Source organism: Esox lucius, chromosome 24 (assembly GCF_011004845.1).
Source record: "Esox lucius isolate fEsoLuc1 chromosome 24, fEsoLuc1.pri, whole genome shotgun sequence".
Classification (NCBI taxonomy): domain Eukaryota; kingdom Metazoa; phylum Chordata; class Actinopteri; order Esociformes; family Esocidae; genus Esox; species Esox lucius.
In genome coordinates this window covers 22,688,264-22,828,446 of record NC_047592.1, presented here as the reverse complement: position 1 = coordinate 22,828,446, position 140,183 = coordinate 22,688,264, and the positions used below count along the sequence as shown (strand labels likewise).

Below are 140,183 nucleotides of genomic sequence, written 5' to 3'. Positions count from 1 at the left end.
TGATATTTATAATCAACTTATTTTTCCCTTAAAGTGATACATTTTCTCAGTTTAAACATTTGATATGTCATCTATGTTGTATTCTGAATAAAATATTGAAATTTGAAACTTCCACATCATTGCATTCTGTTTTTATTCACAATTGTACAGTGTCCCAACTTTTTTGGAATCGGGTTTGTATTTGTCATTATCTTTTTGTTAGCATTCATGCAGTACAGTAGAATTATTCATTATGAAATTCTCAGGTAACTATACTTTTTTGAAATAATTCTGTCATCTGGATTTATACCTTGTAATCAATGGCAGCAATGAAGCAGAAAAATCTGTCTAACACATTTCTGTAATAATGCAACAAAAATATACAGTACCTGTCAAGATTTTGGACACACCTATTCATTCAATAAAACTCAAGATTATTTGGTTTTAATATTTTCCACATTATAGAATAATAGCAAAGACATCAATACTACAAAAGAACACGTGAAATCATGTAGCAACATAAAAATGGTTAAACAGCAAAAAACCTATTTGTTTCCATGCTTCCTTTTCTTAACCAGTTTCATAAGGTAGTCACCTGGAATCCATTTCATTTAACAGGTGTGCCTTGTTAGAAGTTACCTGAATGAGTCAGAGTGTATCAAACATACCAGACCTGGTCATTTTGCTTGCTGCTTCAATTGTATTCTACCATTAATAAGCACCACCCACTCTTTGTTTGCCCAGGGAAACTCTCTCTCTTTCTCTCTCTCACACACACCCACACACACACACACACACACACAAATGTAATTGCTCCAGCATTCGCTTACACACGTTTTTCAGTTCTAAACTCTCTCCATTTCTTACTTCAAATACATAATAATATAAGTATCCTGTGTCTGTTTCTTTGTGACTCAAACAGTATATGGTACTGCTAAAGATGTTAGAAAATTGGTTGGCATGGGATCTCATGGTACGATCTTATATTTGTCTCTGCCTCTTGTACTGGATCTGTTAGGCTGTCCAGTTGACACAGCAGATGGTGAGGGTAAGGCTGACCCAAAAGGACGAGAACATGAACGAGAACGTGGACCAGAACATGGACCAGAACATGGACATGACTGATCCTGATGTGCAGGAGCATGTCTTGCAGCAGATGATTCTATGTGATTCTCTTCAGGATGTGATCAAGGGTTGTCACGTCCTACAGATTTGCCTGTGTGTGACGACTCCCCCTTCCTCCATGCCCTTCCCTGGGGTGTCGCGCTTCAGCAGGTCCACGTCACCGGCCCACTAGCTGCCACCGTCTCGTTTACTCCATGTCTGGTTTTGGTTTTGGATCATGCAGCAAACACCTGACACCCATTATTCATTATCGGTATATATATCCTCCTTCAGTTCTGGGCTCGGTGTCCTATGTTGATTAGCTGTACGTTCCATTACCTATGTGCTGCGTCACATCAGAAGAGACTCTCTGTACTATCTTGTCATTATGAGGCATTTTTTGCTGTTGAGGGTCTTTACTTATGATCCCAGAGCTGTGCTCATTAAAATACCTCTGGTTTACCTCCGCCTGTGTTTGGGTCTCACTTTGTGGAACATCACAGAACATAGGACCTCAGAAGAGACACCAGCAGTATGGAATACCATGAGGAAGCCGAGACAACCAGCGTCCAGGAGTGCATGAAGAAACATTAGGACTTGCTGGTCAGTCTCGGCTCAGCCGTGGACCGGGTGTTAAATGCAATTACGGTATATGAGGAACGCCAAGACCAGCCACCTGCCCCAGTCACTCCGACCGTTCCCTGCCTCAGCCCACAGCGCCCTCTCCTGCCCGGGAGTCGTGCACTTGGCCTGTCCCAGCTGCTCCGGGGGCTGAGCCTCCGCCTGTCTGGGAGCCGTCGCCCCACCCTCCCCCCCGGGTCGTTCCCGGTCTTGCGGTTGGGAGGCCGCGCTTTTGGGGGGGCACTGTCACGTCCTCGCTATGCCCCTAGCCATCTCTGCACTGGGCTGGGGCCATAGTCAGGACCGGACAGAAAGTGGTGCCTCTAGGCACCTCAATGCCGGTTTGGTTTCCCCAATTGGAGGCAGGTGTAGATCGGTGCCTCCAGTTGGGGAACCCATTTATGTTCAGTGTTTGTCCACACCCGGGGTGGATCATTGTGTTTGTGCTTACTGCTCAACGCCACCGGTTGCTGCTTTGTTTTGGTTTTATCCACAGTAAAAGATGGATTGCTACAACTACTATGTCTCTGCGCCTCTGTCCTGCCTCCACAACCGTGACACTGTCATGTATCATTATATCCGATTATACCAATGTTCAATAGAAACGTATTTACAAACACTCACATGAATATAGAAGTGGGAGCACATCTGCAAGTACTGTGTGCATTGTTTATAGTCTAGTTGGACTGCACAGACTGTTCTTTGGGCAGATTAAGACGGAGCTGAACGAAAAGGGGATGTCGGATGACGACAAACTGAAGTGGAAAGAACAGCCTGATGCAAAAATCTTTCACAAAGAAAAAAAGGGGAAGAAGATAGAAGTAACTGAACCGAGTTTCTAAAGGTTGACCTGTAAAAAATATTATAACTCTAAAGTTAATAAACCCATGTCTGTCCCCTTTGTACTTCCCTATTATCACATTCAGTGAATAACCTCCACTCTAACCCACACTAGCTATGTTGTATTACAGACAATTTCATGTGGACTATGTTTTGTGCTGACAGCTGTTATTAATTGTTCAAACGTTAATTCCAAGATGTTTCTAAATGTAATACAATATTCGTCATTCCAAGATGTTGTAAATATTATAAAAGTTTTCATCCTTTTATTGTTATTTCTCAGTTTAAATGTCTGGACAACCATTTTGAGTAGCAACATATGCTGTGTGTTAAAGTTGTTGTTTTATCTGAATTTGTTCTGTCAGGCAAATGCCAATTACCATGGTAAATACTGCTTATATATTTGAATAGTAGGTGAGGCTAGGGAAACGACCAGTCATTAGAAGTTTCTGATTGGCGACTTTCCATTTTGCTCTACCTGGGAAGTGGTTTGATTGGGTAATATGTCATGTGTTGATTTTCATCTCATCCAGACCAAATCCCTTCAACAGGTTAACATCTGTGATTTGATTCACACTTGTATTTGGGGCAAAAGAAACTGCTCTGGATTGCTCCCAAAAAATTATAAAAGGTGCCTCTGTCTTTTAAAGGACTGATTAATGGAAGTAGCAGGTCATCAAAAAAACATTAACCTGAGGACTGTAAATGTAAAATCAAATTTTTTTCAAAACTCATTTTTTAGGGTCACAATAGTGACGTTAATCAACAAAGTGAATTACACTGAACAAAATAGAAAGGCAACACGCAACTATTTCATGGTGTTAATAAATGATTTCAAGCTAATACTCAGTGCTCATATCAACCAATCCTTATGTCAGTTTGAATGTGTGTGTGAAAACTGACAAGGCCGACAGTGAGAACTCATCTTGGTAGGATCGGACCCCAGGGCCACGTCCTGGGGGGTTCACCGATGTTTCAGTGATATTACACATAGTTTCCATGACATGTGCCTGCCCGTCTCCGTGACATGCATCACGCACACCAACGGGGATGATAGATCAGCATAGCCACGGCCAGTGCTGTGCCAGTTGTTACTTTTCTATGATCAGGGTAAGTTCTAGGTTTTTTCTTTTCTATGTTCAGTTTTGCATCCCTAGTGTTCATTGCTTTCATCTGTGTCATTAGTTTTCTCAGTAATCACCTCCTTAACTAGTTTCCCCAGTTCCCTTTGTCTTTGTTGGTTCCTAAAGAAGAAGTGTCTTTTTTGGCCATTGTTCCCTGTCCATTGTTCCCTGAGTGTTTGGGTTTTCAGTTCCATTGTGAGTTCTTGCATCATGTAAGAGAAGTCTATGCTCCTGTCTCCCTTGCCTGTGAGTCCTGCATCCTTGGCAGCGTGACACTCTCCCATTCATGAGATTTCATCACCCCATCAACTCACCCATTTCCTCTCTCCTCCCCCAAAGGCCTTTCATTCCAAGGTTTCTTCTGAAGGATAAATCTTCTTAGCAACAGATGATTCAGGGAACCAGTTCGGAGGCGCCCTGGTTGCGTAAGTCCTGTATGATATATAAACTAGGGACACAGGATGAGAAAGCTATTCCATTTACAGAGATCTGTATTCATCCACATTCAAGAACATCTTGCCTTTCTACCTGACTCTGGTTCTTCTGTATCTTGTGTCCAATTTCTAACAACGTGGTGCTGTAACCAAGATGGTTTAAAGATCCATACAGAACCAGCAATCCAGTGGTAAAAGATCTCTGTATCAAGTAAAAACTCTTCAGTCATTACCATAACCATTAATTATTTCAGGTTTAATCATATAATACGGAAACCAGTATCATGACAAAAGAGTACAAAGACCAACAGAGTAGTCATGACAGTTGTTCTGATTTCACAAGGTTCAAACTTATATTCCTTCCCAACTGTACAGATGACATCACTAGTTCTTGCTGAATGCACCCAAGGAATAGTTACCACCATGGTGTAACCTAGGGAATGTGAGGTTGCATACAGACATAGATCCAGGATATATAGATAACCATAAAAGGCAAGGTTGCATACAGACATGGATCCAGGAGACAGACAATCATAGAATGTGAGGTTGCATACAGACATAGATCCAGGAGACAGATAATCATAGAATGTGAGGTTGCATACAGACATATATCCAGGAGACAGAAAATCATGAAATGTGAAGTTGCATACAGACATAGATCGAGGAGACATAATCATAGAATGTGAGGTTGCTTACAGACATAGATCCAGGAGACACAGATAATCATGGAATGTTGGTTTCCTACAGACATGGATCCAAGAGACATAGATAATCATAGAATGTGAGTTTGCATACAGACAAAGATCCAGTAGACACAGGTAATCATAGAATGTGGGTTTTATACAGACATAGATCCACGAGACATAGATAATCATAGAATGTGAGGTGTCATATAGACATAGATCCAGGAGACATAGATATTCATTGAATGTCAGTTGCCCAGACAACTTGATGAAAACTCACACACAACAGCCGGGGCATGTTACTATTGGTGGTTTTACTAATGAAGGAACTCGATTTTGACCCTTTTAAAATTATTTCCAAATAGTCAATTAATGAATGTAACAAATCATTTTAATTTATAAAGAGAGTATTACGATTACAGTACTAGTATCAAAGATAGAAAGTTTAAATGCAAGAGATCTTCCTCAAACCCTCGCTCTGGTAATACTAAAGTAGTTGGGGTTGGTTAACTGACCTAAGCACAACAAAACCAGTCCTGTAGAATAGACCCCTTATCAATCTACTAATGTCTGTCTAAGGTCTGTCTAAGGTCTGTGTGCTCTACACAATCTAGTGAAAGAGGACAGCAAAATGACATGGCTGTTCCATCTATTAAGATCTGCTTGCATCTACTATAAAGAACATTGTCGCCCCTCCACTCAACTCCAGTGGTTTTGTATCTTGGTTCCAATTTCCACATTTTTTAAAATGTATTTTGTAGACTGGGAAACCAGCAGGGTAATGTTTATTTTCATGATAATTCCAAATGAGATTAAAATGTTAATACAGGATTTATCTAACACATGAGGCTTGTAAAACTACCAAAAAGTTGATGTCTACTCACCTACACTGAACTTAAAAACTATTTGGACGGGAAATATTGTATTTTCTATCCAGAGGTGGGTGGGGCTGAGTGACCTGACTGGATTGGCTGTGAACATGTCCCCACCCTTCACCAGGAACAACTAAGCAGTATCTCTAACTGCCAAACACACCTGTATTGACCAAGACTGGACCTAAAAGGTTTTCTTCTGCTCAACTGAGTCTGACTAATCACAGGTGAGTCATAGTAATATTAACGTATTGTATGATGTATAATGACTGTATACTATGTACCATACCAGATACCTTTTACACAGTTATACAAACAGCACAATTACATCAACCCCTGTAGTGTCATAGAGAGAATGTTTTCATATTGCATTTGTTGAGGAGAGTGACCTTGTTTTTTAATCCTCTTTAAAAAAATAAACATTGCATAGAAATAAACATACACTCTTGAAAGAGAACGCTACTCAAATTATACAAAACCCAGCAGTAGAGAGTTTCCAGAACAATCTCTCATGTCATCAGTCCTGTACCAGATCAGCAGCATTCCATTGTGGGGATTTACAATAGAAACAAAACTCCCAAATGTCCACACAAAGAACCCAATGAGTTTCAGCAGGGATTGATAATACATCAATAAGATAAATCAACTATTTTAAAGTACTCTCCCTTGAATCCTGATTTATATAACATGAGCTCCGATTCTATTTCTTACGGACAACATAATCCAGTAAATTAACTGGATCAAAGGCCTTATGATTCCTCTGTTAAAGCGTAAGTCCATACTGTCTCAGTAGACAGAAAGCAGGATATAGAACTAGATGGTTTAAAATTACAACATTAACTTCTCCAAGGCACCATTTATCATTGTAGTCATTAACTTGCTCCTGTCTGAGGTGAACAAATCTACTGACTTTGCAAATATTCACAAAGAAACACGTTCAGATTAATTTAATAAAATTGCACATAATAGTAAATAAACAGGCTGTAACTGAGTGAAGATTTGTTCTTTTGATTCCTGAGTGCTATAATAAAATTGTCTCTTCCCTGTCTCACTCGCTGTCTGAAGGTATGGTTTCCTTGCTGTCTGAAGAGCAGTTCCGGTGCTGTATCTGCCTGGACATCTTCATTAATCCTGCCTCTATACCCTGTGGTCACAACTTCTGCCTGGCCTGCATCCGAGGCTACTGGGACACCAGCGACCGCATCGAGTGCCCGCTGTGCAAGGAGCGCTTCCACCGACGGCCTGATTTACGCATCAACTGGGCTTTCAATGACGTCACAGAGCGCTTTAAAACCTCGCTGAAGGTGATACACAGAGGTGTGAAAGTATAAAGACAGAATGTATGGCTGTGTTCAACAGGTGAGGGAAGTTTCTTTTTAAGACCTAAGTGGCCTGGTAAAGGGAGGTCATTTTGGTGTTGCTAAGGAACTTTCCTCCCTGGTGAACACAGTAAGTATTTTAACTTTGTACTTTTTACAACTCATATGATACATTTAATATTACTATTAGTATTACTATTTTGTTATAGTATTATGTTACCTAATGGTGTACCATTTTATGTTACTTCAATATTATATATATATATATATATATATATATGTATATATATATATATATATATATATATTATATATATGTGTATGTATGTTTATAAAGGTCAAAGCTAGGCAGGTAGAGGAAGGAGATGGTCAGGATCTAATAGCATCAACAGCACAAAGTTCCCCAGGGCTGGGTTCTGAGCCCGAAGCGGTTTCCTGCGATGTTTGCACTGGGACCAAGCAGAGGGCTGTGAAGTCCTGCCTGGTGTGTCAGGTGTCCTACTGCGATATCCACCTGGGTCCTCACCAGAGAGAGACGGCCCTTCTGAGGCACAGGCTGACGGACCCGGCCACCTTCACCACGCGCGGCCTGTGCCGGAAACACCAGCAGCCCCTCCATCTCTTCTGCAAAAACGACCAGATACCCGTGTGTGCAAGATGCACCGAGGCTGACCACAAGGGCCACGACACTATCCCTTTGGAGAGGGAGAGCAGAAAGATGAGGGCAAGTCTCCCACCTGGGTCCCCATACATAAAATCTTGGCAACTTTGGCGTATACTCAATAACAAATGAGATGCCCGAGATAAAGAGAAGTAATTCTGTATCATGCAGTAATCTTATATTCTGGCCCATATCCTTCACAGACTCAGGTGAAGAAGATGAAAGGAGATTTGCTGATGATGGTTGAGGAGAGAGTGAAGAAGTTGGATGGCATCAAACACTCAGTGAGGCTCAGCAGAGTGAGTCCTCTTAATAAACCACCCACGCCTCTGCGGTCGCGCTAAATCACCACGGTTTCACATTCCAGTTATTTTCCTTTTGTTTGGCCTGGTAGTTAAGTTCTGAACAAGAGATTGAGGGCAGTGTGCTTGTCTTCACTACACTGGTGCACTCCATCGAGAGAGGCCAGGCTGAGCTGATCGAGGCCATCGAGAAGAAGCAGAAAGCAGCAGAGAGGAGGGCAGAAGGGCTCATTAAAGACCTGGAGCAGGAAATCAACGAGCTGAGGAGGAGAAGCTCTGAGCTGGAGCAGCTCTCACACACAGAGGACCACCTCCACGTCCTACAGGTCCGTGTTAGTTAAGACTCTTTTAATGCCCAAAATGTGATAAATGAACTTGTAATGGGTTGAACTGTATGGCACTAAATGACATTGAATGTGATGTTATTATCCACATTGATTCGTATGTTTCATTTTGTCCTGTGGTAGAGTTTCCCGTCTCTTTCTACCCCTCCACCCACCAAAGACTGGTCTGAGATCTGTGTCAGTTCCAATCTGTGCATTGACACCATGAGGACTGTTATGTCTCAGTTAGTGGGCACCTGCAGAGACCTTGAAAAGAGACTGTGTGAAGTGGGTTAGTATCTCTGTTGGTGTGTTTCCATGCTATCCCACAACCATGTTACAAATAGAGCTGCAGATTGTTAACACTTTTCTTGTTGTCATTCTAGAACTGGCAAGAATCCAGCAATATGCAGGTATGTCTGTGGGCTTCTAGGTTTAAATAAATAGACGAATCCATCCCCCAAACAATGATACATTCATGAACGAACAAGTCAATTATAAATGATTGTGCCAATTAATGAGGCCGTGACTCACTAAACCCTCATTTCTGAATGTACCATCACTTAAATCCTCAGCGGATGTCACTCTGGATCCAGTCACAGCCTCTCCGTGGGTCGTCCTGTCCCCTGATGGGAAGCAGGTGAGTCTGGGATACCAGCGGAGCCACTGCACGCCTGCCGTGGCCGACGATCCACGGAGGTTTGACTCCTGCGTCTGTGTGCTGGGAAGACAAGGCTTCACCACCGGGAGACACTACTGGGTGGTGCAGGTGGGTGTCTGTGTGGACAGTAGCATAAACCACCGCACGGGAGCTGAGCTGCTGCCAACGGTGCATTCTATCAAGCTTTAATTGATTAAAGCGACACAGGTGTACATGTGTGAAAATCGTTAAAAATGGTTTGAGGAAAACATTCATCTCTGGGGGCCATACGCCATACTTTGACATGTAGCCCTCTAAATTGTTTAAAGTGCACCATCCTTTCAGAGCAGCCTTGATTGAACCTAGAATACATCATCAATTTCAGTATCAGCCACATATCACCTACAGTACATTATCAACTTGAGTAGCATATCAACCTCTGTAACTTATCACCTACAGTACATTATCAACTTCAGTAGCATATCAACCTCTGTAACTTATCACCTACAGTACATTATCAACTTCATTAGCATATCAACCTCTGTAACTTATCACCTACAGTACATTATCAACTTCAGTAGCATATCAACCTCTGTAACTTATCACCTACAGTACATTATCAACTTCAGTAGCATATCAACCTCTGTAACTTATCACCTACAGTACATTATCAACTTCAGTAGCATATCAACCTCTGTAACTTATCACCTACAGTACATTATCACCTACAGAAAATTCTCACCGACAGTAAATGACAACAAAACCTCAACATTACAGCACAGGAAGAGGGGAATAGTTTTGACACGGTCAACCATTCCCTTCAGGTGGGCGACAAGACGGACTGGGATGTTGGGGTGGCCAGAGAGTCTGTCAACCGGAAAGGGAGCGTCACGGTGAGGCCCGACCAGGGCTACTGGGCTGTGTGTCGGAGGAAAGGTGCCCATCTCAGCGCATGCGCCGGACCGTCCGTGCCCCTCAGACTAAATGACAAGCCCAGGAAGGTGGGAGTGTTTGTGGATTACGAGGACGGCCTAGTGTCCTTTTACAATGTGGACGATAAAGCTCACCTTTATAGTTACAGGGGTTGTGGCTTCACCGAAACCCTTTATCCATACTTTAACCCATGTCTCCATGACAACGGGAAGAACACCGCCCCATTGGTCATCTGTTCTGTCGAAGAGGAGGCGAGGCCCATGCAGGACGTTGTGCGTTTGGAGGTCCCACCAGCAGCCCTGTCTCCGGCTGGGAGGAGTCGTCAATCAAGCGTTCACACTGCCTCCCATCACGCCTCGTTGCCTCGTTGATCAGAACAGGAGAATGACTGAATATAGAAGTATAATTCATTTGTAATCACATTTGTGAGAATTATTCATGTGCCACTGAGCAAAAATCTCCTTGTTTCTCACTAGTTATTCTGTTTGAAGAGAAGGAAAGACACTTGGACACAAGAGAAGAGAGGCTGAAGTGTGGAACAAATATGGGGTTGCGGGAAAGACAAAACCAATGGGATGTAATGCTTGAGATACAAATAAATGTCTGTTTGAACACAGGGGCTCCCTGACAGAGAGATGTGCAGAGAGAGATGGGGAGGAAGCAAGAGAGAAAGATTGAGAAAAAAAGGGTTCTGGGAAGATTGAGACAGGAGGGGGAGACTGAGGCGGGAGGGGGAGAGAGAGAGTGAGAAAATTAGAGTGAAAGTGAGAGAGCGCTAGAGTAAAAGAGATAGAAAAGATTTTGAAGTGCAATCTGCCTCTTGGGATGGAGTAACTTCCTTGTTGCTACATGTTATGAACCAGGAAACAAACTTATTGCAACAGGTAAGATTTGATGTTGTATGTTTACATTTTCACTGGTGTAAAGTTTTGTGATTGTCCCAGTTACCATGATGTATCTGTGAAAATTAATTTATACATCATAATAAATTGTACTATGTTGTCGTATAAAATGTCTGTCACTTTATTACTCTTTGCTTACTTCATGTTAGGTTCTAATAATCTTAATTTGTTGATAAAGATACAATTTTGCACAAAAGGGAAAATTTAGTAATTGGATAAAACTGTGAATTTTGAACTAAGGGACTTGATGGTCTAATATGCCTAAATCATTTTAGACAATGGAAATTAATAAGGGATGTGTTTTTTGCCTTGCAAATTAAAGTATATGGAATATAATGACACACAGGTATTTGAGCGCGTATTTTCGTCTTTTCAGGTGGGTGTGTGTGTGTTTGCATGTGTGTATGTAAAGGAATGTGTGGACAGGGTGTACCCTACAGATGGTCACTCAGTATTGATGATTCAGGCCTCTCCTCTCTCCGGTCTCTTTCCTCCCCTCCTCCTGTGTCCAGCTGGCTGTGATCGAATCAGTCCCTTCTCTCCCTGCCTCCCCCCCTCTGCAGGCCAATCCATCACTTCTACTACCTTCACCTCCACTTCTTGCCATACCTCTCCTGTTTCTCCATCTACAACATTCTAATTCTTAATAACACCTGTTCACTACATTTGCCTTAAGTCTTTAGGTCTAAGGCAAATGTAGGTCTAAGGTTATTTTTGCCTAATAGGTTTGCTAGAAGACATTTTGTGTGTTTTTAGCATGAGTCTTCATTGTATGAATCAGTGTCAATTATGACTTTCTCTCTGGGTCAGGGTTGGCCTGTGAACGAGAGAGATGTCCTACCCCTGATTCTTTGGCATGCTCAGACTGTGTTTTTAATTTGTTAACACAGTCAGGGGCCCTGGACAAACTTGGCCGTACCTGGAGGAAGTTTTGGTAGCAGCCAAGAGGAGGATTCCCGGGGATTGGACATCCACCATCCACTTTGTCAATTCTGTGAGTTTGAGTTAATTGGCCATCTGGGACGTTACCTTCTTGGAGTAAAATACCTTCAAATAACCTTCTTTGGATTCCAAAAAGATTTACAGCAATTTAGCTGAATACCGCAGGGTTGAGACAAGAAGACTTAACAGACAGACAGCTATTTATTTCTGTTGGACATATTTTTTTAAATATTGTTTTCTCTTCCGTAACTGCGTGTGGAACTTTTCCAACGGTCCAAAAAAACAACATCCAAAAAAATCACCAAAGACCCAACAACCATTTGAGACATTATGCCCTGCACTCCTCTTACTTGTTCACCTGTTCCCCGCCCCATATTGCCTTTAAGCCCCACCTTATTCCTTGGACTAATTTTCTTCCTCCAATGGGGTCCCCTGGGGACCAGGGCTCAGAATGACACTGAACCAATCGTGTTGGAGGGGAAGTGTCTGGTTGTTTGTGACTCCACCCCTTCATCTGAACCTTCCGGTAACGCGTTGGGGATGTCGGTCCGGTCAGGAACCGGTCGAGTGGCATTCTCCGCTGTCAGGAACACTAACCATGAACCCTCAGAGATGAGTAACCGCACTATGACCATTTACTTTGACCAGGTCAGTGAGGCCATTCTACGACAGTGGAAAACTTGTACAGGATTAGACAGGCAATGTTTGTCAATGTTTCTATGTTGCTCTCTCGCTCACCGCCTCATCTCTCTCTCAGATCCTGGTGAATGTGGGCAGCCATTTTGACCCGGCACGCAGCATCTTCGTGGCTCCTAGGAAAGGCGTCTACAGTTTCTGCTTCCACGTGGTCAAAGTGTACAACCGTCAGACGATTCAGGTTTGGGATTCGAATATAAACATGAATGGATGGACAGGTATTATATCCAGCCCCAGGGCCGGTTCTAGGCATAAGCAACATGAGGGCCCCAACTGCCAGGGAGCCCCCGACTGCTAGGGGAGAGGGGGCCCCAAATAACATTTTGCTTAGGGTTCCTTCCTGTCCTCCCAGTTATCTGGGTCCCCTACCTTCCACCCCTTCTGACCTCTCACTGTCCCTCTCTGACGTTGTCAACCTCTCTTTGCCACGCCTTCTACATCCTTACCTTGACCCAATACCTGTCTGTCTCTCTCAGGTGAGTTTGGTACTGAACGGACACCCAGTGATCTCAGCATTTGCCGGGGACCAGGACGTAACCCGAGAAGCTGCCACCAATGCTGGGTTGGTGATCATGGAGAGAGGAGACAAGGCTTACCTCAAATTGGAGAGGGGGAACCTGATGGGGGGTTGGAAATACTCCACCTTTTCTGGGTTCCTGGTGTTTCCTTTGTAGAGGGAGGTGGGAGGGACACGGTTAGGGGTCAGGGGGTGGAGTCTGTACGTCTGAGGGTTAAAGTACGTATACAGTCCAGAATTTGACCATTTTGCATTGAACTTTTGTGCCCACTGCTTTGCAATTCAAAGGTTCCCTCAGCAAAACTGACAATGCCACCCAGCACCACCGAAGAAATTGTGAAGACCGATATGCAAACCTTTGCTCTCAAACAAAGCTGGCACACAGTAGTTGCGCGTTGCAGACATCGACCCGACTTTTCTGTTTACTACGTGCATCTATGTAATGTGTCTGAAGCTAATGATACTGTAGCTTGTACATTTTCTGCTTGTGTTTGTCTCATGTGATGACTCGTGTTGCTCGCATGCAAATAACTGAACTACATGCTAATAAAAAAAAATGTACGTACAAAATAAAGCCTACGGAATTGTCACTTGTGGAACAAGCTGCTGTAACCAGACTGTAGGTATAAAAGTTGACCATATCCCCATAGTCAATACTCCTGTCCCAAATAAAACTGTATGGATGAAAATCTAACCTATAATCAAAGACTAGGGGATACTTTCACCTTCTCCAAGCATTACACTTGTTAGTAAATAGAGCAGCCACCCTTGGCTTCCTGAGGGGAGGATTCTGTGGCTCGCCCTGGTGGATCCGGCGACAGATGGGAGTATTGGCGAGAGGCGTTGTGTGTGCCTACGCGCGGGAGTTTGTGTTGCCAGGAACCTGTGGGTTTCACATCCGTACACCGTCGCAACCCATTTGTCTCACTGCTCGAAGACACAGTGCAGGAGTTCTAAGCGCATGGATGTTTGTAATTCAAAGATGTGTTTACATGGTTTACCACCACAGTAAGAGGGCTTAACAGAAAGGCATCTGTCAGTATATGTATTTTTGGGTTGTGTGTTTTTCCTTTAAAGATTTGTTTTATGGAATGAACCCTTAATATTTAATGTCTGTAATTATCAGCACCTTTGGTGAGATCAGCAAAAAGACAAATTGAACAAATACTAATCCATATTGTACTTTTGTTGGAAAATAATTAATTAAGGAAACCAGTCAGAGTGATTGTTTTTAATTTGACTATGTAGCTAGCAGTAGTTAATGTCCATATACACCGATCAGCCATAACCTTATGACCACTGACAGGTGAAGTGAATAACACTGATAATCTTGTTATCATGGCACCTGTCAGTGGGTGGGATATATTAGGCAGCAAGTGAACATTCTGTCCTCAAAGTTAATGTGTTAGAAGCAGGAAAAATGAGAGTGAAAATTTGGCCTGTGTAGAAGCTGGCCCGTGTGATCCAACCCTACAGACGAGCTACTGTAGCTCAAATTGGTGAAAACGTTAATGCAGGTACTGATAGACAGGTGTCAGAACACACAGTGCATTGCAGGTTTTTTTTGCGTATGGGGCTGTGCAGCAACAGACCAGTCAGGGTGCCCATGCTGACCCCTGTCCACTGCCGAAAGCACCTACAATGTGAGCATCAGAAATGGACCACAGAGCAATGGAAGAAGGTGGCCTGGTCTGATGGATTACGTTTATTTTCTTTTACATCACGTGGATGGCCGGGTGCGTGTGCGTCGCAAACTTGCCCCAAAAAGAAGGCATTTCACAATGCAATAAACATTCAACTTCATCCCAATTAATGAAACCTCCATGGTTCAGGCTTATTCTACTTACATGGGCCAAGATACAAGGACAAACCTTTTTGCACAGGGGCATGGTCATGTTGGAACAGGAAAGGGTTCCAACGGTTGCCACAAATTTGGAAGCACCCAACGGTTTAAAATGTCATTGTATCCTGTAGAATTAAGATGACCCTTCACTGGAAATAAGGGGCCTAGCCCAAACCCTGAAACACAGTCTCACACTATTATCCCTCCTCCACCCAACTTTATAGTAGGCACTATGCATTCAGGTAGGTAACGTTCTCATGGCATCCACCACACCCAGATTCGTCCACCAGACTGCCAGATAAGGAAGTGTGATTCATAATTCCAGAGAACACGTTTCCACTACTCCAGAGTCCAGCCGACGCTTGGAATTGCGCATGTTGATGTGAGGCTTGCATGCAACTGCTCAGCCATGGAAAGCAATTATGTGAAGCTCCTGATGCACAGTTCTTGTGTTTGTTGCTTCCAGAGGCAGTTTGGAACTCAGTAGTGAGTGATGCAACAGATCAAAAACAATATTACATGCTACAGTGGGGAGAACAAGTATTTGATACACTGGTGATTTTGCAGGTTTTCCTACTTACAAAGCATGTAGAGGTCTGTAATTATCATAGGTACTCTTCAACTGTGAGAGACGGAATCTAAAACAAAAATCCCAAAAATCACATTGTATGATTTTTTATAATTAATTTGCATTTTATTGCACGACATAAGTATTTGATCACCTACAAACCAGTAAGAATTCCGGCTCTCACAGACCTGTTAGTTTTTCTTTAAGAAGCCCTCCTGTTCTCCACTCATTACCTGTATTAACTGCACCTGTTTGAACTCGTTACCTGTATAAAAGACACCTGTCCACACACTCAATCAGATTCCAACCTCTCCACAATGGCCAAGACCAGAGTGCCAGAGAGGCAAGCAGCTTGGTGAGAAGGCAACAACTGTTGGTGCAATTATTAGAAAATGGAAGAAGTTCAAGATGATGTTCAATATCCCTCGGTCTGGGGCTCCATGCAAGATCTCACCTCGTGGGGCATCAATGATCATGAGGAAGGTGAGGGATCAGCCCAGAACCTCACAGCAGGACCTGGTCAATGACCTGAAGAGAGCTGGGACAACAGTCTCAAAGAAAACCATTAGTAACACACTACGCCGTCATGGATTACAATCCTGCAGTGCATGCAAGTTCCCCCTGCTCAAGCCAGCGCATGTCTAGCCCCATCTGAAGTTAATTACTTAAAAAACATACAATGTGATCTTCTGGATTTTTGTTTTAGATTCCGTCACTCACAGTTGAAGAGTACCTATGATAAAAATGACAGACTTCTACATGCTTTGTAAGTGGGAAAACCTGCAAAATCGTCAGTGTATCAAATACTCCCCACTGTATGTGCTTTTGCGTGAACAATCACTTCGTGGCTGGGCTTTTGTTGCTCCTAGACGCTTCAACATCACAATTATAGCACTTACAGTTGATGGGGGCAGCTCTAGTAGGAGAGAAATTAGAACTGGCATCCTGTGACAGTGCCACGTTTCAACACTTCAGGTCGTACTTCAGTACAACCAATTGTACTACCAATGTTAGTCCATCTTTGTGCTGGATTTTATGCACCTGTGAGCAATGCAGGCTGAAACACCTGACCTCAATTAGTAGGCGTGTCCACATACTTTTGGTTATACAGGTGTTGGTCATAAAATTAGAATATCATCAAAAAGTTGATTTATTTCAGTAATTCCATTCAAAACGTGAAACTTGAATAAAATGTACATTCATTCCACACAGACTGATATATTTCAAGTGTTTATTTGTTTTAATTTTGATGATTATAACTGACAATGAAAACCCTAAATTCAGAATCTCAGAAAATTAGAATATTGTGAAAAGGTTCAATATTGAAGACACCTGGTGCCACACTCTAATCAGCTAATTAACCCAAAACACCTGCAAAGGCCTTTAAATGGTCTCTCAGTCTAGTTCTGTAGGCAACACAATCATGGGGAAGACTGCTGACTTGACAGCTGTCCAAAAGACGACCACTGACACCTTGCACAAGGAGGGCAAGACACAAAAGGTCATAGCTAAAGAGGCTGGCTGTTCACAGAGCTCTGTGTCCAAGCACATTAATAGAGAGGTGAAGGGAAGGAAAAGATGTGGTAGAAAAAAGTGTACAAGCAATAGGGATAACCACACCCTGGAGAGGATTGTGAAACAAAACCTATTCAAAAATGTGGGGGAGATTCACAAAGAGTGGACTGCAGCTGGAGTCAGTGCTTCAAAAACCACAATGCACAGACATATGCAAGACATGGGTTTCAGCTGTCGTATTCCTTGTGTCAAGCCACTCTTGAACAAGACAGAAGTGTCTCGCCTGGGCTAAAGACAAAAAGGACTGGACTGCTGCTGAGTTATGTTCTCTGATGAAAGTAAATTTAGCATTTCCTTTGGAAATTAAGGTCCCAGAGTCTGGAGGAAGAGAGGAGAGGCACAGAATCCACGTTGCTTGAAGTCCAGTGTAAAGTTTCCACAGTCAGTGATGGTTTGGGGTGCCATGTCATCTGCTGGTGTTGGTCCACTGTGTTTTCTGAGGTCCAAGGTCAACGCAGCCATATGCTAGGAAGTTTTAGAGCACTTCATGCTTCCTGCTGCTGACCAACTTTATGGAGATGCAGAATTCATTTTCCAACAGGACTTGGCACCTGCACACAGTGCCAAAGCTACCAGTAGCTGGTTTAAGGACCATGGTATCCCTGTTCTTAATTGGCCAGCAAACTCGCCTGACCTTAACCCTATAGAAAATCTATGGGGTATTGTGAAGAGGAAGATGCGATATGCCAGACCCAACAATGCAGAAGAGCTGAAGGCCACTATCAGAGCAACCTGGGCTCTCATAACACCTGAGCAGAGCCACAGACTGATCGACTCCATGCCACGCCACATTGCTGCAGTAATTCAGGCATAAGGAGCCCCAACTAAGTATTGAGTGCTGTACATGCTCATACTTTTCATGTTCATACTTTTCAGTTGGCCAACATTTCTAAAAATCATTTTTTTGTATTAGTCTTAAGTAATATTCAAATGTTCTGAGATACTGAATTTGGGATTTTCATTAGTTGTCAGTTATAATCATCACAATTAAAAGAAATAAACATTTGAAATATCAGTCTGTGTGTAATGAATTAATATAATCTACAAGTTTCACTTTTTCAATGGAATCACTGAAATAAATCAACTTTTTTATGATATTCTAATTTTATGACCAGCACCTGTATATGACCAGCACCTGTATAGTGTTCCTGTTCTAAAGCTAAGTATGTAACAGATTGCAAAGAAATTAAAAATTCCTCAGACAATACTGAACCGACATCATTTAAGAATTAGCAATACTTTGTTGTTCATACGAATAGAAATATATAGCTTTTATTTAAAAAGTAATACATACAATGTAACATTTGTCATTAGCTGACATTTGTACCAACATATAAAAAAAATAAAAAATGAGAGAACGGTCATCCACCTCAGACCAATCTAAGGAGCAAATCTAACAAAAATCTGAAAGGAAAAATGTTAAGAAAGAAATTAGTCAAAGGATCACAGCTTGTCGAGTCAAGCTCTGTATTTTATGTTTTCTTCCCAAACATGTTTTAACAGATGGAGTGACAGTTTAAGACAAGACAAAGGGTGAGAGGTGGTCCCTGTTTCCATTGGGAGCCCTTACACTGGCATAAAGGTACAGTAGGAGTGTTCCAAATTTCATGACGGCTCTGGACCTTTGGTGCTCCTTGGCTGTGCTCCTGGTAAGTTAACAGAAGATGGTGCTGTTGGGTTTCGGTGACGTTTTCTGTGTGGTACCGTTCCGATGTACATGTGGTTGTTGTTACCAATCTGAAGTCCCGTTACATTGCTCATAAAGATGCCGGTTCCACCTAGATGAAAATATGATTATCTTAATAGTTTTATCTTTAATACACATAACTTAACAAGTATTTAAGGACAAGGCTCTATCTCATTTGAAAAGGAGGAAGAGCTTCCTTCTAAAGTTTTTTAAATGACGGTTGGGAGAAAGGAAAACAACTGAGAAAAAGCCACAGAAAGAAGCGGAGGGTGTCTTGTAAACACACATTAGAAACACTTAACCGACACATCAGAAAATGGACTACGGGTCCTAATACCTGTGGAATGGGATGCAGGAACTGGAGTGGAATGCTGGCGCTAAAATTTGAAATTAGAGAGAAAATATAGTCGTTATTGTCGGGACTCTCTGGGGTCACTTTGTAGCCTACGACATGAACTTTCCTCATGACTGGTTTTACGGATTCAGTACAATAAAACATTTCATTATTTTCACTGTTCTGTTAACTGTATGATGGTTATTTTGGGATCACAGTTCCCTAAAGAATTGACACTGCACCTGTAATGGTCCAGCTGGACTTTGACTGGATGCAGAGAGGGAAGCTATTTGTTGGGGTAAGGGGGGTGATATCTTTGATTTCGGATTGGTTGAAGGTTTTTGATCTGCACTTGACACGGTCGTTGGATAAGGTAACGAATGCTCTGTGAGGGAAAGAAAAATTAATATACTGTGGTGAAATGGACTAAGAAATGTTTCCCCTTTCTATATCATTAATGATTAGGCAACCACCAACACAACACCTTGTTTTTTACTTGGCATCCCCAACACAACCCCTCGTTGGTTACTGGACAAGGCTACACATCAACTCACTTGTACCTTTGGGTTTCTGCTTCGCGGTCAAACCACCAGCTGTTTCCTGTGGCAACAACGTGAGGTCATTTAGCTTAGTCTTTTGTAGTGTACAAATAGAAATATAATTAATAGAATGGGCTTGGAACCTCTAAATCGGTCTAAACCTTTCAATTTGACTGAAAAACATAGGTACTCTCAATGGCTGCCTACAGTATTATTCATGCAATAATTTCCATGTGTGAACAACTTATTCAAATAATGCTAATTGATGCGGCTCATTTAATGGTATGCATTTACTGCAATGTCAATTGAGTTGATTTGTTCCACAAATTAAAGACTATTGGGAACACTTGCTCCGTTTCCTTTTCACTATTAGAGCGAATAGAGCTACCATTCAATCCCAGTCATACCAAACGCAGAAGCTGGTCCTTTGTTAAACAATAGCACAAAGTGTTATTGAAAATTTGAATCCCTCATGTCCTAACCTCGTGTTACCTAGCTTCAGATCTTCAAGTTCAAGAATACACAATTAAGACAACGTGAACTTGACTGGACAAGTACGTTGCTGATTCCACAGGAGGGACATCAAGAGGTCAAAAGACAAAGTAAACTGGCTGCAGATCATTTTAAAAACATCTAAATTAATCGAATGAGAGAAAAGCAATTATATTATGTTATGTTTTCCTGCAGTATTTAGTAGAAATGGATTGATAATGTGTTCATTTTTTACTTTAATGGCAATCCATTTGGGATGCTACCTAAATTCAACAGTACAAGGTTAAGGCAAGTGGTATTCTGATGTACCCTAATGCATTGCGCCACTAGTCAACAAGAAAACAGGTACAGCGCTGTTCATGAATTAGTTTAATTACATTATTGGCACAGAATCTTACATTACCTAGCCAGATTCTAAATGGCCTCCAATCCACCCATTATGCCATCAATGATTTGAATAGGAACTCTTCTATACTTCTATTCTATGCCGGTAACACAGCAAGAAAGCATTGAATCAAAGCGATTTTCTTACGACTGATATGCTGTTGGGTTAATGTAAGTCATGGGCCTGTAATACAAATGTTTTTTAGAAGCACATCTTAAATGTTCCCCTGGATGTTCCTTTAGGTACAGATCTATGATCCTCTGCTCCTAGGATATAAAATACAAAACTGACCAGGGTCAATGAGCCCCTTTACACCACATACCTGTGTTGGGGGTGGTCCCGTGTGCACATATTGAGGGACCACTGGACATACTATGAATAAAGGAATGGTGGAATTAAAAATATATATTTATGGATAATAAACTTCCATTCTGCTGTAATAAAAGGCTGTACCTGGTGGCTGTGATCCAGGGGAAAGCCGAAGGTTACTGACAGCTGATGTAATACTCCCTGAATCCTAGAAGGAGAGAGAGAACGGTCATTTAGGTTGACTGATAATAGAGCTGGCTAGTGTTGTTTGGATAGGACGGGTGGTTGGTAATAAAACTGACTAGGGCTGTTTGAACAGTGAGAGACAGAATAACAAAAAAATCCAGATGTTATAAATTGATTTCCATTTTAATGAGTGAAATACGTTTTTGATCCCCTCTCAATAAGAGAGATTTCTGGCTCCCATGTGTCTTTTATATAGGTAACGAACACACTCTTAAAGGGAGTGATACTAATCTCAGCTTGTTACCTGTATAAAAGACACCTGTCCACAGAAGCAATCAATCAGATTCCAAACTCTCCACCATGGCCAAGACCAAAGAGCTGTCCAAGGGTGTCAGGGACAAGATTGTAGACCTAATGATCATGAGAACGGTGAGGAATCGACCCAGAACTATACGGGAGGATCTTGTCAATGATCTCAAGGCAGCTGGGACAATAGTCACCAAGAAAACAATTGGTAACACATTACGCCGTGAAGTGCCCGCAAGGTAACCCTGCTCAAGAAGAAGCACATTAAGGTCCTGGAGTGGCCTAGCCAGTCTCCAAACCTTAATCCCATAGAAAATCAGTGGAGGGAGCTGAAGGTTTCAGTTGCCAACCTTAATGACTTGGAGAAGATCTGCAAAGAGGAGTGGGACAAAATCCCTCCTGAGATGTGTGCAAACCTGGTGGCCAACTACAAGAAACGTCTGACCTCTGTGATTGCCAACAAGGGTTTTGCCACCAAGTACTAAGTCATGTTTTGCAGAGGGGTCAAACACTTATTTGCACTTTAAAATGCAAATTAATTCATAACATTTTTGACATGTGTTTTTCTGTATTAATTTTTTTGTTATTCTGTCCCTCACTGTTCAAATAAACCAACCATTAAAATTATAGACTAATAATTTCTTTGACAGTGGGAATATGTACAAAATCAGCAGGGGATCAAATACTTTTTTCCCTCACTGTATGTTGGTTATTAATAGAGCTGGGTAGTGCTGTTTTGGTTAATGTAGGATGCTTGTTCATAAAGCTGGCAAGTGCTGTTATGGTAATGTAGGGTGATTATTAATAGAGTTGCCAAATGCTGTTATAATCATGAAGGACGGTTGTTTGTAAAGCTAGATAGAGCTGTTATGGTGAACAACGGTGTCTCATTCTGTACCAGTATTTTCTTCACTTGATAGACAGCGTCATTAATCCCTTGTTTGTGATTCTCATACACCCTCTCTGTCACAGCAAGGCAGTCTAAAAACAGAAAATAGAGTCATTGGACATCATTACATTTGTTTTAAAAAACCTACCAAGTCATAAATAATGAGAAACTAAAGAATAAACAAGAAAATGTTATTAAAAAGTCACACGTGTTGATTGATTGTTCTATACATCAAACAGTAAGCTACTACAATATAGCTACAAAACCTGAAATTGAAAAAAAGGTGAAACATTACAATATATTACATTATATCAAAATTCTATGTATGGAGAATTACCAGATCACCTGTGTCAAGCAATATGAGATCTGAATTATTAAGTATATCATAGTATTGCAAACAATTACACATCTGAAATGTATGAACTATAAAGCCTTTACGGTATGTGCTAACAATCTGTTAACTATCAGAGAAAATGTAATACTTTTCTAACTTCTCACATCCCTACACAGACTATTCAGCTTTCTTCAATGTAAGAAAAGCTTAATAGGAAGTAGAAACCATAAAAGAAGCATTTCTGCCTTCAAACACACTTCTTTATGAGTTTTGATAAAATGTTTGAAATCAATATACTGGAATACAGAGTGCCCCGTATGTTTTTGACTTTTAAGAACATCCATTTGCTATTGCTAGGTGGCATGCTAATTGCTATTCGTAGGTAACATGCTAATTGCTATTGCTAGGTACATGCTGTGATTAATGAACCCTTGCTTTTGTCATTTGAAGTACCTCACGATTAAGGTGGCTTGCTGGAAGCTTATACAGTCTTCCGGTTAGGCAAGTCACAAGAGAGGCGATATATATGGTAGGCTGGAAACAAGTCTCAGGTAGAACATTACTGATTTGAGATTTGATGGAAAGTAAAAAATGGCAAGCAGGAAGATGTTTTTCAGTTATATGGAACCATGAAACAAACTGACACCCTAGAGGTTCTTGCCTTACCCAAGAATGAGGGTCTCTCGGTGGGCTTCTGATGCCAGCATCTTTCCATGAGGCCCACTAGATCCACCAGCCCTTCTGCCTGATCTGTGTTCACTGACTCCAAAGGGGGTCTATCCCCCTGTGGGATCCGGAACCTCACAATACTCGGCAGGACATCTAAAGATGGGGAGGGGCGGGGGAACTTGTGAATTAGAGTGAAAGAACTTTCATTCTAATGTGAAAAACAATTAGTTATACAATCTATACAATGGTTAAAGTGTGTTTTGTGTGTTTGCTTCAGGACTAATCACTCACAGCGGTAGGGCTCTTCACCAGTGATAATGGACCAAAGCAGTATTCCGTAGCTATGAAAAAAGAGAGCCCCTCATCATTTTCATGGCCATCTAGTTCTTCCGTGTCCTTTTCCTACAACTCTGTGTTTAATTGACCGATGCATCAAGAAAACAGTAAAGTATGAGTAGTATGAGGTGTGTATACCTATAGACATCTGAAGATCGAGTGGGCTTGTACTTTATGTCAAAAGACTCGGGTGGCATATAACTTAGTGTTCCGACCTCCTCTCCCATGTCCTTCCTGTTTGCTTTGGAAAGGCTATGGTAAACTCTGGCTAGGCCAAAGTCTGTCAGCTGGAGGGAGACAGCAGACCGACAGAGATATGAAAACTCAGTAACCAGTTTATTAATTGCACCAGTTTACCAGACCGTTTACCATCTTTGGCCTCCAGAAAAGCCTGTATTCACGGCGGCGACGGACTCCACAAGGTAAACACTGACATGATTGAATCAAAATGTGGCTACAGATTGGAAAGAGGTATGTTCATGCTTCAAACAGGATCAGTTGTACTGGGTTAAGGCTTGGGGACATCTTTGTCCTGTTCCTGTAACCGCTCAGTGCACATTAACATGGTGCATTATTATTCTGAAAGGGTAGCCATTAAGAGATGTTCAGCAACAAGGTTCACAAACGCTGTGGTGTTCAAACATGGCATGATTGGAAAAAGATTCTCTGCAACACTGACACCAGGCAGCTGGTCTCGCCAAATCTGAATTTATTGTCTCCCCATTATTGGCTCTTGCCATGTCTTTGACCACTTTCATAACCGAGCTGACCTAAAAAATTGCCAGGCACTGAGTGTTTTTTTTAGTTTCACAGTTCAAGCTAAAACCTCGACACTTGTGCTTCAAATGCCCAGTGTGGGGGGCGGTTGTTTCTGAGATACTGAAAACATGGCGCCTGGCACTGAAGATCACATCACGCTCAACGTTGCTCAGGAGAATCCGTGGTAATATAAGTGTTATCGCTGCTAGCATGCCTAACAATAACATTTTATAAAAGGGACTTGCCTTGGCGTGAAGGCTGTCATCCAACAGCACATTGTTGGGCTTCAGGTCTAGGTGCAGCAGTGACGGGTTTAGGTGGTGGAGGAAGTTCATGCCCAGAGCCACTTCATGGGCCAGACGGAAGGACAGAGGCCAGGGTGGGGGGCTGGAGAGATGTTCCTGGAGGGTCGCCAGAGACCCCCTCTCCATAAACTGTGGACACAAGACAACTCAAGTAGGAGAAGAACTGGGATATCCACACTCTGTATATTTTTCTGACCAGCAAGAAGGATTATTCTCTGGATTATTCTCTCATTTAAATACAAGAATATTGGTCAGCATGTAAGATGTTAGCGTTAAGATATTATTTACAGTAAGTATTATTAACCTCCATGACCAGGCCCAGCTGGGAGGAGAGCCCAGCGACGGGGGGATGACCCTGGTAAATGCCCAGAATCCTGAGGACATAGGGGCTCCCTCCCTGGCGCATGAGATGTGCCTCTCTCAGTAGAGACGAGCTAGAGCTGGTAGAGACAAAATGATTGACAGATATAATTAACATATTGCCATGGAAACATAGAGTTGGGAAACTGGCATGTTGCCAAGGAAGTGTATTTGTAAAAGATGTCTCACTACAGAATCAAGAAACGGGGTGTGGTCACCCATGGGCTGTTCTGGATCAGACAATGCATATTTACATCAGTGAAACTTACCCATCATTACAATGTAACAACTTGATGGCTACATCCAAGCCCCATTCTACGTGTCTGGCTTTGTGGATCTGTCCAAAACCACCTGAGCCAATCACACACCAGGTCTGCAGGCTGTCGTCTCCAATCAACACAGGAACAGGAAAACAGGACAGTTCCATACCGAACTTGAAGACTAAAGAACATTGGAATTAGTGAAACCACAAACTGACATAACACACAAACTACAATATGGCACAATGACTAGTTGGTTGCCACTGCACCAAAATGCAATTAGGTTATAAATACAACCAAAAAGTGAAAGTGAGAAATACAATAAAAACATTCCTCAAACTCTCAATATCCCTGAACACTAAAATTGTTTTCCTTCAAACACATTTTACTTCCTCAATTGTAATGTTTGAAACGATAAAAATAAATAGATAAATCTAGTCTGTATAACTGATTATGACTTACCTGTAGCCTAGCTATGTGGTTATCATTCTCTATTGCAACAGCAACAATTGAACAATAGCGAATAAATAGCGATTTATCTTTGGTTTAGAAAACTGTCATCTCAAACGGCGTTCGAGCTTTAGTCACCCGTGTTTCACTTCAACAAATAAATATCTGCGTCTTGTGAGCAACATTAAAGAAACACTTCCGGGTCACGAAAATCTGGAATTTTTCAAAATAAAAGAGACCAACGAATTACTTAAAAACTGAGATAAATTGAGTTTATTAATTGTTTGAGAACATGTACCTCTCAAAACATTGACAACAATTCAAATATGATCATATTTAAAAGTAATTTCGATAAAAAGTGGGTGTTAGTGGGTGTTAAAACACGTTCCAAGGGCAAAATTCAGACAATGCCAATGACTGAACATGGAATGCATATTGCCTTATACCTCATAAACTATTGAATATTCCACAGAGAAAGCAGTGTATGAAATGTCCAGGAGAGTGTGTAGAGTAAGACAAACCTGTTTAATCATGGGGAATGGTGTGCTACATCTAGCAACACAATATTTCCACACCCTCTTTTTCCACAATGTAACTCAATGGATATAAAATACATATTGACTCATTCAGAAAAAACTATTCTATACGCCGCAGTGAATGTATTGTAGGAAATGTCAAGGAGACTCTATACAGTGATTATATGCAAAAAAAATCAAGGGGCACTGTGTATTTGCAAATGTTGCCGGCATTTTACTCCACCCATACCACTGGCCACAATGCAAATTACTGTATATGAAATATATATTGCCCTATGAAAAAATAACTATTCCATACACCGCAGTGAATTTTTTGTAGGAAATGTTCAGGAGACTCCCTACAAAACATTCACTGCAGCATATAGAATAGTTGTTTCTGTACATGGCAATATTTTTTGAATAGCTTTTGAGTTACATTGCGGCCAATAGGATGTAGGATGGGTAGAGTAAAATGCCAACAACAATTGCAAATACACAGTGCCCCTTGATTTTTTTTGCATATAATTACACTATCCACTCTCCTGAACATTTCCTACAATACATTTTTACAAAATACACTAAGCCAAGTGTCAATATCGATACATTTAATATTATTAAAATCGCGTTTTACCGCGGACTTGTATTTTGAAGACAAAATCCAAAAACCGGAAGTCTTATTGTTGCTACGGAATCTCTAATATTGCCAATATTACGCTAGTTAACATTTCATCCCTGGAAGTTTTCATGACGCGCGTGACGTTAACGGAATTCCCCTTTATGGCTCTGTTTACGCTTTGTTTTTATCGTAAAGGCCGATGTAACTGCGCATTTATGTTTATTGGTTCAACAAATCTTTTTAAATATGATATCCATGTGAAACCTGAGAAAAAAAAATCTACAGCAGAAACTATATTTAATACGTTGTGAAAATACATTATCAAAATAGATTGTGATGCGTGTGATTTAGCCACATGAACAGTTGAGGTGGCGTCGCAGATACTCTAGACTTTAGAGTTGTTGTGACTGTTTCGGTTTTAAAACCCACTCAATTCCTTGTAGAATGCAGTACAATACCTTTTATATACGTTTCTACGTTTTTATTTCCCCATGGCTTTCTGACGATGTTTTTAGTGTTTATAGTATTTTAAACCATAGAAACTATAATTATATGACTACAGAACTAAGGACCAGGATTTAATTCTTGAAATCGAAACTTTGAGCTACACTAAAGGAGTATTGGCTTCCGGGGAAGGAATGAGGTTTGAGAATAAGTCGACTTCGTAATACCATGAACTGTAACCAAAATAAAGTATTATGTAGTATACAAGATTATGGTAAACGAGAATGTTATTCAATTTACTTGGTCCGTGTTCAGCATGAGGTCAACATGAACAACAACGTTCCAACAGAAATTCAGAGTCGAGTGGGGTAAGTTGTGCCTCATGGTTGTTATTATTCAGCCATTGTAATTATTTAAGGGAAAATATATACATAATGTATCATTTGATCAAATGTTTAGGAACATTTATTTATTCATGTCGTTTTTGACGAAAGGAATATGAACTTGAAATTCGTAAGCAAATTCTATCATAAAAAGATTTTGACCTAACTTTGTTTATGCTTATGTAAATGTATAAATGCAACCTTAATAACAAAATGATGTTATTTATAGTTTTGCCGCAGAGACTTTAACTACAACAGAGTCTTTATCCTCAATTTTGTGGAAGCACTGAAGCTAAACAAAATGTCCAGCTACAGGTGTTGTTAAAAATGCCAGAGTAAACTTACAAATGTGTTTAAAACCATGTACGTACGAATTGTGAGATGGCAAATTGCATGTGTGTAGAACTTTGTTTTGGTTGCACTTTGTGACGTGCAGAGTAGTTTGTAGGATGCATCCCAGTGTATTTCCCATTATGGAGTCTGTGGTTGAATTCCGAAGGTCAGACTGAACATGAGAAGTCAAATGTACTCGGAATGCCTGAATGATGCAACGCCCCCAATGACAAAGTATGTTCTCATTATTATGGATGGCTATAACCTCGACTAATGTCTTCCACCTTTTTGCAGCATATCTGCATGCTACTTCACTGTCCGTAATAGCTACACTATGAGCGGCTGGTGTATACAGAGTGCAACGTCAGGATCTTATTGTTGCAAAGTAAAGTTCACTGGTGACTAATCCTACTTCTATTGTTTCTTCATAATCTCTTCCTTCTTAAACTCTTCAAATTTGCCTATTGATAGAAGACCCGTTAAACAATCCTTTATCCACCTGTCCACCAGCTCAACTGCCGCATTTAAGCTAATACAATACTCCTTCAGTTTACATGCAATTGATACAAGTGTTTAGTTATTTTTGTGTTCTAAATAATTTAACACAAATTATCTTGTAATGGCACAGAAGAATTTCCAAGACATCTCACATAAACCAAACGCACATGAGCAGCTAGAGGCTGTTCATCGAAGAACATTGTAATGAATGTGGGAAGCACATTTGCACCCCATTCCACATGCGAGTCAGTAAATGCCAATCTTATTCATTTACTTCTAGTGCTTTTCCAGAGATAGACCCTTTTTAGTTGGATGTCTTTGAAGATCCACCCATGGCACATTCCAATTGGATATCTTCCTGTGGCACGTATAGCACTTCTTCTGTTCTGTGCGTTCACAGAAACCCTAAGAAAGGCCACTTCCTGTTATTGCCACAGATGCAAATGTATCTATTTCAACCACGATTCTTATAGAAGTGATAAACAGATAACTGATCTCAAATGGATCTCAATCAACACATCCTTCCAGATAACCAGCTTTAACATGGTTCCATCAGCTCATCAAGAAGCAACATTTACAGGAAGTAAATTAGGTCCCACTAATTGACTACATTAAAAATAGAGGCATTTATGACACACACATGAATGTAAACAGACCTGTCCTGCTGCTGAAATTGCCATCAGGAACATGTAGTTCCTGTTAAGATGTTGGGAAATGCTCGATATGCTGCAGCTCAGATGGAATGTGGGGAGACAATAACAACAGCATAGATTTCAACATTAGTGAGTTTTTCCCACCGCTTTTGCAGCTGGAAATACTTGATTCTACAAATTGAGAATAAAGACTTAATTGACAACAACCAAGTCTGTTGCAGCATTTTCCTTTATGTGATGTTTGATGGGATGTTGGAAATGTACATTTCACTCTGGAGGTGTCGCTATGTTCCATCAAGACAAATGAATGTGTCCTGGGACCCAAACTCAAGCTAATATGTAACTATCTGTACACGTTGGAACATTTTACGGCCTTATGTCTAAAAACATAATGGACAACCTAGAGAACGGTTTACTGAAAAACCCATATAAATAGCACATTCTGTAAATTTCATATCAATGTTAAGGTTAAAATTCAAGCAAAATAACAATTCTGAACTGATACTTACTGACAATGGAATTCAGTTCTGAACAGGGATACAGTTATAATCACAACACCGCGAACATTGTAATACAGTCATTCATATTTACTAGTACTACATTAGGTCATTTAATCACCTTCACAAACTTTTCCAATGTTGAAGCTCTATTTCTTGAAGTATTCTGAAATGGGTTCGTAGGTTTACCGTTACACTGGATGTTTGGTCATAAATTGTCATTTTTATTGTGTTTGAATGACTCATAAATCAGCAGTCCCCGCCCAACATCGCATTGTCCACTCCCGGTTATAAAGTTTAATATGAGAGAGGAACTAATTGCGGCATTTGTGTTTCATGACGATTGAGCAGAAGATGTGGTATTGCAAACTTCAGTCAGAACGTGTGGCATGGCTAACTTCAGACAGGTCTATAGCTTAAGGACTGTCATTGCATTTATTTGCTGCTGAATGACAGCATGTGGGTGAAAGAAGGATAATGGATGCAAGACATGCTGTAGAAAATATCTCCTTTGCCCATCTGCCACTGCAGAGACCTTTGCCAAGCAGTGAGCACCATGCATGTAGAGCTCAGTTGCATGTTGCCAAGCAGAGAGCGCCGGGCACATACAGTGGGGAGAACAAGTATTTGATACACCGCCAATTTTTCTTCCTACTTACAAAGCATGTAGAGGTCTGTAATTTAAATCATAGGTACACTTAATCTGTGAGAGACGGAATCTAAAACAAAAATCCAGAAAATCCCATTGTATGATTTTTAAATAATTAATTTGCATTTTATTGCATGACATAAGTATTTGATCACCTACCAACCAGTAAGAATTCCGTCTCTCACAGACCTGTTAGTTTTGCTTTAAGAAGCCCTCCTGTTCTCCACTCATTACCTGTATTAACTGCACCTGTTTTAACTCGTTACCTGTATAAAAGACACCTGTCCACACTCTCAATCAAACAGACTCCGACCTTTCCGCAATGGCCAAGACCAGAGAGCTGTGTAAGGACATCAGGGATAAAATTGTAGACCTGCACAAGGATGGGATGGGCTACAGGACAATAGGCAAACAGCTTGGTGAGAAGGCAACAACTGTTGGCGCAATTATTAGGAAATGGAAGAAGTTCAAGATGATCTCCCTCAGTCTGGGGCTCCTTGCAAGATCTCACCTCGTGGGGCATCAATGATCATGAGGAAGGTGAGGGATCAGCCCAGGACTACACGGCAGGACCTGTTCAATGACCTGAAGAGAGCTGGGACCACAGTCTCAAAGAAAAACATTAGTAACACACTACGCCATCATGGATTAAAATCCTGCAGCGCACGCAAGGTCCCCCTGCTCAAGCCAGCGCATGTCCAGGCCCGTCTGAAGTTTGCAATGACCATCTGGATGATCCAGAGGAGGAATGGGAGAAGGTCATGTGGTCTGATGAGACAAAAATAGAGTTTTGTGGTCTAAACTCCACTCGCTGTGTTTGGAGGAAGAAGAAGGATGAGTACAATCCCAAGAACACCATCCCAACCGTGAAACATGGAGGTGGAAACATCATTCTTTGGGGATGCTTTTCTGCAAAGGGGACAAGACGACTGCACCCTATTGAGGGGAGGATGGATGGGGCCATGTATCGCGAGATATTGGCCAACAGCCTCTTTCCCTCAGTAAGAGCATTGAAGATGGGTCGTGGCTGGGTCTTCCAGCATGACAACGACCCGAAACACACAGCCAGGGCAACTAAGGAGTGGCTCCGTAAGAAGCATCTCAAGGTCCTCGAGTGGACTAGCCAGTCTCCAGACCTGAACCCAATAGAAAATCTTTGGATGGAGCTGAAAGTCTGTATTGCCCAGCGACAGCCCCTGAAACCTGAAGGATCTGGAGAAGGTCTGTATCCCTGCTGCAGTGTGTGCAAACCTGGTCAAGAACTACAGGAAATCTCTGTAATTGCAAACAAAGGTTTCTTTACCAAATATTAAGTTCTGCTTTTCTGATGTATCAAATTCTTATGTCATGCAATAAAATGCTAATTCATTATTTAAAAATCATACACTGTGATTTTCTGGATTTATTAATTCAGTAGTTGTGTTAGTGGTTTTTTCGTGCTTGAATCTTATTCCAAGCAGACACCTGTTTCTCGACATCAGTTGCAGTCTCTATATTTTTATATTCAAACTAACATGAAACAAAAATCTTGTAGTTGTCTGAGCTAGTTGTCAAAATGTCTGCATTGACCAAAGTTGAACTAGTGGAAAATGTAGCAAATGTTTGTTTTATTCCCCAGCACAATGCAATGTATTATCACTGGGATACAAGGTAACATCATGGCCTTGTCTGTGTTAAAATGTTTAATAGAAATGATGTCTTGGTTAGAATGTACACTACATTTCCCTTGACAGAGTGATGCCAAATATATTAAAAAGCTCAACTTACTAAACTCTTTCCTCTAATGTTATTTAAAAATTGCTCACTAGAGTATCGAATGAGGAATCACAACCACTCTTGTCATGGCATTTCTATCTACAACATTCCACAATGTTTTCATACTAAACATCCTCCAGAAATGTACTAACTATAATAGATCAGTCCCCTGGACGATCCTTCAAATCTGGTCTGGCTGATTTATACAGTGATGTATGTATCCATGTGTAATCTGGCTGACCTATACAGTGTTGTATGTATCCATGGGTAATCTGGCTGACCTATACAGTGTTGTATGTATCCATGGGTAATCTGGCTGACCTATACAGTGTTGTATGTATCCATGGGTAATCTGGCTGACCTATACAGTGTTGTATGTATCCATGGGTAATCTGGCTGACCTATACAGTGTTGTATGTATCCATGGGTAATCTGGCTGACGTTGTGCATTTTAATTATTAATATTTGATTTAAGATAACTCTAACTGATATGGACCCCTCTCTTTCTTTCACCCTCTTCATATCTCCCTGTTTCCCCCTTTCTCAGGGAGATCTGACAGTTCTTCCATGGCCTCTGCCCTAAGCCATCTCTCTCAAATGACTGAAAGCTGGATTGATAGAGGAGTAGAAGGAGAGGAGCAGGTAGAGGATGAGTTTGCCTGTTCTGGGGCGCTACGCGGAGCCCTTCAGTCCTTCCAACCTTTGGTAGAGAGAATATTTTGGGTGTCCTTTACGATCGGGAGAGATGAAGATGCTGTGTTACCACACGATGGACAGATCTGGCTCAAAATGATAGGAGGGAGGAAAGATGTCGAGAGTGCCAAAGTGAGTCAACTCGTGTTTTGAATTCACGTTTCTTGTGCCTACTTTGGTGTACTTTTTGTCATTATGGTCTTGTGGTTTTTCTGACCTTGTCACAACCAGGGAACTCCCATCCCAATTTCATCAACAGTGACCAGGCCATGGATTTTTTTGCCATTTATGTCACATGGTCAGTGTTAACCACCAGCCCATTGTATACAAACACAACATCATGTTGAAACCTGTTCTTCTCCTCCAGTTGTTTGTGAAGGGGGTTGTGAACCAGGAGGCCCAGCAGGAGGTCCCATATCCAGGGTTCCTCCACTGTGTGTTCTGCGGAGCCCGGGGGCTGTTTACTGACTGCTTGATCAGGAACACCTCTGCTCACATAGTGGTAAGCTTAGACCAGGGTTCGGCAAATGACGGTCCGTGGGACAAATCTGGCCCGCCAGCAATAATATCTGGCCCGCCAGCAATAATATCTGGCCCGCCAGCAATAATATCTGGCCCGCCAGCAATAATATCTGGCCCGCCAGCAATAATATCTGGCCCGCCAGCAATAATATCTGGCCCGCCAGCATGATTGTTTTGACAGCGGCTGGTGCTGAAATAGATTTCAGTCATGATGGCAACATTTACTCACATGAACTCTTACTCTTTATTGATTTTGTCTACAAAATAAAAGTGAGTTTTTTTGCAACTATGCTTTATTTGGAGTTGAATTGAGAGTTTTTCATTTGAAAAGTTCTGAGCTGCATTCAATTGTGGCTTGCTTGACACACCTCCGATATACTCTTCGCAAACAGCGACAACTTCAGTGTAAATAAGACACACTGGCTTTGCGTTCACAAAACTAGGTAGGATGAAGGCATGGTTGTCTTTCCATTCATATTTGAATGCCCTATTTTCGCTGTTAACTTTCCTCTTTAGACTCTTTGATAGTGCCATTTTGTGTGTACAACTAGCTTAAATGTTTAGCTCTGCACACAATGTAATAGCGTAGTCTACCTCCAGCACGCAGACAGTTAAGAAATGCAATGTAGTACGTGAGGATGCAAAGGAATAATTCTGAGAGGCTACATTAAATAATCATTACAATAAGTTAGGCTCCAATGTGTAACAAAGAAGCAAATTTAAATAATACACATTTATTATTCATAATATGGAAAGAGGAAATAAAACATAGACCGTTAAAAGCATGAGTTATTTTTATCAATTACGCATTTCCCACATATGTGTGTCTTTGAAAGATGGTCTGTGTTGCATGTTGGTGAATGAAGACACTTGCCAGGTTAGGCCTACGTGTCAGTAGTCCTGTATTAATAGGCCCGCGTGTCAGTAGTCCTGTATTAATAGGCCCGCGTGTCAGTAGTACTGTATAAATAGACCCGCGTGTCAGTAGTCCTGTATTAATAGGCCCGCGTGTCAGTAGTCCTGTATTAATAGGCCCGCGTGTCAGTAGTACTGTATTAATAGGCCCGCGTGTCAGTAGTACTGTATTAATAGGCCCGCGTGTCAGTAGTACTGTATTAATAGGCCCGCGTGTCAGTAGTACTGTATTAATAGGCCCGCGTGTCAGTAGTCCTGTATTAATAGGCCCGCGTGTCAGTAGTCCTGTATTAATAGGCCCGCGTGTCAGTAGTACTGTATTAATAGGCCAGCGTGTCAGTAGTACTGTATTAATCAATCCAGCACAAAACCCGGACACCATCACACAACTGTGGCTTTTTGTTTCTGACTGTCCTACAGGATTTAACCACAAGGTAACCACAACTGACTAAGCAGTTACGAAAGACACTGTAACAGTCTGTAACAGGCAATGCTAGTAGCGTTTTCCGTTCATATCCTTTGACTATATTCTGGCCCACCATCTAGTGTCTTAAAAAAACTGGCCTGATGCCGATCTTACTTGCCGACCCCTGGCTTAGACGGATACGCACGCTGGCAAAAACACAGACAGTCCAATTGATGGATGGTAGATGTGGAAGAAGGAAATCCCTGTTAGAGGAGGTTGGTTATGACCAAGAGAGATGGTAAGATTAGGACTAAACCCACTTTTCTCTCCATTCCTTCTAATCCTTCTTCCTTCAGGTGGGTTCCCCAGGGTTTCTTCTAATCTCAGGGCTGGCAGAACCAGTGGTCAGGGCCTACTCCCTAATCACAGACCTGGTGGAGCGTCACGAGGGCACCCAGGGACGACGCACCGAGCCTGGGGACAGAGGATTAGGTGAGACCCTGGATTCCCGTCGGGCCTTCAAATCCCTGGTGGAGAGATGGGAAGACAGGCACACTCTGGACCTCCTGGTTTTGCCAGGAGCCGTGAAGGAGACCTTACTAGATCTGGTGAGGGAGTCTGGACCGGGATCCAACCTCGGTCATAGAGGTTTGCCGGGGAATGTCTCAAATCCTGTTCTGGGGTTGCCCTCTAACTTGGGTCTTGGGTCGTCTTGGGACAGAGTGGGTGCAATGGACACTGCTAACCGGAGACTATGGGATAGCCCATCCAGTACCGCAGGACTAACATTTACGGATACCAGACTTGGAGATGCTAGGGATATTCAGGGAATTTCAACAACAAAACCCAACATCTCCAGCCAAGACCCCGGTCCACGGAACACCGAACAGCTTTCCCAACAGATGTTCTCCACCCCACCTGTACAAAGCAGAGAGGTTAGCAGAGCGAAGACTCCGGTGGCAGTTGAGCACAGAGCAGCACCCAAAAATCCTATCTTCCACTCTCCTCCCCAAACCAAGGACATTCGCGGTCGAGCGGAGGGAGCGGAAGAGGTAGCAGAGGAGGAACAGGGGGAAGTAGAGGAGGAGGAGGAGGAGGAGACAGAGTTGTTGTTGTCAGTAGGGAGTAGGGAGGAGTTTAGACTCCTGCTGAAGTTCTTCACAGCCATGGGTTATGCGGAAGACGTGGTGCTGAGAGTCCTTGCCCGGACCGGACCCAAAGAAGCCTCCCAGATCCTGGACCTTGTGCAGCAGGAACAGGACCGCTCTGGAGTGACCATGAACCGCCCTGTGGAGATGGAGCACAGAGAGGGGGAGAACAGGGGAGAAGAGGGGGGGGCGAGAGAAGGGAGAGGAAAGAGAAGCATGATGGATGGAAGGATGGAGGTGGAGGTGGAGGGAAATGTGGAAGAAGGGGTGAGGAGTAAAGAGGTACAGAGAGAGGGGAGGAGTGGAGAGGAGGATGGAAATTCTACGGCGGGAAACCAGGAACCACACGAGGAGGCTGGGGAGAGCGGCGAGGCGAACAGGGAGAGCGGCGAGGGTGGAAACGATGAGGATTTTGTCCTGGGGGTGCTAAAGAGAGCGGCGGCCAGCTGTGGATACACAGAAGAGAAGGTTGCCGAAGTATACAGCACTTTTCCTGAGCTGTCCACCCGCCAACTACTCCTGAAGCTACAGAGAGGGGGCGCCAAAGAGACATCAAAGTCAACTGACTCCCTGGGCAGAGTACGAGACGAACCAAGGGAGGTGGACGAGGTTGTCTCAGAAGTACTAAGAAACACGCACATAAAAGAAGAAAAGGAGGTGAGAGCTAAAGAAACTGAAGCTCCGGCACAACCATCCACAGCTAGAGAAAGAGTGGAAATTAGGAGTGCCGAAGGAAAGCCCGAAAAGAAGACTGATGTGCCGAATAGAACCGCTGATGTCCCGGTTAAGGTTCCAGATCTGGCTGAGTGGAACACCTTAATGACCCACATTCAGCCACCCCAAACCTATAATCAACCTGCCAAAGGGCACAAACCCCATCAAGTCAACTCTCCACTGGTCAGAGGGCCTCCCCAGCCCACCTACCCCCCTAAATTTCCCTCACCGCCAACCTACACCCCCGAGCTACCTCCACAACCCAACTATCCCCCTACCTTTCATCATCCAATGGTTTACCCACTCGCCCAATCACCTCGGACCACCTTATCACCCGCTCTCACCCTCAATAACTCCCCAGTAACCAAAGTAAAGGAGAAACCGGGTCCTCTACCCGTAGAAGCTGAACGTACGGAGACATGGGGCTTCCCCAAAATGGCAATAGGGGCTATGGTGACGGGGCAGCAGCGCTTCCTGGAAGGCCTGCAGACACCCTTTGACCTCAAGCTGACTGACCAACCAGGAGACCCAAGCCTCAGGATGGTGATCATAGACGGGAGCAACGTTGCCATGAGGTGAGAAGGGGAGTGGGGGAGGAGAAAGGAGGTGAAGGGTTGAAAATGGAGAATGGGACTAATTCTTTTGTCATGATTTGTTTAGTATTGAATCCAGAGGATGGTGTAAGTATTCAGCTCTGCTTTGTGGAGCACCTTTGTGATAAAAGTTGATAAATGTCCCATGTTCTAGTTGTGAAATTCGGTCGCTACTAATTTTGTCACTTTTGGAGGTAATTGGCAGCCACTGTAAATGTGACAGAGTACTTGAGGGACCATGATGTTTCCATTTTCTTTTGATCTTTTTTTGTTTGTTTTCGTTCCAGAGTGTAACAGTACAATATGTCCAAGCATATGACATCTTTATAGACAAAAACAACAAATGTATGTGTTCAGAAAACAAGCATATGTCTTGTTTCTGTCTTTTGAACACATTTCTCCCCCATCCCTGTTTGTTCAGCCATGGGCTGGGACATTTCTTCTCATGCCGAGGAATTGCCCTGGCCGTGCAACACTTCTGGAACCGCGGCCATCGCAGAATCAGCACCATCATACCCCAGTGGAGGCAGAAGAGAGACCCCAGGATCAAAGGTAACACTTCCTGTCTGTTTGGTTGCTGTTGAATACCTAATATGTGTGGCATTAGATTATTTTCCTTCATCCAGGTCGGCAATTAGAATATGACAGAGCCTTGCCCTATCATTGTAGCCTGCTAGCTATTGCCTTCATATCTAGCCTTCTCAGTACCAGCATATCTCTAGTGTTGACTTCAACTCTACCACCAAGGCTGCCCACATCCGCTAAGTTAGATTACAAAGCCAGCTCCGTTTAATCCCATTTAGGTTGTTGTCAGAAGCCTTTTTCTTGTTGCATTCGTCAGCAGAAGCTTTTATGTCAGTCATGGAGAATTGAGTCCAGGCAGTCACTCTTTACATAAGTATCAGTGAGCAGAAGTTGTTCAATGTTGTTCAATTGCTATTAAGAGTGGGAGAGAGAAAAATTAAAGCTTATCCTGCACAATTGACTTCAATGACACGTACATCTGCAATGATTTAGGATTCAAAAGAGCTGTAAAATATCACCGGGATATTTTACAACAACATGTGGATTATAATTTTTCTCATTTTAGACAACCTATTAAAATGAGTTACAAATTATAATTGGAAAGTGCTCCCTCAAATTAAAATAAATCAAACTGGTCGTGTGTTTAATATTTCAATAATACCAACAATAAAATTATATTTAAAAATAATAATAATATAAAAGGTGTGATATTTTTTTTTATGTGAAAGAGAGGGACCTGGGGGATAAAGGTTGGAAACCCATGTGTAAAGGGCTGGTTTATTTCTGGTGTTTCAGAGCAACGCTACCTAATTGAGCTCCAGGACTTAGGCCTACTATCCTATACTCCCTCCAGAGAGGTCCAAGGAAAGAGGATCAACTCATACGATGACAGGTCAGTCTGTTCTTCCTCCTCTGGTCTGTACTGTAGATCTGCTCATCGTATCTACATTCCTCAAACTGGTTAGAAACCGATTATTACCTTTACAAAAAGATATGCTTCTATCCAGATGCAAAACAGCTTGTACCAGTTGTAATACCTGTTATTTGTTATATATGTACATGGTAAGGCTTTTTCACACTTAGGGAATATTCTTTACGAGTATGACATTCTCTTTTTATATAATTTTTTCCGTATTCCCGTTGTTTCCCAGGTTTATGCTGCAGCTGGCACAAAAGACAGATGGAGTAATTTTAACAAACGACAACCTTCGTGACCTGCTGGATGAGTCTCATGTATGGAGAGACATAATCAAGAAAAGGTAAAGAAAGAAGAAATAAAGCAGATGAGATACAACAAACAGACAATGTTTTGTCCTTTTCTTCACTGTATTTTCAACCTATTTTAGCATTGGTCCAAAGAAATCAGAAACAATTGAGTTTGGTTGACCAAGAATGTCCGTGATAATAGCAGTTATGTTTAGATTTGAAAGCAATGCAGTGGAATTTAGCTCAAATCTTTAACCTCTGTGTTATACTGTTTGTTTATTACCCAGCCTCCTTCAGTACACCTTCGTAGGAGATCACTTCATGGTACCTGATGATCCTCTGGGCCGAGGAGGACCCCACCTCGATGACTTCCTACGCTCACAGTCCAGGTAACATCCAGTCGATCTCACTGACACACACACCCTTTAATAACTTTGAAAATTGATAGATTGAATCTTGAACAACACAGTTAACCCTAATTGCTTCCTAGGCTCCCAATGTAACTGCCCTTAGCACCGATTTGATTTTGAGGAGTTAGTTCAATTGTCTGGGCGGCCGTCGCTAGGCGGCCCTGATCGCTAGGGATCCTCCAACCACTTGGGTAGGGGGTGCCCCAAATCAAATTTAGCTTAGGTCCCCCAAATGGCTAGAGCCAGCCATGTCAGTATGGCAAATGCACGCACCCTCAAAACTAGGGCTGGGTTAAAATAATCAATTCTCCGATTAAAATGGATCTTTGTTTGCGTGATCTGATATTGATTCATAAAATCTCAAAATTGGTCGTTTAAAATATGCCTTTTCAAGTGGATGCGTGAAGCATTAACCCCGTTTACGAGATCTTCTTGAATATGTTAGGCTAGTCTGAAAATAGTCAACCACCGAAGGCACCGCCGGGCCGAAAGGCAGATGTTGATTCATTTAAAAACTAAGAAGACAGAGAAGAGCTGTACAGAAGCAAAGCCATTTGTAGGGCCCTATAATTTCCACGTTGCTGAGAACGTGGACGGAAGTGCGGAATCCAGACATGAACGCGGAATTCAGACAAACACGGAATTGAAATCATTATATATTTTTGTTTTGTTGTCATATTTGTTTTAAATGTTGATGCTAAATTGTGATGCGCCGCCACAGAGAAACTGAATATTTTTATGCAGTTTACTATTGCCCGAGCGTCCAAGCAGAGCAACATCCGGCGCCCGATGTTTGAAGTACCCAACAGGCCAGTGAGGACAGAGAAAACGTAACTGGCTGCGACTGTGCACACACAACCTGGTGTTGAACTGTCTGGGAGTGGCTGTCACATTGAAATAAAGAGGGTAGCCTACCCATCGTCTGAGCCACCAACGGTCACCACCTGATAGCTACAATCGGCTACAATTGATTAGCATCATGCAGGCAACAATAAGACTTCCTGTTTTTGTATTTTGCCTTCAGGATAAAAGTTGCTGTTGAAATGTGATACATTCGGCAGCAACAATAGGATTTAAAGTTCTCTTATTGTGCCTTCAAATAAGTGTGCGGTGTATTCAGTACATTTTCAAAGGAAAGACTATTCGGGAAAAATATACATGAAACAAAATTACTTTTTCAATAATACTTTACATTAGGAAAGAATATTGGAGCACATTGAGAAATGGTTGAAGCTTATGTTTGTAAAAGTAGAGTACATTACCTACTTGTTAATCTCCTTGTGTGCATTACCTTTGGAAAGGGATTGTGTTATAAATCCAAATATATTGTCCCTCTCCAGTGTAATTTACAAGCGAAAAAATTATTATGGCGGAAAATGATTCAGTACCGCAGTGAATGTATTCTACGAAATACTCAGTTAAATAAGAGCTCGCTCTGCCTCCTCCTCCTGAAGTGTCCTTCTAAAAATCAAAAAGTTTACTAGTTGCACTCTATTGTACTAGTAACTTTTCTGAAAGCATAAACTTCTGAATGTTTTTTTTGTGTGTATAAAACTGAATCACAAAAAAATGTAATGGAATTGGCCAAAAACTAAAACTGATTTTATAGGGCCTTACATATGTAAGATATGCAAAATGGAGGTGAAATATTGTGGAAATACAATATGTAATCGAATAGTGAACTTGTGAATCGGAATCTAATAGATTCTGGAAATCTGTGGCAATACCCACCCCTACTCAAAACTACAGTAACTACAGACAACTTAAATTTCTGCCATATTATTCAGAGTGTTTTCCACTGACTCTGTTTTTCCTGTTTCTCGGTCTCAGGCCTCCTGTCCTAGGCAGTCACACGTTTGCAGGGGTGGCGTCCCCACCATTCCCTTCGACCAAAGTCCCAAGGGCCCGAACGGATGTTCTGCAGTTCCGAGAACGTACACCAGGGGCTGCTGTGGACCCAGAGTCCAGCCAGGCCCAGAGCCGAAGGAGAGGGAAGCGACAAGCTAAAGCTAAATATGGTGACCCAGGGATGGGCCATGGTCTGGGGGTACAGAGGAGTGAGTTAGAGACCTCAAGACTTATGGAGAGCTTATGCCAGGTGTTTCCAGGACAGGAGAACATGGTTAGTTGGGTTCTGCAGTGTAACCCAACAGCGACTGACATCAATTCACTGTCAGACATTATACTGGAGCAACAGACAGACAGTGAGGATGAAGTCTGATAGAGTATGGAAGAGAGGGAGTGTGTGTGTGTGTGTGTGAGATGGAGTGTGTGTGTGTGTGTGTGTGAGAGAGGGAGTGTGTGTGTGTGAGAGGGAGTGTGTGTGTGTGAGAGGGAGTGTGTGTGTGTGAGAGGGAGTGTGTGTGTGTGAGAGGGAGAGTGTGTGTGTGAGAGGGAGTGTGTGTGCGTGAGAGGGAGTGTGTGTGTGAGTGTGTGTGTGTGTGAGTGTGTGAGTGTGTGTGTGAGTGTGTGTGTGTGTGAGTGTGTGAGAGTGTGTGAGTGTGTGTGTGTGTGTGAGTGTGTGTGTGTGTGTGTGTGTGTGTGAGAGAGAGTGTGAGTGTGTGTGTGTGTGAGAGAGAGTGTGAGAGAGAGTGTGAGAGAGAGTGTGAGAGAGAGTGTGAGAGAGAGTGTGAGAGAGAGTGTGAGAGAGAGTGTGAGAGAGAGTGTGTGTGTGTGTGTGTGCGTGCGTGCGTGCGTGCGTGCGTGCGCGCGTTCGCAAGCTTTGGTGATCATGTTTAACTATTTAAAATGGAGTTAAAATTCCCTGAAATGATGTCTCTGTTCACAAATGGATGTGTAAATCAACATTTTATTGTATTTTATTTAAGTGTTAGTTTAAGGACACAGACCTTGAAAGGATGTTTATTGCTATATTTTTATCTAATGAATTTTAAAACTGGACCAACAAAATCTTACAGCAAAACTATTTTTAAAACGCTTTATAACCTGTTACTTTTTAATAAAATTCTTATTTTAACACTTTATGCCACAGTTGTATTGTGTTAGTTACAACTATCCATCCATCCATCCATCCATCATCTTCTGCTTATCCGGGGCCGGGTCGCGGGGGCAGCAGTCTAAGCAGGGATGCCCAGACTTCCCTCTCCCTAAACACTTCCTCCAGCTCTTCCGGGGGGACACCGAGGCGTTCCCAGGCCAGCCAGGAGACATAGTCCCTCCAGCGTGTCCTAGGTCTTCCCCGGGGTCTCCTCCCGGTGGGACAGGACCGGAACACCTTCCCAGGAAGGCGTTCCGGAGGCATCCGAAACAGATGCCCAAGCCACCTCAGCTGACCCCTCTCGATGTGGAGGAGCAGCGGCTCTACTCTGAGCTCCTCCCGGGTGACCGAGCTTCTCACCCTATCTCTAAGGGATCGCCCAGCCACCCTGCGGAGAATGCTCATTTCGGCCGCCTGTATCCGGGATCTTGTCCTTTCGGTCATGACCCAAAGCTCATGACCATAGGTGAGAGTAGGAACGTAGATTGACTGGTAAATCGAGAGCTTCGCCTTGCGGCTCAGCTCTTTCTTCACCACGACAGACCGATACATCGACTGCATTACTGCAGAAGCTGCACCGATCCGTCTGTCAATCTCCCGTTCCATCCTTCCCTCACTCGTGAACAGGACCCCTAGATACTTAAACTCCTCCACTTGAGGCAGGCACTCTCCACCAACCTGAAGTGGGCAAGCCACCCTTTTCCGACTGAGGACCATGGCCTCGGATTTGGAGGTACTGATTCTCATCCCCACCGCTTCACACTCGGCTGCAAACCGTCCCAGTGCATGCTGAAGGTCCTGGTTAGAAGGGGCCAACACGACAACATCATCTGCAAAGAGCAGAGACGAAATTGTGTGGTCCCCAAACCTGACACCCTCCGGCCCCTGGCTGCGCCTAGAAATTCTGTCCATAAAAATTACGAACAGAACCGGTGACAAAGGGCAGCCCTGCCGGAGTCCAACATGCACAGGGAACAAGTCTGACTTACTGCCGGCAATGCAGACCAAGCTCCTGCTTCGGTCGTACAGGGACCTGACTGCCCTTAGCAAAGGACCCAGGACCCCATATTCCCGAAGCACCCTCCACAAGATGCCGCGAGGGACACAGTCGAATGCCTTCTCCAAATCCACAAAACACATGTGGATTGGTTGGGCAAACTTCCATGAACCCTCCAACACCCCGTAGAGGGTATAGAGCTGGTCCAGTGTTCCACGGCCTGGACAAAAACCACACTGTTCCTCCTGAATCCGAGGTTCTACTATCGGCCGTATTCTCCTCTCCAGAACCCTGGCATAGACTTTCCCGGGGAGGCTGAGAAGTGTGATCCCCCTGTAGTTGGAACACACCCTCCGGTCCCCCTTCTTAAAAAGAGGGACCACCACCCCGGTCTGCCATCCCAGAGGCAACTAGTGTTGATTAATTTAATGAACAAAGCATAGTCATATTAAGTTGCTGATCAATTTTATTCATTTCAAACTTATTATTTTTTTACTTCAGTAGTATAACTTTATTAATTTTATAACATCAACAGGAATTTAGATAGTAAGACCCATTTCTACTTCTTTAATATTCGGGATGTTTGAACTACAGTTTAAATGCCTTTTGATTTGAATAACTTTACTGTAATAACAAGTTAGAGAAATATAGTACAAACAAAGTATGAATCACATTATTATAGTATAAACAATAAAAACATTCCAGGGTTTTTGATGGATCGAAAAGGATCATAGGTGGTGGGCGTGGTCAGGAGTGGGTCAGGTGGGGGGGCTAGGCATAGCGATAGGTGACATTGGACCCCTCGTAGACATTTTAGAGGCCTCTCCCTGTACATTTTAGAGGCCCCTCCCTGTACATTTTAGAGGCCCCTCCTTTTACATTTTAGAGGCCCCTCCCTGTCTTAATAAGTTTCAAGCATTTCTACAAATTCTACAAGGATACGTTTGATATTATGAAGCTAATTTCCTGAAAACATGTTTAGGCAGCTGTCCCAAGGGTTTCTATTGCAGAAAAATCCTTGAATTCATAACAGCTATGTGTTTAAAACCCCAATCCAAAGGCAGTTTAACATAATGTATCAGTCTTTTCACTAGGGAGTTTTTGATGAAATATTATAATAGAGACAGTGGTGACATTTATGAATTTATTATCCAAACATACTTTAATTTAGGTGAAGGTTAGCTTTCAGGGTTAGTTAACCTATGGTTATTTGCAGTTCCACCTTGTTTACATTTCTCCTCCTTTCAATCCCTTTATTCTTTGTGGAAGACCTTTCCATCAGGCTGCTTCTTCCATCTCAGATTGACGTCATCAGACATACCCTTTTTCCTCAGCTCTGTCTTTATCTGAGGAAATAAAACGGGTTTTTGATTGCTGACTTGACTTCCCACCACAAATGACAGTACTTACTTTACTGTACTGATCTTTGTTTACCACGTATGCATTCATAAAGCCGTTAAAACAGCTACACAACACATTACAACATCGGTCGTTGCCAGTCAAACATCATGAACAAGTCAAGGGCCTATTTCACTCATACTATCAGTTCTAGATCATCTTCTAGGATAGAGGACCATTGGGTGAGTCTGACCTGTTGTAAGATGGCTTCCTGCACGGCGTGACTAGTCAGATCCATGTTCTGCTCCTTTGGGTTGAGCCTTATGCTCACCACCTTCTGTTTCTTCACTGGCATTAACAAAAATATTTATTTTTTACAGACACCACAGACACCCACCCACTCTACCTCTGTACCAGACTCCCACCCACTCTACCTCTGTACCACACACCCACCCACTCTACCTCTGTACCACACACCCACCCACTCTACCTCTGTACCAGACTCCCACCCACTCTACCTCTGTACCACACACCCGCCAACTCTACCTCTGTACCACACACCCACCCACTCTACCTCTGTACCACACACCCACCCACTCTACCTCTGTACCACACACCCGCCCACTCTACCTCTGTACCAGACTCCCACCCACTCTACCTCTGTACCACACACCCGCCCACTCTACCTCTGTACCACACACCCACCCACTCTACCTCTGTACCACACACCCACCCACTCTACCTCTGTACCACACACCCGCCCTCTCTACCTCTGTACCACACACCCGCCCACTCTACCTCTGTACCACACACCCGCCCACTCTACCTCTGTACCACACACCCACCCACTCTACCTCTGTACCACACACCCGCCCACTCTACCTCTGTACCAGACACCCACCCACTCTACCTCTGTACCAGACACCCACCCACTCTACTTCTGTACCACACACCCACCCACTCTATTTGGGCTTACAGTTGAACATGCTTAACTTTGCCTTCCAATGGGAAATGTTTGTAGGGTGTAACCAATTTTGACGCATTTATTTGAACATCTGACATCATTCCAACTCACAGAACATTGAGCAATTACACTGATGAGCCCAAACAATTATGACCACCTGCCCGATATGCTGTTGGTCCTCTGCGTGCCGCCAAAACTGTACCAACCTGCCAAGGCATGGACTCTATAAGTCCCTGTGGTATCTGGCACCAAGACATTAGCAGCAGCGTGGACTGGATTTGTTGGTCCAGCACATCCCATAGATGCTCAATCGGTTTGAGATCTGGCGAATTTGGAGGCCAGGGCATCACCTTGAACTCTACATCAAACCATTCCTGAACAATGTCTGCAGTCTGACAGAGCACATTATCCTGCTGAAAGAGGTCAAGGCCAACAGGAAATACCATTGCCAAACCCTGGTCTGTGATGATGCTTAGGTGGCACCTGTCAAATTGACGGCCACAAATGCCCAGGCTCAAGGTATCCCTGTAGAATATCGCCCAGAGCATCACTCTCCCTCCACCGGCATGTCTTCCCAAAATGCATCCTGGTGCCATCACTTCCTCAGGGAAATGGCACATATGCACACGGCGATTCACATGATGTTTAAGAAAATTGAACCAAACGGACCAGGCATCCTTCTTCCACTGCTCCAAGGTCCAGTTCCGAAGCTCACATGCCCATTGTAGGAAGATGAACAGGGGTCATTATGGGCAATCTGACTAGTCTGTGCCTACACAGCCCCAGACACAGCAGGGTGTGATGCATTGTGTTGTGACACATTCCTCCCACAACCATCATTAACATTTTCTGTGACTTGTGCAACAGTAGACCTTCTGTAGGTTCGGACCAGACAGGACAGCCTTCGTTGCGCTCTCACAACGATGAGCCTTGGGTGCCCAACAGCCTGATGCTGGTTTGTGGTTTGTCCCTCCTTGGACCACAGTCAGTAAGTACTCACCACTGCTGACCAGGAGCACCCCACAAGCCTTGATGTTTCAGAGATGCTCTGACCCAATCGTCTGGCCATAACAATTTGGCCCTAGTCAAACTCACTCAGGTCTTTACTCCTGCCCCTTTCTCCTGCATCCAACACGTTGACTACGAGAACTGATTGTTCCCTTACCATCTAATCTACCCAGACCTTGACATGTGCCTTTATTAAGAGATGATCAATGTTATTCGCTTCACCTGTGAGTGGTCATAATGGTTTGGCTCATCGGTGGATATTGCTATTTTCAGTTTCTTACAATGTATAACTCACCACTGTAGCAACTGAATGGAAGTTGTGTCTCACATGGGTAGTCTTCCCATTTCCCATAGTAATTGGACATTGAAACACAGGTGTTGTAGCGATTATCGGGTTTTCCTGACAGCCAGTATCGGAATGCAGATTTACTCTGGTCGGACCAGCTCCAGTCTCTGTGCAGGCCAATCCATGCATAGGACAATTTTGGTATAATCTTCCCTATATTAATGCTCTCCACCAGGTTCCTCACAATGGCTAGATCTGTGTAGGTCTTTTTGCAGTAGCTCTGCGCCTCATCCCAGGTCATCATTTCATTCACCAAGATGAAACGCTTAGAAATGTCTGTTGCCTTTCCTGCAAATATAAGATACAATATTTCCTATTAAAATAGAGATGGTTTGGAGATGGGAGGAGGGGATAGGCCTGAGGGGGCAGGTTTTGGGTAACTAGGTGTCACTCATCAGGAGTGTGGGACCAGGGGATTTTTCAAACTGCTAGACTGTTATCCGTAGAAAGCAAAGATGTGGGTGGGGGTCAGATTAAGGAGAAAGAAGTTGCAAAGAGTTTCCTGGGGTTAGAGGAAGAAGCTTGAGATGCTTCACATTTAAAGTGATATAAAGTGGCTTTAGTAACAGAAAGGAAGAGCGTTTTGCAGAAAGTGTGTGAAAGGATTATACATCCTTCAGAGGGTTAGTTTTCCTCCAATTACCACCTCCAGCTGTGTTCTGTGTGCTGGCAGTAAGTCAGTTACAGAGCAGGGGTTAGGGATATGAGAGGAGATGCGGAGTCAGGACACAAAGGGGAGAAGGTGGTTGAAGGGAGAGATGATCTGAGCATGAGCTGAATGGGCTGGGTTGGAGGAAAAAGAAAGAGATGGTAGTGACGAGATCTGGAGAGAGGTTGAAGTGAGAGTAGTTGACAAACAGCATCTAGTAAAGATAAGGAACATCTGTAAGGATCAAGTTTAGATGAGGATATCTGCCTTGAAAGGGGAAATGGACTAACAAAGCTTGAGGTCAAAAAGGAAAGAAGTCTAAAGAAAGTGATGGAAAGAAATGTATTGAATGCAGAAATCAGGAGGTACAAATCCCCCCGTTCTATTAGTTGTGAACCCTTGATAGGACATGACGTCAAGCTCACCATGTCACATCTTACCTATAGAAGACATCATATTTGGAAGCACTGGAAAATGTTTAAGGTCTCACCATTCAGCACAACCCATAACCTCTTTATAACATTAGGGAATATACATGTTGGAGTGTGTGTTTAGAAATGTTTTTAAAGCATATTGACAATGTAAAATATAATAAACAGAAACAGTTTTTTACCATCGTAGCAGACAGACAAATGTTCAGAACTGCATATGTCATCCCACCATGTCCCATGGTCTCCAATTAATACACAGTGATGGTAACTGGATTTCAAATTTGAAATGTCCCAGTTCCTAAATTCATCTTCTCCCACGTAATAGTCCTTATCCTCCAGAGACCACCTCCAGCTGTTGATGTCATTATACAACCCTATCCAGATGGATCTTTTATGACCACTGATTACCGTGTTAACAAGTGTCTCCATGTCTTCCATGTTGTCAATGGTGGCCAGGTCACTGTAATGCTCTCTGCAGTAGCTCTGTGCTTCTGTCCAGCTCTTACGGTTGTTCACAAAGTGATACTTATTAGCAATGCATGAGTAGAGAGTGTAGAGCCCTGTAATGAAATCGTTTCCCACAGACTCAACAAACACAGTTTCTACACTGAACAAAATTATAAACGCAACACTTTTGTTTTTGCCCCCGTTCATCATGAGCTGAACTAAAAGATCGAAGACTTTCTCTACGTACACAAAAGGCCCATTTCTCTCAAATATTGTTCACAAATCTGTCTAAATCTGTGTTAGTCAGGACTTCTCCTTTGACGAGATAATCCATCCATCTCATAGGTGTGGCATATCAAGATGCTGATTAGACAGTGAGAGACAGAATAACGACAAAAAAATCCAGAAAAAAACATGTCAAAAATGTTATAAATTGATTTGCATTTTAATGATTGAAATGAGTATTAATCAGAAAGTTTTCTGTCTCCCAGGTGTCATTTATACAGGTAACGAGCTGAGATTAGGAGAACACTCTTAAAGAGGGTGCTCCTAATCTCAGCTTGTTACCTGTATAAAAGACACCTGTCCACATTAATTAGTAATTGACTTGACAGTCTTTTAAAATTGTACATTGATGCGTCTACATGAAAGATCATGTCATGGAATTAAGACATACATTTTCTCAACCCAAATGAAAATATGAATTCAGAATTTAAAAATAGCACTCTTTGACATTTATATAACAAAGATTTTTTTCAAACTTCCCATTTTGGCCTGGATGAGTATTATGTTGTTAAAACTGAATGTGCGTAATATGGAAGCAGCATCACTATTACACCTCAGTTAGCCATGAAAGGACAGGTTTAGAATTGTGTGGTTTTGATGACATCTACGGTGGTGTACAGTGTCATGTACAGTATCTCACTAAAGTGAGTACACCCCTCACGTTTTGTAAATATTTGAGTATATCTTTTCATGTGACAACACTGAAGAAATGACACTTTGCTACAATGTAAAGTAGTGAGTGTACAGCTTGTATAACCATGTAAATTTGCTGTCCCCTCAAAGTAACACAACACACAGCCGTTAATGACTAAACCGCTGGCAACAAAAGTGAGTACACCCCTAAGTGAAAATGTCCAAATTGGGCCCAACGTGTCAATATTTTGTGTGGCCACCATAATTTTCCAGCACTGCCTTAACCCTCTTGGGCATGGAGTTCACCAGAGCTTCACAGGTTGCCACTGGAGTCCTCTTCCATGACAGCATCACGGAGCTGGTGGATGTTAGAGACCTTGCGCTCCTCCACCTTCCGTTTGAGGATGCCCCACAGGGTTTAGGTGAACAGATCTAATCAAATATTTACAAAACGTGAGGGGTGTACTCACTTTAGTGAGATAATGTACATGACACTGTACACCACCGTAGATGTCATCAAAACCACACATTTCTAAACCTTTCATGGCTAACTGAGGTGTAATAGTGATGCTACTTGCATATTACTCACATTCAGTATAAACAACATAATACTCATCCAGGCCAAAATGGGAAGTTTGAAAAAATCTTAAATCACTGTTAAATCACCACATGCATAAAATAGTATAATATTTTCCAACATCTGTTTTGGCTCAACAATACCATTACAACCATTACAACAAAAATGTATCTTTAATAAAAACACTGACCAGAAAGAAAAATCAATGCCAGCTTGTCCATGACTTAAGATAGGCCTCATGCACCTGCGGACCAGTGTTAGATACATTCAGACATGGTTAATATCGTTATTGTCATTATCATCATCTGATCATCATCGTTTACAATGTAACAACAAAAACATACAACTTTCACGTCAAGAAAAAAACTTTTACCTTTTGGTAAAATACTCCTACCTGGCAAACTACTGTGGAATCTTAGTTCATCTGTAACTCTCTTGACTGGAGTTTATGGTGCCCCTAATACTCTGTCATATATAGTGGCCTGTGTTCATCATATATGGCTCTATGATTCTCTCTACCAATAATCTACACCAGTGTAGGCCATTCTAAAACATATCAGCCCTGATTAACAAATGAAGTGGCTGTAGTCGATAAGAGACACAGTCAAAGGAGTCATACATATGTCGCCCTGTTCATGATGTTGTTGAAAATTTGCCTGCCGTCTTTGGTTATCGATTCGCCAGTAGACAGGGGCGTGCCAAACTCAAAATAGGTTGTGCTTCCCACAGTGAACAAATACTAAACACATCCGTCATTGTGATGTAAATCATAGCTTTTTGTACAGGATGATGACAAGATTGCAATTTACTGTATTACGCTGTTGTGTTTTGTTATCTGGTTATGAACAAATGTAAACAACAACTCTAAGCATAACTCAACCCCTGAACTTCAACTTCTGTCCTTAAACCTAATTAAGTGTGATTTACATATGTGTTTGAGAGATTAATCTTGGCTTTATTGTAACTAAAACTTGGGTGTCAAAGATTACATGTTATGGTAACTAAAGCTTCTCTATGGTTATTTGGAAGAAGATAATATCATAGAAAAATCAAGAAATATTATTTTGGTTCAGATTCCTGGATTGAAGAGCTAACAAGTGTAGCTTCATTTAAATGTATTCTTGTATCTGTTTTGAGAAGTAAATTAGCATGTAACTGTTTATTAAAAGATACAAAAAATATGTTGCCGAACTTACTAGTCGAAAAAGTATTGCTTATAGGGTCTATGGCATCTGCTTTGGGAGTTCACAGTCATTTGAAATTACAGGTGCTCTTCAGCATGGTTTACATTATATGGCCAAAGGTATGTGGACACCCCTATTAATTATTGAGTTCAGCACATGAAATCTCCTTAGACAAATGTACAATGGGTCATACTGAAGAGCTCAGTGACAATAAACATGGCACTGTCATAGGATGCTTACCACAAGTCAGTTTTAATTTCTCTCCTACTAGAGCTGCCCCCATCAACAGTAAGTGCTATAATTGTCGTGGAAGCGTCTAGGAGCAACAACAGGCCAGCCACGAAGTGGTAGACCACGCAAACTCACAGAGAGGGGCCGCCGAGTGCTGAAGCACAAACCATGTAAAAATAACCAATCATCTCTTGGATCACTCACCACTGAGTTCCAAACTGCCTCTGGAGCTTCCTAAAAAGGGTTTCCATGGCAGAGCAGCTGTATGCAAGGCTGAATGGGCATAGATTCCCTCAGAGACACTCCAGGATCTTGTGGAAAGCCTTCCCAGACGAGTGGCGGCTGTTAGAGCTGCAACGGAGGGGCCAAGTCCATATTAATACTCATGGTTTTGGAATGGGACGCCCAACAAGCTCATATAGGTGTGATGTCTCATATAGGCTCATATTGTTGTCCATATACTTTTGGCCATATAGTGTACTTGCCTCGAAGCTAACAGAGACAACATTTAGCAAAGTGGGTAGGCTTGAGTTTGCAGCTTTGTATCCTTTTTTAGTCTGGGATAGTTGTGAAAATCCTGCCACATCCTACGAGTACCAGAGCTGACATAATGGATCTTGGTACATCATCTGCAGGCCATGCGGGTGCATTTAACAAGAATTGATTTGAGGGTTTTATTCGGGCATAAAAGAAACAAGTCTCTCAGGCATACATTTTCATATGTTGTTCCTGATGATCTAAGTCTAGGGCAAACAAGCTTTTTGTAGTCATCTCTTCAGCCATTCTATTATATTCTATTTTTGTCATTATTGAGCTGTTAATTATCTAGAACCAGTTAGTCGAGTTTGGGTGAGAAAAAAGGAAACCGCAAACTCAACTCACAGTTGAACATTCCTAAAGAAGAGGCTACACACACACACACACAAACACAGAGACAGACTCTTAACAGACAGAGACGGAGGTAAAGTTGTCATGTTTTCAAAGTGCTGTTCCTGAGAAACTGTTGATGTACTGTATTTATAGCATGGGCTTATTTCAAGAGTTATGTTAACTTTCAACTGACATTCTCTTTGTGATTAGACAAAAAATAAGAGACCAAACAGGAATTGTCTGCGGGATCAAATGAATCGGTGAGTCATTATTATGGTCATAATATGGCACTTTATTGAAACTAATGTGTTTGTCTTAATGATTAAGATGACTTGTATACTAAATGTTTTTCTATGTTTTGACACAAGACTTTCAGATTAGTAGTTCATAAATTGTCTTAACCTTTCATGAACACATCTTCGTGCAAATTATTGTAAAGTGTAATTGTGTTTCAACAAACAATAATGCACTGGATATTCACTGTTTGTAAACACATTTCAAAGCTCATTGTTAAGACTAAAATTGGGAACCTTTATTGTGTGTTTTGAGACATGCTGTGAATTCTCTAGCAACGCATTGATGTGTTCATCTTGCAATTCATGGCCTGGTAGGTCCAGGTCCGTATACTGAATTCATTTTCCAAACTTCCTTTCTATTAGACCAGGTTGAAACCTTAAAATTTGAAGTTTGATATTTTGGCCAAAAGTATGTAATTCACAGAAAGTTGCTGTTTAGGTGGACCTTAATATCTGAGACATCTACATTTTAAAAAACTGTTCCATTTGCACAAACTATTTTCAAAATGTTGAAAAGTTCCTATCTGCAATCCAATATGTCATAGGCTGGGATGTCAATGTAAGTACAGTTGTGCTCAAAAGTTTGCATACCCTTGGAGAATTGGTAATATATGTACCATTTGTAATGAAAATGAGTGAGCAGGCAAAACACATATTTTACTTCTTATGGGAGTCACATTCAACTGTAGGTCATAACAGAATGTCACAATCATAAATCAAAAAATGGAAACAAAGATTTTTTTTTACTGGCCCCTGTTCAAATGTCTGCAAACCCTTAGTTCTTTATATTGTGTATTGCCTCCTTTTGCATCAATGACAGCGTGCTGTCTTTTGTAATAGTTGTCTATGAAGCCCCAAATTCTTGCAGTTGGTATAGCTGCCCATTCGTCTTGGCAAAATGCCTCCAGGTCATGCAAAGTCTTAGGTCATCTTGCATGAACCGCAAGTCTGAGATTTCCCCAGAGTGGCTGGATGATATTACGGTCAGGAGACTGTGATTGCCACTCCTTTTTTCTGCTGTAACCACTGGTCAACTTGGCCTTGTCGTGCTGGAAAGTCCAAGAGCATCCCATGCGCAGTTTTCGTGCATTAGGAATGCAAATTGACTGCCAGTATTTTCTGATAACATGCTGCATTCATCTTGCATCAAATTTCAAAAGATTCCCTGTGCCTTTAGAGCTCACCCCCCCCCCCAAAAACATCAGTGAGCCACCACCATGCTTCACAGTGGGGATGATATTCTGTTCACTATAGGCCTTATTGACCCTTCTCCCAACATAGCGCTTATGGTAAAGGCTTCTTTCTGGCAACTCGACCATGCAGCTCATTTTTGTTCAAGTATCGTTGTATTGTGCTCCTTGAAACAACCACACCGTCTTTTTCCAGAGCAGCCTGTATTTCTCCTGAGTTTACCTGTGGTTTTTTCTATGTATTTCAAACAATTCTTCCAGCAGTTTTGGCTGAAATGTTTCTTAGTCTCCCTGACCATGGCTTGGTATCAATAGATCCCCAAATGTTCCACTTCTTAATGAGTGATTGAACAGTACTGACTGGCATTTGCAAGACTTTGGATATATTTTTATATCCTTTTTCATCTTTATAAAGTTCCATTACCTTGTTATGCAAATCTTTTGACAGTTCTTTTCTGCTCCTCATGTGGGTGTGGGAAATTCAACTTTAATTGCCATTTTCACATGTGTGTGTCACCTTGTGTGTCTGTAACAAGGCCAAACATTCAAGGGTATGAAAACTTTTGATCTGGGCCATTTGGGTGATTTCTGTTATCATTATGATTTAAAAAGGAGCCAAGCAACTATGTGATAATACATGGCTTCATATGATCCCTATCCTTAAATAAAGGACAGTTGTTTTGCATGATCAGTCATGTTTTCTATATATTTCACAATTTCTGCCAGGTTGTGCAAACTTACTAGCACAACTGTAATGTCAAGTGATGTAGTTATTGAGCTTACTATAACATAGCTACTGAAGGTTGTAGCCAGCAAAGCTTTTGTCTATACAGAGCAAATCCTAATGCATAATTTGCTTTGACAGTAACAAGATTCAAATGCAAGACCTATTAGTTGCAGGTCCATGTCTCTAATCACTACGTTATTTAACAAGGTGTAGTCAGTCAGTAAGAAACATTCACTCTTCTTGGCCGGCAAAAACAATTTTACAGATAGAACCTTGTCATTCCTGTTTCATTGATAATTAATACCATACATTATTGTCCTCATTTGCAATTATGTTGATTAGTTGCATCAATTCTTTTGAACAATTTCCATGAATTTAGCTTTGTGGTTAAAAACCAATGAATAAAGCAAAGGTAGTTAAAGGTCATTTGGACTGTCATACCTGTTTTTGTCTTGTATTATATCTTAATACAACAATATTTATTGTTGTTATAAAGGAAAATTAAGAATAATACAAACGTATTATACTTTACTGATAAATAGCAGGTCTCAGAGATGGACATTCATATCAGCTTTGGCACTGTTGCTAGGATATAGTGTGTTTTTAATTGAAGTTTGTGAATTTGAGGTTTTGATTGGGAAGAAAAGCGCAGCATGTGGATGTGCCCATGGGGTCCCACAGAGGGCAGTGCTAATGGACTCCGTCCAGGGTGGAAGTGTTGGATTTCGGACAGGACTGGCCTCATACAACCCCTTGTGGTAGGTTGGGCGCCTGCGAGCTCAACCATGATCATTGGCATCAGAATGCAGTGCCCTATAAACACGTACACACCGGCCAATACATCCTGGTTAAAGAGCCCCCCCCAAGGCCCCCCCCAAAACAGACTCATAGGATTTGGATGCACTGTACTTTAGAAGCATGGGAGAAATATGACTGAAGCGTATGGAACCATATATTCTGAATGATACACGTGGCCATTCATAAAATCCATCAGTGCAAATGTCTATTCAGAGACTGGGCTCCTTCTCTCCCCTTCCCCGTCTCCCTTGGCCTCCCTCTTTATGTCCTCTCTATCCACTCCCTCTCTCGTTGCTCCCTCTAGTCCTCCCCCTAGACCTTTTTCTGGTTTTTTCTTCTCTCTGTGGTCTGTGTTTAACTCAGTGTATTTGCATAGCTGGTGGAGAGACATTACATCATAAAGTACATGTATGCCTGTCCACATATAGGCTGCATCCTAAATGGCCCTGTGTGCTCTACCATGTCCACTACTTTTGACTGCTCAGATTACAGTGGTAGTTAGGATGCAGACATGCAAGCACCTAGCAATTTGCTTAAGCCCCACAATCACTTCTAGAGAACTCTGGTCGTGTATACGAATGACGTAGTTAGATACACTTACCACTTGAATGGATGCATCATGAGGTATATCCCATAATATTTGAGAGTGGTTACGTCTTCCAAGTGTATTTCTTCGATTTTAGAGCAAACCAAGTGGTGGACTGCAGTTTTGTTTGTGTTGAAAGAGTGGGGCTGTAAATCATGGATGCACAGTCATACAGCTACGAGTTAAATTGGTGTTTAGCCTTCAAGGGCTCATATAATCAGTTCAGATGTTGGGCATCAAATCAATCGAACAGAGGAATAACAAAAGGGAGAGAGTGAAAGGGTAGAGCAGATGAGCAGGAAAACAGACAAAGGTCATAAATGAATATAGGAAAATGAGGACTGAGCCACATGAGCGTCACAGAGAGACAGCCGGGAGTGATAGAGAGAGCAGCATTCAGCAACTACTTGAAAAATAAGGTAGGCCACTGTTATAGACGGGTTACAGTTGCTCATGTCCTGATCTTTGTATGGAACTGTGTCAACTGTGTTTGCAATCTTCCTAGCATAGCCAAGAGAAGTTAACTGAAACCCACACAGTGGGTATGGTGGGGCGCACTGGAGCGTCCATGTCACCTTCTTTTAGGTTTTCATACTTAGAGAATTAGGAAGTCAAGCTTTTAAAGAGTAGCTTCACAAAGGACAGAGTTCTGTGTAAACTTGGACTATGCTTTGATTAAATGCATGTGGTTTGATTCATTTGTTTAACGTTTTATGTGATTTTAAAGCTTCAGTCCATTGTCTGGGTTTTGATTTAACTGAGTTTTTGGAAAAATGACACTGAGATAAAACTGACAGGAAGACACCCGACGTACATAGATGTGAATATTTACAGTTAGGTCCGGAAATATTTGGACACTGACACAATTTTCATAATTTTAGTTCTGTACGCCACTACAATGGATTTGAATTGAAATTGAAAGTGCAGACTTTCAGCTTTAATTGAAGGGGTTGAACCAAAATATTGTATGTAATGTTTAGGAATTACAAAGTTTTTCCAATTACCTTTGGTCCCTTGAAAAAGAGGGGACTACATATTAAAGAGCTGTAATTCCTTAACACTTCCTCCAATTTAGATATGATTACCCTGAAATTAAAGCTGAGAGGCTGCACTTTAAGCCAATTTAACTGTATCTTGAATATATTTTGGTAAAGAGCACATATTTTTTGATATTCAGTAGAATATTGTTTTTGCCGGACCTCGTAAGCGGAGCCGGCCTAGAAGAGGAAATGACTGACTGACACTTTTTTAATAGCATAGTGGTTATAGACACGGTCCTGTGACCAATAGGTCCCACATTCAAATCTCACAGTCACAGTCAGAGAAAATTCTGTATAAGGATTTGTTCCGGATAGACAAAGACTTTGCTGGCTATAACCTTCAGTAGCTACGTTATTGGAAGCCTAAAATAGAACTCTTTATATTGTGCCTATTTCTGGTGGATTTTTAAAGTATGCATCCATGCATGCTTTTTGGGGTATAAACTAGATCAAAACCCTTTGGGCAGTCAAAAAGGAGGGGCTTCCATGATTCTCTCGTCTTTTCACTTGACGAAAAGTCAGTTATAGTCACCAATATTGACAGTTATTTTATCAGTGTCATTCATAAATGGAAAAAGAACTACAGTTTTTGTGCCATGAAATGAAATAGCTTTGGCAGTGTAAAGTTCATCTTCAGTCTCACTAGAAATTGCTAAATTCTTGTGACTATTCCAAGTAGTATGTTGGATACTAGTAAGCCTATTACTGGCTTATAAGCTGTTAAACGACCAGTGGCAAAAGCCATCCATTTCATAGATGCTGTTTGTGGTGGAGGGTAAACTTCATAAGAAACGTTAGTCAGTTTAACACAAATGCTTAATGGTGTCTGGCAAAATATTCAAACTTAGCGTGACGTTAATGCGTGACAAAATCTGATGTCGGGATGATATACCGACACTCAGCAAATGCGTAGCACCGTGGTGTAGTGGTTAAAGACACAGCCACTGATGTCGGAGACCTGGGCTTGAATCCAGTAAGGGCAACAGCATTTATGCTTTTAATTGCGGGCCGGCTGAACTAGGCTTGCCTGGTTCCTTTTCTGGTTTAAAATGGATTAAAAATGTTCCTATGTGTAAAGAAAGTGTGAGAGACACAGAGAAAGAAGAAAGTCAGAATAATTATTAGGGGTGCGTTGCTAACATGTCATTAACAGAGAAAGAGACAGGGAGCATCACACCACCCGTTTCACCCACATGTTGTTCACGTACGATATTAATAGCATTATCTTAACCTGCTTAGAGTGACATATGAGAGGGGCTTACTATTTTAGGAGTATTCTATTGGTCCAAAAAGCCAGACAAGTTCAAGCACTGATAAAGTATTTTAATATTAAATTAATATTCCTTTAACCCAACCAGGTATCTCAGGAGCCATTATTGGAAGTCTGCTGATCTTGGACCTGTTTAGCATTTTCCCCACTAGTGGTTAGGGTTGACCTTGAGGTGTGGGGAAAATGATCTGTAAAAGATCTGTAACTAGGGCAAACCAATCCCGCCAACATTCATCACTGTCAATGAGGCTGTGCATCCAGCAAAACCTGTTTATAACAATGGGGAAATAACTGACTGTGAAAGTATGTCCTCAGAACTGCTATTAAAAAGCTAAAGAGAGAAGTCAAACTAATAGCCTCTTTTATTTAGAGCTTATTTTGTGAAGAGAAAGGATGTGTTTAGGACAGTTGTTGTTACACTTAAGGTTACGGTTAGAATCACATTCAGTGCAATATTGATGCGTAGTGCCAACACCTAAATGTCGTTTACACAAGTTTTATATTTTTACAATGGCGTGGTTACAGCAAAATGGTTTAGTTGGCAGAATGGTAACGTGGAATGTAAGAATGTAATGTTGAGGATAATATGTGGGGCCTTGAAGACATTCCTTCCTTTTCACATGGACTACTGTCACCAAAGGCATACAAACAAATCTGTGCAACATTTTAGAGCTGAAGACATGACCCTCTCTCCTGTTTTTCTCTCAGATACATGTTCCCTTCAACAAGGGTACAGAGCGAAGGAAGTTTGAAGCAGCATGCAGGACGATGCCCTGGGATACCTGGTGATTGGAGGAGACCAATCAAGGGACATTCAGAGGACAGGTAGCGGGGAGGTTGCTAGCGCGGGAGGTGAAGGAGACCGGGGCGGAGACAGGAGCCTGGAGCTGAAGGATTTTACCTGTGCAACAGACGGCGCTTTTACCAGAGAAGGTGTCGTGGAGAAAGATGGTGACATCGGCAAGCAAAGGAAGGATATCACCGGAAAAACGAATGACATCAGAAATCATGCTGATGACACCGGGGATTACTTCAGTGGGGATTTCGAGAGCCAATCAGTGCTCAGCGAGAATCGGGACTACATAGAGGTGGGCAAGGCTAAGGTGGACCTTATTCCCAAACCTTTCAAGGCCCAGGTATTTTTGAGAGAATCGCTGAAGGTCATAACTACTATGAACACAGGTAACCATGGCACTGAAATAAAACGAGACTCTGTGAATGATAGAACCAAATTCCACACTAACTCTTATTATGATAACATTAAACCCAACACAGACACTTTAGAGACTAGCACCAAAGTCAACCATGAACATTCTTCAGACATGAAGAGCAAGGAATTTCCCACTAACAGCACAATCCCTCACAAGGACACTTTTATTAAATGCGCTGCCAGCCCTGACAATGATGACTTTAACAAAGACTTTATGTTAAAAACAAATACTTACATTAACAACTCAGATCTCACCAAGGACTTCGCAACAACCTCCTGCAGCCTCAACCACGACAGCAAGACAACCACCTGTGTTCTGTCCCGTGACACTACCACTTCTATATTTGAAAATGTCATCCCTATTAACCAGTCAGACCCTGGGGTCGACACCGATTTGGATGACAGCCCGGACCTCGTGGAGGGGGGCCGAGGCGCTTTCAAACGGCCTTCACAAAACAGATTGGTAGAAGGAATGTGCTGCTGCTACAGAGCCGTACACAAGGCTTTCCTAAGGTCTCTATGAAATATGAACTTGTTTTTACCGTGAGGTGTTTTGTCACATTTGTTATCTAGAGCGGCTGACATTAGTGAGGTCGTAGTTTTTTTGTGGTTTTGTTCTGTACGGTAAGGATATTAAAGATGCATTCTGTGATTTCTGCCAACTGGTAGGAAAAGGGGCACTGTTGAGTCAAAAAGGGTCCCCTGAAAATTGTGTAATGTGTCATGTGTTTGCTGATTTGTGCCCGCTTTCAAACATGGATTTTAAAAGCTAACTGAGTTATTGATACTTATAGATTGTGCACATATTAATAACATATTACACGTTCAGTCAAAAATGGGAGATCCCAGACTGCAAAAAGCCCCTGCAAAAGTCCTAGACTGCATCTTTAAGGAGGAAGATGTGTAAGTGAACACAGGGATTGAATGCCCAGTCTCAGGTGAGGACTTGTATACACATATCGATGTTTTTTACATCAGCAGTTGTCACAAAGTTCTTATACAGACACACACCCTAAAACCCCAAAGAGTGACTAGGAACCCCAAATGGTGACTAGGAAAAACTCCATAGTAGGGTCAGAACCTAGGAAAAAACCTAGAGAGGAGCCAGACTGCAGGGTGGCCAGTCCACAGCAGAACAGTGTGGAGAGTCAATGATCTTTCAGGCCCACATCAACATTATGAATACAATATTAATATTGTTATGTGTGACGTGGAATGTTAGCACTGCAATGAACCTCTGCGCTAAATGTGTTCTTTAAATGTGTATTGAGTAACTGGATGATTCCAGCATGTGTTTATTCATATTCATGGAAATGGTCCACTGTAATAATTTCCCCTTCGATGCTATTGAAGCCAGTGTAATGCTGCTTTTCTTGAAATCAACCCGTTGTCTCTTAAGGTGCCTGGAGGAGACGCCGGCCGTGTTGCCTGGTCTGCTGTTGGCCATGGGCTTCTGCATAGCCATTGTCATCCTCATACCAGCTACAGGGCGGGTGAGAGAGGGCATGGGGTGAGGGTGGCTGCGACAGAGCTGTTTTGGGGGGGTACTGTTAAGAGGGGTTTGACTCCCACTGTCTCCCCCGTCAACAGAACATCATCACCCACGTGGGCGCTCTCTCCGTGGTGTGCGTGGTGCTGTGCGTGAGCACCGCCCTGCTGGTGGCCCTGCCCTGGCTGCCCGTGATGAGGCGCTGCGGGGGGGCGCTGTCCCTCTTCGTCTGGGGGATGTTATACATCACGGCCGTGGTCTTCATCTTCACGGGGGGGGCCATCACCCCGTGGGAACAGGTGAGAGCGGGAAGGATTGGGTCAGTTTGGGTGCTTGTTTATATTTGTCCAAGGTTGTGTATGTAGACGGTGTGTTATAAGCGTATGTGAATTGGAAATGCGTTTAGTGCAAATCCCCCTCTCCATGAGACAGTCTTGGGTAGTGGGAACCACATAACGTTTTATTTACTGGCCCAACGCGCCTGAAGGTTCACTTCGGTCACATGATCATCCATCTGAAACCTCTTTTCAACTAAAAAGGCAATAACATAATTCCCTTTGAGCAATGGGCATTGAAAAGACTTTGAAAAGACGTCATTCAAATTATTTTGCTCAGTAGGTTGGTTTAGAGGGCAGTAGCTCGTTTGGGGCAAAAGACCGCCCGAACGACCCGCTGCACAGCTGAACCTTATTTAGATTGGGATTTTTTTTTCTTCTAATAGTGGGTTTTTGGTGAGGCTCTGCAATTTCAATGGGATCTATCACATGACTGGAGTGTACCTTTAATCGCTAGGCTGTCCTAAACAATATGAATGAGGAAAGAACAAGCCAGTGTTTGGATTCACAAATCCGATTTGTTTCCCGTTCTGATTATCCCAGGTGGCGTTCTTCCTCTTCCTGTCTCTTGGGGTGTACACTGTGCTGCCCCTGTCTTTAGCCTGGGCTCTGATTGTGGGCATCGGGACCAGCGCGTCACACGTAATAATAATCAGCGTCTACGTCCCTGTCACCAGCCCTGACACACCATACCTGGCTGTCCAGGTAACAGAACCACAGTGGGCCACGCGGGCTCAGCCCTGGATTATGCTCACAGCTGACATGTTGTATACAGACGGACAGACACGATTCACCCTGATCCACAGACCCCGACAGTATATATTCTTTTCCACATTGTATTTCTCCTTAAATGTCTGTCTCCTTCGCTCGTAGAGGTAAAGGTTCCTGAAAGGTGCCTTTTGAGTTTTTTCTTAAACCATTTCTCCAAGAGCACCTTGACTACATGAAGGTTCAGAATAAAGGGTTGACTCACAACATTTCCTTGAGAAACACCAGAGTTTCTAAGAGCACAGTAATTGCGTAACCAGTCCAGCACAGTGAATCTCCTAGCTCTTCTCTTCGCAGTAGCATGAAGAAAAAATAACTGGAAATTAAAATATAATAGGTAAACTCTTGTAAATGGGTTGCGGAGAACACTTTGTTTGTTTTTGTTTAAGCACACACATACATACACATTTGCATTGTCTGACACATAGCGTCCTTATTCAAATCAGCCAGCCCTCAACATACTGTTTTGTATATTGTTTATTCATCTGCGCTCAGCTCAGTCCTGAATGGTGCTTCTGTTATTGTACTAAGCAGTGAAGTGTCATCTCTGTATTCCACTGTATACTAAAACAGACATCTCAACATTTAACATTTTTTAAATTTTGTCACTCATACAGGGCAAAGTTCAGTTGTAAAATGTATACATTTTAAGCTGGGTGGGACAACCATGTAACTTACTTGTACCCTACACTCAGTGAAGTATCTGTCGTGGAAAATACCACTAATTATGGAGAAAAGTCAGAATACTCAAATTGAACCTTTATTAATACAGCAATTGCAGGAAACAGCGGTTAGGCTTGATCCGACACATTGCTTGTTGAATGATGTCTGGACCCTGGCTATATAGGAGTTCCCAGAGGAGTCACCCCATTGGGTCACCCCCCCTTCCCAGAGGAGTCACCCCATTGGGTCACCTCCCCTTCCCAGAGCCTCTGGGTTTTCTCTTTGCAGAACAAAATAACACACAGATTAACAGATAGACCAGATAGACCGGTGATTTAAACAGACAAACAGAGCACCCAATCATCTACTGGTACCGTTCAATGGTGATCATACACAAATGAAGAGACCTGATCCGCTTTTTCACATTCCTTTTCTTACCTAAACATGGGGACTCAGTACTCCCCCATTTATTAAATTCTTCAACCAGTAATTCCCTCTGACCAGTTCATTACTTCTTTAGTTTCCCCAAGATACAGCAAGATCCCTTTCATGTATTGCAAGCCATAAACAAAGGCCTATTGGTTATCATTTTGTCAATTACCAAAGTCCTTTTCCACAATCTATCAGCAACAACAAAGTCAGAACAAAGTCAGTTAATTTGCTCAAAATGTAAATGGGATGCCTAGATAGGAGGTAATGTCTTATGTAGTTGAAAGTTCAAGTAAAGGAAACTGTGTAAAATCCTGACTCTAACATTTACAAGACTGAATTTAAACAACGACCCTAGAACACAACCCAGATGCTACTCTTTAACGCAGCTTGACTGCTACACCTTGACTGGGCCCACCTGCTCCCAATCAGGCGTTGTCAGAGGGAGGATAAAAGGGTCCCAGAAAAGCAGCTCTGTGCATTAGAGGAAAGCAAGAACAGTTTTTCAATGTTTTTTTCTCCATTGTAAATAAGAATGTGTTATTAATTGATATGCCTGTCTTAAAGGTTAAAGTGAAAATAAATGCAAATGTGCCCCTCCCTCCTCCCTGACAGCTGGTGGCCAACGCTGTGTTGTTTGTGTGTGTGAACTGTGTGGGCCTGTTTCACCTGTGGTCGACTGAACATGCCCGAAGGAAATCCAGTAAGAAGAAAGAGGAGTTCAGCACAGTTCGCTCCCAGAAAGACGTACAGAAACATCAACAGGTAGACCCATAAGTTGAACTTGTTGACTTTGCGTCGTATTTCCATTCAGTTAGTTCAAATCAACCAAACTGAATTATCTCATTATCTCTACTCAGTAAAAACTATTTAGCTGATGCTTTTATTCAGAGGGAATTACCAATAGGTTTCACAGCCATTCCCAACCTTATAACCAGCATGCAAGCAGTTGGCTACTGTAAATCAACAGTGTGATATTTTAATCAATGATACTCCTCATGTTCTGCCCCTTGGCAACAGGAGAACCTCCTCCTCTCCTTGTTGCCACGCTACATTGCCAAAGAGCTGAAGAATGAGATCATTAAGCGACTGTCTGAGAAACAAGAGAAAGGACAGAATTTCCACAGTCTTTATATCCGGCAGCACAAAGATGTCAGGTGAGGAAACTTGTACATAATACAACACACATAATCTAATGACTATAACCTGTCCTGTGTCCTGGGGGCCCCCTCAGATAATTCAGACGGTTTTATTTTGGAATCTTTTAACCTGGACTCTTGGATCAGCAATGTTCGAACGTAAGCCCTGGAAACATTCCAGGTTTTACAAGCCTTGAAAAGTTCCAGGTTTCAGTTGACAGAACTAAAGCTGACCCAGATGTTGTACTTTGCCACAATCATTTGTGACATATCTTTCTTTCTGTAGTATTTTATATGCTGATATCGTGGGGTTTACACAGCTGGCTAGTTCCTGTTCTCCTGAGGAGCTTGTGGCAGTCCTCAACAAGCTCTTTGGCAGGTTCGATGACATTGCTAAGGTGAGAGTTTCTCACGGCTAATGATTCTTCACTCTTCATCATCCTTGGGCAGGATTTCCTATAGAAAGGTTTCAGCTAGACATTAGACATTTGCTACGGACATTTCCTTTAAACACAGGTGAATTGGTTCCTTATGAAGTAGTACAAATGTATTACTGACTCTCTCTTTCTCTGTCCCTGTTGCTTTCTGCTCCCTGCCCTCTCTTCATCCACCCCTCGCCTATCTCTTCAGAAGAACGAGTGTTTGCGTATAAAGATCCTAGGGGACTGTTACTACTGTGTTTCCGGTCTGCCAGACCCCATCCCAACCCACGCCAACAACTGTGTTCAGATGGGTCTCGACATGTGCACCGCTATCAAGTCTGTCGGCCATTTTCAGTCATTCAGTCTGCTTCATCTCAATCAAGCAGTCATTCAGTCTGCTTCATCTCAATCTAGCAGTCATTCAGTCTGCTTCATCTCAATCTAGCAGTCATTCAATATTTGTCAGTTGTCAGACCCCAAGATCATGGCATAGTAGGGATCCTTAGAAACAAATAATAACTTACTGTGTGTCAACTCACAATACATTTTGTGTAATGCTTTTATCATATAGGTTTTCAAATTAATAAACGATGAAATGCTTCCATGTTATATTGTAGTAAATGAGAATGTGTGCTTCTAATATGTGAAAAATGTACTTCGGTTCCATGCTAATTCTTCTGACCATATCATGTATCTCTGCAGCAAACTACGGGAGGCCACAGGTGTGGAGATTAGCATGAGGGTGGGTGTGCACTCCGGCAATGTTCTCTGTGGCGTGATAGGTCTACAGAAGTGGCAATATGACGTCTGGTCACATGACGTGACCTTGGCCAATCATATGGAGTCTGGGGGTTTGCCAGGGTAAGGATAAGCTAACAGGAAATGTATACAGATGTTTCTTTCAGGAGTGCAAAACTTTAAAAATCATTCTGAAATGTCACATGATTGTGTAACACACAGAAGAAGGAATTCGATCAGATCTATTCATTACATTTCTATCCACAATGTTACCCACCACAGCCGTGTTCACATCACAGAGGAGACCCTGGGAAACTTAGATGGAGCGTACCAAGTGGAAGACACTGATGGAGGGAGCAGGGACTCCATGCTAATTGGGAGGAAAACATATCTGGTTATCGACCCCCATAAGGAACACACAACTACCAAAAAGAAGGTACTGGTGCATGAAAAACTGTAGCTCTAAGAGAGCCTGTTATTGTATCTACCTGTGTGTTGAAATCTTTTTTGACAAAGAGGGTTTACGTTTGTACGAAAAAGGGTTGTTTGTACATTTGTTAGTGTGCACCCCTGATGTGTGTGTTTATTCTAGACAAACAACCTGCCGGTCCAATTTCGTAAGCAGCGAGCCTCAGTGAGGATGTCCCAGTACCTGCAGTCCTGGCAGACCATTTGCCCCTTCTCTGACCTCAGAAACCTTGAGACCACCCCCAACAATATGCCGATCTTCCCGATACCTGCCAGAACTAACCAATCGCAGCCATTTGCAGTGAGTTACGTATCTGTTTCCGTCACCAAACTGAAACAGGGAGGGAGAGAATTACCTGGACTTGTTTTCACAACGTTGGCCCTGATGAACATGACCCTGTTAGCACTGACTAGACTCTCCGTTCATTCAAACATACATGACATACTTTCAGAACCACACACACACTGACCTTATGCACCAGGCCACTTATCACCCTGCTTGATCCTCTGTCAGTCTTCCTAATGGAATTATATGATTCGTAGTGAGCACTAACTTTGTGGTCCATGTATTTCCTTTGTAGGATGCTCTGCCTACACACGTCAATATCCACAGGTAGGGCAGCTTTTTAATTTGCCATTTGTTTCTCAATAGTATTAGCTTTAATGGATTAATCAGAAATGAATCCTCCCCTAGTGGTGGTCAGGTCCTGGAGGACACCCTTAGTGGGTCCTTAGATACCATCAGCTCTGTGGGGTGAGTGTTTCTCCACGTCTGTAAGACCTTTGCGCTGCGTTGTTTGAGTTACTGAATGTTTCCTCCTCCATTCTTCTATGACAGGCGCAGGGCAAAGAAGCTGAACTGTCTGACACTGTTATTCAATGACCTGAACCTGGAGAAACAGGTACAGAAGGGCTTTGGTGACGCGTCTCTTATGTTTGCTGATCGGTTGCATGATTTATCAGGCGTGTTACCATAGCACATTATAGGGTTCTGTTGGTCTGGTTCCTTACATGACATTTTTACTGGGTGTGAAGTTGTACAGTGTCTTCGGGAGGGTTTTCAGATCTCTTCATTTTCTTCTGGTATTGCTGTGTTATACATTAGATATATGACTGATTACATTCTTCTTGCCATCAGTCTATACACAACACCCCAGAAAAACAATGCAAAAACAGATTTTTAGAAACTTGTGCCAATTTATTGATAATGAAATAATGTCTGATGTAGTATTCAGATCTTTTGCCATGACACTCCAAATGAAGCTTCGTCCTTACATCCAGAATTTAACTGGGATCCACCTTTGGAAAATTCAATTGATTGGACATGATATAGAAAGACACACCTGTCTATATAAGGTCCCACACTTAACAGTGCATTTCAGTGCAAAAGCCAACATGAGACTGTAGATATTTCAATGTATTTTCTAATCATTGGCACACTTTTCTAAAAACTGGTTTTTGCTTTGACATTGTGGTGTGTAGACAGAAGGCAAAAATAATAATTTTATCAGATACAAATCAAGTCAATAACACTACAAAATATGGAGAAATTAAAGGGGTCTGAAAACATTCCAAACGGGACTATAGAACATAAAAAGATTCAATAACTCATTTTTCCAAGGCACTGTAAACTAAACATTTTCTTTTAGCAGTGAAGTGTACATGCTATGACAAAGTTTGTTATTATGTTTGGTGTGTCAGATGTCATTGTGTGTTATGACTGTCGTGTTCCTTTTCGGTGTGTTTGTTGTGGCTGAGGTGTTTTTTTGTTATGGGGTTGTCTGCGTAATTATGTAGGCTACTGATGTTGTCTCTTGTGTGTGCATGTTGCAGTTTCATCTCTCAGAGGTCAAAGGTCTTCACCGATCTGTAGGCTGCCTGGTTCTCATCTTCGTGTGTCTGTTTACAGTCCAAATGCTTGTCTCCAATAGGTGAGTTAAATCAAAATGTGTGTGTGCGGTATAAAGCCCACACACACACACAAACACACACACACATATACTGTCTACATACACACTGTAAATGTATCTAAATGCAAATGTAAAATATGAATAAGAATTAAATAGTTTCCTAATGCACACTTCAACCACAAACAACATCCAGATAAAAGCATTTAGCTTCTTTCTCTCACTTCTCTCTCAGAAACTTTGCCATGGCTGTGTCGTACGGAATCACCTTTCCTGTTCTGGTGCTGCTTCTCACTGTGTTCTGCACCAGTTTCCTCAAGGTAATCTTGGAACTGCAACCACTGGCCCATTTGAACACAACATGGTGCAGACAGTTGCTCGTAAGGCACTAAAGTATCAGCCCTTCGTGTCACACCATAACTGCCTTGAGTATCAGTGCAAACTTGTAGCTCTGATATTGGGGAGTCTGGACCGTGCTCACAGGCAGACAGCACTCGGCCTTCCGACTACAGGCCTGACAACAAACAAAACATCTGAGGTACCACTCCTTGTCAGTGGTCTGCAGGCATTTACTGTGCCCAGTGTTTGGATATCCACATCCTCCGTAATGTTTGAGTTCTTCGGTACGTAGCGTGATTGTTGGAATCAAACCAAGCACTTCCTTGTTTTCAGAAATTGCGCACCAAAATGCCTCTTAGTGTACAGTGGGTGTCATCGCTGCCGCAGAAAGTGGCCACCAGGGCGGCGCTACGTCTAATATTGGTCTGCCTCTTACTGCTCATCACCCTGCTAATGGCCATACTGAACTTTGTGAGTCAGCACACACACACACACACACACACACAAATATATGAATACTCATACAGTACACCCACACACATACACACAAATATATGAATACTCATACAGTACACACACACATACACACACAAATATATGAATACATTGTGTTTTTTGCCACCTAGTTTTTTTTACCTGGAAACAACTGTACTTCCATAAACAGAACAGAACTACAGAACCTCAACCTGTACACCGTCCCTGTAAGTACCTCTTCAACCAACAAGAAATCCACCCAATATCTAATCAATCGACCAACCAACCGATCAACCAGACAGTCAATCAACCAACACACCAACATTCCTGTTTCTGTTCATCTCTCACTGTCTCTCTCTATGCCTGTCTCCCCTACAGTATTACCTGTACTGCTGTCTCCTGGCTATGTTAGGTGTGGTGGTATTTGTGACGACGTGTCTGTCAGCCAAGGTGGTGCTCCTCACCCTGGCTGTAGTCGTCTACCTCGCCCTCTTCCTCTACGTCTACGCTCCTCGCTCCGACTGCTACATGGCGCTGCTCTACAATGACACCAAGTAACGACCACGCGCTCTCCATTCACCTTTAGACACGGTTCAAACTTTACAATGGTCATTATGACTGGCTGATTCGAAGCAGCACCATGCTAATTTACAATTCAAAGTCACAAAAGGTGTGAAACTCTAAAACCCTGGCCAGGCTGTCTGCACGTGTGTTAGTTTATTATTTTTTATATGGTGACATGGCATAGAGAATAAGGAAAAAGGGGAACGGGTACTCAGTCGAGCAAAATGTGTGTGTGTGTAAACCACAGCAAATCAGGAACAATGTATATGTATATTTTTATATATACAGACGTGCTCAAATTTGTTGGTACCCTACAGCTCATTTTATCATGTATATCAAACTAATTAGATTCTTTAATTAGTATCACACACAAGATCTCCAATCTTGTAATCAGTCATTCAGCCTATTTAAATGGAGAAAAGTTGTCACTGTGCTGTTTGGTATCATTGTGTGCACCACACTGAACATGGAACAGAGAAAGCAAAGGAGAGAGTTGTCTGAGGAGATCAGAAAGAAAATAATAGACAAGCATGGTAAAGGTAAGGCTACAAGACCATCTCCAAACAGCTTGATGTCCCTGCGACAACAGTTGCAAATATTATTAAGAAGTTTAAGGTCCATGGAACTGTAGCCAACCTCCCTGGGCACGGCCGCAAGAGGAAAATCGACCCCAGATTGAACAGAAGGATAGTGCGAATGGTAGAAAAAGAACCAAGGATTACTGCCAAAGAGTGAAGGTACGTCAGTTTCTGATCGCACCGTCGCTTTTTGAGCGAAAGTGGGCTCCATGGAAGAAGACCCAGGAGGACTCCACTTTTGAAAGAAAAACATAAAAAAGCCAGACTGGAATTTGCTAAAATGCATATTGACAAGCCAAAAACCTTCTGGGAGAATGTCCCTTGGACAGATGAGTCAAAACTGGAGCTTTTTGGCAAGTCACATCAGCTCTATGTTCACAGACGAAAAAATGACGCTTTTAAAGAAAAGAACACCATACCTACAGTGAAAAATGGAGGAGGCTCAGTTATTATTTGGGGCTGCTTTGCTGAGCCTGGCACAGGGTGCCTTGAATCTGTTCAGGGCACAATGAAATCTCAAGACTATCAAGGCATTCTGGAGCGAAACGTACTGCCCAGTGTCAGAAAGCTTGGTCTCAGTCGCAGGTCATGGGTCCTCCAACAGGATAATGACCCAAAACACACAGCTAAAAGCACCCAAGAATGGATAAGAACAAAACATTGGACTATTCTGGTGGCCTTCTATGAGTCCTGATCTGAATCCTATCAAACATCTATGGAAAGAGCTGAAACTGGCAGTCTGGAGAAGGCACCCATCAAACCTGAGACAGCTGGAGCAGTTTGCTCAGGAGGAGTGGGCCAAACTACCTGTTAACAGGTGCAGAAGTCTCATTGAGAGCTACAGAAAACGTTTGATTGCAGTGATTGCCTCTAAAGGTTGTGCAACGGGAATATTAGGTTAGCGGTCCCATCATTTTTGTCCATGCCATTATCATTTGTTTTTTTATTTACAATATTATATTGAATAAAAAATGTAAAAAGCTAAGTCTGATTTCTATTAAATATGTCATAAACAATGGTGGATGCCAATGACTTTTGTCAGTTTCAAGTTATTTCAGAGAAAATTGTGCATTTTTAATTTTTTGTGGAGGGGTACCAACAAATTTGAGCGTGTGTGTGTGTGTGTGTGTGTGTGTGTGTTTAATGCCAGGGATTAAGGTTACAGTTGTATTGAGGTTTAGGGTTATAATTAGAAATGTGGTTAGGGCTACACATTAAGGGTTAGGTTTCAGATTATGAGTCAGTGTTAGATTTGAATGGGAATAAATTGTATTGTTAAAGTGTATAAAAACAAGTGTGTCTGTGTATCCCAACAGGCCTGGAGTCCTAAAGGAGCCTAAGATCATGGCTGGAGTTTGGCTGTTTATCTTCTATTTTACTTGCCTCGTTATGGCACGACAGGTAACATCTACTTGTGTTAATACGTGAGTGCTTCATGTCCATGCTTTTGTGCATGCTTGTGATTGTATGTGAACTCGGTCTGTGTGTTTAACAACATTTGTTTGTCAGGACGAGTTAGGCTGTCGTGTGGAGTTCCTGCTAGAGCAGTGCTTTAAAAAAGAAAGGGATGAGATGGAGACCATGGAGAACGTCAACAAACTACTGCTGCAGAACGTCCTGCCTCTTCATGTAGCATCAGAATTCATGGGCAAGTCCATGCACAATCAGGTAAAGAAGACGTGTGTGTGCCATTCCATTCATTAGTTAAGCTTGTGCATAGGACGTGTTTGCTGGGATGGGTCCTTCCGACTTGTTCTGTGTGTGTATTTTGTGCGTTTATAGCGACGCCATGGAGTTCTGATATAATGCAACTCTGTCTTCTGTCACAGGACCTCTACAGCCAGTCGTGTGAATTGGTGTGTGTTATGTTCGCCTCAGTGCCTCAGTTTAAGGAGTTCTACAACGAGAGCAGCATGAACCATGACGGACTGGAATGTCTGCGTTTTCTCAATGAGATCATCTCAGACTTCGACGAGGTGCAAAACTGGAACCCCATTGTCTACACACTGCACTGCCTTTGACTATAGGTCCCCTGGTCCAAGGTTGAGAATAAGGAGCTATTTCGGTCTGTTAGCATTGTTGAGATCTTGGTTTTGGGGTGTCTCATACCCCCCATTCTTACAAAAGCCTATGCAAGTCATTTCACATTGTATACCTTGATTGTTTTCATCATGTACTGTCCATTGATTGCAATGAGAGACCAATTTCAGTATCATGATCAAGGTTATTTCCTATCCTGTTAGTGAATTATCATAATCAACTGAGCTAACCTAGCCTACATTGACTGGAATGATTAAGGGTATAATCTTGAGTATACTGTAATTGATGATTTGTTACCAGTAAATGTTATCCTGGATATTAAGAGATATTTGAGGCCAAGAGTTTAGTTTTGGGTGAAATTAATTGAATAAATGTAAATGTGGGAGTGCCTGTTTCTTTGTTTCATTGTTGGAGAAAACAAAGGAAGATAGCATTAGAATATGACGCCAGTTCTCCTGTGTTTTCACACATTTTGTAACAAAGAATCAACTTGTTGGTCAAGAGTATATAAGGTCCCTGTAACCATAAGACCTAGAGCAACCCATCCTGCAGTTAGTGTATCTTCTGATTCTGACATGCTGTTGACTTGTACCGTGCAACCAAATAAATTGACATAACCAACTGCCATTTACATTGAAGACTTCTGATTGTTAATCATATTACTGAGAGGAATTTGTTGAGTTTCAACAGCAAACACTAACCGTTTTTTCTTCACCCTTTAACAGCTTCTCTCTAAGCCAAAGTTCTCTTCTGTGGAGAAGATTAAGACCATTGGCAGTACCTACATGGCCGCTGCTGGGCTGACCAATCCTGCTCTGGGGGAGGAGCGAAAGGTTGGCGGTCTACCTGTTTTGATTCTGAATGAAGTGTTGTCAATTACCTGGTTCAGGCACCAGGATGAACGTTCCGCCCACCATTGATTCTGGCTGAAGGTTCTCTGTCTCCCCCCACAGGAAGGTGATGCATCCTACCACCATATACGCAGCATGGTGGAGTTTGCCATCGCTTTAAAGAACAACCTGGAGGCCATCAACCAACACTCCTTCAATAGCTTCAAGCTGCGCATTGGTGAGTCTGTGTTTAACTGTCTGTTTATCTACTTATCTGTCTGATTATCTGTCTGCTTTTCTGTCTGTTTGCTGTCAATCTCAGACCAAAGCCATTTCCTTTCTCAGACAGTATTGCTAACTGCATACTTTGAATGAAGGTAGGAGTTGGCAAAGACGTGGGTAGATTGTCAGTGATAGGCAGGACCGGTTCTAGGCATAAGCAACATAAGTTGTTGCTTAGGGCCCCAGACCCCTAAGGGGCTCTGGACTGCTAGAGAGTCCTGACCTCTAGGGGAGAGGGGGCCCCAAATCAGATTTTACTTAGGGCCCCCAAAAGGCTAGGGCCGGCACTGGAGACAGTGCTCCATTCTTGTAACTGATAGTCATCTAACATAGCAGTTTAGGAGAACTAACAAAGTAGATAGGGAGTACTGAGTCAGCAGATTTAGGATAACCAATATGGCAAGTTAGGATCATTAATGCTGTTGATTTTAATAATTGCTGGTTCTAATCTGTGAGACGACAATGCAAAGAGCTGCATTTGAGCCACATAACTCTAATTTCTCATCTAAGTCATTCTGGCAAAGTCGAAGTTACTACATCATAACACTGCTCTGCCATTAGAACCTGAGTTGGGGCCCTGTCTCTGCCATTAGAACCTGAGTTGGAGCCCTGTCTCTGCCATTAGAACCTGAGTTGGAGCCCTGTCTCTGCCATTAGAACCTGAGTTGGAGCCCTGTCTCTGCCATTAGAACCTGAGTTGGAGCCCTGTCTCTGCCATTAGGCGGCTTCGGCCAGCAGTCCCAGCAGGATGGTGTACGTTGGCTCAACACTGTCTACGGTTGTAGGGAGAGAGAGTCAGCAGGGATCACTTCAATTATCCAGAAAACTGTCAGAGTTGCTGAATTAACATGTGGTCGTAACTGGAATTTAGCACCTACTAATACATTGACCTACTAACGTCTCTAGCAGCACCTCCTTACTTATGATTCCGCTCTTTTTTCTTCTTTACCTTTTTTAGGGATAAACCATGGTCCCGTGATTGCAGGGGTGATTGGAGCCCAGAAGCCACAGTATGATATCTGGGGGAACTCTGTTAACGTAGCCAGTAGAATGGACAGCACCGGAGTATTGGATAAGATCCAGGTGAGGCAGCAGTGCCGAGGAGAGGGGGAGGGAGAGACAGGGAGAGAGAGAGAGAGACGGGGGGGAGAGAGAGAGAGAGAGAGGGAGAGAGACATACAAAAAGAGAGACAGACAAAAAGAGACCAACGGAAAGAGAGATGGACAGAAATAGAGACAGATGGAAAGAGAGAAAAAAACTGCGAGAAAGACAGACAGCCAGAGATTGACAAAGACAGATGGACTAACAGACAGACAGTCAGACAGAAAGGGAGACAAAGACAGAGACACAGGCAGATGGTTCAATGGTTCTGTCTTTGTCTACAGGTGACCGAGGAGACGGCTCTAGTGGTGGAGACATTAGGCTTTAGTGTCACCAAGAGAGGAGTCATCACCGTCAAGGGCAAGGGGGAACTGACCACCTACTTCATCAACACCGACTGACCAATCAGCTGCTCAGTTCTGACTCCCCCAACCAACCATCAATGCTCATCTAGGCACGTCGAAGACTTATCACACCCAGTAATGACACAGATAGGACAAGGACCTAGATTGTTCACCAGATGAAAGAATCTGAAGGGTTTCCAGTCTCTGCAAAATTTGGTGATAAGAGGAAACACAGTGACTGGGCGTGGAAAAACACACAGCAAGATATGACTGGGCAGATGATCTGCCAGTTTTCTCATCATTGAACATTGCAATCTCAATAGTTTTCTGTTTCCAAAGTTATAATCTTCAAATCTTTGCTAATGCATGTAACTGGAGCACTGCATTAGGAGAAAGGAGTTGTTGTCTTTTGGAACAAGATGTTAAGTCACATACCGAATGTACAAAAAAACCCTGATATATTTGGTTGACAAGCAATGTTTTTAATTACTTTCTATCTATGAAGTTCTGTATCTATCTATATGTGTGGGATTTTTGATAAAAGCAATATTTGTTGCTTGGCAGGGTTCTGGGTTAAATATACTGGGACAACCAGTATGAAAAGATATCTATCCATATAAATGTATGCATTTACCTCCTCTGGGTAAGAGTGCGACCAGAATGTAAATAAGCTTGGAATAGTAACCGCTTCTCACTTATAACAGTGAGACATAGGAGGTCTAAGGCAAGCAATGAAACTGAATGGGCCTTATTAAGGAATTGTGTAGTTAAGACAATACTGAGTCATTTTCATAGTCCACTAAAAGGGATTTTAAAAACAATTGGTGCTGCATGTAATAAACTATAAATGGGCTATTATTCCAAGGATGACAAAGCTAGTTGACACAATGCCAAAGGCACGGATGTGCTCACACATTTGAATAAGTGAAATAGCTTCCAAATGAATGGGTTATTTTTGTGTTTTTTTGAATTTATGTATTACTATATTGTTTTGTATATGTTATGAAGTTCACATGAAAATTAAGCTCACATTAGCATGGTTGTGCTTTTTTAATTACCAAATTGTCCTAAAACTGTAAGAGTGATATGTTTTGAAGCACTGGACATTTGAATGTATAAATCTATTATCTGAACATTTGAATGTAGAAATATGTTATATATTTTTTTATTCAGCCACATGACAGGAAAGTAAAGCAAATACATTTTATTTCATTATTAAAAGCTTTTTTTCAAACGATTTATTTTTTATTTATTGTGAATAATTTCAAAAAAAGCCACACGAACTCAGAAATGTGCTTTCTGCTTCTGAGCATCTCCTGACCTCAAAGAACCCGGCCTGCCTGGGCCTGCCCCTTCATTCGGTCCAGAGGAATTTCCCTTACGTCAAAGACACGCCCACATACCAGTGTGAATGGCCGGAACGATTACTCAGAAACTTTTCTCGCTCGGCATTGGTCCTCATTGTTCGCTGTCTCTTCCTGTTTTGAGGTGTTTGTGATTTAGTTAGTGATGTTCGGAAGAAGTTTTGGCTCATCTAAAACTTGAAGAAAGCGGTATGTGTTGTTATCATTAATTGTCGAATCATTTGCAAATATATAATTTTGGTATTGTGTGTATGCTAGCATGACTCATTTTGATAGCTTAACAGCTACAATACAATAATTCTAAACGTGACTGTCAGGGAGCAAGAAATCAGCGAGTGGAAGGAAAAGTTTTACGACATTACGACGTGTGGACTGTTATAACCAACGGCGTACAGTACTTCTTTTGCATTTCTTTGAAAATAAATACTAGCATGTGTTCATTGTTACCTGCAACCTGTTATCCTGTGCAAAGTCTGTAACATGGCGAAGTTCCGGTTTTAATAGGGAACTGAAAATAATACTTTTTATAGACTGTCCAGGAACCGAGATAACCCACTCAAATATGCCTTGCCCACATACATTTGTTATACATGCTAAGCGACTGTAGTCTACTTATTGATCCTAGAGCTAGATATCACTGGCAAATTATGATGATGGGGATGGAGGTGTGTGTTGGAACGATAGTTACTTTCGTAACTCCAGTTCTATGAGTGGAGCGTCGCCCATAGGGGCTTCGTTCCTATTGGTTTACCCCTCTGCAGGCAGTCACTGAAAATGTTTATATGCAAATCACACCTCTAATGGCCATCTGCCCCATTGCTATAAAAGAGGTTGTCACACTCTGCTCAGTCTCCCCCTTTCTTCATGAGAAAAGCAGTCAGAGACTGGTCGGGGCACGCGCCACTCAGAACTGGAGTTACGAAAGTAACTATCGTTCTATATTGTGAAGCTTTGCCCATAGGGCCTTCGCTCCTATTGGTGTAGGGCAAAGCGAGCAAGCCCAATACGTACTCCCTGCCGGTCGCCCACTTCACCAACAAGACAAGTGCCCAACAGGACGGCTCAGGTTGGAATACCAACCACACCACCAATCCGCTTCCATGCTGCTCAACCACTGGCACATACATTTGCAAACTGATAAACAGCCCCAAACGAATGCACACGCGGCACCAACCCAACCGGCACCTCCTCAATCAGTAAAAACTGAATCGGAGCACCAGAGGCCAGCCCAAAAAACACGCAGAGACCCGGATTCGGCGCACAAGCGAACACTCAAGCACACGCAATGCGAGCGTCCAACCAAAAAGCTGCACAGGCAAACCGGAGCGTCGGGCGGAACCATGTCAAATGCACCGTCCAGCCGCTCAACGGACCCGACTCACACCCCAGCCTCAGCCACACCGAGCACAGAATGTCACGCAAGTAAAACCGGGCAAACGGTGACAGCGTCCCCAAGACGCAGCAGCGCAAAGGTCCTCCACCCCCACATCCCTGAACAGGGTGTCCGAGGCCGCTACCCCACGTGTGGAGTGTGCCCCAAACCCCCTGGGCATGGGAGTGCCACGTGACTTGTAGGCCAGATCAATTGCCTCACACAGCCAGTGAGACAGACGCTGTTTCGACAAAGCCTGGCCCGCATTGGGGCCACCGTGATACACAAAGAGCTGGGGCGCGGTCCGCACCGCAGCCGTGCGCTGCCCATACTGTGCCAAAGTGCGCACCGGACACAGACGATGCAACCTCTCCTCCCTCTCTCCCTCATGTTCATGGAACGAAACGACGACTTGATCTCCTTAGGCAGAAAGGCCGGGTTAGGGAGCAACACAGCCCTGCTGCCATCAACCACGATGGCGAGACAGCCAGGCTGCGTCGACAGCGCACAAAGGTCACTGACCCTCTTAGCTAAGGTCAGAGCCAACAAAAGCGCCATTTTAAGGAACAGCATCCTCAACGGTATCTGATCAATCAGTTCGAACTGCGCGTCACACAGCGCCTCCAGAACCAAAGCCAAATCCCACTGTGGCAACATCCGCCAAGCCACCGGCGCATCACCAAAGGATGAGTAAATACAGACACTCCATTGAACCCTTCATGACATGCAGAGATCGCACACGCGTACACCTTGAGCGTGCCAGGGGATCTCTGCTGATCAAACAGACACTGCAGGAAAGACAAGACACTGCCCACGTCACAACAAAGGGGGTCAACCAGCGGGCAAAGATCCTCAAACATCTAGCATAGCTAGCCAACGTGGAGGCTGCCCTCGCACCCTAAATGGTCGCGTCTACCTCCTCGTTCAGTCCTCGTCTCAGCAGCCTGGCCCTCTCAGCCCGTAGCGGCTGGTCCAGCTCGCCTGTGTCAATGCCCCGTGGCGGTAAGGGATCGGCCATGGCGTCCCCACCGCCATCAGGATGAGTGACAGCCCCTCCGTCCGCACCCGAGACATGACAGGGAGAATTCACTGGAGAGGGGGAAACGTGTACCGCAGTACTCTCGGCCCACGGCCGGGGAGCCAATGCGTCCACGCCCAACGGTTGCCTGTCTTGCGCATGAAGAGAGTCCTCCCGGGACGCGAACAGATCCACCTGCACCTTCCCAAAACGTCTCCAGACCTCGGCTACAATGTCGGGATGAAGACGCCACTCGTCGTCCCGGGGACCTCCCAGAGACCGCAAGTCCACGCCCACATTGAGCTCTCCGGGAATGTGAAGGGCCCTCAGAGACCTGTGGTGCCCCTGTGCCCATTCCCAGATTTGCACCGCCAACAGGTGGAGGGGCAGAGTACTGAACCCGCCCTGCCTGTTTACGTAAGCAACCGCCATGCGATTGTCTGACCACACCAACACGTCTCGACCCCGCAGGGGTGGGTGTGAAGTGCAGCAGCACGCGTCTGATCGTGTCCATTTCCAGCCAGTAAATGTGGCGCTCCGATGGAGCTGCTCCCGACAGTGCAGTTAAAAGTTACAGAAAATATAATTGTAAAAAATTAGATACACAATCATTCAGTAATAACACTATACAAAACACACATCAATAATACCTATACAACTATACAACCGTAGTGCAATGTAAAAGTGACAGGTGTGCATGATATGAAGTGACAGGTGTGCATGATATAAAGTGACAGGTGTGTATGATATAAAGTGACAGGTGTGTATGATATAAAGTGACAGGTGTGTATGATATGATTGGCAGATGAGCATGATATAAAGTGGCAGGTGTGTATGGGACTATGGATGGAAGGGAGGTATTGTCCGACAGGTACCTGTGAAGTCACTGTGATTGTTGGCTGAAAGATGTTTTCCAATTCCCTGGTTGGGTAAGCAGTGTGATATGGGCTTGGCAAGCGGTGCTTTTGGATGCACCCGGTGTGCAGCAACGAGTCCAAGCCATTGCAGATTGGTAGACAGAGTTGACTAATTTGAAATTGGACACCACAAGATTTTAAGAGGAGAAACATTTGAAATGGGACGCCACAAGATTGGTAGAGGATAGAAATTGAGTACAAAAAAAGGTATAGAATGTTTTTATTCTTCTATTCCTCATTCCCTTTTGTCAGAGCTGTCAAGTACCTGAAGAGTTATTAAATCCTCTTGTTTCTCTCTTTCCTTCCCTTAGTGTTAGACTATGGCTATATGGTCAAATTTAAAAGCAAGTTCTATAATGAAGTCCCCAACAACCTGACTAAGATTTGGAGCCTGTATCAGTCCTGCCTCACACAGCTTTGAAAGCCTAAACAGCCTTGTGTTTAGGTGACCCCCTTTGGTCTAGATTGGGACCATGTCAATCTCTGTTAACATACTCAAGGAGAAGTTGCTTCAAACTGTTTACATTTGCTGTGTTTTAAACAACAAAAGAAAAAAGATTGATATAATGAACAGATGCCACATGCTAAAAACGAGTTTGGTAGATATAAACGAACCAATACTTATTTTTTTCACAAAAAAGTTTTTTCCTCAAAGTTGCCGGTAAGTCACATGCATTCAGGAACTATTATTATGCAAGTGAGGAGTTTCTGAATGGCAGAGTGCCAATATAATAGAGAATTACTTGAACGGTTTTATTCATACGCGAGGTTTATTCAGGAGCAGGGTTTATGTCGGGTGTAGTATTTAGCTGCCTCTCACAACCCATTGGCTTTACAGTGATGACAGCTGGTTTTCTCTCCAGGTTACAACTCACCATCTGTTTTACTCTGTTGTACCATTCAGTTACAACCATATTAATTCAGTGAGATATTTATATACTGTATTCATGCAGGTTGAGTCTGATGGAGAGGTGAAAACACTGCACCAAGGAAACACGCTCACACACACACACGGCGCCATGTCTGGAGCCCAGGAGAACAAGAGACGTCGACCCTCGAAAATGTACTTGGTGGCATCTGACCTGAAGATTCAGGACCAGTTGGAAGGGACCATCCGACTGCGGCGGGGGAACCTCTGTCAGGAGCAAGAGGGGGGGAGGAGCCGGGGAGACCAGCTGTGGGTGAAGGTGAGAAAAGGAATCCCTATATTCTTGGTCCTGTCTAGTGCCTCTCTTCCTTGTCCTCCCTCTTCTGTCTCTTCTCACTTTCTGTTTGTCCATCTGTTTCTTCCTGTATGGAACACTGTGAAGCAGCCAAAGATTTAACATGATAAACTCACCTTGTTTTCTGCCCTCCCCTTCCTCAGGTATTAGACTATGGTTGTATGGTAAAAATCGACAAGCAGCTCCTAATCGATGTCCCCAGCGACCTGACCGGTCTGTTGGAGCCTGTATCTGACCCAGAGTCCCGCCTCACACTGCTCAATAATCCCAAGGATCTTTACCGATTGGCTGCCTTGCCCCTAGGAGCCCCCCTCTGGGTCCAAATCGGCCAACCAGGAGAGCTGGCAGAAGCGGAGCTGAGGTATCTCGGGCCGCTGACCAGAGGAAGCACCGCTGTGTTGTTCGGAGTGCAGCTGAAGGTACTGTTGCTAACACAGTGTTTTAAAGTACATACATGCATTCCATGAAAAGCTATGTCATTAAACATTAGCGGAATTGTTTCTAATAGCACACAAATGTTACCGACGTGACAGGTTACTCAGGCTGATTTTACAACTTACTGGATCTTGGGCAAAATAGCTGATCTGATTGTTCAGAATTGCTGGAAAGAATTGGGCTGCCTGTGTAAATGTATCAATACAAATGACTGCTATTAAATGCAACCAATAGCCTAGGGCCTTGCCCCAAGAGGAAATGTGCACGTCTCAAAAGACAATCCTATGGAATCGGCTTCCCCAGAGATATTGAATAGAGGTCCTGATAAATCATGAGTTTGTACCAAAGGTAACATTGTTAATACATTCCAATATAGTTAAGGTATTTGCAAAGCCACGTTAAACATTATCATATTGTAGCCAAGTGGAAATGAGTTGATGAAATGCAGGCCGAGGGAGGAAGAAGTGACATTGGGTGTCTAGGCTATCATTGGGCTAACGGTGCCTGTAGTCTTATCACGTTAGCGCTGTATCTATGTTTCGCAGTGTGTTTGTGTTCTTGCAGAGCCTTGGTGCAGTTTGGAGAACGCTTCCTTCTCTTTTAATTGATTTTTTTCATCCAAGAGTGCTACATAGTTACATTGGTTAGCTCATGGGATTTGCATCAGATATTGTTGTATGCAGAAATCTCAACCCAAGGTGCCGTGGCTCAGCCCCACCTGGCTTTTTGTTTGGACCATGGGTGCCGGGGAGCCCTGGCGGGTCTTGGCCCAATTTAACCCCTGACCCGCTGCCTTTATCTCAGCCTCTCTTTCTCTTTCTGACTGCGTCTCTCTCAGGGCTCCGCGGCTGGTAGAGGCAACAGCAATGGCTCTTACAAAGGCCACCACCTCTTCTCCTGTCCCGAAGCGTCCGGCCTCTTCCTCCCGGCCAATCAGATCGCGTTGCAGCGCCGGCCCCGTTCCAGCGACGACCGTGACAACCAGGAGAGGGAGCACTTCAGTCCCAGCAACCAGCACCACAGTCACCTCAATAACCACCGGAACCAGAACGCCGCTCCTACTCAATCGTCTGGTAACATTACGGCCCGAACGGCTGAACCGGGGCCGCCTCCAGGACAGGCATCAGTCCTGCCCCGAGGCACCGTCTCCCCACCCCAGCTCCAGGTCGGACAGAGGGTGTGCTTCCCCCTGGACGACACCATCCAAGGGGGGGAGGTGAAGTTCTGCGGGCCCCTGCCTGGACGGGCCTCCACGGCGCTGTGTGTGGGAATCCTTCTGGTCCGTGAGGCAATGACCGCCTTCTCCTTTCCTCGTGAATTCTGAGTCGGCTTAGAGGAAACGTGTGAATGCTTTCGTGTGAAAACGTTCCCGTGTGTTTGGCAACGTTTGTGTGTGTGTGTGTGTTACAGGACAGTGCTGTTGGGAACTGGGATGGGTCGTATAAAGGAGAGAAGATCTGCTCGTTCCCCTCTCCCCAGTATGGTTGTCTTCTGCCCATTTCCAAGGTGTCCCCAGGTCTGTTAAGTGTGTTACAGACTGATTGATGATAGTGTTTGGTTTATTGTTAGGATTTTATTATGATATGGTTATGGCAGTTGAGCGAGGGCAGAATAGGAACGAGAATGTGTAGACAATGGGAATTCATGACGGTTTGATGATCGGTTCTCTCACGCTTGGTTGTGAGGGCCTAGTGAAATCGAAAGATCTTTCTTTACGTCTGACCATTTCTCCCCTTTTGGATTGACTCACCTCTGCCTCCTTCACAGAACCAAGGTCACGGCGCCAGCCCCCTCCTCTCCAAACCCCCAAATCCCCCATAAAACTTGCCCAACCGCCGGCTCCTAAACCGTCCCCCATATCTTCACCCACCTCCAAGCCCAAAATCGCACTCATGCCCCCCCAACTCGTGTCTGCCAAACTGGCCTTAAAACCTCCACCGCTCACCACCCCCAAACCGTCCGCGAAACCCCTCCCGCTCCCCCCGACCTCTCCAGCCATCAAACCGCGAACTCCGCCCTCGCCGACCACCGCGGACAAACTCCAGGTCTCCAACGGCGTGCCTGGTCCCCTCTCTCCGGGTTGCGATGATGGGGTGGATGGGAAGAAAGAAGACACGGGATTGGAGGTCGGCTCCATGGTGGAGGTCAATGACCCGCCCCTTTTCGGTGTCATTCACTGGATCGGACGAATCAGTGGCATCGCCGAGCTCGTGGCGGGAATCGAGTTGGTACGTTAACAATGTGAAAGGATGTATTTGCAAGAGGAAATGGTAAAAGGGAGTTATATTGGGAAAGATGAGTCGAACTGTGGACCCTGTATTTTGATCCGGTTGAATTAACGGATTACATGCTGCTCATAGAAATGCAGGACTTAAATGCAAAGCTTTAAATGTCATTTGTAAACCACAAATATTTCATCATTATACAGTAGGTGGTAGAAAGTAGCAACAAAGGTATTCCAGCCATTTTGGTTTCTCTGTTTCAGGGCGGGGTAGAAATAAGAAATAAGTCCATTCTGCAAAAAATGTAACTATATATTCTGCCAGCGACTTGTGCGGTTGTCTCCACTAAGTGGCTCAAGATTAGAGCGTCTGCTAAAAGACCCAAATATAATTTTAAAAACTCTGTAGCTTTCATTCTGTCAACTCCTGCACCATCGGTGGTTCTCTGGCTTTATAACCTTCTTCCATCTTATCTTTCGTCTTTAAGGACCAGGAGTTAACCGCTGGTACAGACGGTAGTTACCTCGGCGAACGCCACTTCCGTTGCCCCGCCAACAAGGGGCTGTTCGTCAAACTCCGGAACTGTAGGCGGGACTCCCGATTCCCCGCCCCAGAGAAACCCATCAACCAGGTGGAACGATGCAATTCAATAGGTGTGTGTGTTACTACACTTATTACTTTGTGTGTGTGTGTGTGTGTGTGCGCGCGGGCGTCCATGTAACATTACGACCAATCTGACCCGCAGCGTTCGCAGAGTGGGGTAGTGAGAGGGTAGAGGAGCCCACGCCTCCTGTGCAGGAGGATCAGGCCAAGGAGGTGTACCAGGGCTGGAAGAGAGGCATCCAGGGACACCTCAACTCCTGCTACCTGGATGCCTCACTCTTCAGGTGGGACGACCTCTAGGCTCTGCCTCCCTCTTAGGTTTTAGCTTGGCACAGATTTGGATCAACACTGAATTATTATCTGTGCTGCATCAGATTTACTTCAGAGATTGCAAGTCTCTCTGGATTTGACTGCAGTTTACATGTAAACGTCAAAGTCAAGTGTTTGGAACCTAGATTGGAATTCAAGTTTTGTCGTTTTATTTTTGAAATAAAATGCATTTTAAAGCTTCTCTCTCTGCCTCCACCCCTCAGCCTGTTTTCCTGCTGTAGTTCAGTAGACTGGGTGTTGCTGTGGCCCTCAAACCCCTCAGACGGGCCCCGCTGCAGTCAGGCCCGGGACCTGCTGCGCTGTGAGATCGTCAACCCCCTGCGCAGGTCCACTCACTGTACTGAGCATCGTGTTGATGCAGTGAAAAGCGTTGCCGATAAAACCCTAATCTGAAATGGGGTCCCGGTGTGGCCGTTTGAATGTTTACTCCGCTAACGTCGTGTACCTTTCTGTACCTGACAGGTTTGGCTACGTGTGTGCCAGTAAAACCATGGCTCTGAGACGGCTGCTGGAAGCTGAGTGTAGTGATCCTGGCTTCACCAACCAGGAGAAAGGTGTGTGGGTGTGTGGGTATGTGTGTGTGGGTGGGTGGGTGAATGTCAGCGTAAAGTCAAGTTTCGATAAGACCAGATAAGATTAAGTTAGCTACTTTTTTAATATTATTTTGCAGTACTGTATGTGCAGTACAAAAGCCTTTGGCCACCCGATTAAATGGTTGTAAGGAATTTGTCCGAGGATTATTTGTTCAGGGAAAACCAGTATTTAACTTTGAGGTAAACACATAGAAAGGTGCATTATAGTGTACATAAAGAAGTCTCTTATCTTCTGTCAGACCCAGAAGAATTCCTCAACAAGCTTTTCCAACTCCTCCGGGTCGAGCCTCTTCTCAAGATCAGGTAGAAATCCTGCTCTCACTCTACCTCTGTCCTACAGCCTGTCCGTTCTATATTTCTGTCCTGTTTGTTTTCTCTTGTTTGCTCGTTCTCACTTAAACACGCACACCGACTTCTCTCTCTCTGGCGTTCTTTTTTCCTCAGGTCAGTGACCCAGACACAGCAGCTTCAGGAGTGCCACCTCTACCAGCTCTTCCCTCCCTCTGTTCCCGCGTCTCCCTCCTCCCCCTCCCCACTGTCCCCTTCCCTCTCTCCCATCCCTCTGTCCATCCCAGTGGCACGGATGAGGGTAGCCAGTGTGCAGACTCTGCTCGAGACATCTTTCCTCCATGCCGGGCTCAAGTTTGCTGAGGTAACGGTCGCCCAAACCAAATTAGAAAATGTCTTATTTTTTCCATTTTACAGGGTTAACATTAGTACAGTAGCGAAAGACATTATGATAACAAAATAGTAGACATGAGACCAACAGAAGCTCTTAAAGGTGCGTTTTGGGACTTTCTTTATGTCCAACACCCCTTTTTAAATGTTCCGTTTTTGATGGATGTGTAATATGCTGTTTATATGTTCATGATCTATAAGTAGAATCACACACCGTTTGGAAGTGGTTTTTAACACACGGGACACTAATCGGCCCATGCGTGTAGTGTTCCGGAAGTTTCTCAGGTATGACCCTTTTCCGCGTCCCGTTTTGGCTCGACAGCACTACTTTTAAAACCAGTGGTCTAAAATCCCAGAATGCATCTTTAATAGGGGACACGCTCACCTCAGTCCTGCTCCAAGCCACCAGTAGCCCAAGCCCAGCCGGCTGCCCGGACGGACCGCGAACAGTTCAGAATAGTAGTCAGTTCGTGCTGCGACTACTCCCTCAGCACTGCTGTGTTTTTGTAAATGGTCCTGTCAAGATGCAGGCCCCTACGCTAATAATGTCCTCCAAAAATATAAAACCCAGCCACCACCGCAGTGAACTAGTGTCATGGGAGTAACCTATCGACCCCCCCCCCCCCAGGCTCCCTCCTGCCTCCCCCTCCTCATGCCCCGGTTTGGGAAGGACTTCAAGATGTTTGATGCCATCTTGCCCTCCCTCACCATTGACATTACAGACCTGCTGGATGACAGTAAGAACCAATAATGTAAATATCATATTGAAACAGGACCATGGTAGGGTCTCTGGGAGCTTACACATAGTGGCATTAAACACGGGGGACTATGTTTTCTGTCTCATCTCCCCTCCTGTCTCTGTCGCTCTCTCTTTCTACCCACTCCTCTGGCTCGCCCCTCTGTGTCCCCTCTCGCCTTATTCTTTCCTTTTCTCACATTCTCCACTCTCTCCTTTTTAATCCTGTCTTTTTCTTTGTCCTTTCTCTTTGTCTTTATGTGGTCTTTGTCTCTGTCCCCTCTCCTCGTATCTAGCTCTTAGACAGTGTAGCATTTGCCAGGCTGTAGCAGAATGGGAGTGTCTACAGTGTTATGAAGACTTGGACATCACACCAGGTCACCTCAAACAGTATTGCCACACCTGTAACACTCAGGTAGGTGTTACAATGTTGCCCCACCTGTAACACTCAGGTAGGTGTTACAGCCTGTGTTCTTAACCAGATATGCCATGGCAGCCTGTGTTGCTGTTTTCTCTAACAGAGAGTGAATCTCCCTGTAGGGGGGCGCTTGTCATCTTCAACAATATTTACCAATTGTCTAATGAAAAATAAGACCCCTGAGTTTAGCTCAACTGTCATAACCCTTCTGAAGCCAACATTTTATTTTTTGACTGTTTATTTATAATTGATCATTTTTAACTTAAATGTAAACACTTTTTATGAATTAGAGTGGTTACATTTCCTGTCAAATTGACTAACTCATAGCGGGGCTGACCGCAAACAAATGGTGTTGCTGGACCAACCAAGTCCTCCTCACGTCCTTTATCCAGTGTTTCTCACTATCTTCCTGTCCTCGTCAGGTTCATGCTCACCGGAAACGTCAGTCCCACGGTCCCCTGAAGGTGGGCATGCCCGGGGGTCCGTGGACCGGCCCACTGCACGGGACACGTCAGCGGTTGGCTCTCTTCGCCGTGACGTGCATCGAGACCAGCCACTACGTGAGCTTCGTCAAGCATGGGCCCCGCCCGGACGACTGGCTGTTCTTTGACAGTATGGCCGATAGGGAAGGTGAGATGTTAAAGGGGTGTTATGTGGAGCCTGAGGCCTGGGGTCTAGCCAGTGTGTCTGATGAACTGTTCAATGATTACATGACAGCAGGCAAGAATAGCGGTTATAGCATCTGTCCAGTAGCAGAGAGGATGACTGTTATTTTGTACTAGAGTAAGGCAGTTAGTAGTGCCCAGCTGTTGCTCTACGGGAGTATGCTCTTCGAGTATCCCTGGTCAAATAAGGATGGACAAACAAAATGAAACACTAATGAATATACAGAGCACTTCAAAGCTTTTGCTTCATGTACGTTTCTCAGGTATGACCCTTTTCCGCATCCCGTTTTGGCTCGACAGCACTGTTAAAACAAGTGGTCTAAAATCCCAGAATGCATCTTTAATCGGGGACACGCTCACCTATATGCTATAACCGCTATTCATAGAAAGAAGTCTATGAAAACTGTTTATATGATTAACAATATATTGCAGTATAACAGCTATGTTGCTGGGGTTTTTTTTAATGGTTTGACCAGGTGAGGAGAACGGTTTCAATGTCCCCCAGGTGAGGGCGTGTCCAGAGGTGGGCCGTTATCTTAGCCTATCAGAAGAGAAGCTGGGAAGGCTAGACCCCGCCTCCTTAAGAGAGCCCGCCCGTCGACTGCTGTGTGACTCCTACATGTGTCTCTACCACAGCCCTGAGCTGAGTCTATACAAGTGACATCAGCCATCATCACAAATAGCTGTGCCTTTAATATGTGTAATGCATATGCAGTATTCTAGATTACCTCTGTTGCCTGTTATAGTAACACACCCACACACTCATTAATACATATGACCGTAAATACATACATACATAAATACATACATGCCAGTATTCATCTACCAAAGTGCCTCAAATGAGTGACAAAAAACAAAAAAAGTGACAAAAAACAGGGACATTCTGACAGAACTACTGCCCAAACTGATTTTGCACTTTTGGATTTACCTTATTTTATTTGAATGTCTGAACTAAAAAGGATCAAATTAGTGTATATGTTTAGAATTTTGAAAAATTTTACATCCTTTTTTAATTCAGTATGGGTTGTTTTGGCCATAATGAACATGTTAAATAAAATGTGAACAAGACGTGTGAACGTGTTATTTTTGTTAAACTATCATTCTGTGTTTTGTAATGGCTAACAATTGCCCATCATTTGGAAATTATTTTTGCATCCGCCCACTATTGAGCAGTGTTACGCGACATCAATACTGAAACGTCATCATTGTGAGACTGAGCATCTTATGTCGTCAGTTCAAGCTGTTCTTTTCTTGTTATTAATTTGACGATTATCTAACTTTTTGTCGGCTAATTCGCTACAACAGTAACACAAAAGTACATCAAACATTAGAGGAAACGTCTCCGTAAGGTAAAGAATGTTGGGATGTCATATCGTCAGTCTGTAATGTTCGTTGAATGTGTGAGTTTGTTTACCATGCTAAGCTAGTTAGCCAGCTGGTTAACTGTTCTTCGCTAGGTAGACATATACATTGTAGCCATTAATAGCGTGTACATATCCACAGTTCTTGGCTCTACGCTGTAGTATCTGAAGTCCATTCACTGATGTGCCAAACCGTTTTTACCACTCTCGGATGAAGCGAATAGCGTTGATCATCTTCTAACAAGGCAAGGGCACATGTCATGATCTGTCTAGATTAGATGGTAAGCAAACAATCAGTTCTCGTAGTCAACGCGTTGGATGATTGAGAAATGGGTAGGAGTAATGACCTGAGCGACTTTGACCAGGGCCAAATTGTTATGGCCATATGACTGGGTCAGAGCCTCTCTGAAACAACAAGGCTTGTGGGGTGCTCCCTGTCAGCAGTGGTGAGTACCTACTGATTGTGGTCCAAGGAGGTACAAACCAGCAGGGTGTTGGGTGCCGAAGGCTCATCGATGCGCAAAGGCAAAGGAAGGCTGTCCTGTCTGGTCCAAATCGACAGAAGGTCTACTGTGTTAGAGAAAAGGTTAATGGGAGGAATGTCACAGTGCATGGCACTCTGCTGCGTGGTTGCAGACCAGTCAGAGTGATGATGACCCCTGTGAGCATCGGACCGTGGAGCAGTGGAAGAAGGTGGCCTGGTCGTGTTGATGGTGTACGTGTGTACTTGTGCACTGTTTACCTGGGGAAGGGATGGCGTCAGGATGCACTGTGGGAAGACAACATGGTAGAAGGAAAGGAGCGTAATGCTCTGGGCATTGTTTTGCTGGGACACCTTGGGTCCGGGCATTCATGTGGATGTCAATTTGACATGTGCCACCTACCTAAACATCGCTGCTGACAAGGTAGAGCCCTTCATGGCAATGGTATTCCCTGATGGCAGTGGCCTCTCAGCAGGATAATGAGTCCTGCTGCTCTACACACATTGTTCAGGAATGGTTTGAGGAACATGATGAGTTCAGTGTGATGCACTGGCCTCCAAATTCCCTGGATCTCAATCTGATTGAGCATCTGTGAGATGTGCTGGACCCAAAATGTCCGTCCACGGTGGCTCCACCTTGGCAACTTACAGGACTTGAAGGATCTGTTGCTAATGTCTTGGTGCCAGATACCACAGGACACCTTCAGGGGACTTCATAAGTCCATGCCTCGGTGGGTCTGTGCTGTTTTTGCGGCATGGGGAGGACCAACAGCAAATTAGGCAGGTGGTCATTACGTTTTGGCTCAGCAGCGTATAGTCTGAAGGAAATGAATTAGGCAGCTTCTTTTAGACAATTTATTTAGCTATACCTGTAAATGATATGGTTAACAAGACCTACTGTTTGAAACAAATTCATTTCAGCTATGTAAAAGGTGGAAAGGTCTCTGCTAAATGACTTAAATGTAAACTCTCTGTCCCTAGTCAATTGAAACCAATACCTCTCATGTAAGAAATTGGAACTTAGCCTCTGCAAATGCTCTGCCACAAAAAAATCAGTTTGGGCTGTCAACAAAACGGTCCATGTCTTTCTGTACCTTTCTTGCAACGCTGTGTTTTATCTTTTGCAGTTAGTGGTCCTTTGTTTAGTTGTGTTCAGCTGTGTTCCACGTTGCCATGGCGTCTCCAGGGGGACAGGGAAGTGGGGCATTGTCTACGAGAGGAGGAGTGGCAAGGAGGATGAAGTGGGCTCTGGAACTGAGCTTGGGTAATACCAGGTAAAACAGGGCTCATTACACTATTGTCTAATTCCAAATGTACTTCTAAGTAGTGGTTGATTTGGGATTGGTCCAATGACCAATGTTGTTATTTCCTGCCCAATAGCTCATACTTGTTGCTGAGCCAGGTTATAAATGTGAGGTGCACAATGCGCAAATGAACCCATTTTCCTTACTGAGTCACCCTCACACTGCGCACCCCAACCCCCCAACAGTGTAAGCCTTTGACCCTCGGGACTTCCTGATGTACTGGTTGGGGGGTGTCCCTACTGGGACAGTCCCTTCCCTTTTAAAAGCAACACTTGGAGAATTTGGTTTCGGGGTAATAGATTTAAATTTGACCCAGTGCTGGAATGCGTGGGCAGGTGCAGAACCACACTGGATTGCCCTGGTGAAATTTCCCATGATTCCCAACCTATTCTAGATGTAAACATAGGAAGGAAATTAGCTGGCGTGGAGTAACACAGCTTGTCAGCCTGCTTTACCATCAACCCCAGTGAAATAAAAGTGAGAGAGTCAACTTGTATGAACCCTGGGTCATCGTGATCTAGCAGACATTGATAAAGCTTATTCCCCAACTTTCTGTCCTAGAACTTTTCAGGTGTGAGAGCTGCGTGATGGCGTCGTCGTTGGAACCGACTTCTCACATTACACACACAGCATAGACGCTGCTGATAATCGAACACTCACGCAATATTGTTAGCTATAGAATTGTTCTGTTGTTTAAGTATGTTGGCAGACTGTACAGGGAAATGTAATGAGGATGCTCTGTGTTAGAGGGGAGAACTAGGTAAGTTAAGGAATGTCCCACACCTAGTTAGCGTGTTTTGGCCATGGTGTCAGTTGGGGGATATGAACAATATGGGTAGAAGTATTGAATATTATAGAGGCAATATGAGTGTAATATGCCTATTTAATGGTAAATATAGAAAATAATCGAATGTACATAGAAAGACATCAGAGCATCTGGAATGTTCGTGTGTGATCAGTAGGATCATAGATCAGTGATGCCGGTTGAGGAGACTCATGTCCTGAGGGAGAAAAGAGTTTCAGTTTTGGGGAAGGTGTCACCTTGTTTGGGATGGACCTTTTGTTTAGAACTCCTGCTCTTTTGTTTGAGATACGGTCCCAGGGTGAGACATATTGCTGAATGACAATGTGATGTGCATGAATAATTAAAGGGGTTTTAAATACCCTTTTCTTTGTGAACAGAGTTGCTCGTCCTTGCTGGCATGTCACTTAATGTAACCCATTGAGGTGTGTGCGCGTGTTTGATTTCCATAGCAAACTTCTTTCTTTGAGCTTTAAATCAGCTCTCTGCTGTTTCTTGAATTCACTTGGTTCAGTTGTTGAAATAAGTGCAACTTATACGCCCAGAGCCCCAATTTAATTATGACTCTAGGGGCACAGGCATGGCCTGTTTCAAAAACACCCCTCCCCGTCGACTCTAGACAACGGCCGCCACATCAGGTTTCTCACTCCACATCACATCTGCCTCCCCGTTGCCTCCAGATAATGTGACCCCCTTGTCTTCCAGGGGTCGTGGGGACCGACAGAGTAACCAGGGAGATGTCATGTACCCTATTGGATACTCGGACAAACCCGTCCCGGACACCAGCATCCAGGAAACGGACAAAAACCTGGTGGAAAAGGTTGACGCATAGACACACCGGGATCCACGTTACATGGGATCCACGTTACATGGGATCCACGTTACATGGGATCCACGTTACATGGGATCCACGTTACATGGGATCAGGACATGTTGTACATTTTTGGGGGGGATTTTGAAGAATGCCTTGAAGGCAATGCGGTTAACTCGTGCTCCTCCCCCATTGACAGCGTTGCTGGGACGTAGCCCTGGGCCCTCTGAAGCAGATCCCCATGAACCTGTTCATAATGTACATGTCTGGGAACACCATCTCCATCTTCCCCATAATGATGGTGTGTATGATGGCCTGGAGGCCCATACAGGCTCTCATGTCAATGTCTGCTAGTGAGTACATGTTTTTTACCTGAACTTTATTTCTGGCAGAGTGCCGTTGATATAATTGTCTCTTTGTCAAGGAGGGCTTTTTTTCATGATCAAGATAGATGGCATTTAAAGGACTCTGTAATCCAGCACGTTGCAGTTGTAAGGACACTTTAACTAAGTGGTTTTAAATTCTAGTGTTGGCCTAGATTTGAGGGTATTTACGTACGTGTACCGCATTGCAATTACAGTCCCCCATTTTAAGGTACCAAAAGTAATTGGACAACTATCTGCTCAGCTATTCTTTGGCTGTGTGTCGTTGCACCATTGGCTCATGCTCAAGGGAGCTAACAAAAGGTCTAGAGGTAATTCTAGGTGTGGAATTTGCATTTCTAGTCACTTGCTATTGTCCCTCAATAAAGGGAGCAGAAAGGGGTTCAATGTCAGTAAAGCAGGCCATTATAAGGAATAATTGTCCGAATAAAGCAATTAGAGACAGACAAAACATTCTGTGTGTGAAGATCAACTTGCTACATTGATGAGAACCAAGGATGCACCGTTGAGCCCAACAGCAGCCTGGTAACCATGCTCTGTGGAGGTAAATACCTCAGCTGGCTGTCTGCAGTTTAACATCTTAATCATTGTTTTATTACAAATCCATTGTGCTGGAGTATAGAGCTAAAACAACTAAACGTCACTGTCTAAATACTCTATTTATGGACTCCATTACGTTAATATAGTATTACGTTTATAAGCATGCTACCACTGTTCACTCTTTCCGTGTCTTTTATTCAGCGTTCAAGCTTTTGGAGAACTCTAACCAGCAGTGGCTACAAGGCCTGGTCTATTCTGTAGGGAACCTCCTCGGCTCTGCATTGGCTATCTACAAGTGTCAATCAATGGGGCTTCTCCCAACGCACTCTTCCGATTGGCTTGCTTTCATAGAACCGCCTCAGGTGAGATTTGTGTTTGTAATGCAAAAACACCAACCATAATCCAAATTTTTACAGCCTAAAACTGTAAAATATCTGATCTGAGTCTCTTTTTTTTCTTCTGTTTGTTACAGCGAGTGGAGATCATGGGTGGAGGAATGGTATTGTAAACAAGAAGACACGCATACTGAAAATTGCTGAAGTGTTTCATTAATTATGAATATATTAAATCTGTCTTTTCAATTATTTTTTTTTTCTTTTTTGTCATTTCTATGCCATTGTCACAGGTGATAAAATTGTACTAATTTCAAAACTGATTATAGGACAAACCATGTTGGATAACCATTCACCATCCTACTCAATCCACATTAGGTACAATAAGTGACCATAACCTGTTTTTAATTTTTAACAAATAAAATTGTTAAAAGGAAATTAAAGTTTTGTATGTATTTGTTTAAAAAAAATTACCACCATACCATCTTCTTCCGCTTATCCGGGGCCGGGTCGCGGGGGCAGCAGTCTAAGCAGGGATGCCCAGACTTCCCTCTCCCCAGACACTTCCTCTAGCTCTTCCGGGGGGACACCGAGGCGTTCCCAGGCCAGCCGGGAGACATAGTCCCTCCAGCGTGTCCTAGGTCTTCCCCGGGGTCTCCTCCCGGTGGGACGGGACCGGAACACCTTCCCAGGAAGGCGTTCCGGAGGCATCCGAAAAAGATGCCCAAGCCACCTCAGCTGACCCCTCTCGATGTGGAGGAGCAGCGGCTCTACTCTGAGCTCCTCCCGGGTGACCGAGCTTCTCACCCTATCTCTAAGGGATCGCCCAGCCACCCTGCGGAGAAAGCTCATTTCGGCCGCCTGTATCCGGGATCTTGTCCTTTCGGTCATGACCCAAAGCTCACGACCATAGGTGAGAGTAGGAACGTAGATTGACTGGTAAATCGAGAGCTTCGCCTTGTGGCTCAGCTCTTTCTTCACCACGACAGACCGATACATCGACTGCATTACTGCAGAAGCTGCACCGATCCGTCTGTCAATCTCCCGTTCCATCCTTCCCTCACTCGTGAACAAGACCCCTAGATACTTAAACTCCTCCACTTGAGGCAGGCACTCTCCACCAACCTGAAGTGGGCAAGCCACCCTTTTCCGACTGAGGACCATGGCCTCGGATTTGGAGGTACTGATTTTCATCCCCACCGCTTCACACTCGGCTGCAAACCGTCCCAGCGCATGCTGAAGGTCCTGGTTAGAAGGGGCCAACACGACAACATTGTGCTTAAAAAAAATTGTGCCTAGAAAAATGAATGTGAGCGTCTAGCTGAATTAGAGAACGTTTCCCTTTAACTTGGACACGCCCCTATTCCTATGCGTTTTCCTTCTCTGCTGGAAACTCGCAGGCAGTGCAGCGACAATGAAGAAAACGCAATCTTGCGTATATTCGTAGAAATTGGGCACCCAGTTGTAGAGGTAGGTATCCGGCACTTTCATAAATCAACAGCCTGTGTCCATTGGTTGATATTGGCAAAATTCTTGTGAGAATTACCAGCTATATCGTGTGTGATGTTTGAACAACAAATATGGACCTTGGCAGGGACATTCCAATGTAAATAACCCTTGTAGATTGCATGTAATATGCATGTCGGAAACTTCGTAAAATTATTTTGAATTAACTTTCTATTGACTGTGCCTGAAATTCCAACCAATCATTGAGCAGCACTCGCTCGGTTAAAAAATGTGTGCTGTCTTTCGTAAGTAATTCTCTAGTGATGGGTATTCCGAGCCTTCTTGGTGAGCCGGCTCTTAAGGAGCCAAATTAACTGGTTCCTTCCCCAAAGCAACTCAGTTCCCAACGTTGCCCAAAAGCAGCCATTCATTGGTAAACGACCCCTCGCTATTTCTCGCCCCTCCTACAGATATACATTACGTTTAGAACAACACCACTTCAAAACGTGGCCAGACATTCAATGGTACCTCATCTACTGATTTTAAGCAGCCGCAAAAACAATTTAGACTCGAGGTAAGCCTTTTCTCTCCAATAACTCACATCCTTGTATTCACAACAATCAATTCTAGACCGCATGTCTCACGTGACCGTAGTGTTATCAATTCATTCGTTCGTAGCCATCTTTAGCTTTATGCTACCATCCGCTTGCTAGTGAAACAATACAATCTCACTTGCATGGAAATTGGTTCGTACAATTTGTTGCATGATGCAAATTTAACGTGGCAAATTTCCACTTGTCAATCACTGCAAACATTTCTACTTGTTTTTCTTTCTACCCAAGTGGAACTTCGCAACCAATACATCAGAATAAGAAAGAGCTGTATTGCCAAGTAAGTTTCACAACAAAAAACTAACATATATTACATGTAACAAATACAAATATATTATTTGTTTATAGTGTTTATCCAGTCAATTAATTACATGTGCTGGATATACAGATACTCAGCCTAAAACAAAAAGCAACCAACTACAAGAAATGTAGGGCACCTGGACTAGGAAAAACGCACGAGTTGGGTTAGTACCAGAAACTGAGGGGCGTCCTTTTAAGACCACATCCGTGTTTTTGAATGTTCACATGACCCGCGGGTCAGTAAATATAGGTGGGCTGTGTCCAGAGTCTTTAGTCAGAACCAAATAATCTGCACAACTGGGTGGACAGATCGCACCATATTATTAGCGCTGGGTCAGACAAAAACTAGATCTGCTGCAAAACCACCAAATCCTCCTCAGTAAACGCTCTCTCCTTTTCAGGTCAGTTGGCATGGTGTGAGTAGAATCCAGTCGATGTGCACAAAAAGCCGCAACAGCACTCCTGAAGAAATCACTACTGTGTTAACAGAATATGTAGCTAAATATTGAAGGGCTGCTGAGTGAAAACCTCAGTAAAACGGGCCGGCAGTAAAAACCCACTGACCCCAGCTAGCTGTTCACTCAAGGGGACCATGGAGCTGGAAGACACCAAACCCATCAATGTCTCCCAGGATTTCCATTGTATTGTGGAGGAGAACCAGACCGCAGATGAACTTTGTACCCCAGATTGGAAGGTCACTACATGAGCTAATATCTTATTTCTGTTGCCACTTTAATGCCATTGTTTTTGTTCATTTCATATTTCAATACTTTGTATTGAGTGTATATTCTTGTTTTCCTGCCTGAAGGGGCCACCGCCAACATGGAGCAGTACAGCCTCGGGTGACTTGGACAAGGACCGTTCTGTGCTTACTGAGGTATTGTGAACTGCCGTGCCTCCAGATCAAGTCCACTCCTGTAGAAATTTGTCTTGATCACAACGTATTTTCACCAAAACAGATCTTTAAAGGACTAGAGTTGGGTCACGTTTGCGTGACAACCCTTTTTCCGACCAGTATGCCCAGTAACTCATCTTTATTCTACTTCACATTGTCGCTATGCTCTTAAAGCTTCACATGGTGGTTTTGCGTGGGTTTGTGTGTGAATACACTCCCCCACCCCCAAGTTATGTATAAGCTTACTTCAGTTATCCGATGTCATTCCTTCCCCCTTTTCTGTAGACAGAACATTCTGTGCTGGCGAGATTGGCTTTAAGCAGGGATCACTCCTATAGTCAGAAGGTGCCGGAGGAGAATATGACCGATGTCCTTATGGTGAAAGGCCCATCATTTTCAGTTTAATATAGTTTTATTCATACAATTGTCATTGAATGTCACTATATCTTTTGAATCGATTTGATGGTGTGTGTGCAATTAAGCGTTGTTTTGTCTCATTTGATTAGGTGGACGTGAAAATTGAGGAAGAGGAAACGACCTCACCAGCACGTCTCCAGGACGTGATCCCGACGGTGCTGGTGAGGGATGCTGAAAACGTCTCTGAGGGGAGGTTTGTGAGACAAATGGCATATGTCTCAACCGGGTCCTTTGAAAATATCCAACTGCCACCAGTCATTAAGGAAGAGAGTGGAGACGAGATTACTGAGCTCCCTGAGCTGGACAGTGTCACCACTCCCTGCCAGGACCAGGTATGTTTTTCCCCCCTTGTTTTTACTTAAATGACAACTGCAACAACAACGCAATCTTGGATACATTACTGACTTGGGAACAATTTGAGTTAACTGCCTTATTCGTAGAAAAGATATATTTGCCGGTTCGCATAAGCAGAGCTGGCCAATAAGAGGGAATGTCTCTTACTGAGTGACTGACTGGCTCTTGATAGTCCCCGACTAACCACTACGCAGTTTATCAACCAAGAGGTTCCGTGTTCGAGCCTCATCACAGGCAAAACAAATTATGCATTATAAACCTTGAAACTTAGTACCGGCAAAAACTTCGCTGGCTTTAACCTTCAGGTGGTACGTTATAGGAAGCCTAAAATAAAACTGTTTACTATTATATTGCAACTATTTCTGGTGCATCCATGCATGCTTTTTGGGGTAATATAGGCTAGATCACACCCTTTGGCAGTAAAAGAGTAGGGGTTTCCACTATTTTTCTCTTTCTCACTTGATGAAAAAGTCAGTTATCATCAACTATATTGTGGTGTAGTGGTTAAAGACACAGCCTCTTATGTTGGAGACCCGGGTTTGAGTCCAGGGAGGAAAATAACGTTTGTCGCTTTTATTGCAGTTGAACTAGGCTTGCCTGGTTTCTTGTTCTACAAAAAGTATCAGTGTGACTGACATTCCCCTTTTAAACTTTCCTGCCGGACCGTCTATCAGTTCGCATTGATTTTAATCTCCTCATACTTGCTTTAGACACTTGCAGTACAATCCCTTCCACCCTAAACCACCCTGGACTAGCTAATACTATACTGTTCAGTTTTAGGGTTCTGTATGGGCTGCATAGATTAAAACGAATGCACTAAATGTAGTTACTAAAGGCCTTTACATGTCTGTGTCTCTCCACATCCCTGTGCAGGATTCTTCCCTCGGCGAGACCGGACATCCTGTTGGCGAGGCGTCTGTTGGCGAGGCGTCTGTTGGCGAGCCGTCTGTTGGCGAGCCGTCTGTTGGCGAGCCGTCTGTTGGCGAGCCGTCTGTTGGCGAGCCGTCTGTTGGCGAGGCGTCTGTTGGCGAGCCGTCTGTTGGCGAGGCGTCTGTTGGCGAGGCGTCTGTTGGCGAGGCGTCTGTTGGCGAGGCGTCTGTTGGCGAGCCGTGTGTTGGCGAGCCGTGTGTTGGCGAGCCGTGTGTTGGCGAGCCGTGTGTTGGCGAGCCGTGTGTTGGCGAGCCGTGTGTTGGCGAGCCGTGTGTTGGCGAGCCGTGTGTTGGCGAGCCGTGTGTTGGCGAGCCGTGTGTTGGCGAGGCGTCTGTTGGCGAGGCGTCTGTTGGCGAGCAGTGTTTTGTGGCGAGGCGTCTGTTGGCGAGCCGTGTGTTGGCGAGCCGTGTGTTGGCGAGCCGTGTGTTGGCGAGCCGTCTGTTGGCGAGCCGTCTGTTGGCGAGGCGTCTGTTGAAGATCTGCGGGGAAGACAAGAACGTTTTATCCGCTCAGACCCCAAACTCCAAGCCGGTCTGACGTTAATTTGTGTTCGTCTCCAGAGAGTAGACATTCCAGTTGAACCTGATGCTTTGAATTTAGAGTCTAGGACTTTAACAACGCCTAAAAAGCATAGGAGGCCACTCAAAAGAAAGCGTCTCAGAAAGTAAGTAATTCCATTTGGTTTGCAAAACAGTACATTTCCCCAGATCTTAGGTTGGAGGATTACATTTTTCCTACCAACTGTCTTCTTCTTTTGGGATTCTTCCCGGACTGGTTATTATTGTAGAACCTGTATTTAGAAATGCGTGTCCCACCTTACATTCAGTCCATTTTCTTCCCCCTCCCTGTCAAGGTCACCGTCAAGGTCACCGTCAAGGTCACCGTCAAGGTCACCGTCATGGTCACCGGCAGGGTCACCGTCATGGTCACCGGCAAGGTCAAGGTTACCGTCAAGGTCACCGGCAGGGTCACCGTCATGGTCACCGGCCAGATCATCAAGATCTGACCTCAAGACCAAAAAGCATCCAGCCACAAATCTTTCAAAAACCAGCCCAATTCAAGCAAAGGTATTTGAAATTATCCTGCTTCCAAATATGTACACTTATTTTAAGGACAAGAGTTGGTTCTGCTTCAAAACCATGAGTATTGTGATGGTTGTTGTGACAACCAAACTCCCAAACATGGCTCTGGAAGAACATGTCATTCCCAATGTTTCAGAAAGTCAGGAGCATCACGCACTTTTAAGAGCAGCCCTAAAATCGGGATACTTTTTTGTTGATTTGAGAGACCGCGTATATTGAGCATTTTCAAGCATATGTGATGCCCTATAAAATTAAAGTAATATGTGACACTAAAGACCTTTCATTATCATAAAAGCTACATTTTTCATCAAAGTTCATAGTGCTTTTGTGGAATAATCGGATAAATAAAGTCATATCACTACTTTTCTTACTATATGGGTTATGTTGAAATTTGCCCCATCTGAATTTCCCAAGACACATGATTCCAATTGTCCGATCTGTTTTCATTCCCAACTGGCAGAAAAAATGCTTGACAAGGCTATCAAACGGGACTCTAAAAAGAAAGATGTACACGGATGACATCAGTGAAGACAACAGTGAAGAGGAGGAAGTTAAGGAACAAAAAGAGTCAAATGACCACGAGGTAATGAAAAACCAAGTGTTTTGAGGAGAGTTGTTTTCTATTAATAAACTGTTCAGAACAGCAGTGTTAATTGTCCCTGTTGTCCTTTGCCCAGGTCTACAGGTCTGCGGTGCATTCCTACATCCTAGCAGATTATACTGACGATTATACCATTGAACAAATTTTTTCCATGAGGACCACTCAAAAAGAGGTGACAGGAATTGTGTGTCTGTGTGCACGCGGGCGATCGTCTTAGCATACGTCATTATTGTGTTATGTTTCCACCATGTTGCTTTATCGCTTCTACATGCTTGTGCCTTTACTGAAATCCCCGGTTTGCTTTTTTCCTTTAGGTCGTCCCTGGGCATACTGAGGAAGTGAATGAATATTATGTCAAATTTAAGTACAAGTAAGTCGCCATCCTAATAGTGATTTTGTGCGCAGGAAGTCTGTGTGAAATGTGAGGTTAGTCTTTCATATGGTAAATGTGTCACCTCTATTCTCTTACTGCTTATTTCTTTCTCTCTTTCTTGCTTTTTCTTTCCTACTTTCTGGCTCTCTCACTTGCTTTGTTTTACCTTTCATTCTCTCTGTGTAAAATCTGTATGAAATTCACTTCTTCCATTATTTCCCTCTCTAGGTCCTATGTACATTGTAAGTGGATCCCCATGCAGATTTTACAGAAAGATGAACGAAGTCAATTAAAGCTAAGAAACTTTCACAGTCGGACAGAAGATGAACGTCTTGATGTAAGTCAACAGTTATGAATTGTTGTATTCATTCATTTCTCTCTTTTTGTCATGACCTCCCCCACTAGTCTACCAGTTGGACGGTAATGTAACAGTGTTTGTGTGTCAGGATGGGTCCATGTTCAACCAAGACTACGTGATTGCAGACCGAGTTTTGGACGTGAGATATAAGTCCTCCAATAAAAAGGTAAGAGCGCGACGTCTGAGAGATCACTCATGAACTGCCGTGTGTGTGATGCACAGCCAGGAAAGGCAGAAATGTGCGTGTTCGTGCATGTATACATTGCGTGTGTGTTGTTTGTGGTGACATATGACGTGGTTGTATTTGGGCAATATTTTTCTTGTATTGGTCTGTAGATGGTGTGGATATTCTAAAACAACTTCAAAAGGATTCAACAGTACTCGTTAGTCTTTCTGCTGCTGTGTACTTGGAAATACAATGAAGTCTGAATGTTGTGTGTCTTACCGTTCCCACCTCTTCAAGCGTGCGTATGAGTACCTGGTGAAGTGGTGCTCCCTGCCCTATGCCGACGCCACCTGGGAGCTGACTCAGGACGTGGATAAAGACAAGGTGTCGGAGTTCAAGAGATTGCACACCCAACCGATGTTCCTCAAGAATCTTGTAAGTGTCATTGCAATATGGATTATATAAATAGATTTTGCACACTTGTTTTGTCACCTATCTTCAATTCAGTGGAAATATCTGGAGGTTCTGGTATTTGATTCTGTCAAAATTCATGAATCTGGAAGTAAGGATTCATGAATTTATTAGTATGATTTCAAGATGTTGGTCTTCCATAGTTCTTCCATGTTCTTCAGATGTTTGTCTTTAACACTAGAACCGCCAAGCCTTTCAGGCGAACAGTATCAGCTCGTCATTAGCATAGTATCAGCTCGAATCAGCCCTATTAGTATACACATTCTCCTCAGCAGCATCACCGTCCAGCCAGAGCATCAGTTGGGTCACCATCTACTAGGTCGTCATCAAACAAAATAGAAAAGACAAAACAAAAAATATAAATTACAGAATTTGTTTGTTTTTAAGAATGTGTTTATTGAAGGACTGAAAAAATAATACTGATTATTTCTAAGAACACAGGTTATAGTATTGGCATTTGTTTATTAGGCCTACAAATGTACAAAATGAAAATTACACTACACTTAAATTATTCCAAACAAATCCATTAGAATTCAGTTTTCAGTTTGATGATGTATAAAGTAAAATAAGAGACATTATTGATGAGTTTGCGACGATCAAAGGATATATGCATGAATACCAGTACATAGCCCTAAAGCATGGTTGCTTGATAAACACCAAACATTTCTAAGAATGAATAACACATAGGCTACAGCCTATTCATAGAAATGAAATTGATAAATCCAAGGATATGTAGCCTCTCCAAGTAAAAACATTGCAGTGTATTATTCAATTAATTTGATTTGTGAATTTGATTAACAGAGTAAAAGGATGATAAAAGGATGATTTACAGTAGCCTACACTGTCACAGTGCCTCCTGTGATCACACCTCCCTCTGGGGAAGCTTGAATACATTGCTCCCTGTCACCGGCCTATTAGCCACCACCGTGCATTCTAGCAGCTGCTGGCACCGCATTCACGGAACACCCCGGACTCATCACTATTACACACACCTGTTCCTCATCACATCACCCGGACTCATCACTATTACACACACCTGTTCCTCATCACATCACCCGGACTCATCACTATTACACACACCTGTTCCTCATCACATCACCTGGACTCATCACTATTACACACACCTGTTCCTCATCACATCACCCGGACTCATCACTATTACACACACCTGTTCCTCATCACATCACCCGGACTCATCACTATTACACACACCTGTTCCTCATCACATCACCCGGACTCATCACTATTACACACACCTGTTCCTCATCACATCACCCGGACTCATCACTATTACACACACCTGTTCCTCATCACATCACCCGGACTCATCACTATTACACACACCTGTTCCTCATCACGTCACCCCGGACTCATCACTATTACACACACCTGTTCCTCATCACGTCACCCCGGACTCATCACTATTACACACACCTGTTCCTCATCACGTCACCCCGGACTCATCACTATTACACACACCTGTTCCTCATCACGTCACCCCGGACTCTCCACTATTACACACACCTGTTCTTCATCACGTCACCCCGGACTCATCACTATTACACACACCTGTTCCTCATCACATCACCCCGGACTCATCACTATTACACACACCTGTTCCTCATCACGTCACCCCGGACTCATCACTATTACACACACCTGTTCCTCATCACGTCACCCCGGACTCTCCACTATTACACACACCTGTTCTTCATCACGTCACCCCGGACTCATCACTATTACACACACCTGTTCCTCATCACGTCACCCCAGACTCTCCACTATTACACACACCTGTTCTTCATCACGTCACCCCGGACTCTCCACTATTACACACACCTGTTCTTCATCACGTCACCCCGGACTCTCCACTATCACACACACCTGTTCTTCATCACATCACCCCAGAGTCTCTACTATCACACACACCTGTTCCTCATCACGTCACCCCAGACTCTCCACTATCACACACACCTGTTCTTCATCACGTCACCCCGGGCTCTCCACTATTACACACACCTGTTCTTCATCACATCACCCCGGACTCTCCACTATTACACACACCTGTTCTTCATCACATCACCCCAGAGTCTCTATTATTACACACACACCTGTTCCTCATCACATCACCCCAGACTCTCCACTATTACACACACCTGTTCCTCATCACCCCAGACTCTCCACTATTACACACACCAGATCCTCACTACTACATCCTATAACTGCCCTTGTGTAGGAACCCCTTGTTTCACTGTTGATCATGTGCCTGGGCTTTCAGGACAGACAACATTTACATAGGAAATTCAAAAATATCATTTCGATGAGCAGAGTGAAAGGTTGATCAAAGGTTAACGTTCAGTAGTGTCTGGCAGAATGAAAGGTTGATCAAAGGTTAACATTCAGTAGTGTCTGGCAGGTGCATTTGCAGTCGCAGTTGGTTCATTTTTTTTTTTTTGCGAGGAGGCTTATGCATTGGAGGTGGCGGCTCATTATCAGATGAAGACCAGACATCCGTTATGTTGATTTTGGGATCTGTTTCTATCTGACTCCATCTCATCTAAATTTCGCAGCATCTGCAATGCTGTCATGGTGTTAAATCTTCTGTTCTGTTTTCCAATGTGAACTAAACCCTGTGAATTGTCTGACCTGTGTCTGACTTGCTCACCGAGTTCAGATTGTATACAATTTCTAATTAATTCTTCATCATTACACTTATCGTGTTGTGTGGGGCCCCTCAATAATAGATGCCAGATGTTTGCTATACAGTACCTAATATAGCACAAGATAGCAAAGCACCATTCCTCTGGGTTTTGTTCTTGAACAAGAGTATAGAACTAAAATACACCTGTATTATGACTTGCTTTCTCACAATGCTATCTTCCATTCTATTCATAGTCTATGTCCGTCCATGGACAACTCCTTTTAGGAGGTATAGACAGGATGTATAGACAGGATGTGTGGGACCCATCAGTAACAGGCAACACATCCTATCTATGGTCCTTTGTTCCGAGTTAGTCAGCACTTGTGTTGTACATTTTCAAATAGCCATAATCTCACAGTACCAATAAAGAATCTGTTGAGTTGGATTCAGGCTTTGTTTATTCTGGAATGCTGGTGGTGGTGTTTTGTTTTTCGTCAAGGTCATAATGTGGTCCTGAGTAATTGGTTGCATTGGGTTTGTGAGGTGGTTGTAGTTTGGGTGTTGCTGAATGAATTTTGGTTGTAACTGTCGTCCACAGTAACTGTATATTCTTTTTGTCTCTTCGTTCAGCCTCGTCCCCCCCAAAAGTTCTGGGAGAAGCTGGAGGGGCCATGGAAAGGCAGAGATGGACTCACTCTGCGAGACTACCAGCTGGAGGGAGTCAATTGGTTAATTTTCAACTGGTACCACAGGTTAGTAAAAACACTAACTTGTGTTCATTAAGAAGGAATTATTTAACATTATTATGATAATATTATATCAACCTTTGAACCTTGTATAGTAGGGATGTAACTACACATATCCATACCCTACCATTTGGTACAGGACATTCGGTTTGGTGCAAGTTGTGGTCCGAATTAAAATTCTAGTTTTAACCAAACGTGACTTTTTTGTGTGTGGAACTAACATTCTAAACTCAAAGGTTCCCCCGGAGATGGTTTTTGGAGACGTAACTTAGCAACTGAAGTAGCCTAGCATGTGATGCAGCATCGTAAATAAATATGGCGAACACAAACGACAAGCCAGAGCTTGAGGACCCTCCCGTATCTTTCAGGTCTCCCGTTTGGGATAATTAAGGCTTTCCTGTTAAAGCTGACCTAGGTAGTATTCTGTAAACTCAGGTTTTGTACCTTATAAACGTGTTGTGTAAGCTAATGAGGCCATATAAGAGGTCTTTAGCAACACAGACGGTTCAGTGCCAGTGAAATATTTGGAGCTTGTGGCTACTTTCCAGACAATTTCTGGACATGTATCAATTTAATGATATATATATATGTATATGTATATGTGTATATATATATGTATATGTATATGTATGTATATGTATATGTATATATATATATATATGTGTGTATATGTATATATATATATATATGTGTGTGTATATATATAAATATAATAGCATATGTACGCCATAGGGAGGGAAGTTTGCTTACTGTGAGAAACTATAACGGCAACTATAGAGACCAGGATGACAAACTGCCAATTTCTCGCTTGTCTACAGGTGCAAATTTGAGTATAGTGGAAACGTTTTTTTTCCTGTGATTCACATCAAAATGTGACACCAAATAGTCTAGATTCACTACACATAGTGAAACATTTCAAGCCTTTTTTGTTTTTCGGTCTTGATGATTATGACTTACAGCTCATGGAAATCAAAAATCCAGTATATCAGTACTTCGTTGGAGCCCCGAACAAGTATTGAGTGCATAAATTAACATAGTTAAGAAACCTTTGCAAGTGTTTTGAGTTAATTAGCTGATTAGAGTTAATTTCTGTATAATAATTTTTTATTCAAATATTTTGAGATACTGGATTTTTCATTTCCATGAGTTGTAATTCGTAATCATCAAGATTGAAACAAAAACGGCTTGGAATGTTTCAATATGTGTAATTGATCTAGAGTATATGAAGGTGTCCCTTTTGGTTTGAATTATGGGGGAAAATGAACTATTCCACAATATATATATATTTTTAGATGGACCTGTTCTACAGCATACACTATGAAAACTGCAAAGAAGGGAAAGAAGACTTAGACTAGATCTCAATAGCTAGCATCCAAGACCCCTAAGCTAACGTTAATGACATTCAATGACATTGAACTCTGAGAGTGCTTTTTTGGAACAGGTAAATCTATATATTTCTATATATATCGGCCATTGATGCAAAACTGCTTTCTGACCGGTGAGTAATTGCTAAATTGTGTAATATTTTTTTTTTTTACTGAAAATATCCTACCTAGTGCAGCTTCAACTTTTGTACCGAAATTGTACTGAACCATGACTTACAATTTTCTATACGCGAACTGTGACTTTGGGCATACAAAAATAGGCTTTCCTGGCCCACTACAGAACTGATAAACTCACAGGGATGCTATGAAATAGGAAAACGTAGCCTCTATACACATGAATTTGCTAAGCATCTCCAAAAATGTCACACAAACATGTCTCCCAAACCTCCTTACACCCAGCATTCCCCTCCATCTTTCCATATCCCTGTCCCTCCAGGCAGAACTGTATCCTGGCAGACGAGATGGGTCTGGGAAAGACCATCCAGTCCATAGCCCTTCTCTCAGAAATGCACTCTGCAGGGGTACAAGGGCCCTTCCTGGTCATAGGTAGGTGGCTTAAAGTAACAGACCCGTAATCGACAGCTCACCGGTTCAAGTCCAGGGCCGGGCAGTCGGCCAAAGTAGAGACTGACACAGACTATCGGAGGGTTGCTTGGTTTAAATAAAAAATGTTATTTCAGTGTTGCATTTTTATTTTTTTGGCCATTTACAGGGTTTTCCAGAAATCCTGTGTTTTTAAAAAAAATATTTCCTTCAGACCTTTTTGTACGCTGTGGCAGAGTGAAGGACAACCCCAGGTTATGGACCATGGAAATGTTTTAATTGGAATTTCTGGAAAACCCAGGAATTTGGGGAAATTGTTTTGAACCTTACTTACTTGATGAACTGGAAAATGATATTGTGTTCTATTCTAGTGCCAAATGTTTTTTTGTGTGGTTCCAGTCCCTCTATCCACCTTGGGGAACTGGGTCAGAGAGTTCTCCACTTGGACTCACTTGTACACTGTGGTTTACCATGGCTCGAAGGCCAGCCGACAAGTCATCGAAGAGTATGAAATCTTCCTCAGAAACAACGTAAGAAACAAAAAACTTTTTTGTTGTTGCTGCATTTAGGTCTTAGGACAGGCTGTCTGAATGTATTTTAGAGCTGTATAAGGCTCATCGTAAGCGGATTAACAAATCCAAAACGTGACTCTTTTGTAGATTGCTTATCGTCATTATGACCTCTAACCCGCAGGGCCAGATCATCCCAGGGATGTGTAAGTTTGACGTCCTCCTGACGACCTATGAGATGGTGTTGTTAATGCCCCCCGCCTTCAGACACATAAAGTGGCGCTGTACCATCGTTGACGAAGCCCACCGGCTCAAGGGGAAGGGCTGCAAACTGGGCACTAACCTCAGTAATCTCACACAGGTTGGTGAAACACACACAGCCCTGCCATCACCCTCCACATGGTGAATGTATGTTTCCTTTTCCTCCGTTAAGCGCAGGTTTAAATTCAGTCTGTTTCCGGTCTCTCTTTCTCTCGCTCAGGAATTCAAGGTCTTGTTGACAGGGACACCCCTGCAAAACAGTCTGGAAGAACTCTTCAGTCTACTGAACTTCCTGGAGCCAGAGCAGTTCGACTCCGAGGAGAGCTTCATACAGCAATATGGCAATATAGAGACAAAGGAACAGGTACAGTTTCGGATTAATGCATGGAAAGATGAAGTTGGATTCTGGCTCACCGAGTTGCACATGGCTCTGAGTCACTGTCTCGCGAGTACCACTTCGTCGCTCCGGCCATATTATGAATTGGTGTCATTGGTGTCCTAGAGCAGAGTGGAAGCAGAAGTCTGCAGACCCAGGATTAGTTACCCACACATATATTCTGATAACTCATTTGTAACCTTGGATTTCTTTCTTTCTCAGGTGCAAAAGTTGCAGTTGCTCTTGAAGCCCTTGATGTTAAGGAGACTGAAGGAGGATGTGGAGAAGGACCTCAAGCCCAAAGAGGAGACCATCATAGAGGTATGTGTAGATGGGTGTCACGTCCTGCAATGAAACAGATTGAAATGAGGAGACACTACTTAGATTCTCTCAATAAGAAAAGCTCATTTGTTTGCTGTTGCAAACTTATAAAAGAAAACAATCATTGCATTTCCAAATGAAAAGGATGTTGGCTTTCTCTTTTCAGGTGGAGCTGACGGATCTCCAAAAGAAGTACTACCGTGCTATCCTGGAGAGAAACTGGGGCTTCCTCAAACAGAACAAATCCGGACAACTACCCAACCTGATCAATATCTTAATGGAGCTACGCAAGTGCTGCAACCACCCCTTTCTTGTCCAAGGTACCCAGCAGCATAACACAAGGCAACGCCAGAACCTATAGGTCAGGGATCATCAACTCTTACCCTACGAGGGCCGGAGCCTACTGGTTTTCTGCTCTACCTCATCGTTAATTGGACCCACCTGGTGTCTCAAGTCTGAATAAGTCCCTGATCAGAGGGATGCAATGAAAACATGGAGTGGAACTTTGATGGCCAGAGTAGATTAACCCTAGTATTGGTCACTGCCATAGCCCTGTAGGTCAATGCCATAGCCCTGTAGGTCAGTGCCATAGCCCTGTAGGTCAATGCCATAGCCCTGTAGGTCAATGCCATAGCCCTGTAGGTCAATGCCTTAGCCCTGTAGGTCAATGCCTTAGCCCTGTAGGTCAATGCCTTAGCCCTGTCGGTCAATGCCTTAGCCCTGTAGGTCAATGCCATAGCCCTGTAGGTCAATGCCATAGCCCTGTAGGTCAATGCCATAGCCCTGTAGGTCAATGCCCTAGCCCTGTAGGTCAATGCCATAGCCCTGTAGGTCAGCCCTGCATCCCCAGGATACATACTCAGACCAGATGGGTGAGAAACTGCTGTTTTTCTTTAACCTAAACTCCGATCCTGTTCTTTACCATGGCCAACAGGCGCTGAAGAAGTGATAGTCTCCCAGCTGAGGACCACCTTAGACCCTCTTTCTCCAGACTTCTCCCTCCAGTGTCTGGTTCAGTCGGCTGGTAAATTGGTCCTTCTGGACAAGCTGCTGCCCAAGCTGAAGCATGGTGGGCACAAGGTGCTCATCTTCTCACAGATGGTCCGAATGCTAGACATCCTGGAGGACTATGTCTCACACAAAGGGTAAGCTACACCACTTATTTTATTGTTTAGTTTTGGGGCATGAGGTTCTGTCTCTTAACGCCCACGGACCAACTGGTCATCCCTGTCTTTGTCCACTGGGTTGGGCAGTTGGTCTGGATTCTGCCTCAAGACTTATTTGCTCGCTCGTTGTCTGAACATGCAAAAGCATCGATGTTGCCCAAAAAGCTCAAGGTGTCTTATAATATCCACTCGCCTAGATTCCTAATCCACTAGTGAGTTTTTCCCTAGTCACTGTGCAACAATTTCTTTTGGTTTTTAGGCTGGGGATCTGTGTAAGCGCTTTGATAGCTGTGGATTTAAAAAGGCCTTTAGTAAATACATTTGATACCTCCCAGTTTAATAACAATGTAGATAGGACACACAACTTTTTATTTTTATATTTCATTGCATTTTACAATGCAAGTATGCTAAGAACAAATTCTTATTTACAGCAATGGCTTTGGAACGATTGGTGTTAGCTGTTTGAGACAGAGTTACTCCCCTGTCGGCTAACTTAACTGGGAATTGACATGAAGCAATCCATACACTATTATTACCATACTAAGGTGCATATTGGATATGTAGTGCATTCCTCCTTCTATATGTATTGTTATTGGATGCTATGATTTTATTGCTTTTTCACCAACGGTATTCTGTTGTCCTGAGAAGGAACCATAGTTTTGATCAATCGTTGAAATAAGAGCCTAAAATATATTGAAAATCGAAACATTTTGTGCATGTATAGCTGATAAAATGTGAGCCCATCTCATGCATGTATGAGGCTGGCAGATACTTAGTGATAAGACCATCTAACCACTAATCAGAAGGTTGCTGGATCAAATCCTAAAGTCAGCAAATATGTCATTCTATCCCTGAGCAAGACCGCTATCCCAAAAATGTTCTCATGACACCCAATGAAGTCACAATACAGTTGTACCTTGACAACTGTTCAATTGGCAATTAAATTAATCTAATACTTTTTAAATCTCTGTCCATGCACCAAGACCACAGACGCCGAGCTGTAATACAACAGCCCTGTTTTGTTTGTCCCTCACAGGTACATATATGAGCGTATTGATGGACAAGTCGCCGGAGACCGTCGCCAGGAGGCCATTGACCGGTTCAGTAAGCCTGACTCACAGCACTTCCTGTTTCTCATCTGCACGAGAGCAGGAGGACAGGGGATCAACCTGACTGCTGCGGACACCTGCATCATCTACGACTCGGACTGGAACCCCCAGAACGACCTGCAGGTAAATGGGGCTTTGACCAATGACCTCTGACTACCAATCAGGTTGGAGGTAATTCCTAGCTAATTCCTAACCACAAAGTCCTCACTTGGATTTAAACTCTGCCTGTTTTTTCTTTTTCAAATCCAACCTTAACCCTAATCTCAAACATGCTGCTATCTTTATACCTTAATATCCTCAATGTAAATGGGGAATATTGGCCAATATCATGGCCATAAAGTCTTAAATTCTTATTGGATGACCTGCTGACCGTCCCCTCTGTCCTCACTCTCAGGCCCAGGCTCGGTGCCACCGCATCGGTCAGACGAAGGCTGTTATGTCCTACCGGCTGGTGACCAAGAACTCCTGTGAACAGTTGATGTTGGACAAGGCCGGTGTGAAGCTGGGCCTGGATCAGGCTGTCCTACAGAGCATGAGTGGAAGCCTGAAAAAACGTGCCAGCGGGGTGAGAATTGTTTCTGTTTTTTTACCCCGTTTGGTGTGTGGTTTGAGGACCGGGTCTGTCAGCGGTCCTCAAACCTCTCGACGGGACACCCGGCGGTTTCACACGTTAGATGTTTTCCAGAGCAAAGCGCAGCTCCATCTGCTTGTCGACTAATAACCAAGGCTTTGACTACTTGATAGACCCGGGCCAGCTGTGGAATACATCCAGTGTACATCCTGTTTCGCTAGTCACCCGTGTTAACACTGTTACCCAGAGCTACAGCTGCGGCGCAAATGAACGCCTTCTCGAAACCCGTTTCTCCCCCTCAGATCCAGAACTTCACCAAGGCAGAGGTGGAGACCTTGTTGAAAAAAGGAGCGTATGCGGCCGTGATGGAGGACACCGGGGACGAGAAGCGATTCTGCGAGGAGGACATCGACCAGATACTCCAGAGCAGAGCTACCACCAGAACTATAGGCAGCCAGGGCCAGAAAGGGTCCACCTTCTCTAAGGTGTGTGCGCATGCATTTGTGCAAGTGACTTCCACCTTACTCTGTTGTGAACAACCGTGCTGTTTAACAGCTAGGATTGGGAACTTTTTGAACACGTGGGTGTTTTTGTAATGGGCTGAAGTGTATTTACAGAGCGATATACAACGCCTTACAAAATGTTTGCTAATGATAAAGCAACCAAATATCAGAAGGAGTTTTACTGCCAGTTAAGTTTCACAACATACAAGGAATTTGTTCTGGCAGTTGGTGAATTACTTTATACAAAAATCAGAACATGGACTCAATGAACAACTCTAAAATCTATACTATAGCTCTTTTTATATTGGGAATATTTGAAAAACGGATCAAAAGTCAGTGGTGAATTACCACCAGTAATACATTATACAAAATTCCATTAGTAAGCTACTGTTTATCAAAAGGAGCCACGCATTCCAAAAATCCATTTTAATTTAGATTCTTCAGGCCTTTGAATAAATAAACAAACGAGATTTCCAAAATCGATCAAAAATGTAACTTTGGGTCCTGAGGCGAAAAAAAAAATTCCTGTTCTGCACAAATTATTGACCATGTGATATTTATTTCTGACCAGCAGATGTCACCACTGTGCACTGTATTTCAAGGTTTTCAGGAATGTATTTCTTAACACAAACAAAAAGGGTTTTAGGCCGAGTTGCCCATCACTACACCTGACATCTCATTTAGTGACAGGTGTATTTTGACCTAGTAATAGAATTTCCATTTTGGTGAAATACAAACCCTAGCATCGATTAACAAATCTTTTATAATTAAGAATACATGCATAAAAATTCCCAGATGTATTTGGTTTTCTTTCACAATACATTTCATTGTGGAGATTGTTACATATGTGATCCGTGTATGGCAAAACATTTTCACACAGTGTTTTATTGCCAGTCCCCACTAGGAAATGTTTATTTCTGCCATGACACCTGTGTAACTGAGTGTTAGTCAACAGCAGTTGGTGACAACATTGTATTTTTGTCCCTCTCTAACCATCAAAATGTTGTCTGTGTCTGTCTCTCTCTTCCCTTATAGGCTAGTTTTGTGGCATCACAGAGTCAATCCAACATCGAAATTGATGATCCCAAGTTCTGGGAAAAATGGGCTCAGAAGGCCAAAGTAGACGTGGAAACTTTGACTTGTAATAAGACGGTAAATATAATTTAAAATAGATACACTTGGAAATACTTGTACATTTCGGCCCTCTTCTATTTGCACTTCTGGTTAGATGCTAACCACATTTCATTGTACTGTATATGTACTGTTCAATGACAAAGTTGAATTTAGTCTGACATGGAATATATTCTGTATGTGGAGTACATGGCTCTTGTCTTTTGGATATGCAAACCTTCCTTTTCTGTCCCCTAACTAGTATCTCTCTGCATCTGTCCTCCTCTTTCCCCCGTCTGTCTTACCCACCGCCTCTCCTCATCTCTTCTGCCTTTCAGTCCAGTCTGGTAATAAACCAGCCCAGAAAGAGGACTCGAGTGAAGATCTTCGGAGGATGTATGGACATCAGTGACCAAGACCAGGACGGAGACCCTGACTACATTAATCCAGATGTTCCCCGCCAGTCCCCCAGACAGTTTAAGGGCAGGGTTTCACCAAACGGCACTCTGACCACCAGGTTTCAAGTTCCATTTGCAGGCCTGGAATATGATCACTACGTCCAGGTGGAGAAGATGCTCCTCCGGTTTGGGTGAGTCTGTTAAAGCCATTTTATAACTTACCTACACACGCGAAACAATTAGCCACGCAGAATGGCTGTTCTGTTTGCTTGCAAAATCCTAGTAAATCATACACCGCAGCGCTTTGCATCTCAACGCAACGACCCAGGAAGAGTGAATTGCACTCTTGTGTGTTCTATGATGCTAAATGTGGGGATGGAATCACGGAATCCAGACATTAATCAGGAAGTGAAATGATCTAATCCCACCAGACCTGAACATTGTTTTATTTAAAATTAATCCAATGTGTCCATTTTTGTAAAACATGGACAGGGTCCAGTAGTAATTGTATTAACTGGAACATTCTGAGTAAGCAGCAAGTCTGTCACTTTCTGTGCTCCCCCGCAATGCATTTGTGTAGCTGTTAGCGATTATGTTAATGAAACCCAACTTCTGGTAGGTAAAAAACCTTCTTGATTGAAATGTTAACTAAGTAGCCAATGCTTACCTGGTAGAATGGTATGGTGTCCCTTCATTTATTGTCTCACAGCTTTATTGAAGAAGGTCATAAATCACTGAATAGACTTGGATATATTACCCACAACAGACAGAGACCTGAACACTAATTAATGAGCAGGCAAGCAATAGGTAATGTCTATGGTAATTTATATCTTCTGTTGTTTTCAGAAATGTACCTCTTCTTCTCATCTTTCACCAAGCCTTTATTACCTGTCCAGTTAGGCTAATGTTCCATTATAACTGCACCGTGATTTTAATAACACATTGTCTATGTAAAAACACTCATATCTCTTAAAGAAAAACAATCTGTATATTATAGAGAGTCTTCTATGGATGGACCAGAGAGAGGGGTAAAGGCAGATATGTGGGTGTGAATGTGTCCTGGAGGGAGGGTGTTACATCATTGGACCCCTCCAGGCTAACGGGGATCGTTTCTAAACCTTGAAGGGAAATTTGAACACTGCTCTATGTATGTTTTTTTTTAATATGATTTCAGCATTATCAAATTTGCCATCTGAATTGTGTCCAAAACACGTCTGTGGTGCAGGTGATGTCTGGAACACCTGCAGTCACTCACTGTTTTAGGGAGATGAGGGGAATCGCCTCAAATCGGGTTTAACCCAGGTTTAGTTTAAAGGTTCACACTCCTAGTCTGACTGTAGTCGTGTTGAATGAATAGGAAATGCTACTGGTTGATTCTGCGGGTTGTAAACGTGCAGTACTTCTCCCATACAGTTGGGGGCGATGGAGGGAGATACTGAGACAGCTGTGGGATGTGGGGATCTGTAACATGCCACTGATGGATTTGGAAGAGATGTGCAGGGCCATTGTGTCTGTGTGTGCGCTGACCTACCAAGGCAAAGCCACCATCAAGGATGCCCTCTGGAAACTCATCGAGCCGTTTAGGGACCCGGAAGCGTACTTCAAACATAAAGGTATGACTGGATAGGAATTCTACTTAACATACATCTTTGTGTCTTAGATGTGTCGGATCTCTCATCTGTTGCGTGTTTCTTTGTCCTGCTCTCTTTCTCTTCGGCTCAACACAGGTCTGACCTGTAAGCCGTGTAAGTTTGACGAGGAATTTGATACCAGCAACATAGCATGGCTGGCATACTACAACCCAGAACCTTACCTGGACCAGAAGTTTTGCTATCAGCTCAAAGAGCAACGCTCCAAAATGTATGTGGGTCTCTGTTTTAGCTTCATTCGTACATTCATTCAGCAGCATTTCAGCGTGGCTGTACATGCACACAACTACCACAACTACGACAACAACAAAACCCTTTCTTACCCCTTTCTGCCTAACACTGTCTGCCTAACACTCTGTGTCTCAAGAATGGTGCAACGACTACGTATTCTGATGGTGTTGAAACAGGACGTGATTGGAGACCAGGCCCAGAAAGTCATGGCTGGGGCCAAAGCCAAGTAAGAAATCCCCCACGCCAAACCAACACGCGTACAAACTGTTACACACACCTGTACAACCGCACACACTGTTGTTGGTTTCCCACGCGCCTTTGTTCCAGAGAGTTGTATGGGCCCCGGTTGAATGGAGCGCCATGTCCAGGGCATACATTCTCATTCAGGACCCGGTCTCTGTCTCTAACAGTTCACCCCTCCTGTTACAGGCAAGTGTCTATCCATGTGCCGTGTGTAGTCACCAGCGCAGGACAGGCAGGTTCACTCCCGGGCTGGTGGGATGAGGAGGCCGATAAATCTCTGCTTATTGGGGCCTTCAAACATGGTATAGCAAGCACACACACACACACACACACACACACACTCTCACACTCACACACACACTCTCACTCACACACACACACACACACTCTCACACTCACACACACTCTCACACTCACACACACTCTCACACTCACACACACTCTCACACACACACACACTCTCACACACACTCTCACACACACTCTCACACACACACACACACACACACAGTCACACACACACACAGTCACACACAAACACACACACACACAGTTGTTTATTACTTTCCTTGTGAGTACTATAAAATAAAAAACCAGTGTTCCCTAATCCTAACCTTATCTAATCTTAACCTCAATAACCTAATATGTGTGCCTAAAGTTGACCTAGCTCTAATGCCTAACACAAACCCTAACCTACCTAGAAGTACCTTACACACCTTCAAATAACCTACATTCTAATACTAACCCTAACCTACCTAGAAGTACCTTACACACCTTCAAATAACCTACATTCTAATACTAACCCTAATAGTCGGTTTGGCCCTAAACATAACCCCTAAGACTTCTGTCGCTGTTTTGATCTTGTTAATCAACACACACACACACGTGCACTCTCTCAAGCGCACACTGAGTGAGGCAGCAATGATGAGGAAGGTTTTAACACTTGAAACGCTGTCTGTCTCTGTCTGTCTCAGGGTATGATGAGTTCATGTTGATGAGAGCAGACCCCAGTCTGTGTTTTCTGGAGAAGGTGGGCCCTCCCACTAGGTGAATTCATCTTTAAATACCTTTCTGCTTTGAAACCTGTTTTCCAATCCCTGACCTTTAAAATGCAATAAACAATATCACCAGCAAATAACCTTTTCTCCGTATCATAATTTTGACCTTATTTGTATTGTTGTTTCAGAATGTGCTGTAATGCCACAACACTTGATTGCTAAGGATGTTTTTTTCACTTTTTTGTGTTGTAGGGGAGAAAAGAGTTCACCTTTGAAACATGTTGTCAACCGTAATGGAAAAGTCACACCTGTGAGGAAAAGGTAACTATTAAAGTAATGCATGTCATTTTGCCCCCACGTACTCTGAAGAAGAGGAGGATGCATGTCATTTTGCCCCCACGTACTCTGAAGAAGAGGAGGATGCATGTCATTTTGCCCCCACGTACTCTGAAGAAGAGGAGGATGCATGTCATTTTGCCCCCACGTACTCTGAAGAACAGGAGGATGCATGTCATTTTGCCCCCACGTACTCTGAAGAACAGGAGGATGCATGTCATTTTGCCCCCACGTACTCTGAAGAAGAGGAGGATGCATGTCATTTTGCCCCCACGTACTCTGAAGAAGAGGAGGATGCATGTCATTTTGCCCCCACGTACTCTGAAGAAGAGGAGGATGCATGTCATTTTGCCCCACGTACTCTGAAGAAGAGGAGGATGCATGTCATTTTGCCCCCACGTACTCTGAGGAAGCTGGGGAGAGAAGCAAAGAAGAATCAAAGGATCCCAGTTTCAGAACTGCACAGTTTAGTGGAATCATTGGGTTATCTAGTGTTAAGATCAACCGTTTGACACCATATCATTTGCATGAAACAAGCCCTTACTGATCCCAACCAACAGTTTGCAGCCCCTGAGCTTAAACAAGCATTATTGGAACTCCGGTTGGAATTGTGTGTTTTGGTCAGATGAGACAAATTGTTTGCGATCCTGAAATGTGCAGTTTGGAGGAGCAGTCCAAGATCCTTTGAGGTGTGAGCCAAACTTGACAGAGATTACAGGAAGAGGCTCACTGCTGTCATCAACTCCAGTGGAGGCTTCATGAAATATTGATTGTAGGGGTGCCATCACTTTTGAAACCTATGCTTTGAAATCACTTTTACTAATTTACATGAAAGGTGCCCATACTTCTTGAGGTGATTGTAAAGAAACTGTTAATTAATATCTGTAATTTAATTGGTTTAAACAGGGTTCTTCTTAAAATGCCTTTTTTTTTTTTTATCTTTACCATTGATTATGGAGGGCATAGTAGGTGTTTGTACAATAAGGACATTGCAATGTTTCATGCTGCTTTCAGATACTTCGATCAGGACAAACTACCAAGTGTATATTAGCATTTCCTGAAATAGTGAATGACATGACATTACATAAAGAAGTATGCTCCATGTATTGATGGAGATTAGTTACTTCCCTTTGCCATGACACTCTCACACACCATTATTTCACTCTCACACCATTATTTCACTCTCTCACACCACTTACTTCTGTTTTCTTTTTTCTTTCATCCAGGATTCTCCCGGACTGGATGCTGGTGGGATCCGAAGGGTTGACAAGGGTTGAGGAGGTTGAGGAGGAATGTGATTGGCCGACATTCAATGACCTGTGTCAGCGGCTACACCAGTTGATCATAAGCAGGCGAAGGATGCCCCGGTGTACCCCAACTAAGAACACGGAGCCCATCAAGACCAGTACCCTGACTACAATACCCGCTGAGTTGTCAACCATCAGAATGACTCCAAGCAAGACAGTGATGGCAAGCATGTTAAGGATCCCAGACAAGAGCCAAACACCGACCCGGAGCCAAACCCGGGGCCTAACCCCGACCCGGAGCCAGACCCCGACCCGGAGCCAGACCCCGACCCGGAGCCAGACCCCGACCCGGAGCCAGACCCCCACCCGGAGCCAGACCCCCACCCGGAGCCAGACCCCCACCCGGAGCCAGACCCCCACCCGGAGCCTAACCCCGACCCGGAGCCAGACCCCGACCCGGAGCCAGACCCGGAGCCAAACCACTGCCAAGAGGCAAATACCTTCCAACAAAATACAAAAACTCAAGACAAAGAGCCTACCGGTCATTGAGATCCAAACCAAAAGCATACTTAAAACACCTATCCAGAACCAAACTACACCAATCAAGAGTGTGAATTTTTCTACTAAGCATATGGACAACATGCCTATGGAGAGTAGCAAACCAGAAGAGTTTGAAAAACAATGTGAAAGTGAAGACGAAACGTCTACTGAAAGAAACAAGCCTTTGGAGTGAACCTGCCCAGGCGCTTTGCGAGAGAGAGGCCCCTCTGCCTTGTGAGGGAGAGGCCCCGCAAATTGAGAGAGGACCCTCTGCCTTGTGAGGGAGAGGCCCCGCAAATTGAGAGAGGCCCCTCTGCCTTGTGAGGGAGAGGCCCCGCAAATTGAGAGAGGACCCTCTGCCTTGTGAGGGAGAGGCCCCGCAAATTGAGAGAGGACCCTCTGCCTTGTGAGGGAGAGGCCCCGCAAATTGAGAGAGGCCCCTCTGCCTTGTGAGGGAGAGGCCCCGCAAATTGAGAGAGGACCCTCTGCCTTGTGAGGGAGAGGCCCGCAAATTGAGAGAGGCCCCTCTGCCTTGTGAGGGAGAGGCCCCGCAAATTGAGAGAGGACCCTCTGCCTTGTGAGGGAGAGGACCCGCAGACTGTAAATGGAGAGATTTTATTTCCCTAATGTAAATGACTACCTCCCATACAGAGCAAAATGCCTAATGACACCAATTGAGATTTATCTATTGAGAGAGAAAGGCCTGCAGAGACTAACATGCATGCAGAAACAAAAACACCTATTGAGTGATGAAAGGCCTACTCAGGAAGGTCTAGAGACCACACTGAACCTTCATAACTCATGGTGTTTTAATTTGCAGAAAAAAAATTATTTCCTCTTTGAAACACTGTTATATTTCTTTACAAACTTGAAAAAACTGTATTTGATACTTTTATACCAAAATGATGTATGTTGTTAGGTCACATCCATACCTCTGGAAAATACTCTACTATAATTGGTTTCCGTTTATATTTGCCTAATAAACATCCAGTATTGCACTCTAAACTTCAAGTCACTGCTAAAACACAGTTTCCAGTACTTCGACTGTAAAAAGAGAAAACTGTTTCTTTATTTTGGATGTATATCTGTAAGCAACTGTGTGAACTGTCCCTTTGGTTCTACCTCTCACAACAACATAAAGAGTTCGTTAAAGTCTATATAGTTGATTATACTGTTTGATTATACTCTTTCTGAAAACAATTTTATAATAAGATTAGACACAGAATATATCATCTCCAAAGGCTACCTCTTTAGTTTCAAGGTTTATTGTCAAATGCACCGAACAACACAGCGTCATCCTGCACAATGGAATTCTTCTGACATGGCACCCAACAACTACGTAGTGAGAGCTAAGAAGAATATATATAAGCAAACTATAGCCAGACTAAAAGAATAATAATAAAATAAAGCAAAATACATAACACTGTACACTAGCAGCAGTTGAAAGAAAAGAGTACTGTAAACTAGCAGCAATCTGGGTAGAATTACTGAACATTATAGATTTGGCAGTAATATACACAACAGTGTAAACTAGCATACATTTGTAAAGTTATTGAATATTATAGCTACATATGAGTGTAATAAGCTTATGAATGGAGAAAAATGTACACACAGCAAAACTATATTATACATAGCACTACATAGCAGTTTTAAAAGAGTACTGTAAAACTAGCAGCAATATTGGTGGTGGTATTGAGATTGTAGATATGGCAAGTATGGCAGTAAAATACATAAAAATGTAAACTAGCATATATTTTTGAAAGAGTAGGATGGGGAGTATGTAGAGTAAGGTAGAAGTATTGAGTATTATAGATACATGTGTGTAATATGCTTATGAATGGTACATGCAAAGGAATATTTAGAGCTAGCTATGTGCCATAACTTGAATTGCCCTCACTGTATTCCTACGTCCACAGTACTGTATTGCAATTATGTTTCAAGGGACACACTGTCCTGCATTTGGAGGGTTTACCTGTGTGGTACAAAAAAGCTGTACATCTGTCCTAAAGAACATCTATCGACCATATAATGGGATCTGTTTCATCAGAAAACTGTCTGAACGCTTAGAAATAAGGGTTCTAAAAGGGTTCTTTGTTGGATGCAAAGGTTCTAGAGGGGTAAGCCTAGCAAGAACACTATGGTTCTAGGTTGATTTATTTGTATTACTTCGAAGAATGACTCCATTCTATACCATGTTCAGATTTTCTGAGCTACCAGCTGCTGTTGAACAAAACAAGGTGCTGTTGAATGATGTGTTTCCATCTCGTTATATTGTGTCCGATTGCAATAACTTCTATAGACAACTGAAACATTTTATTTTTTACTTTAAGTAGAGGTGGAGAAGCTTTTTTTAAATTAAATTAAAAAGATTTAATTCTATGTATTTTGATGCTTGCCTTATTTAGGTGTAGGCTAGCCTCTTAGACCTGACAGGCCTGGCATCACGGAATCTGGAGGTACGATCTTGAAGATCTGTCCTTGGGCACAGACTGAATTGCAAGTGCATCTATAGGGAGAGGTGGTGTAGGGTTTTCCTGGTTGAAGAAACTTAATAAGCTTAGTTGTCAAGTTCTAACAGAACATCAGGTGTTTCAAAGTTAATTACTCTAGATAAGAATGTTGTTTGCTTACCTTACCTGAACTTAGCCGTTGAAATAACAGGAACGAAAATTATTTTGGATTTGTTAATGGGTGGGCCACCTGTTAGTGATTTAAATTTAATAAGCTTTATTGGGGTAGGGTTACCACATACTGCCAAAGAAAACTGCTAAATAATGCAGATGAACAGTGATTAACGTTTACAAAGAGTGAGGACAGTAATTAAATGATAGTTGCCATTGGGAATACCACTGGCTGCTAAGAGGCTGACAGGGAGCTCAATACTTATATTTTATTGAACACATAAAAACAGACTGAATATGCTACTGATTTTGTTTTATCTTCTTAATGAAAACAACACTGACTGTAAGAAAATGCATTAATAAAGAAAGTAGGGACAATACAAATGGAAAAATATTGAAATTCAAGTGTGTTTTTACCTACTATATCTATTAACCTGTCAATTTTGGCAGCATTTAAGTCATTTTTGTTTTTATCAGTACTAAAACTCTGGGCAATTGGTGGAAATAAGAGGTAGCCTAAATATTATTTTATAAGAAAAAGGCATACTTTGACTAAATTGGTAGTCTTTTAGTCAATTTTAGTGGTGTTTCATTAGTATTTAGGCTACGTCTTACTTCCCATCATGGGTTGTCCAACATTAGGAGTGTTGTCCAGAGTTTTAGCATATTTATAAAACAATTAACACTTTCATAGTATTAACCAAAAAATCTTAAATGAGACTTGCTTACCAAAAGGGGTCCTATATCCATACAGGCATACTTTCGCTCACAGTCCAATTTAATCTTTAACCAGAGAAGCTACCAAACAGGTTGATCAAGTTTAGTATAGTCGAGATACTGGATTATGTATGTACCATGCTTTTCTGCATGCTATCAGTATTTTTAGCTTCACAAGATTCAGTGTCCACTGATAGTTTGTATGACCATTCGACTTCTAATTCTTTCTCTGGATTAAGAGATACAACAACATTAGGTAGATTTGTAGGCCAGAAAAGGGCAGTAATAAAAACGTATAAATACTTAATTTCTATATACATCAGATCAAGATTGAGATTGAGGCTGGGCTGGTTTTTGACTTGTACCCCCTGACAAAATTACAAATAAATCTATAATCTACTGAATCGACTAGCGCACTGGTACCACACTCTTTCGGACCCAGAATACAAGAATCCTCCCAGGCATAGTTATGAGTCTATGAGAGTCATTTAAGATGGGAATGAATTTCTCATTTGGGGTGTGTATGTGTGTGCAAACGTACATATTTCCTGTGGCAGCAGGATTGATGTACCAGTAGTTATTGGGAATGGGACCAAAAAAACTATTAAATCAAGCTGATTAATAGATGATCACATTTTCCTTGACAGAAAGTAATGTTGGATCAATTCATATTGAAGTCAGTTTATGTTTTTGGATGTAACTTTACTTTATCTCTTAGTACGACCTAGATGCAGATCTCGTAACATTGTAGGTCAAACGTATCATTGCTGTTTAATAAAAACCTCAACTCCATTTTCATTTTCTGCCCATTAGATTGGTAGCCAATACCCACTCAATGTAATTCAACTTTTATGACTCTAGTATTAAGAACATTTCTCAGAAAAATGGTTCTGCAGTATGTTAACTGGGAAATATGGTCATTTTTACTTTCCTTAAAAAGTCTGTTTTACAAATACTATTTTATTTTATCAGACTGTGACTGAAATACAAAAATACAAAAACCCTATGTCACCACGTAATGGCAAACATGCCAGCAGCACTGACAAAATGTAATGTTTCAAACAGGTCTATGTCATTCCATCTCACACACACACACGCACTCACAGTCATCATGTCTTTGCTCAGAACTAATGTATGTGGCACTGCTGGCCCCCCTTGTTTCAATTGGTGTAATTGCCTGTGGCTAAGGATGGCTGAAGGTGTTGAAAGGATACAGGACCCAGACCAAATGTTTTACATAGTTTCTCCACTGTTCACAGGGTTCTGTGAATAGTCCATCACTGTAGTAGTGACAGGTTACAGGCCCCACAATATGACTCATACCCTCAAATCCATGGGATTAATTAACACTTGGGTGTTTTCTCCAATTCTCTCCCTCTCTGTCTCTCCATTTCCCTCTCTCTCTCACACACACATGCCAATCTTGCATCTGTCACCCATGTGGGTGTATTGTAAATAAAAAGAATCTCATTATCGTAATGTTTTCAATCTTTTTGGTTTTCTAGTTTTTATTAAACAGTCACACTTGATTACAGTGATACCCTATAAAACTCATAGGCCACAATAAAGCAGGTTGCCATGATAAATGGACCTATTCCAATTAGCTTGACACCACACAAATCCACAGAACATGCGATTTCCAATGCTATGATGAATGGTCCATTGCAACAAACCTGGAGAACAGGAACATCTTTGTGAATATGCTGTTCGTTAAGGACATCAGTCCGAATTCCAAACAATTCTTACTTTCACACTCATCGCCAAGCTCAGAGCACTGGTTCTGGACACCACCCTGTGCAGTTCCTGGACTTTCTGATAGGCAGAACTCAGGCTGTGTGGATTGGCTCCTCCTCACTGACAATGGGGAGTAGCAAAGCACTGTTCATCCACAAGTGCTTTGCTCTGCGCTCATTTAAGAATTAGTCCACAGGGAGGAGGTAAGGAAACTGGCAATGCGATGCCATGACAACAACCTCTCCGAACGTCAGCAAAACAAGACACAGCTGTTGACTTTAGGAAGCAGAGCGAGGAACAGGACTGCAATCCACATCGCAGGTGCTACAGTAGAGACACAGTATTTTTAAGTTCCTCTGCCTTCTCATATCTGAGGACATCTCATGGACCATTAGTGCCAACATTGTTGTCAAGAGGGGGGAACAGCCAGTCTGCTCCAGCATGTCATCACAGGCCATATTCAAATACTACTGAGTTCACAATATGACTCAGGTTATATTTTTTTGCTTTAACTTTTGCAACATTTTAAAAAGGGTGCCAATACTTCTCAAGTTGACTATATATGTATATATTAACTACCAGACCCTTACTATTCAATGTTGAAATGTACAAATATTGACACAATTTATTGCTCATAAGAAAGGTATTTTCAGATATTATCCATCACCATCAGATTGGTTTTCTAAAAGGAAGACACACCAGAGACATTACACGAATACAGGAAATTACAGAGCGTGATGAAAAAACTGGCAAACCTGTGATAACAGCAGATTTTGAGCCTCTGACGGTGATCATCTCAAATCAGTTTATAAGTGCCTCAACTTTCTAATTTTTATTAATCTCATAAAATTGATTAAAGTAATCAATCAATCAAATGTATTTATAAAGCCCTTTTTACAACAGCATTTGTCACCAAGTGCTTTTACAGAAACACCCGTCCTTAAACCCCAAGGAGCAAACAATAGTAGTGTTGAATTTCAGTGACTAGGATATTAAGAGTCCAATTGGAATAATTTATAAATGCATCTGGGCTAAATCCAGAGTCTATTTAAATTTAGACTAGGTCAGAAGTATGACCAGATGGACAAGGACAGGAACAGCAACAGGCCCCTCAAACCAGGTACTCCGCAGGTGTGGACCAGGACCTCATGTCCTCCTAAAAGTTACAAAATTCAGAAAATGCATTCCTCATATCAACTAAGATTTATAGAGGAGAAGGAGAACTTAGTGGGGAAGGAGAACTGACCCAATCCCCCAGCACAATAGTATAGCAGCGTAAGACCTTGGGACTGAGACAGGGGGGGTCCGGCGACACTGTGGCCCTACCCAGGGGAGGCCCAACAGGCAGGAAATCAATCCACCCACATTGCTAGGCATCAACCAAAGGGACACCCACCAACCGGAACCACCCTGAATGAGGGCCGAGTATTGCCAGCAGAGTACAGCCCAATTGCACAATTGCGCAACAGAGAGACAACAAGCCAGTGACTCCGCCCCCGAGAGGCATTGGAGGGAGGGCATCCCGGTGGCAACAAGAGCCCACCTGGCAAGACAGCAAGGGTGGACAGTATCAAGCCTACTGCTCACCTTCACGCCCCCGGGCCAGGCTACACCTAATTATAAACCGTGCTGTCGAGATGAGTTTTTAGTAGACACTTGAAAGTTTGTTCTGAGTTTGCATTTCTAACCTTAATTGGCAGATCATTCCACAGCAGCCTCCGGCTGTTTGTTTAGATATTCTAGGTAGAATTAAAAGGCCTGCATCTTGCGATCGTAGGTATGTATGGCTGGATCATTTCAGCAAGGTAAGTAGGAGCAAGTCCATGTATTGATTTATAGGTTAACAGTAAAACCTTAAAATCAGCCCTAACCATAACAGGCAGCCAGTGTAAGGACGCTAGTACAGGAGTAATGTGTTGAAATGTTTTTGTTCTAGTTAGGATTCTAGCAGCCGTGTGCAGCACTAATTGAAGTTAATTTATTAATTTGTCTGGATAACCAGAGAGAAGAGCATTGCAGTAATCTAGTCTAGAAGTAACGAAAGCATGGATTAATTTTTCTGCATCAGTTTTTGATAGAAAGTTTCAAAGATGAAAATAAGCAACTCTTGAGACATTGTATATGTTCATCAAAGGAGAGGTCAGGGTCAAGGGTAACGCTGAGGTATTTTACAGTTTTTTGGGATACGACCATGCAGCCGTCAAGGTTCACAGTGAGATCTGCCAACAACGCTCTTTGTTTCTTTAATCCTAAAATGAGCATTTCTGTTTTTCTTGAGTTTAAGAGCAAGAAGTTCTCTGTCATCCACTTCCTAATATCTGAAACGCATGCTTCCAAAGTAGCTAATTTTGGGGCTTCTCCATGCTTCATTGAAATATATTACTGTGTATCATCAGCAAAACAGTGAAAATTAACATAAAGTAAGGCAAAATTCACTTAAAAATAATCAATAACGGTTATTTATAACCCCTTTGAACTATCAAGGGATGTAAAACAAGACTGCAGTTTCTACGTATTTAATATGGCCATTTAATTGATATCAATCAAATTCTTATTAACAATAACATAATTTGATTGATATCAATTAAATGTCCATATTAAATATGTGGATTCGTAGTAGTTCAGAAATTGGTTTCAGTGTATACTGATGAAGTCCTCCATTGGTACTATTGAGAGGTATGGAGCACCTGGAGAGAGGACTCAAAGTCCAACTATGATAAACATCCTATAGTACAAACTCCATCTGGTCTCCTGATCAAATGGGCATATAGCCAAGTTGCTGTGCTTGGTATACACATCCACATAAAGAACAGTGATCATGCCACTTTTAACTTTGAAAGACAACTTGGATGGATACCCCTCAGACCCTTTATTCAGTACTTTGTTGAAGCTCCTTGGGACGTAATCATAGCTTGGAATGTGTATGTCTTCTACCAGCTTTGCACACCTGGATTTGGGCTGTTTCTCTCATTCTTCCTTGCTGATCATTTAAAGCTCTGTCAGATTGGATGGAGGGCATCGATGAACTCTGATATTCAGGTCTGCCCACATAGGAAATTCACAGATTCGTCCCTAGGTCAATTCACCGTAGTCTTGGCTGTGTGCTTTGAGTCGTTGTCATGCTGAAAGATGAATCTTCATCCCAGTCTGAGGTACTGTGCACTCTGGATCAGGTTTTCTTCAAGGAGCTCTCTGCATTTTGCTCTTTTCATCCTTCCCTCAAATATGACCAAATATGACTCTCAGTCCCTGCCACTACCATGCATCCCCATAGAGATAGTTCCTGCCACAGTCCAACCACCCTACTTTACCATATTATAGTATTTGCCAGATGAAGACCAATATGTTGTTTTGGACAGACATAGTGCTTGGCATTCAAGCTTAATAGTTTGAACTTGGTCTCATCAGACCAGATACACTTTTTCCTCATGCTTTTAGAGTCACTCAAGTCCTGTTTGGCAAACTCCAAGCAGCATGTCATAAGTCTTACTCAGCAGTGGTTTCCGTCTAGCCACTATCATAAAGGCCTGATTGATGGAGTGATGCTGAAATGCTTTTCCTTCTGGCAGGTTCTCGCATATCTGCAGAGAAACCCTGAAGCTCATAGCTGGATGGCTAGCTAAAGAGTCTTGATGGTTCCAAACTTCTATCATTTTATAATTAGAGTCCACTGTGCTCCTTGGTACTTTCAAGTACTTTAGTAATGTTTCCCAGATCTATGCTCCAACACAGCACATCTCAGACATCTAAGCAGAGTTCTTTGGACTTCATGGCTTGGTTTTTGGTCTGATATGCACCTTTAAGTGTGGGACCTTGTATACATATGTCTGTTCCTTTCTAAATAATTTCCAGTCAAATTAATTTGCAACTCCAATCAAGTTCTAGAGACATCTCAAGGATGATCAAAGGATGCAGGATGCATTTAAAGTGTCATGGCAAAGGGTCTGAATACTTATGTAAATTAGCTATTTCAGTTTTTAATTTTCAATAAATTGACTTAAAGTTCTGAAAACGTGTTTTCACCTTGTCTTTACAGGGCACTGTGTTTAGATAGGTGTACAAAAATGGAAGCAATTTTAAATTAAAAAAACAAAAAACAAAAATGTTTGGAAGCCACACTGTACATAAACATATAAAGATTTGAGTAACGTTATTGTGGGACATTTATAATTAATGAATCCTGACTTGATTACTAACTTGTTTAAGTGGGACCTTTTGACTCCGTCTATCCCCTATGGTCTCTGTTCCATTGACCTCTGCATCTGCGTTTAGCCCTACACAGATTTTAATTTTTTAATTTTCAGAAACAGACAAGCCCTGTTAGGTTGTATATGTCATACCTCATTTTGCTATGCATATGTTGTTGACTGAGAATGTATGTCATGACAGTACATAAATAGGTAAATGCGTCATTTGGCAATGGAAGGCCGAGGTGACTTTGATCGAACTATATTTACAGGCAAGCATAGAAAAGATCCTACAAGAAAATTAAATACATTCGTTTCATAGCTTTCGCATCATAAACATGACTGTCGCTCGACTGGCTAAACTTGTATGCCCCACCAATGACCACGTTTTATTTCGAATTTTGTAACTGGTTTAACTTGTCCGTCACGAAGGTGGGAGTGGGCTGTGGCGGTTGCTTCCCCGTCACTTGTCTGGTCGCTCTGAAGGGGCGTGACAGGTGGAGTGTAAGAGGAGGAGGGAAATTACCCATGCGAGATTTGTTACTCAGCGTGCAGACACAGGATTGCAGCTTTCTTACAAAGTTCCTTGTATTGGATTACAGTTAGTTAATGTTTCAGGATTTTATTAACCCGGTTTTTCCCAGTTGAAATATGTTTCAATTTTAATCGTGTGCAGTTTGGTTATAAAGAAAGGCAAATCAGCTTTTTCACTCCGTCTTCTATCTTTTGCACTGAATTTCGCTCCGTATGTTGATGTCTCTGTATGCTCATATATTTTCAGAGGCACTTTTATAACTTTTATGTCACAGCCTTCTCTGCGCCTAATAGGCCTCGATGCGGCAGAATTAAACTTGCGACGCACCAGAATATTTTTTGGACATTCAGTTAATACCTCGCACAAAAACCTCAAAGGATTAGTTAAAATTTGGTTTTGACTGTCAAGGCTTGTCTAGTCGCCATGGAGAGACGGGACCGCCACCAAACAACGTCCGATTACCCCAACCCATTTGTCCATAAATTGAGTATGACCAGGGCGCAAAAAATGAGGGTAAGTTTTGAATTATCTGTGTGTGTTTAGTGAAATATGGTAATAGTTAAAAGCTGAGAGACGCTTAACTCGAAACTGCGACACTGGCTGACCGAGGCGTATTTGTTATTGATTTGTTTTTAAAAAAAGGAAATGAAGAGAATCCAGCAACGTATTAGACGTATTTTACCTACGTAGTTGTATTTAACGTGTAGTGATGTGTATTGATGTCTGATGCAAGTATGTTATTTGACATGTCTTTGTTGTTGTTATATCGCAAACGGACGTGGCAGTTTCACCCACGGGATTCCACGTGTGTGTGCATGTGCCTATTGTATTATGCTTGCTTCAATGTGCAAGCATGTTCTGTGACATTGGACCATGTATAGCATGCCAACTGCTACTTGTGTGCAGTTAATAACATGAGACACTGTAGCCTGTGCCAGTACGTATGCCTCGGAGAGCTATGCATGATACATTTGTTGCTGCGTTTGTAACAACCGGATGTTTCCGGTTTTCAGGGATACAGTAGCTTTAACCTAGTTTCAATTTTCTCTGAAAAAACGGATGTGTATACCTACGCCATCCAGGCGTATTTTTATGTGCCTGCTACGTTGGGTTACACTGTAGTCTTGCCTATGCAACAAACTATATCATTCACATGTACATCTCCCTCCAATCCGCAGGGCATGGTATTTGGCTCCATACTCTTCCCCATTCGAGTCTTCCTGGTTGCCATATGCTTCCTGATCATGTGGCCTATCGCCCGACTCCGATTGGCTGGCCTTTCGGAGGCAGAACGTGCCCGGCCAGTAATGACGGGGTGGCGGAGATGGTTACTACACCCCATAATCTGGTTTCTAAGCCGTGCAGCCTTTTTCTTCCTGGGGTTCTTCAGGGTCAGAGTTAAAGGTCGTAGAGCGTGCCGTAAGGAGGCTCCTGTGCTTGCAGTGGCACCGCACAGTAGCTTCCTGGATATGCTGGTGCTCCCGGAAACCCAGCTAGCTACGGTGGTGTCCAGATCGGAGAACCAAAGCATTCCCGTTATAGGGGGTGAGTGTTACGTGGAAGGTTGGGAGAGGCTTTGTTGATAATTTTCCCTTTAGACATAGAATTATTATGATTAACTTGCCCAGAATTAAAAAACAGAATTTTTGATAAAATGCCAATTCAAGGGCAACATTATTCTACTCTATTAGCGGCAGATGGAGAATGGGGCAGAATGGGAGGGATGGAAGATGAGGGATATGTACAGGTGGGGGGGGGGGTTTACAAGGTATAGATAAACACAAACTCTGGAATGGGCTTGGGGAATGGGGAGTATTGAGAAAGTGTGACGGAAAATCTTTAAACAGTGTTGTCTCCTGACTCTTCTGCTCTCTCACCATTCTTCCTCGTCTGTTTTTCTTTTGTTATTCCGTCAGTTATCTTGTCAACAGCTCTAGTAGTAAATTGTCAAGAATCCTCACATTGTGCCCGTGGCTCACGATCACCTACTAATATTTATTTTCACTCTTTATTTGTATGCCTTTACTAATATTACCTAGGTCGTAGTAGCATAAATAATAACGGGTGCATATAACTATTGGACTCTTTCAATAACTTCATTGTTGGTATTCCCATTGTGTTGGAAAGCTTTTAGACAACATGCAGTAGAGTTGCCCTCACAATGACTGCACAAGGTTTTACAGCAACAGACACAAAAGGCCAAATGAAATGCTGGGACACCGCCAAATGCGGCTGCATTTCACACAACCTCCTCTTGTATGATTCAGTGATGTGGGTCGAAGAGAGTAATATACACTTCTCCCAAATTATTGAGACGGTACGGATTGTTTTGGGTCAATAAATAAAATAAAATGCTATGTGGGTAAAGTATAGAAGTATAGGTCCTCTGCTTCTATTTGATTTTTATACATATTGGTTTCTCCATTTAGAAATGGTAACACTTACACATATTATTGGATACTTATTTCTGGCCACCGAAGACTGTTGGGACTGTTGGTTTGACAGGGATTTTTGGTTAGTTAGTTTAGTTATGTAACATGTTTTTGCAGGCATAAGAGCGCTTTCAATGTTTAGGGCTGATCTAGGGTTTGCGTTTGTCTTTGGAGTCTTCTATTGGTGTCTGCTGTTGATGAATGTTAAAGTTAAGAACCATTATGAGGCTGAAGAATCAGAAAATCTATCAATGTGTCCAAACAATACTTAGCAAAAACAGCATTTTGGCGTGAAGGCATTATGGTGGAGTGTACTGGTAAGCGGTGCAGTTGTAAACTTCCACTGAAGACCTCTTGAATGACTGAAAAAAGTTACCAAAATTAAGAAGGGGGGAAAGGTTTGACGGATGAGAAAGGCTCTCCTGAGAGGTTGGTGTTGTGGGTGAGACATTTTACATTACATTTACTCATCCTTATCCTGTCATCTAAAAAATACTTCCCCAGCAGAACTACAGAGCATACACTTCAAGGTGCATACCACTAGTTAGCCTCAAACAGGATGTCCAGGTTATAGTTTGCTGAAAAAAGTCCCTAAAAGAGCCTGCAAAGCCAAGCAGACTCAAACAACAACAACAAAAGCTGAAGGTTGTTGGAGTACAGGCCTGGGAAGATATCCAGGGTAGTTGGGTTGTTTTCTTCTGGTGGTTATGGTATGCAAAGGATATGGGTCCCAAACAAGTCCTTCATTTGTGCATTTTAATGCCCAAATACTTCAGGTGCCTTGAAATAAAACTAAGTATAAAATTGTTGTTTTAAATTGTGAAACTGCATGTACACACACAACCTAAAAAAGAGAATCTGAGAATCTGTACTTAAACCACATACTAGACCTATTTGATTTCAAATGGAATAAAATAAAATTATCACTGGCCCAAAAAAATACCACCGGTACTGTTGCTAATATCACCGGAATGCAGGCAGTTCCATAACAAAACATATTTAAATTGAGGAACAATAAAAGGGCAGACCCTTTTCCTCAGACCACCTTGGCACTTCCTTGTAGACCCCTGGGGCTCTGGCATCCCCGCCTTGAAAACCCTTGTCTGAATGAACACAACACAGCATTAAAGCTATGGCACATTCATAATAGCCTTGTGTGGTTTCTCTCTCAGCCCTCCTGGAGTTTAACCAGGCAGTGTTGGTAAACAGGAAGAATCCAGAGTCCAGGAAACAAGCAGTCATGCAGATCATACAGAGGCTCACCTCCAACGGCTACTGGCCACAGGTAAGCCGGGGTTTTCGGAGACCAGGGGTCATTCTAGGCCCAAACAGTGTAGCCTCCCTAGTAATTTTCGTTTATTGGTTAATACCATATAGACCCCTCAGGCTTCCTTTCCACCAGTTGCACACGTGAAACCGCACCGTGTAGGATCGTACAGCGCGGAGACCGCGCCGACTTTACGCTTTTCCATTCGAGTTATGTCATTTATCCCAGGCTGATGACCGCTGGAGAGGCTGTCCGGTTCCAGTCTACTGGACTGTATGAGCCAGCAGCTGGCTGTGGTCCAGATACCAAACTTCATTGACTTTTACTGAAACCCAAAAAAAGGAGGGAGTTGCAGGCTTGGCTTTCATCTCTTGTGACTACAGGTTAAAGATTCGTACTGACGACTGGAACTGGTTTAACACACCCCTCTTTCTATTCAGTCACTCTTTTTATTACCTTCATACCTATTAAAGCCTCGCTGAAACACATGACTAGTTTGACTAACTGAAACTATGACTCCTTGTCTCAGAAAAAAGGTTTCCCATTATATATTTTGCGGTAAAATTTAAATTGTGAAATGTGTTGACTATTTTCTAATTGTTTAACATTCGACAGGGGTGAATTTTCTTTTGTCAATTATTTTGGGAAAGACACTTAAGTGATTTATTGCAGAATACGTAAAAAGGTAATATGTGAGGCAAGTAATGTTTTTACATCACTATGATGAATTCCATGCTACATTTAATTCTAAATGCCTAGGCTGCTGCTTGCAAAATCAACACTATCTCCCTATATCTGTCAATCTATATATTTCTCTTTACCTCTATATCTGTCTCTATCTTTCTCTTTTCTAATTTGCAAGAAAACAATTGTCTTAGCTTCCTATTGCAAGGTTTACCATCACTTTCAGATTTCTCTGCTTGCATGAGCACAAGTTCCCATGGCCTAAACTGTGTCAATAGGTACATACATAAAAATGTACAACAGCCTTTGACAAATATGATTTAATTCTTGCATTCTTGCACGCCGTGTTTTGCGGGCTACCTGAGACATGAAACCGATTGGTTGTTAGTAAATTATTCATGTGCAAGTTGACTTAAACAGGTACTGAAAACAATTCAGTTGGTTAGTATTTTATTGGTTCATTTATAATTTATTCTCCCCCCACATTACCTCAAGGTGGTTTTACCTGCGAAGACCGTTAAATAAAAACAAAACTAGGCAACGTCTGCATCCGCTATTTAAAAAGGTTTTTCTCAATCCCTCCCTTCTCTCTATACTTTCCAGATGCTGATGTTCCCAGAAGGCACCACGACAAACGGCACCAGTCTCATCAAGTTCAAACCTGGTGAGAACCAACCCGGGTACAAACCGCACAGGGGCTCTTTGTTAGGCGTTAACTTGTGCCTGCTCCGAGTGCCAGACAGACAGGTTTGGCTCTCTAGCTGTGGTTCTAGTAGTCCCATTGTGCTAGGCACACTCAGTCAAGCCTTGTTCAAGCCTCGCTAACCCAGGGTTGGGGTAGAATCTATCGGCTTGAATCAACAAACTGTCCCTTCTGACGCTAAACCTCAAGGAATGAGGAATGAGGTGGGGGGGGGGGGGGGCTAGTGTGGAAAGCTGACTGGTTAACTGTTCTGCTCTCATCCTCCCCTCCTAGGTGCCTTTCTAGCTGGAGTCCCAGTCCAACCAGTTCTGCTGCACTATCCCAATAAAGTGGTGAGTAGGCTGGGAAGAGAACATAGTGGCCTTACTTGTAGCCTTTACTGGGATCTATTAAATGTGAACATTTTAATTGAGGGAATTCAGAGTTGGGACGTTAGCACCGCCCTCGCCAGTGACTCAACAGATGTCATAGTTTCTGCCTTGGGGTCAGATCCCGAGGAATGATCCACAATGGAAAAGTTGAACCAGTTTGGGTTGTCACATGTATATGGCCGTGTGATTCACAGTCTGTCTATTCTGTCACCTTTCAGTGCTTTCATGTATTTAATAGGATGCAGCAGTGAAAACAAAAATCCATTAGAACAGAATAATTGGCATCCTTGGAGCACACAAAGGGAGCGAATGCTTGGTGAAAACGCTGAACGCTACCCCACCCATCACTCGTTTACTAATCAATAATTATTTCTGTACTTACCCAACACTATCAGGCCCTCAATCATTTCAGCTCTCCCTGTTTTGCATGTGCCTGTGTGTTATAAAAAAGAAAGTCTATGCGATAAAAGAATACCTGCTTGTATTTCTAGGATACTGTGCGTTGGACCCACAAGGGGACATCCTGGTAAGACACTTACCTCTCTGATATATTTCATAACATATAAACAAATTTCAACTTCATTATCAAATCGTCGCTCAGCATTGAAAGCAGGTTTTCACAAAGTTGTTTTTTCCCCCTTCAGGATGGAGGCACTCTGGCACACCTGCTCTCAGATCTACACAAACGTCACTGTAGAGGTAAGTTCTGCTGTGTAATTGGTTGTCAGTGTAAATGTCCTATTCACTTACTGGCTATTTTGTCTGTCAGTAGTAATATCCTCTAATTTGATTGGCTACAGTACCTGCCAGTATACATCCCCTCTCAGGAGGAGAAGAATGACCCCAACCTTTATGCAGATAACGTCCAGAAAGTCATGGCCAAGTGAGTCCACATGGCATTTGTGCATTTTATTTCCCCATCTTCCTCTTTCACAAGTATGGAGTCACGGCATGTTGTCAACCATCAATGACCCCTGCAGCTATTAGTGTTAAAGTAACTGTGTAAAGGCACATTGTCTCTCTTCATTAACCTTGTCAGCTCTGGGATTCAAACTAGCAACCTTTTAGTAACCGACATAACGGTCTCACTGCTAGGCACCCTTCTGTCCCATGCTCTTGAACAGTGTGTGTGTTTGGGATATATTTAAACACTACTGACCTCCTTGATACTTGTCAGCACTATGGATATGATATGAGTGTGTGTTCTGAAATCATCTGGTGTGTGTTTCAGGGCTCTGGGTATACCAGCGACAGACCATGTGATGGAGGGACGAGTTCCTACTAGGAAGTTGGGGGGGCTCTCCCTCCCCCTAGAACCCCCAGCCAGAGAAACCCACTCCCTGCTTCAAAAAAACGGGTAAGAGGGGGGTGTGCTTTCATTGATCTTCTGGACCTTCGTCAACAGAAGTATTGTAAATGAGTATAATATGGGGGGAAGTGAGGACATTTAGCCGGTCCTAATCTACAAAATAGGATTTCTTTGGGTTAGGCAATATGGGATAGGTTTTGGGTTAGGTTTACATATATGGTTAATTTTAGGATTAGGGGAAATCGTTTTTGTGGTATTTAATTTTTGCTCCTCGCAAAAATGGAAAACCTAGTGTGTGGTCGTACCTCGATGCTCTTAAAATAGCTGCAATGGGTTTTAAATGTCTCCTCAGGGACACCCATCCAATTCATGTATTCCATTTGTTCCAAAGCCAACACCGCGGATTCAGCTCACCAACAAGTCCCTGAATAGATGAATCCGATGAGAGAATTCCCGAATCAACGGTGTCCATAATGTGAGGGGTTTGAGAACCAATGAATGCGTTTGTTGTTGTTAACCTCTTTCTCTTCCTTCTCAGTCTCAGAAAGCCAGAGGTGGAGGCAGCCTTAAGTCGGATGATTGACAGGTGCCAATCAGAGCAACGGTGGAGCGCTGATGTGGACGACCTGGTACCTCTACTGGGACTGACTGACAGGCAGACAGCCGCTAAGATCTGTGGCCTCTACTCTAAGGTGAAACTATCCATCACCAGACGTGTGTGTACGTGTGTGTCTGCACGTGTGTGCATGTGCATTAACAAGGTTTCGCGTTTCAGGATGACAAGGTGGATCTCCGACAGATGTATCTGAGTATGGCCGCCGTCTATGGCCGCCTGGACTTCAAGTCTCTCCTCCACAGGGCTTTCACTGTAAGTTAAGTGTTTTTGGGCCATGTGTAGATTAGTAATCCCCTGTGTTAATGTCTACAGCGGATTAATAACCTGCAGGGTTATATTTAGAGGTACTTGGTAGGTACAGTTGAAATCTCAGTCTTTCGTTGTCCGCGTATGTATTTCTTTGGTTTGCAGTTGAAAAAAAAAACCAAATCCAAGTAATTTACTAAATCTTTGTGGATTTAGTTAATAACATAGATTTCACAAAGTAATCCTAAAATGACCTAGTTTAAAATGATTAGATTTCAGGCTGGTGATTCTCCTCTACTTTGTTATTTAGTACAATTTTGGTAACCAAATGTGGAGTCTAGGATGTCAATAATTTTCAAAGATTGACTCTAGGGTGTCAATGACATTTCTATAAAAAAAAATATTTAAAAGGATATATTAAGTTCTGAATAAAAAGATAATGTCCTGTAATATTAGCAGTAAAATAAAGAAATGTGGAAACCGAATACTATGGTCAGTTTCAATGTAATTTTAGCCATAATGTGAGTTTTTAAAGAAAGTGCCAAGTGGCCAATACATTTGGACATTTATCAAAAATTCTGTTGGAAGCCTTGGTTCCAGTCAGATCTGTGCTTTTGTCAACCCCAACATGTGTACGGTGACAATTCCATAAGGATACAATGAGAAACCACAAACTCACTGGCATCTGGCCATCAAACTGGGTATAAAGAAGACCCTTTAACCTGTAGATTGTAAACATTTCACCAAGTGTTTGTATACATAAAGTGTGTATTTTTTTTTCTGGCTATTTATTATATAAGCGGTATATATTTTTTGTGGTGTATAATTAACTGTATATGTTTACATAAGTGGTATGCATTTTAACCCTGGTGTAACTTCCTGCTTTGGCTGTAGCTGTATGACAGAGAGGGTAGTGGCAGCCTGACTGCAGTTGCCGTGTCTGACCTGATGGGGGCGCTATTGGGGAGTCCTCAGCACCACACGGAGGAGTTGTACAGAGAACTCTCCAAGGGGGGCACGCCCACTGAACGTGAGACACCACCTATATTTGCATAATTTCTAATAAAATAAACACTTGATCAATCTGGTAGATATTAGAGGGGATCAATAAAGTACATTTTGCGACAAATGGTGTGAGAACAGAGGAGGAAGGTGATTTGGAATTTAGGAACTATAAGTAACTTTTTCTTTTAATTACCTAAATACTTTGTTGCATCTCCACAGAGGACCTCTTCAGGGTGCTGACAACCCATCCGACCTATAAGAAGCTGATCAGTGAGTACTTCACATCTGAGGGGGCGGAGTCTACATTACCGTCGATTCCTGTTACCAATAGGAAGACGGGGAACAACAACGAAGGGTTGCCAAGTAACAACCGATCAGCCTTTCTTCATGAAACGGCTGATAACGGTGTTACTGTAGCCAACAAAAAGGATGACTAAAAAAAATCTGAAGCCTATAAATGAACTCCTAGACCGGACTCCTAGACCCTTTTTAGGACTTGTATTTCTTTACTCTGAAGGCCAATCTCCATTGACACCTTATTCCTCTGAAAGTAGTGTTCCACATTTGTGCAGCTCTACCTCAGGCACTAACTAAGAATAGGGTGTTATCAGGAGGAAGTGGACCTAAGGCCTAGAAGTTATTAAAGATTAATCTCTACAGATATACAGAGATCTACAGGTCAGCTCACAAAATGGCTGCCGATCAATCATTGACTAATAGGAATTTTCTTCTCAGAATTCCATTCCTGAGGCTTGCACAATATTGAAAGGTTAAGAAAGGCCGTGCTCCACAGTATCTACACCAACGCCAATGTAACATGCTGCTCTCTGCCAAGTCCAAGGGACTCTACATGTCATCTGTTGTTTTTGTCACAGAATATATTGTCTTGAAGACATTGTTTACAATGTGTATAACTACATGGCCAGTTATGGTTATTTCAATAAATTCTCTGGATGTTTGTCTCAATGCTGTACATATATGTATCAACAAACCTATTTATAAATGTAACATGTTTTAATACATTTGAGTTATTCTCTTATTTTGTACTGCTTGAAGGGATGGGGTTGATTAATCATTTTTATTATTTTAAAATGAAATACACTTAATGATTTCATGTAAATGACTATTCTCAGGATTTTGTACTGTAAATTTACATTTAATTAAACTGTGAATATTATACATCCCTCTTGCTCATCCCATTTTTTTTATTTTCATAGCAGTGTTCTTTTAGAGACCTTTTTCTCTCTCCCTCCCTGTCCTCACACCATCTACCTGCCTTTTACCCATTTTCTTGCTCCATCTCTTTCCATCTTTTCCTTGGGCTCAGCTTTATCTTCATGTCAGGTGTGACGTTTTTGTTTTTTGTCATCTGTTTTTATTGAGCTTAACTGGGGTGAGAGAATGAATGTTCTGGCCCCGTCTTTTTCCAGCCTTTCATTCGGTTGCTGGGGACAAAAGTATTTCAGGGTTTGGGGCTTGAATGGGGTCTCTTTCCTTTGCTAGGTCTTACTGTGGGTGCCCGAATAAACTCACATTTTTCCACTTAGCTATCTGTTTCTACTTGTTCTATTTCTGCTTTGGAGGTGGTTGGTCCCTTTCCAGTTCTCGTCCGCATCGTAGTTTTCTTCTTTTTGGTCTGGCTCTGTGTGTTTTGGAGCTCTTTCTGTGCTTCCATTTCCTTTTTGATGGCCTTGTCTCTTTCTCTCGCAGTTCCTCCCAGTTTCTGTCTCTTCTTGGGAGGAGATGAGCGGGTTTCATCATCGCTGTCTTTCGAGAGCTCATTCCCAGTTTGCTCCTGGTCTTCCCCTCTGTCAGGTTGATTTTCTCCCTTTTTTCTCTTAGTGCCATTTGAATCAGTTTCTAGTTTTTCTTTCAATTCTCTCTTCTGTTTGCTTCTTGATGTTCTGTCTATTTCAGTGTCCATTATGTTCCTTCCTGTGGGGTTCTTGATGCTTGTAGCCACCTCAATTTCCTCTTCGTAAACCGGTCTGGTAATATACCTCGCCTTTGCTCCATTTCCCCCCTTTTTTAATAAAACTTTGGGTTTCCCTTTCATCACAGGACTGAGCGTTTCGGTCCTCGTCTTCTTACCTTCATCTCGTGTTCCTCTCACTTCCTGTCTTGTTTTTGATGCCTCCTCCTGGATGATTTTTGTAGTTATCATTTCATCCATAGCTTTTTCCACAGTACTTTTCATAGGAGTGATGTGCTTCTCTGAACGTGTAAACCTAATAATTTTCTTATGTGTGAGGAGTTTGTGTGAGGATTTTGAACTGTTCTCTTTCTTACAGGCGCCTGTCCTCTCCGTGTTCAGTTCATTTCCTGGCTTTAGTGGATCTTTACACGTCTCTTTTGGTGTGCTTGCCATTGTCTCCTCTGCCATTTTGCCAGGACTAGGTGCATCGATTCTTCCCTCTTTTGCCTTCTTCACTCCTCTCTCAGGCTCCCTATTGTCCATCTGTCCCTGGCCTCGTGGAGGCTCGTTCAAGATTACATTCACGGCTGTCGTAACATCCTCATCCCTTTCTTCCTCCTCTCCATTTCCTCTCTCGTCATCATTGCAGAGGTTCAGAGTGGTCTCGGCCTCCATGTTGGCTGTGTTTAGAGTCTGTTCTTTCTCAGCCTCTGCACCATTCATTTCCCCTCTATTTCCTGTCACAGGAGTTGTCACAACCCTTGACGCTACTGTTGTCTCCTTGACCTCATCTCCTGGCTCCTCTATCTCTGCATCAGTTTCACTGTGTGCCCTGGTCTTCCCTTCTGTGTCTTGGCTTGTCTTAGTGTTCACATGATTTGTCGCAGGGCCGGGCTTTTCAGGCTTTTGTTCATTTGCCCTGTGCTCTTGTTTCTTTGTTCCTGATACTGTCACGCTGTTTGCCAGGTTTGCGGTTTTCAGTGCCTGTAATTTCTCCCCATCCGTTGCTTTGTTCTTTCTTCTCGTTCTAATCACGGCACTTCTAATAGAACGGGCCTGAGTGCTGAACTTCTCTGTCCTTCTCGGTTTGCTTCCTTTATTCTGTGTCTCTGTCTTGGCTTTGTTGGTGGTTTGTTGCTTCTGTAAACTCGTCCTATTCTTCCTCCTTTCTGTTGTTTTTGCATTGCACTTTTTCACGCTCTCTTCTTTCTGTCTCTCATCCTTTGTCTTTTTATTAGCTTTTTGAGGCGACTCCACTTTCCCCTCCTCTGCAGCTTGGCCTTCCCTCCATCCCCTTGGCCTAGGACTTGTCACACCGCTTGGATTCACTGACTCATCCTTCGCCTCATCCTTCGCCTTGTCACATTTTACGGTCTCACTGTCGGCATCTGTTTTTTGTCCTTGACCGCGCTGAGGCTCTTTTGGTTTTGCCTTCTTGTTATCAGTTTTCATTTTAGGAGAGGCGGTGTCCTTTGACTCTCTCCTCTGTTCCTCACACAATGTTTGTTTTCTTGCAGCTTGTTTGTTTGGATTTATATTCACTCCTTGTCTCTCCAGTCCCTTTGTCGAATCTCTCTGTTTTGTTTTCTCTTCCATCTTATTTTTAGTCATCATTTTCCACTCCTCTTCTGTAACCCTTTCGCTTATGTAATTTGTCTCGGTTGTCTTTACTCCCTCTTTTTTATTTTCCAGAACTACTTCTGTTTGAATGATATCATCCCTATGTCTTCTCTCTATATTTTTCTCATGTCTGTGTGACTGGAGCTGGTTGATGTTGACCCCTGGTGTATCCAGACACTGGAGGAGGGCAGTATATTCTTCGGGGCCATAGTGTGGCTGAGACCACCCTGGTATGGCAGTTAGTCCATCGAACATGAAGCTGTACACACTGTCCCCTTCTACATGCTGATACCAAGTTTCCTCCATTCTAGGATATTCTTCTTCCTTACTGAAACACTCTGACTCCATGACAGATCCAGAATCCATGCTGTTTGAGAACGGTAGTGGACTGTCAACCTGAGAAAAATGAGTCACTGTGGTGAGGTCAGCAAATTGCTTCACGTGACAGTCAAGTGGAGGAGAGTCTGGACAATGTGTTTTTTCACTATCTGACCCTACAGAATGATTGTCAGGGGTCGTGTCTGTTAGCTTCTCACGGACACTGCCCGGTCTAGAGTCAGTAATCCATTTTGGGTCAATGTTTTCATTGATGCTGTCAGTTGCTTTCACACAGGCAATCAGGCAGTCAAGTCTTTCAGCGTTGTCTAGTGGAATCGTCTCCGCAACATTTGGCTTCAGAACGACACTTCCTTTAGCGCTGTTGCCGTCGGATGCTGAAGCGGGAGTATTCACCCTGTAGAATGTTTCAGCATTGGATACGGATGCTTCAGCGCTGGTTCTGTTTGATGAGTCAGAGAACCGCAAGTC

At 43.0% G+C, this 140,183-nt stretch overlaps 10 protein-coding genes across 19 annotated transcripts; 8 read left to right on the top strand and 2 right to left on the bottom strand.

Moving 5' to 3' along the window:
• Positions 1–5,803: 5,803 nt before the first annotated feature.
• On the top strand, positions 5,804–13,460 carry si:dkeyp-74b6.2 (cerebellin-1). Of its 3 annotated transcripts, XM_020043115.2 has the most exons (11): positions 5,804–5,884; positions 6,723–6,961; positions 7,314–7,700; positions 7,841–7,936; positions 8,032–8,265; positions 8,407–8,554; positions 8,649–8,675; positions 8,838–9,031; positions 9,727–10,719; positions 11,628–11,731; positions 12,123–12,213. In XM_020043115.2, exons 2-9 carry the CDS (start codon positions 6,725–6,727, stop codon positions 10,204–10,206), a joined length of 1,803 nt encoding a protein of 600 aa, XP_019898674.1. In that variant the 5' UTR covers positions 5,804–5,884; positions 6,723–6,724; the 3' UTR covers positions 10,207–10,719; positions 11,628–11,731; positions 12,123–12,213. The 3 variants fall into 3 exon arrangements, with proteins under 3 accessions (XP_019898674.1, XP_010902056.1, XP_010902053.1); XM_010903754.4 differs by lacking the exons at positions 11,628–11,731; positions 12,123–12,213 and having other exon boundaries at positions 9,680–9,899; XM_010903751.5 differs by lacking the exons at positions 5,804–5,884; positions 6,723–6,961; positions 7,314–7,700; ... (3 more) ...; positions 8,649–8,675; positions 8,838–9,031 and adding exons at positions 12,437–12,556; positions 12,852–13,460 and having other exon boundaries at positions 10,205–10,719; positions 11,628–12,327.
• Positions 13,461–18,134: 4,674 nt separating this feature from the next.
• ripk3 (receptor-interacting serine-threonine kinase 3) lies at positions 18,135–25,634 on the bottom strand. 4 transcript variants are annotated; one of them, XM_020043090.2, is made up of 15 exons: positions 25,491–25,634; positions 25,038–25,209; positions 24,713–24,848; positions 24,349–24,537; positions 23,483–23,631; positions 23,300–23,349; positions 23,006–23,161; positions 22,015–22,097; positions 20,769–20,832; positions 20,638–20,687; positions 19,454–19,499; positions 19,142–19,284; positions 18,903–18,942; positions 18,449–18,656; positions 18,135–18,282 (listed from the first exon to the last, which is right to left on the bottom strand). In XM_020043090.2, exons 2-14 carry the CDS (start codon positions 25,193–25,195, stop codon positions 18,484–18,486), a joined length of 1,437 nt encoding a protein of 478 aa, XP_019898649.2. In that variant the 5' UTR covers positions 25,196–25,209; positions 25,491–25,634; the 3' UTR covers positions 18,135–18,282; positions 18,449–18,483. The 4 variants fall into 4 exon arrangements, with proteins under 4 accessions (XP_019898649.2, XP_010902058.2, XP_010902059.2 ...); XM_010903756.3 differs by having other exon boundaries at positions 18,135–18,656; XM_010903757.3 differs by having other exon boundaries at positions 18,135–18,656; positions 19,460–19,499.
• Positions 25,635–26,813: 1,179 nt separating this feature from the next.
• On the top strand, positions 26,814–41,220 carry khnyn (KH and NYN domain containing). The gene is made up of 9 exons (XM_010903758.5): positions 26,814–27,421; positions 32,369–32,646; positions 32,882–33,016; positions 34,714–36,794; positions 37,234–37,364; positions 38,133–38,229; positions 38,489–38,596; positions 38,831–38,932; positions 40,784–41,220. Exons 2-9 carry the CDS (start codon positions 32,389–32,391, stop codon positions 41,172–41,174), a joined length of 3,303 nt encoding a protein of 1,100 aa, XP_010902060.2. The 5' UTR covers positions 26,814–27,421; positions 32,369–32,388; the 3' UTR covers positions 41,175–41,220.
• Positions 41,221–43,693: 2,473 nt separating this feature from the next.
• On the bottom strand, positions 43,694–46,864 carry LOC105030105 (C-type lectin). Its single transcript, XM_034290874.1, has 3 exons — positions 46,554–46,864; positions 44,540–44,634; positions 43,694–44,294 (listed from the first exon to the last, which is right to left on the bottom strand). Exons 1-3 carry the CDS (start codon positions 46,846–46,848, stop codon positions 44,202–44,204), a joined length of 483 nt encoding a protein of 160 aa, XP_034146765.1. The 5' UTR covers positions 46,849–46,864; the 3' UTR covers positions 43,694–44,201.
• A 5,098-nt stretch (positions 46,865–51,962) lies between these two features.
• On the top strand, positions 51,963–75,169 carry LOC105030097 (adenylate cyclase type 4). Of its 3 annotated transcripts, XM_020043076.2 has the most exons (28): positions 51,963–52,002; positions 52,122–52,171; positions 58,527–59,541; positions 60,428–60,521; positions 60,619–60,816; positions 61,396–61,557; positions 63,328–63,477; positions 63,733–63,869; positions 64,138–64,249; positions 64,482–64,609; positions 64,976–65,134; positions 65,294–65,447; positions 65,604–65,780; positions 66,061–66,092; positions 66,174–66,233; positions 66,318–66,381; positions 67,313–67,410; positions 67,622–67,706; positions 68,059–68,196; positions 68,352–68,426; positions 68,578–68,753; positions 70,658–70,742; positions 70,851–71,009; positions 71,171–71,317; positions 72,107–72,214; positions 72,335–72,449; positions 73,452–73,576; positions 73,880–75,169. In XM_020043076.2, exons 3-28 carry the CDS (start codon positions 58,577–58,579, stop codon positions 73,994–73,996), a joined length of 4,020 nt encoding a protein of 1,339 aa, XP_019898635.2. In that variant the 5' UTR covers positions 51,963–52,002; positions 52,122–52,171; positions 58,527–58,576; the 3' UTR covers positions 73,997–75,169. The 3 variants fall into 3 exon arrangements, with proteins under 3 accessions (XP_019898635.2, XP_034146764.1, XP_034146763.1); XM_034290873.1 differs by lacking the exons at positions 51,963–52,002; positions 52,122–52,171 and adding an exon at positions 52,453–52,518; XM_034290872.1 differs by lacking the exons at positions 51,963–52,002; positions 52,122–52,171 and adding an exon at positions 52,453–52,528.
• A 183-nt stretch (positions 75,170–75,352) lies between these two features.
• On the top strand, positions 75,353–87,575 carry si:cabz01101003.1 (ubiquitin carboxyl-terminal hydrolase CYLD). Of its 2 annotated transcripts, XM_010903760.3 has the most exons (16): positions 75,353–75,492; positions 79,564–79,797; positions 79,977–80,252; positions 81,107–81,547; positions 81,679–81,784; positions 82,036–82,496; positions 82,978–83,143; positions 83,236–83,377; positions 83,627–83,749; positions 83,886–83,977; positions 84,256–84,319; positions 84,461–84,668; positions 85,323–85,431; positions 85,727–85,845; positions 86,271–86,478; positions 86,990–87,575. In XM_010903760.3, the coding sequence occupies exons 2-16, from the start codon at positions 79,630–79,632 to the stop codon at positions 87,172–87,174; spliced, it is 2,868 nt and encodes a 955-aa protein (XP_010902062.2). In that variant the 5' UTR covers positions 75,353–75,492; positions 79,564–79,629; the 3' UTR covers positions 87,175–87,575. The 2 variants fall into 2 exon arrangements, with proteins under 2 accessions (XP_010902062.2, XP_010902063.2); XM_010903761.3 differs by lacking the exons at positions 86,271–86,478; positions 86,990–87,575 and having other exon boundaries at positions 85,323–85,446; positions 85,727–85,818.
• A 131-nt stretch (positions 87,576–87,706) lies between these two features.
• emc4 (ER membrane protein complex subunit 4) lies at positions 87,707–92,779 on the top strand. Its single transcript, XM_010903762.4, has 6 exons — positions 87,707–87,862; positions 89,483–89,629; positions 91,167–91,281; positions 91,472–91,625; positions 92,397–92,557; positions 92,668–92,779. The coding sequence occupies exons 2-6, from the start codon at positions 89,529–89,531 to the stop codon at positions 92,701–92,703; spliced, it is 567 nt and encodes a 188-aa protein (XP_010902064.1). The 5' UTR covers positions 87,707–87,862; positions 89,483–89,528; the 3' UTR covers positions 92,704–92,779.
• A 2,208-nt stretch (positions 92,780–94,987) lies between these two features.
• LOC117593888 (activating transcription factor 7-interacting protein 1-like) lies at positions 94,988–98,486 on the top strand. Its single transcript, XM_034290439.1, has 7 exons — positions 94,988–95,048; positions 95,286–95,578; positions 95,693–95,761; positions 96,065–96,157; positions 96,286–96,528; positions 97,424–98,011; positions 98,334–98,486. The coding sequence occupies exons 2-7, from the start codon at positions 95,477–95,479 to the stop codon at positions 98,484–98,486; spliced, it is 1,248 nt and encodes a 415-aa protein (XP_034146330.1). The 5' UTR covers positions 94,988–95,048; positions 95,286–95,476.
• LOC105030101 (chromodomain-helicase-DNA-binding protein 8) lies at positions 97,855–118,962 on the top strand. 2 transcript variants are annotated; one of them, XM_034290722.1, is made up of 29 exons: positions 97,855–98,144; positions 98,334–98,357; positions 98,436–98,547; positions 99,023–99,145; positions 99,240–99,335; positions 99,478–99,533; positions 99,765–99,873; positions 99,983–100,060; positions 100,358–100,495; positions 103,803–103,924; positions 105,740–105,849; positions 106,246–106,376; positions 106,540–106,716; positions 106,837–106,980; positions 107,215–107,313; positions 107,480–107,633; positions 108,248–108,458; positions 109,516–109,711; positions 109,983–110,153; positions 110,462–110,644; positions 111,698–111,814; positions 112,111–112,361; positions 113,584–113,783; positions 113,898–114,030; positions 114,187–114,276; positions 114,480–114,595; positions 115,268–115,340; positions 115,544–115,612; positions 116,854–118,962. In XM_034290722.1, the coding sequence occupies exons 4-29, from the start codon at positions 99,068–99,070 to the stop codon at positions 117,605–117,607; spliced, it is 4,056 nt and encodes a 1,351-aa protein (XP_034146613.1). In that variant the 5' UTR covers positions 97,855–98,144; positions 98,334–98,357; positions 98,436–98,547; positions 99,023–99,067; the 3' UTR covers positions 117,608–118,962. The 2 variants fall into 2 exon arrangements, with proteins under 2 accessions (XP_034146613.1, XP_034146612.1); XM_034290721.1 differs by having other exon boundaries at positions 98,334–98,547.
• An 8,230-nt stretch (positions 118,963–127,192) lies between these two features.
• On the top strand, positions 127,193–136,861 carry lpcat4 (lysophosphatidylcholine acyltransferase 4). The gene is made up of 13 exons (XM_010903766.5): positions 127,193–127,721; positions 128,387–128,753; positions 130,813–130,925; positions 132,195–132,255; positions 132,568–132,626; positions 133,157–133,191; positions 133,310–133,364; positions 133,466–133,548; positions 133,897–134,022; positions 134,513–134,666; positions 134,750–134,842; positions 135,731–135,866; positions 136,061–136,861. The coding sequence occupies exons 1-13, from the start codon at positions 127,632–127,634 to the stop codon at positions 136,276–136,278; spliced, it is 1,590 nt and encodes a 529-aa protein (XP_010902068.2). The 5' UTR covers positions 127,193–127,631; the 3' UTR covers positions 136,279–136,861.
• Positions 136,862–140,183: the final 3,322 nt, after the last annotated feature.

What these genes read in the sequence shown, in the direction of transcription:
- si:dkeyp-74b6.2 (XM_020043115.2), top strand. Translation starts at nt 6,725, where the DNA reads ATGGTTTCCTTGCTGTCTGAAGAGCAGTTCCGGTGCTGTATCTGCCTG. An exon ending in GGGAGAGCAGAAAGATGAGG is followed by an intron (nt 7,701 to 7,840) that starts GCAAGTCTCCCA and finishes TATCCTTCACAG; the next exon opens with ACTCAGGTGAAGAAGATGAA. An exon ending in ACCACCTCCACGTCCTACAG is followed by an intron (nt 8,266 to 8,406) that starts GTCCGTGTTAGT and finishes GTCCTGTGGTAG; the next exon opens with AGTTTCCCGTCTCTTTCTAC.
- ripk3 (XM_010903756.3), bottom strand. Translation starts at nt 25,195, where the DNA reads ATGGAACTGTCCTGTTTTCCTGTTCCTGTGTTGATTGGAGACGACAGC. An exon ending in CGGGACCACCCCCAACACAG is followed by an intron (nt 19,500 to 20,637) that starts GTATGTGGTGTA and finishes TTGTTGCCACAG; the next exon opens with GAAACAGCTGGTGGTTTGAC. An exon ending in GCAGAAACCCAAAGGTACAA is followed by an intron (nt 19,285 to 19,453) that starts GTGAGTTGATGT and finishes TTTCCCTCACAG; the next exon opens with AGCATTCGTTACCTTATCCA.
- khnyn (XM_010903758.5), top strand. Translation starts at nt 32,389, where the DNA reads ATGGCCTCTGCCCTAAGCCATCTCTCTCAAATGACTGAAAGCTGGATT. An exon ending in AAGATGTCGAGAGTGCCAAA is followed by an intron (nt 32,647 to 32,881) that starts GTGAGTCAACTC and finishes CTTCTCCTCCAG; the next exon opens with TTGTTTGTGAAGGGGGTTGT. An exon ending in GAGAGACCCCAGGATCAAAG is followed by an intron (nt 37,365 to 38,132) that starts GTAACACTTCCT and finishes CTGGTGTTTCAG; the next exon opens with AGCAACGCTACCTAATTGAG.
- LOC105030105 (XM_034290874.1), bottom strand. Translation starts at nt 46,848, where the DNA reads ATGATGACCTGGGATGAGGCGCAGAGCTACTGCAAAAAGACCTACACA. An exon ending in TCCATTCAGTTGCTACAGTG is followed by an intron (nt 44,635 to 46,553) that starts GTGAGTTATACA and finishes TGTTAATGCCAG; the next exon opens with TGAAGAAACAGAAGGTGGTG. An exon ending in AGGAAGCCATCTTACAACAG is followed by an intron (nt 44,295 to 44,539) that starts GTCAGACTCACC and finishes TTATTTCCTCAG; the next exon opens with ATAAAGACAGAGCTGAGGAA.
- LOC105030097 (XM_020043076.2), top strand. Translation starts at nt 58,577, where the DNA reads ATGCAGGACGATGCCCTGGGATACCTGGTGATTGGAGGAGACCAATCA. An exon ending in ACACACGTCAATATCCACAG is followed by an intron (nt 66,093 to 66,173) that starts GTAGGGCAGCTT and finishes ATCCTCCCCTAG; the next exon opens with TGGTGGTCAGGTCCTGGAGG. An exon ending in GAGTATTGGATAAGATCCAG is followed by an intron (nt 73,577 to 73,879) that starts GTGAGGCAGCAG and finishes CTTTGTCTACAG; the next exon opens with GTGACCGAGGAGACGGCTCT.
- si:cabz01101003.1 (XM_010903760.3), top strand. Translation starts at nt 79,630, where the DNA reads ATGTCTGGAGCCCAGGAGAACAAGAGACGTCGACCCTCGAAAATGTAC. An exon ending in CTTCACCAACCAGGAGAAAG is followed by an intron (nt 83,978 to 84,255) that starts GTGTGTGGGTGT and finishes ATCTTCTGTCAG; the next exon opens with ACCCAGAAGAATTCCTCAAC. An exon ending in TACAGACCTGCTGGATGACA is followed by an intron (nt 85,432 to 85,726) that starts GTAAGAACCAAT and finishes CCTCGTATCTAG; the next exon opens with CTCTTAGACAGTGTAGCATT.
- emc4 (XM_010903762.4), top strand. Translation starts at nt 89,529, where the DNA reads ATGGCGTCTCCAGGGGGACAGGGAAGTGGGGCATTGTCTACGAGAGGA. An exon ending in CTGAGCTTGGGTAATACCAG is followed by an intron (nt 89,630 to 91,166) that starts GTAAAACAGGGC and finishes CTTGTCTTCCAG; the next exon opens with GGGTCGTGGGGACCGACAGA. An exon ending in TCTCATGTCAATGTCTGCTA is followed by an intron (nt 91,626 to 92,396) that starts GTGAGTACATGT and finishes TCTTTTATTCAG; the next exon opens with CGTTCAAGCTTTTGGAGAAC.
- LOC117593888 (XM_034290439.1), top strand. Translation starts at nt 95,477, where the DNA reads ATGGAGCTGGAAGACACCAAACCCATCAATGTCTCCCAGGATTTCCAT. An exon ending in TTTGTACCCCAGATTGGAAG is followed by an intron (nt 95,579 to 95,692) that starts GTCACTACATGA and finishes TCCTGCCTGAAG; the next exon opens with GGGCCACCGCCAACATGGAG. An exon ending in ATATGACCGATGTCCTTATG is followed by an intron (nt 96,158 to 96,285) that starts GTGAAAGGCCCA and finishes TCATTTGATTAG; the next exon opens with GTGGACGTGAAAATTGAGGA.
- LOC105030101 (XM_034290722.1), top strand. Translation starts at nt 99,068, where the DNA reads ATGTACACGGATGACATCAGTGAAGACAACAGTGAAGAGGAGGAAGTT. An exon ending in CAGAAGATGAACGTCTTGAT is followed by an intron (nt 99,874 to 99,982) that starts GTAAGTCAACAG and finishes TTTGTGTGTCAG; the next exon opens with GATGGGTCCATGTTCAACCA. An exon ending in AGCGTACTTCAAACATAAAG is followed by an intron (nt 113,784 to 113,897) that starts GTATGACTGGAT and finishes GGCTCAACACAG; the next exon opens with GTCTGACCTGTAAGCCGTGT.
- lpcat4 (XM_010903766.5), top strand. Translation starts at nt 127,632, where the DNA reads ATGGAGAGACGGGACCGCCACCAAACAACGTCCGATTACCCCAACCCA. An exon ending in CCAACGGCTACTGGCCACAG is followed by an intron (nt 130,926 to 132,194) that starts GTAAGCCGGGGT and finishes TATACTTTCCAG; the next exon opens with ATGCTGATGTTCCCAGAAGG. An exon ending in GTCCAGAAAGTCATGGCCAA is followed by an intron (nt 133,549 to 133,896) that starts GTGAGTCCACAT and finishes TGTGTGTTTCAG; the next exon opens with GGCTCTGGGTATACCAGCGA.